General features: G+C 39.6%; 3 protein-coding genes, 1 long non-coding RNA gene and 1 pseudogene across 4 annotated transcripts; all 5 read left to right on the top strand.

Moving 5' to 3' along the window:
• The first annotated feature begins 2,245 nt into the window (after window positions 1-2,245).
• Window positions 2,246-13,037, top strand: LOC100927565. The gene is made up of 3 exons (XR_004231498.1): window positions 2,246-2,360; window positions 3,889-3,941; window positions 12,916-13,037. It is a non-coding gene; the product is annotated as an uncharacterized LOC100927565 (long non-coding RNA).
• Window positions 13,038-14,632: 1,595 nt separating this feature from the next.
• On the top strand, window positions 14,633-19,515 carry LOC116419040 (zinc finger protein 665-like). The gene is made up of 2 exons (XM_031949537.1): window positions 14,633-15,459; window positions 17,324-19,515. Exon 2 carries the CDS (start codon window positions 17,664-17,666, stop codon window positions 18,975-18,977), a length of 1,314 nt encoding a protein of 437 aa, XP_031805397.1. The 5' UTR covers window positions 14,633-15,459; window positions 17,324-17,663; the 3' UTR covers window positions 18,978-19,515.
• A 10,795-nt stretch (window positions 19,516-30,310) lies between these two features.
• LOC116419039 (zinc finger protein 260-like) lies at window positions 30,311-44,058 on the top strand. Its single transcript, XM_031949536.1, has 4 exons — window positions 30,311-30,467; window positions 36,966-37,092; window positions 38,699-38,794; window positions 41,604-44,058. Exons 2-4 carry the CDS (start codon window positions 36,969-36,971, stop codon window positions 43,364-43,366), a joined length of 1,983 nt encoding a protein of 660 aa, XP_031805396.1. The 5' UTR covers window positions 30,311-30,467; window positions 36,966-36,968; the 3' UTR covers window positions 43,367-44,058.
• A 28,582-nt stretch (window positions 44,059-72,640) lies between these two features.
• On the top strand, window positions 72,641-133,668 carry LOC111718752 (annotated as a pseudogene).
• LOC116421198 (zinc finger protein 69 homolog) lies at window positions 133,597-141,869 on the top strand. Its single transcript, XM_031949535.1, has 4 exons — window positions 133,597-134,787; window positions 137,534-137,660; window positions 138,765-138,860; window positions 141,634-141,869. The coding sequence occupies exons 1-4, from the start codon at window positions 134,755-134,757 to the stop codon at window positions 141,714-141,716; spliced, it is 339 nt and encodes a 112-aa protein (XP_031805395.1). The 5' UTR covers window positions 133,597-134,754; the 3' UTR covers window positions 141,717-141,869.
• The last annotated feature ends 2,310 nt before the right edge of the window (window positions 141,870-144,179 follow it).

Raw genomic sequence — 144,179 nt, 5'->3', positions numbered from 1 at the left:
CAGATTCAATTTTATAATTTTTAGCATCAATGGTCAATCTATCCAATAAAAATCACTTTTATATTTGAAACACACATCTAAACCCCAGTACTGTGGATACCAAGAGGTCACTCTTACTTAATCAGAATGGGACAACATTCTTTTAGCGACTTCTTCTACAAGGCTAATAAGATTTTTGTGACCTTTTCCAAAGAATATTATTTTAGAGAAACCCTTGTATATGAAATGTTGAAATGTTCAATAGCAACATTTCATATGCAAGGGTTTCCCTAAAATCCCAATCCAAGAAAAATTAGAAGATAATAAATATTACTATAGACTTACAATATGAAATAAAGAAGTGATTGACAAATGACATCAATTCAGTTGAACATATTTCCAAACTGTTACATTAAAAAAAAAAAAAAAAAAAACACTGTACACCAATCAATTGGACACCCTGGATTGATTGCATTCAGTGACATGTATAGCAGACTTTAGTTTCAATTATACTGTTTTATATCATACTTTGACATTTTTAACTGTATCATTCTCATGAAATTTTAAGTATATTTTGCATTTAGGTCTGTCCTATCTATACAAGGTCAAATTTCACAATCATCCTAATAGTTACATATTTACCTCCTCACTAATTATTCACCACTCTGAGTTGAGTCAGGGGTAGTATTCTTGTTCGGGAGGAAATGATGAGTGAGTGAATTTCAGAACAAATCCTGAAAAGACTTGATATAGTCGGGATATAGATAGATACTATATATAGTAACTAATGCTAAGTGAAGTGAGAAGAACCAGGAGAACATTGTGCACAGTAACAGCAACAATTCTCAATAATACAATTATCCAAGACAATTCCAAATGATTCAAATGGAAAGTACTATCCACATCCAGAGATAGAACCATGGAATCTGAATGCAGATCGAAGCTGACTACTCTCACTTTGTCTTGTTTTGTTTTGTTGCTTTCTCATGTTTTTTTTTGTTTGTTTTTCTTTTCTGATTTTTTCACAACATAACTAATGTGAGAAAATGTATAAGATGATTCTCCATGTATAACCTATATCAAATTACTTGTCATCTTGTTGAGGAGATGTAAGGAGAGAAGAAGGAAAAAATCTTACAAAGATGAAAGTTGAAAACTACCTTTACATGTAAATTAAAAAAAAAATACTATTAGGTTGAGGGAGAAGGAATGATAGCCCTAAAAATCATTAGAAACTGATTAGGTCAAAGAGCAAATCAGAAAAAATAATTTCATTTAAAATTTACAACAAGGCAACATACCAAAAATTTATGGGATGCAGCGTAATATAACTCTTTATTGCCTCTGGGAAAAGATATAAAGTCCTCTGGCATTTATAACCATTTAAATGAAATTAAATTAAAATAAAAAAATTTTAAGGCTACAATTGCATCATTATTCTGAAATCATTTCTTATACAATGGTTTCCCAAACATTCCACAATCAGAAAAATAGAAGAGAAATAACAACATAAACAATGTTATTGATTTAAAATATGAAAGAAAATTGTCAATTGACATCAATTCCATTTAATGCATTTCTGAAGTATCTTATATAGAATAATCAAGTCAGCATCTCTCATTTTGACTCTCTAGACTGATTGCATGCAAAGGAAGGTAGAGTAATTCTGAGCAATGTCCTTTCATTCTTACAGTTCCTCCTCATATTGCTTTAATGCTGCATTTTAAAAGTATTTTGCTTTAAAATCTGGAATGCTTGTAGAGGGTCAAAGATCACAAAGACAATGAGAGAAACAGTACAATTCAATCTGGAGTAACAGTTACAAAAGGTGTCTAGCACTCCCATTTTCCCAAGAGTCATTTGCTTCCAGTTGCTCAGAGTATAGCACCTATTGCTTTGGCTCAGTCTTCAGTTTTAGCAGGGCAGTCTTTCTGCTCAGGAGGAGATAAGTTTGGGAGGGAAAGAGCTGCTGGAGGAACTGGGAAGGAGAAGCTCTCAGAAATGACCCAAGGGGGGTTGGGGTTTAGAGCCATGGTGGAGAGTGAGCCTGGGTTTGTGTGATGGCGGGGAGGCAGGAGGTGGGGGCATAGATGGGGGGAAGGAGGGAGCGGAACCGGGGTCAAGCAGGAGAAAGAGTGAGAAATCCTTAAATCCTGCCCCTTGTGATTGAATGAAAAGAGCTCAACCATCCTGGAGGATGGGGAGGGAAGGAGGCACTCCTGGGACTAGGAAATCCCTCCCAGCCTGTGTTGACAGGAAGCAGGAAGTCCCTGAGCTGAGATCTGTCTCTCTCCCCTGTAATTCAGCTCTCTCTCCTTTTTTCCCTTGGAGCTACGATCACTTGGTCTTCTGGAAGCCAGACCTGTGCTTGCAGTTCCCAGGTAGGTCTGAGCCAACATCCCCCATACATCCAGGCTTCTGCTGATTGTTTTTGCCATTGGGTCTAGTTCTCTTCTTCTGACCTCCCAGTGAGTGTCCTCCAAGTCTACCAGGAAGATCCTTTCTACCAGCCTTCCTCTTTATGAGCTTCCCACCCCTAACCCTTTTCCAGATTCCCAACCCCTTGCACAGCTTCCTGGCTCACCCTGCCTGGATTTGTCCATAGGAGCCCGGTAGTACTGATTTCAGTCTTCTGATCAGGATCTGGGCATCCTGTCTCCCTGTCTCCGCCTCTTTCATAGAGATGCCGATGAACTCCTTCAGACCCGATCTTTTTTAAGGATCCTTGAGTCTCGTCTTCCTACCCTCGGGACCTCACCCTGGACATAGCGACCAAAGCTCTTTCCTGCTCCCCTTTAATTGAAGCCATGGTTCTTGGTTCCCTATCAGGTCCTAGGCCTGTGGCTCCCAGGCTCCACCAGAGAGTCCCAGCTGTCCTCCCTACCTCCTAGGTAAACCTTGGAACATGGTCTCTCTGCTTTCCTAGGATCAGCTGTCCCCCTGGAGCATTTTTGTCACTCCAGGATCCCTGACTTCCCTGACACGACTTATATTCATCCATCTTACCTCCTAGATACTACTCTCATTTCCCAGACCTCTTGCTTCTCTGACCCCTCTTCTTTCAGAGCCTCCAGGGGCTGAATCCCAGATTGGATTTTGTCTTCCTGTCTCAGGCTTGCTCTGGTCATTCCTTGGTGGCTCTGTTCCACAGCCCTCGCCATTTTTCCTGGCATCCTTCCCTCCTACATCAGGAGTCACTCTATTATCTAGAATTATGTGTGTGTTAGTTGGGGAGAGGGGATACAGGAACGGACAGAGAACCAATTGGAGGGAGAGCTCTGACTCAGAAGGCATTGACTAGTCTCCTTCTACCTGGGATCCCAAGCCCATGTAAGAGGACAGGGAAAGGAAGGAGAAGAAGAGGAGTGGGAGGGAGGGATGGGTTTTCCTCTTCAGACCATCTTCATTTTCAGTGCTGACCCTATCCTCCATGTTTCCTGTCTTTCCCCTGAGGTCAGGACCAGGATCACCCCCTGTAAGACTCTGTAGACGTGCTTCCTGCCTATGGAAACCCCTTTCCCCCTTCTGGGATGATTCTCCCTCTCCAGTTCAGTCTCCAGGGTACCAATGCCAAAATGTGAGAAAAATTTAAAAGGTTTATGAGGGTCCCAAATAGTGGTCACACAAGCAGCCTGGGACTAAAGTGATGGAGTGGGTAAAATGGGCTCTTCTATGTAGAGGTAAGAAAGAGGAGGGACTCTTTCAGGAGCTCTAGGACTTTCTCTTGGCTTTCAAAGAGGCTTAGAATTAAAGTCTCTCTCAGTTACCATGGTTAGTAAGAGCTTTAGCTGCTGCTTCATTTGTGGCCCTATAAAAGGTGCGGGAAGTGGTCTCTGAGGTAAAGGCCAGGGAACAGATGGAAGTACTTGACAAAATGGAGTCACTTTGGATACTTTGCTACCTCCATAGGGAGCCTGGAGCCAGAGGAGGTGTGTCCTGGAAGCCTCAGATATCTTCCTCAGGTGAGTGAAGTCCATCCATAATCTGAGCATCATCAGCAGTCACAACCATTTCCACAGACACAGAAGATGGTGTGTGAAGTTGGCAATGCTTTGTGTATGGATCCTTTCTTTACCAAAAGAGGAATTAGGTGTGATATAGATGGAATGGGGGAATGTGAAGGGAAGAGGGAGGCAGCTAGTTAGTACAGTGGACAGAACACCAGCCCTGAAGTCAGGAGGACCTAAGTTCAAATCTGGCCTCAGACATTTAATACTTGCTACCTATATCATTAACCCCAGCTGCCTCAACCAAAGGAAAAAAAAAAAGATATGTGGGGACTAAAGATTGCTTGCAGTCTTATGTCTCAACTGCTTTTTAATGTCATTCTGACAGCCTGGTGATACGGAAGTTTGGTCTTAGTCTCTTCTGGCTGACTTGTTTTCCTTTTGCCTTCCATTTGTTTTCTTCCCTTTTTTAAGTCTCCTGAATTTGCCACAGTATTTGTTCTTGCCTCATGGCTGCCCTTTGGCCCACACAAATTTGTAGAGAGTTTGTTGTGTGGACAAGGTCTTGTGAACTCCTGGATTCTTTCTTTCATTGCCTCATCACCATGTCTACTCTTGCTCTTCCTTTTCTAAGAGTCTGCTCAAATATAGCCAAACAAAGAGCTAGGACTTGGAGACAGGAGTCCCTCTTCTGCATTTCTGCCTCAGTGTCCCATGTAACAATAGTGCTTAGGAGGAGGATCTGTTTTGCTCCTTATTTTGCTCATTCTGGCACATTTCTCCAGTTCAGACTTGAACACAGAGCTGGACTCTGCAGCATTCCTGGAGAAAAGGTCTGGGCTGGTCTTGTTGCTGCTTTCTTGGAGTACTAAGTGTTGTTTTATTATAGCCTTTTCCCCATGGGCAGTTCCCTTCACTCTCTCTCATATAACTTATTCAATAATATTTACTCAGCAGAGTAGTAATGACTCAAATCCAGAACTAGATTCCTAGCCTTAAATTCATCAGTTACTATCGATTCTTCCTGATTCAGTCTTACTTTCTTCATCAAATGCCAGGGTAAAAGGAATAGCCAATTGTGTTGCTGCACAGGTACCCACTGAGATCCCAGGGAAAGCAGGCTTGAGGGTGCTGCCTCTACGTACTACCCAAGGTTTGCTTGGGATATGTTCATCCCTGAGTAATTGCCAGAGCTACCCTCAGATATATTCCTGACTTGGGTACTTGACCCTACACTTCCCAGATTTTGCAATCTTTCACCCTGCCATGAGGGCCAAGTTGATTGATCTCCAGAATTAAGGAATACCTAGCCATGGTATTTTGGTAACAGGAAGAATTTACTCTCATGTTTTTCCATACCCAAAGAGAATGGCAGTATATGGGCAAGGGGCAGCCAGCAGCACAAACATAGAAAGTGCTTTTTGTTCAGTCTGTACAGAGCATTTTACCAATTTTACCCAGGTATTGGTGTTTATTACTTTTGTTAAATCCTTAATTTGTTTCCAAATCTTCCTGTTACTGACATTTTTCAATCTGTACCTATTACCGACATTATTCAAAATTAGACAGTTCTATAAAACCTCTTTTCCTCTATTAGGACCAAATACTTATTGCCTAATATTGTCCCTCATTCTTGGGAGGTGTGCTTATACCTTCCCTGAAGATTCTATACATAGCTCATCAGGCATCATCTCTCTTAAGAGCAACTTTCAGAAAGGAGGAATCCCAACAGAATAACAGAGATTTATGCACAAAATCCTTCCTTAACAGAGCTCATTAACCTGGCAAAGCCAGGATATTGAGATCAAAGAAATTAACCCAGACATCTACATGAGTCAATCCGACTCTAACCCTAACCCTAACCCTCTCTGCCGGCAGTTTGTTTTTTTTTTTTTTCCTAGGCACGTAAAACCTGTGGTGTTCTCTTCTTTTGTATAATATGATGGTTCTCTCTGGGAGCAGGTTTCTTGGCGAGGTCTTCTGAAAGCAGCCTTAGTTTCAGTTCCAAGTAATAATCACCTGGAAATGCAGCCAGGGATTAAAGTACAGTCTTTTATTGTATTTTCCAAAATAGCCGGATTAATTTTGTTAGAGTCCTTTCTGCTTGGTTCCAAGAGCTCTTTGCAACTTCTGCCTCTAGCTCAACTCCGACCGACTCCTGACTTCTCAATCTCCCCAATGACTTATGGCTTTCAGTATCTCCAACTGCCCTCACTGAGACTGAGAACTTCTTATATATGATCTCTTAAAGGTGTGAACCCAAAGGTTGACTCCTCCTCTGAGATAGTGGGATTGTGGGAGGTGTAAACTTGGATATCTCCCAACTTGTGAACTCCAATGTGTGAGCCAATGTGTAAACTCTCTTAAATGTGTGAGCTCTAATGTGTGACCTCTAATGTGTGAATTCTCCCAAAAGTATGAACTCCAAAGATATAAACCCAAGCACATAAGCATTGTTTCTATCAATTCCATTGAGTTAACACTAGGATTCTAACAAAAACCCTTTTTGCAGGATCTGTGTAGGATGGTCTGGGATAGGCCAGTATAGATTGATCAGCAACTTTTCATATAAAAATTATTCAAAAGAAAACCTGTTTGCCACAGGACACATTATACAAGCAAATGTTATTCCTACGTTAGTAACAAACTTAAATAAAATTGACTTTCCATTGATGTAACAAAATATTCTATAATATTACCCCCCTCAAAAAAAACTTGAATACACTAAAATTCTCTTCTCTAAACCATACTAAAGAAGTTTCAGTTTTATTATTATTAATCAATAGAATAAGTTAGATCCCATAAACAGTCGAGTCAATTATTTGAAACCTTTGAGGATCTTATTTCATACAGACACATCAACCTAACAGATAGATGACTAGACCAAATATTTATTTATCTTATAATAAGATATAATGACTACATATTTTCAGATCAAAAACAAGATATTACATACTTGAATTGTGCTTATGACTTCCATTGGCCACTTACTCTGATCACAGAAATTTGCTATAACAGGAGAAACTAGGGGCCTGACTATAATAGCTAACAATCCCACCTTACAGACTGCTCAGGAACCCATTTGAGTAACTTCACGTTATTTCTCTCAGATGGCAGGTTACTAACTTCATTCGGATAATCCTTGCCAAAGTCAAAACTCAAAACAGTATCAGTAATGATCCCAAGAGATTTCATCTCGATAGCAAGTTTCACTAACCAGAGTTTTTACATCCTAAACGCTCTATCCCATGTGCCTTAACAGCACAGCCAAAATCAGATGCAGGTTTGTAGGCTGAAATCCTGCTCTAGGCACTTCTTCTTCTTTTTTTTTTTTTTTTTTTTTTTTTAATGTCTGATATGCATTATTTTTTTTTTTAATTTAATAGCCTTTTATTTACAGGATATATACATGGGTAACTTTACAGCATTAACAATTGCCAAACCTCTTGTTCCAATTTTTCACCTCTTACCCCACCCCTCCCCCAGATGGCAGGATGACCAGTAGATGTTAAATATATTAAAATATAAATTAGATACACAATAAGTATACCTGACCAAAACGTTATTTTGCTGTAGAAAAGAATCAGACTCTGAAATATTGTACAATTAGCTTGTGAAGGAAATCAAAATGCAGGTGTGCATAAATATAGGGATTGGGAATTCAATGTAATGGTTTTAGTCATCTCCCAGAGTTCTTTTTCTGGGCATAGCTGGTTCAGTTCATTACTGCTCCATTGGAAATGATTTGGTTGATCTCGTTGCTGAGGATGGCCTGGTCCATCAGAACTGGTCATCATATAGTATTGTTGTTGAAGTATATAATGATCTCCTGGTCCTGCTCATTTCACTCAGCATCAGTTCATGTAAGTCTCTCCAGGCCTTTCTGAAATTATCCTGTTGGTCATTTCTTACAGAACAGTAATATTCCATAATTTTCATATACCACAATTTATTCAACCATTCTCCAACTGATGGACATCCATTCAGTTTCCAGTTTTTAGCTACTACAAAAGGGGCATGCACAAACATTCGTGCACATACAGGTCCCTTTCCCTTCTTTTATAATCTCTTTGGGATATAATCCCAGTAGTAACATCTGCTGGATCAAAGGGTATGCACAGTTTGATAACTTTTTGAGCATAGTTCAAACTACTCTCCAAAATGGTTGGATTCGTTCACAACTCCACCAACAATGCATCAATGTCCCAGTTTTCCGCAACCCTCCAATAATCATCATTATTTTTTCCTCTCATCTTAGCCAATCTGACAGGTGTGTAGTGGTATCTTAGAGTTGTCTTAATTTGCATTTCTCTGATTAATAATGACTTGGAGCATCTTTTCATATGACTAGAAATAGTTTCAATTTCTTCATCTGAGAATTGTCTGTTCATATCCTTTGACCATTTTTCAATTGGAGAATGGCTTGATTTTTATAAATTAGAGTTAATTCTCATATATTTTGGAAATGAGGCCTTTATCAGAACCTTTGACTGTAAAAATATTTTCCCAGTTTATTGCTTCCTTCTAATCTTGTCTGCATTAGTTTTGTTTGTACAAAAACTTTTCAGTTTGGTATAATCGAAATTTTCTATTTTGTGATCAGTAATGATCTCTACTTCTGCTTTAGTCCTGCTCTAGGAACTTCAAGAAAGTTATAGATCACATTTGCTATCATACTCCTTAACAATGAGTCCCTCACTAATACATTGTTGGTGGAATTGTGAATATATCCAACCATTCTGGAGAGCAATTTGGAACTATGCTCAAAAAGTTATCAAACTGTGCATACCCTTTGATCCAGCAGTGCTACTACTGGGCTTATACCCCAAAGAGATCATAAAGAACTGTATGTGCATGAATGTTTGTGGCAGCCCTCTTTGTAGTGGCCAGAAACTGGAAACTGAGTAGATGCCCATCAATTTGGAGAATGGCTAAAAAAATTGTGGTATATGAATATTATGGAATATTATTGTTCAGTGAGAAATGACCAACAGGATGATTTCAGAAAAGCCTGGAGAGACTTACATGAACTGATGCTGAGTGAAACGAGCAGGGCCAGGAGATCATTATATACTTCAACAACAATACTATATGATGACCAATTCTGATGGACCTGGCCATCTTCAGCAATGAGATGAACCAAACCAGTTCCAATGGAGTAATAATGAATTGAACCAGCTATGCCCAGGGAAAGAACTCTGGGAGATGACTAAGAACTATTACATTGAATTCCCAATACCTATATTTTTGCCTGCTAGCATTTTGAATTTCCTTCACAGGCTAATTGTACAATATTTCAGAGTCCGATTCTTTTTGTACAGCAAAATAATGGTTTGATCATATATATTTATTGTGCATCTAATTTATACTTTAATATATTTTAACATCTACTGGTCATCCTGCTCTCTAGGGGAGGGGGTGGGGGAAAGGAGGAGAAAAATTGGAACAAAAGGTTTAGCAATTGTCAATATTGAAAAATTACCCATATATATAACTTGTAAATAAAAGGCTATTAAAAAAAAAATGAGTCCCTGAGGCACTTCATAAATACTACATAATTTCCAATTTTCAGAGAATTTGCAGTGAGCCAGAAATGTAACAAACTTCCAGGAAGTTCCTTGCATTGCTCAGCAGTAGTGTCTTTGATATAGCGTCCCAAGTGACTTTGCCTTAAAACAACTAGAGAATTGAAAAAGAACAGCAAATATTCAGTTATTAACACCATGTAACCATAAGCTATTTCTTTAAATAATAGAAGCAAGTAAAGTTAAAGAAAGTTCATTTAACCATCAAGGGAGGCAGAGAAGGTTGGGGGGTGAGCTCCAATGAGTGGATTTACCACTCTTTACTACTTTTTTCTCCCAGCAAATGTCAGGTTCCACTCAGGAACTTGTCCTTTCCATTATTAATTATTAAAACCACTTTTTATGTTCACCTCTCTGTTTGTCTGTAACCTCGTCCCTAAAGAAATCTACCTTTCACTAAAGACAATGACCACAGTGAATTCTTCACATGGCCAAAACCCAACTTTTGGTGTCTGTTATCATCTAGTGTCTACATCACCCACATCATTTGGGTCCTTGAACTTTATCATTGGGTGCCTGCTCAACATCCCACTCTGCTGTCTGTGCCCATCATAACCCATATCAATACTACTTACCAATTCTAGGTTTTAATATTACAACAATAGCCCCAAATAACTTAATTAGCAACCCCACAATTTTCCTAAGTGACAATCAGATAGAACATAGCCTATCATAAAAATGGGCAAGAAGCTCATGGGACTTACAGCTGAATTTCCGATTTTAACATGTACACCAATTGAAAAAAAAAGTTATTGTAAAAATTAATATTTTAATTTGTGAGATTCTAACTTAATGCTCCATTCAAACTAGTAATTGCTTTTATAAATCAATCCGTTCTTGTCTCTTGTTTTTAAAACCACCTTTTAAAAAAATACTTTTAAGATTCACAATACAGATAATCTCTAAATAATTTTGGACCAAATTTCATAAATCTTATACACATGCCCAGCAAAGCTGACAAAATTTTAAAGCATAGTTCATAATTTTCACAAACTACCCAATATACACTAATTAAGAGGTACAAGCATAGACTTCTTTAGGTATGTTACCAGAGAACTTAGTTTTAATAATCATGTTTTTTACCTAAAATGAAATCAAATACAGATTTAAACTTCTAGAAGCAATATTTCACTATGAATGCACAAATATTACTAAAAATCCAACTGCATCAAGTGAAAGCAATTCTATCATATACAACTTAAATTTAAATCACAGTAATTTTAGTTACATTTTTGGAAGAAAACTCTTCTTCCACACCAAAAACTCCATTCTCCCAGACTGCCCAAAATCTTTGAAATGGTAGTAAACTATTTGAGACCTCAGATGGAGACATAGACCCCTAGGAACAAAATAGCAATAGCTCCTATCAGCCCCCTAAATTGTGCACTCCTCCCTATATGAACTGCTGTATTGGGAAGGGGGAAAAATTTAAAGTGTAAAATGGATTTCCCTAGATTTCTCTAAGCCATGTGGAAATCAACTACACCCCTTTACGGAGTCCAGAGTCCCCTGAGAAGAGTTTTGGGACTCTGAAAGAATAGGGAATGTAGAGACCCATCTAGAGAGAAACAGAAGGTGACTCCTGAGTATGAGATTTGGGGGAAGACTACTGTTCTTCCATTATAGGAATATGCCTTAATATGGCTTTGACTGGCACCTTGCAAACATAAAGGAGTTTAGTAAACTAATTAGGTTTGCATCACAATGATAATAAAGTTTGTCCTTTGATTGGATATGGGTTCAAGCCTGCAAATTCTTATTAGTCCCCTCATGACACTGGTCTGTGATCCCAACTTTTTGGGGTCTCCTGAAACTGCACACCATGGCTGCTAACTTCTTTTGGGTCAGCCTTCCATGGCACTCTGCCTTGTAGTGTCTTTCCCCTTCCCCCACATCATATGGTATCTCCCCTAACTCCACTGTGCTTCTTATCCACACTTCTCCTTACAGCTAAGTAACTCTTTTAGGGTGCTAAGGCCCTTTCAGGATTTAGCTTGGCAGCGAAGAGAATGCCCCAACTTCATGGTGTTGAGGTTCAGAAGGGGATCCCAAAAGGTCAGGGGTTACAGTATCAGGTAGGTCTGAGGGCTGGTCTATTCATTATTGTCTAAGGCCCTTGGTTATTACTGACCAACAGATTATCTATATGTCAGTCAATAATGTGTATAGGACTATTCTAAGGCCAGAAGACTTTGAAATCATTGACAGATTGTCAAAACAATCACACTCTAAGGTCAGAGAGTCTCAGGATCCCTAATGTATATTTCCTAAAGTCTTAAAGAAGAAATATTATTCTACTCCTAGGTCAGAAGACCTTTTGCAATCATTGACAGACAGATTGTCAGAACAATAGCTAACTCTAAGGTCAGGGGAACCTGATTCTAAAGTCAGAAAACTTGCAAATCCTTGATGGATTGTTAGAACAGCAGCATTCGAAGGTCACGGAACCTTGAAATTATTGCTATATTTTCCTTAAGAAATTTAGGATTTAGGGATTCTCCCTTTCTGTTAGGTAATTAGGAGTTCCTCTCAAAAACTCTTTCATATGCTCTCCCATCTGTTTCATTTTGACCATTCCTGCGTCTATTGTATCCCTTCATTTTGCCTGTAACCTATTCCTCTAAATAAATCTATCTTTTGTCAAAGAGTGTGGCCAGTGTGAATTCTTCAGATGACCGAACCCCAGCTTTGGATGCCTGCCATCATTTGGTGACAAACCCCACACCATAGATCACATCAACAGAAAAGGAAAAAATGACATGGAAAACCATCAGAATCAAAGTACATTGGCCAAACACATGATAGCCATGTAGCAGGCTGGAAATATAGCCAACCCTTGCCAAGCATAAGGATACATCCTTTCCGATATTTAGTCAGTCTATGGGCTTTTTAACTCGGTTTCATGATTCTTGTTTTCCCAAGATGATAGCTTTCTAGGCATCTCTTTAAAACATTTATTTCTCATAAAGAATCTGGCAATATTGTCCACATAAATTGGTTTTTAATGAATGAAGGAAGCCTCTTTTCTAGTTACTCTTGCTTTTCCCTAATGAAATATTATAATAAAGGAATAAATGCTTTAAACAAAAGAAAGCAATTTCAAATAATTACAAATGTGAGCTGTTTTGTTCATGACAACATCATATCCAGAGTGACCTCAGACCTTCAATATGAAATATTTCTCAAGTTTTTTTCCAATTGATCCTATAAAATGCTTTTCTCAAAATTCAAGAAGACTCTTACAGACTATGGTTCCAGAAGATGACTCTGACACTCAAAAATGGTATGACCTTTAAGCAAATCCCTTCTCTATGCTTCAGTTTCCTTATGGAAATTGAAGAGGGTTGGATTCCTGAATCTGAAGGGACTAACAGCGCTACATCTCATGATTTTTATTGGTTTAGGAGATGGTGATGTTCAAGGATGTGGCTGTGGACTTTACCCAGGAGTAGTGGGGCTTCTTGGACGATCCTCAGAAGGAGTTGTACAAGGAGATCATGTTGGAGAATGCCTGGAACCTGCTCTCCCTGGGTAAGGACATTTCCCTGGGTAACTCTGAATCTGTAATCACAGGGAATATGTTTGGATCCAGGGTTTGGGAGGGTAGGGGGTATTAGAATGGGGGAAGTGCTGGTCTCCTGTGTCCAAGAGACAGGATCTTCTTGTATTGTTTTGCACTGTATAATAGGAAATTGAGGGTGTCTTTTGTTGCTCCTGAAGCTGTCTCTTAACAATTTTAGGCAGCTTCAAGTCAAAGATCAAATCAGGATAGAAGGATCTCAGACATGGAAGTAATCTCAGAGGTTATTTTGTTTCACCTCTACTTAGACACAAATTAATTTCCAACGCTTTGAAAATTGTTCAAGCAGGTTTTTGTAATGTTTTCTCTAAAATATAATGTTCTCTGTTGAGGTTTTCTTGCACTCTCTGGGAGCAGCCTTCATTTCAGTTCAGTAATCACCACAAGTACAGCCAGGTGTTAAAGTTCAAATCCTTAATTGTCTCCTTCAAAGTTTTGTCTCCTTTCCAGGGCCCAGTTAGCTTTCTTAGTGGCCTATCTCTCTCCTTGGTTCCTAGAGCTTGAGCTCCTGCACAAGTCCTTTGCCTTCTCTCCGAATCCAAAGGTTTGTGCTTCAGCCTCCAGCCACCACAAAGGTGGATGATGGAATGAATCTGTGTCAGCCTTTAAAAGCTTCTAGTGCTCCTGTTTTCTTTGGCCCTGAGAGTTTCTCCCTTATATGCTCCACACTGAGTATACACCAATCATTAGATCACTAGGAAACCATTATTTGTTGTAGGATTAAATCATTGCTAAATTAGATTTAACCACTGTATCCTCAATTCCACTTAGTACCTTGTTTCAAGTTCTGACCCATAACATCTCCTTGTAGGATCAGATCAATCATACTGGACCATGCTAAATTAGATAACTATCGTCTCTATCAATTCCACTGACTTAGTAACTTCTAAGAATTCTTTGTTTCAAGTCCAGAGTTCTGGCCCATAATAGGTTTTCCTTATAACCCATTCCTTTTTGGGATGGTTCTAACATTTGGAATATTCTTCTTTGTAATGAGCATCAATTTGTATCCCAAAATCCTAGTTGTCCCCAGTATAGGAAGTGTGTCCTTGATCTGCCTTCCCATTGTCCTCAAATTCCATCATAAATGGTGGAAAAGGAATGGAAGGGAATAAGCATTTCTTTTCAACTACTATTGCCAAGTCTTGTGCCATCAACTTTTTTTACAATCTATTCCCAACAATATCATACAAGAACAACTTCCAGCAAATGAGCTATTTTAACTATTATAAGTATCCAAATTATAGATAAAGAAGGAAATAAAGATTCTTTTTCCATCCAGTTAAAGAACTAATAGACATATATATAGCAGAATATTACACATGTATACAAATGTATATGTATATACGAATGTATATGTGTATATGTATGCATGTGTGTTTCTATGTACATATATGTGTGTATGTATGGCTATATCTATGTCTGTATATGTGTGGATATATGAATTTGTGTATATGTATATGTGTGTATAAATGTGTGTATATATGTATGCATGTAATAGTAGCCATCACTAGCATGAGAAAGACAAAGTAAAAGGAAAAAATCTACTTAATATTTGTCTGTTTGGAAGGAATAGCAAGTTGTACCTTGTAGATTTGCAGTTTCATGTTCAATCATCTTTTTCATTGTACTATGTTATAGATATGCTTGTTTATAAATTAAAGACAAAACAGAATATGTCAATTTAATGTAATATTAACCTTCCAAGTTAGGTGATACTGTTATCCCCACTTAAGAGGTGAGGAAACTAAGGCAAACAAAGTTTTAATTGAGTTACCAAAGGGTATACAGTTAGTAATTGTCCGAGGCTTAATTTAAACTCAGGTATACAATGTCTATCTGTACTGTACTATCAGCTCCCTTAAATTTTTAGATAATTTCTAGATAATGCATAATGGAAATTACAGGATTTGTCTGCTATAGAGAAGGGTGGCAAGACTAAGGTCCCTACTGATCAGGCTCAAGGCTTCTCAGGCCCAATAATTCTTTTTACCCAGCTTAAAAGTTTCTGCCAGAATGGAGCTTAAAAGGAGAGGAGGGGGAAAGAGCATTTGGCTCTTTCTAAGAACAAGTGGTACAACAGCAGAATGGGGCACATCCTATTTGGAGTTCCTTGTTTGACAAGCACTAATGGATGACTATAGACTGATATGGGTGAACCTAAAGGGATGAATCTCAAAATGGAGGCAGCTCTGGATCTTCACTCTTTCTCTCAGGAGAACTAAATGACAAAATTCTCTCCATCTTCTTCCTTAACTGATTTCCTTCTCCAGGACTTCTAGTCCCCAGAGAATATGTGATCTCTTACTTTAATCAAAGAAAATCACAATGGTTGCTGGACCAAGAAGGCCTGAGGAGCTGCTTCCAGGTGAGTGGATACCAACAGGGATATAAAAGTTCTAGTTTCTGGAGACTTCATGGAGTTACCCTTAAGTCAATGCTACGTTTTAGAGAGAAAGACAAGCCATGGAATTCTTTTTCAGATATTTTTTGGCGATGGTGTCTTTAGCTAGTCATTGGATCTTGGGTTTTGAGATGGGATTAAAGTGCAGGTCTTCCTGATTCAAGGCCCTATCCACATTATCTCCACTATGCCTCCAGCTCTATTCTGTTCTGAAACAGATAACATGAAAATGGTCACACATGTATGAGGTGAAAAAGAGAAAGACAAACATCCAGTGAGAGATGGAATTTCATTTTTTAAAAACTCTAGCCAGTCAAAATTGTTTGCAAATTACTATTAAAAAGAGTTATATTTTCATTGGCTCATGACAAGTGCTTCTTCAGATATTACTTTGTTTTTTCTATCACTGGTAAAGTGGCTACACTGTCACTGAAATCCTACTTAAGGACCAACCCATGTTGCCAACCAATTCCTTTAAGAAACTACCAGATAGAAGAAGAAGAACATAACCACAGGATAAGTTTAAATTAAAAAGCAACCTCATTATTTCAATGAATGACACTTCAAGTCTATTTTTGTAGAAAGATTGTATTTTTCCATTATGATTTCATGATGGCCTCTACTGTGTAATCCTAGTGACCATGGTTTGCAAGTAGCCTACCAGCACTGCTGCAAGAATGGAGACCCAAATAATACCTTGATCTGGTGACTACAGGTTTGATGAGATGGAATTACTAGGTAACCCAAGAAGGAAAGAATTATTCTGGTGCAATGAGACAGACACTGAGGGTCTTCTCATGCTTGTGGCCATTTGTGCAGGAATGTTCAACCTTCCTGGAATTTTGGAATTTGATGTCAAGTTGAGAAACTGAAAAAACAGTCACAGTTAAATGAAATCATGGCATAATCCCCAAAAGCAGTATATTTGTAATCATAATATTTTGAAATCACAGAGAAAGATAGTTTTTAAGGTACATATATGCACAGAGTTGTAGTCCTAGAGAGCAATTTATCATTTAAAAGCACAGACAAATTTTGGGGTCAAAACCTTTGATTTCACTGTCTCAAAGAGGTACAACAGCATGCTCTACTCTTTAATGCCACAGGATGATTAACTCAAATTTCTCCACGAGGTCATATTTTTAGACATAGATAATTTCACAATTTTTTAAAAAATTGTGTTTGTTAAGAGAATATGCATAGGGATATGATGATTTTTTTTAAAGAAATAAGTAATGGCTATCTTTAAAAAAAATGTAATGGGTCAGAACAAAATCACTTATGCATCAGATAAAATACAAAAAAAAAAAACACAAAAAATGAGTGTTAGTGTTCTAAATGTTATCTCACATAATGTAGAAAAAATAAATAAATAAAATTGAAAGTGATCACCAGAAAGTACAGACAATGAAAGGAAAGGTGAAAATTGAAAGTGGAGAAAATTTGTCAAATGCTGTATTCAGAGCTTTGCCATTCACCAAGTGTGAATTCCAGTCTCAGCTGCTGGGATTTGGTTCAACTCACTCAAATATTCTGAGCTCTTGGCCTGAGTTGTGCACATAGTGAGAATGAATGCACTTTCCCTATTGTCACAGGTTTACTGTAACGATCTAATGTATTTATGCAGGAAGCTCATTAGAAATTAAATCATAATCAGGATGTGAGCTCATATTATTTTTAAGTGACTGATTATGAACATGTAATGGCTAGCTGGGGAAATAGAAAAAAACTGAGTTTTTATTCTTCTGATAGAACAAACAGGATATAAATATATATGTGTGGCAGTGTTGTGTCTGTATTTGTTTTATTGTTGTCTTTTTTTTTTCAGAAAGAGAAAAAAGATTTGAAATGAAGGAAAGTACTCCAGAGCTAAGTCTTTCTGTAGTAGAAACTCACAAGCAAAGCATAATCAGTGATAGTCCTGGTAACTTCACTTGGAAAGATATCTGTGATATACTTGAGAAAATCCACAGTAGAGAGAAACCTTATGAGCATAATCAAAATGGAAAATTTTCACAAAAAGATGGGCTCTTAATGGACATAAGAGAATCCACATACCTCTTGAATGTAACCAATATGGAAAGACTTTCAAATATAAAAATAGTTTTCCTCTTCATCATAAAATCCACATTGGAGAGAAACATAATGAATGTAACCAATGTGGAAAGATGTTTAGTTATAAAGGAACTCTTAGTGTACATCAGAGAATCCACACAGGAGAGAAACCTTATGAATGTAACCAGTGTGGAAAGGCTTTTATAGAAAGTGGAACTCTTAATAGACATCAGAGAATCCATACAGGAGAGAAGCCTTATGAATGTAATCAATGTGGAAAGGCTTTTACAAAAAAGGAATCTCTTACTGCACATCAGAGAATCCACACTAGAGAGAAACCTTATGATTGTAACCAGTGTGGAAAAGCTTTTACAGAAAGGAAATCTCTTACTGGACATCAGAGAATCTACACTGGAGAGAAACCTTATGAATGTAGCCAGTGTGGAAAAGCTTTTACTAAAAAAGCATATCTTACTGTACATCAGAGAAACCACACTGGAGAGAAACCTTATGAATGTAAACAGTGTGGGAAGATTTTTAGTCGTAAAGGAACTCTTACTGTACATCAGAGAATCCACACAGGAGAGAAACCTTATGAATGTAACCAGTGTGGAAAGGCTTTTATAGAAAGTGGAACTCTTAATAGACATCAGAGAATCCATACAGGAGAGAAACCTTATGAATGTAATCAATGTGGAAAGGCTTTTACAAAAAAGGAATCTCTTACTGCACATCAGAGAATCCACACTAGAGAGAAACCTTATGATTGTAACCAGTGTGGAAAAGCTTTTACAGAAAGGAAATCTCTTACTGGACATCAGAGAATCCACACTGGAGAGAAACCTTACGAATGTAACCAATGTGGAAAGTCTTTCACAAAAAAGGAATCTCTTATTATACATGAGAGAAACCACACTGGAGAAAAACCTTATACATGTAATCAGTGTGGAAAGGCTTTTACAGAAAGTGGCACTCTTACTGTACACCAGAGAATCCACACTGGAGAGAAACCTTATGAGTGTAATCAATGTGGAAAAGCTTTTACAGAAAGTGGAGGTCTTAATAGACATCAGAGAATCCATACAGGAGAGAAACCTTATAAATGTAACCAATGTGGAAAGACTTTTACAAAAAGGGAAGCTCTTAGTGTACATCAGAGAATCCACACTGGAGAGAAACCTTATGAATGTAAACAGTGTGGGAAGATTTTTCATCGTAAAGGAACTCTTACTGTACATCAGAGAATCCACACAGGAGAGAAACCTTATGAATGTAACCAGTGTGGAAAGGCTTTTCGTTATAAAAGATCTCTTACTAGACATCAGAGAAACCTTAAAGGAGAAAAACCTTATAAATGTAACCAATATAGAAAGGCTTTTAATATTAAAAATAGGACTGGTTCTTGCCAGATCTATGAAGAAAGGTAAAAGCATTAAAATAAGGAGGAAAATGATTTGGGTAGAGAACAATGGGACAAGAGGTACTAGTGCTGATGCCTTCCATACTTAGCCTTTTTTAGCTAAAATGCTATATGGAGGAGGAAGGAAAAGATGACTAGGGATAACAGACAGCTTCTTAGGCATATTGGATCCTTTTCCACCTAGTCACCTCCTTCCAAGGCAGCAAGGTATAATGGAAGATCCCTACATTTGGACTCAGAAGACATGGGTTGAAATTCTAGTACTGCTGTGGTCTTGAGAAAATAATTTAACTTAACTGGGTCTTAGTGCATTTAGGTTAGATTAGGGTTTCTTCTGGTTCTAAATCCTTTGATCCTCTGGACCTGAGAAACCAAAAAGCAGTTTAAAAATGAACTCTACCATTCTGTGGAATTGTCTTGGATCATTGTGTTGATCAGAGTAGCTAACTTTTTTACATTAGTCATCCTTATAATTGCTGTTACTATGTACACTGTTCTGATTCTGTTCACTTCACTTTGTGGCAGTTCATTTGGGTTTTCCCAGGTTTTTCTGAAGCCATTCTGTTTACCATTTCTTATAGCAAAATAATATTCTTTCATGATCATATATCTAATTAAAACTTTTACAGAAAAAAAAAATGGACCCTATCCCACAATGGTATTTTTTCCTGGGTTGGCAGCTTCACATTCAGATAAATAACTCAGATGGCTTCACTAAGCCTTTAGGGTATGATCGTCAACATTTGGAGAGGCAAGAAGATATGTATATATCTATGAATTGGTCCAATTGTTCTGAAAAGTCATTAAGTATTAGGATTTACCAATTTTTCTTGTGTAGCAAGATAACTGTATAAATACATATACATATATAGTATTTAACAAATACTTTAACATATTTAACATGTATGGGACTACCTGCCATCTAGGGGAGGGGGGTGGAGGGAAGGAGGGGAAAAGTTGGAACAGAAGTTTTTGCCAGGGTCAATGTTGAAAAATTACCCATGCATATATTTTGTCAATAAAAAGCTATTAAAAAAAAAGTATTAGGATTTATTCAAAGGTGATCAAATGTCTATATTTTGTGACTGCTCTGAGTCATCAGAGATAAGATCCTACTTCCAAGTATAGTCTCTAAGGAAGTGAGGGGAAGAAATGGTTTAGCTACAATAAAATATTCATTGAAGTGGATTTTTTTTTGTTTTTTGTTTTTGTTTTTCTTGTAGCCCAAAAAATATATAATTATTGTATTATATATTACATAATAATTATATTATAGATGCATGTCTGTCCCTACATTCTGTGTGACTATGGCCAATGTCTCACCTAAGTTCACCACAGAGGATCCATCCAATATTATGGAGTCACCCCAGAGAGCAAGGGAGGGAAACAAAAATTAAGAAAGAGAGATTGAGAGAAACAGTAACAGAGTCAGAGAGTGAAAATAGTATAAGAAAGAAGTAGAGAGATAGCAGGACAGAAATAGAGAGAAATTTTCACTTTTCCATATGTGAATTAATTAATTGTAGGTTTTGGAAATTTAATTTAGCTGCACTTAGCAATTGCTATCAGTGGAGAGAGACATTAATGCATTTTTTAAAATATATTTACCACAATCCACAGTCACTTATCTTCAACCAGAAGGAAGAAATCTATGATTTTATTTTTCTTTGCTTGTTTTTTAAGATTGAGTTTTGGCATGCCAATGACAATCCAAGAAAACCATATCAAAAATTCCATACACCAATGACACCCCAAGAAAAACACATCAACCATATGACATGCCAAGAAACTCATGTCCAAAATGCAACATGCAAATGGCATGCCAAGAAAAGCAAATAAAAAATTCAACATGCCAAATGCAAGCATTCCTATAAAATCTCTACAAAACTTTCATTTGGAGGTGATCTCTTCTGCCTTTGAATTGAAAAACAACTTTTCTTATTTCTCCTTCATGATCTCTCTTGGATTCTAGTTATTTAAACCACACCTAGTAATTTGCAGGTTTCAGGAATGCTCTACCCATTTCTCGGACTTTTTTATATCCATCTTTCCATCTCTCTTCTCATTATATTACACAGTGTTCTCATAGTAGCATTTCCATGACTTTCTGTGAATCAGTTGATGAATAACCGATGATTTAGGGTTAGATTAAAGAAAGATGCATGATAAAAATAAAAAAAAAGAAAGAGCCAAAAAGACAGATTAATAGAAAAAGTGAGAGAATTCTAGAGAGAACAAGCCACAGTGAGACAGGGACAGAAACACGGAGTAGTGAGAAGCCACAGAATGAGAGAACGAGAAAGGAAAAAAAAAAAAGAACAATTCATAGAGACAGAAAAACAGACAGATAGACGTAAAGACAGAGCCAGGGAAGGCAAGCCAGAAGATCCAGAATGAGAGAAAAGGAGTTAAAATGCCAGAGAGAAAGCTAAACAGTGAGAGAAAGAGTGAAAAGGAAAAAGTAAAAGAGTCAGATATAAACCGAAAAAGAGAGGAACAGAGTAAAAGGGAAAGAGACAGGCTTAGAGAAAGAAACAAAATTTTGAAAATAAAAAAGGAGAGAGAAAAGGATACAGAGAGTGAGAAAGAGAGAAAGGAATAGAATATAAGATAGAGATGGAGGGGGAGAGGAAGAGAGAAAGTGCCAGGATAGCAACTGAGAGTCAGAGAATGAGCCAGAGCAAGCCAAAGGGATGAGACTGAATGTGCCAGAGGGAGAGAGGGAGACAGCCAAAGAGTGAGAGAGATGAGACATATCAATAGCAAGAGGGGAAGTCAGAGAAGGAAAGAGAAATAGTGCCACAGCATGTATAATGTGGTCTTTAGTATAAGTATTAAATGAGTCAATTCAACAGGTGAGTGAACTAAAATGATATCTTTAAAAAGCAAATTGTTCAGTTACTTGATAATTGGATTTGTGCCAATACTTGAAAAGAAGACTGAAACTAGAAAGAATTGGTGATAATTCAAGCTGTGAATGTTCATAAACATACATGAGAAATGAGAGCAATGGAGAGATAAAGATTGCAAGCCAGAGTGAGTCAGAGCTGGTGAGAAAGAAAGTGTCAGAGAAAGAGAGCCAGAGAATAAAAAAGAAAAAGAGACACTGAGAGAGAGAGAATGAGATAACATGTAAGGAAGATTATAAAGAGAAAACAAAAGAGAGAAAATAAGCCAGAGAGAAAAAGACAGAAAGAGAGGCAGAGAAAATGAGCTAGAGTAAACCAGAGTGAGAGGCAGAGAGAGTGAATATAACTAAGGTAGAGAGGTAGAGAGGTAGAGAGAGCCAGAGACAGAATGAGAAAAAGAAACCAAGAGAGACAGAAACAAACAGAGAGGGAAGTCATAGAGACTCAAAAAAAGATCCACTCAGAGACAAAGACAGAAACAGAGTCATGGAGAGCAAGCCAAAGCTAAAAAAAAAAAAAAAAAGAAGAAGAAGAAAAGAAAAGGAAAAAAAAGAAAGTGCCAGGTAGTAAGAAAGAGAATGAATAGGAGAAAAAGAAACAGAGGGTCAGAGAAACAGAAAGAGGAGACACTGACAGAGATGAGCAAAGGGAACAAGGTACTGAAAAAGAGTAAGATAGAAAGAAACAGAGGCAGAATGAGAACTTTTAATTTTACTTCTTCATGTGTGAATTAATTAAATGTAGAGTTTGGCAATTTAATGTAGCTCTTCTTACAGATTACTAACACTGAAGGGGGGCACTGACTTTTGGATATTTAACAGAATCCACAGACACTTATCTTAAACCCAAAGGGAGAAATCTGTGGGGTTTTTTGTTTGTTTTTTAAATTTTAGTTTTGGCATTAGAAATTATGTCAGAGACAACTTGTTGATGTAAGAGAGAGGAAGAAAGGCAAAAAGAAATGACAGAGCCAGAGAGGCAGAAGAAGAGAGAAAGAGAGGAAAGAAAGGAGTCCAAGAGAAAAAGCCAGGCAGAAACAGAAAGAGGGAAAGCCATAGAGTAAGAGAGAGAGTGAGGGAAAAAAAGAGACTGAGATAGACACAAACCAAGACAGGGATAGCGAGAGTGAGCCAGAGTGAGAGGAAGATAGAAACAAAGTACCAATGGGAGAAAGAGATCCAGAAAGTAGGAGAGAGAGAGTGAACAAGAAAAAAAGAAGCAGTGAGGATCAGAGAGAAAAAAGGAGAAAGGAATAGAGTCAGAAAGAGAGAGACTGGCAGAGATTATCAGAGAGTGAGAATGAAAAATATAGGAAGAAACAAAGAGAATCAGAGAAACAAGAAAGGAACAGAAAGGGTCTGAAAAAAAGAAAGAAAGAAGCCAGCAGACAGACAGAAAGTGTGAGAGAATACCACAGGAAACCAAATAATTGGGGGGAAGGGAGGGAAGGGTAAGAAAGAGAGAAAGAGGCAGAGGGAAATAGTGAAAGAGACAGAGATAAACAATCAAACCAACATATGAAGAAAGAGTGAGAAAGAAAAAGTAATTCCAAAGGACAGAGTGAAATAGAGATAGTTACAGATAGCAAGAGACTTAGCCAGAGAGAAAGAGTGAAGGAGAGAAAAGTGTCAGAAAGACACAGAGAGTGAGGTAGTGAAAAAGAGAGAAAGAGAAGAGAGAGGAACAGGGTGAGAGAGAAAAAGACAGAAAAAATAGAGCAAACAAAAATAGAGTGAAAGTGAGAAAAAGGCACTCAGAAAAAGAGAGAAACATAGGGAGTGAAAAACAGAGAGAGGCAGAAAGAGACAATAAGCAAAAAATAGCCTCAGAATGAATGAGAGACTGGAAAAAAAGAGAAAGAAATGGGGAAAGAGTGAGAGACAAAGAGCAAGCCAGAGAGTGAGAAAGAGAAAGAAAGAGAGTTAGCAAGACAAAGAAACAGAATAAAAAAGGAGAGAGTCAGTGAAAGAAAAAGAAGCAAAGACAGAGATTTAGAAAAAGTTAAAGAGAGAAAGTAAAACCTCAGAAAGAGACATACAGAAAGATAGAAGCTGTAAGAGAGGCCCAGGCAGGTTTTGGAAAGAAGAAGCAGAAAGGAGAGCACAGAATAGAAGAGGAGAGGAGAGAGGGGGGATTTCATTCAGCATTGCTAATCTCATTCCATTATCTTTCTCACTAAACCCAGGCCTTTCCTGAACTTTCTTATTTTTATCCCGGTAATACACACAATCATATACAGAATTAATCTGTAACAATATACACCATTATGCTTATAATCACCCATGTTTGAAACCTGAAGTGCTCATTTGGATATCTCATCTTTATATACCCCACATGTATAAGCAGTTGCTAAATCTTAGCATTTCTAATTCTATTTTATGTCTTTAAAAAAGATATATGTGTATATATATATATATATAGAGAGAGAGAGAGAGAGAGACAGAGACAGAGACAGAGACAGAGACATACACATCCACAATGTTTTCTTGCTTCTGGTCGTTTTATGAGATCCTCATTCTTTTTTTTTTTTTTTTTTTAATAACTTTTATTGACAGAAGCCAGGGTAATTTTTTACAACATTTTCCCTCGCACTCACTTCTGTTCTGATTTTTCCCCTCCCTCCCTCCCCCACCTCCCCTAGATGGCAAGCAGTCCTATATATGTTAAATATGTCGCAGTATATCCTAGATACAATATATGTGTGCAGAACCGGACAGTTCTCTTGTTGCACAGGGAGAATTGGATTCAGAAGGTAAAAATAACCCGGGAAGAAAACAAAAATGCAAACAGTTTACATTCATTTCCCAGGGTTCTTTCTTTGGGTGTAGCTGCTTCTGTCAGTCATTGATCAATTGAAGCTGAATTAGGTCTCTTTGTCAAGGAAATCCACGTCCATCAGAATACATCTTCATACAGTATCGTTGTTGAAGTATATAATGATCTCCTGGTTCTTGAGCTCCTCATTCTTGCAGCACAGTAGGATTGCTTTAGCACCGTGTATCCTAACTCGTTCAGCTAATCCCCAATGAATGGGCAGCCTTGCAGCTTTCCATTATTTTCCCACCACTACAAACACTTTAGAAGGTATCTTGCCTCGATCCTCTTCTCTCTGCTCACAAAGCTACTATCCTTGTTCAGGCCCTTACAAACACTCATTTCTTCTCTATTTTTAAGAATCATTTTTTATAGCTTTTTGTGACACTTTGTGACTTTATTTGGGGTTTTCTTGTCAAAGATACTGCAGTGCTTGGCCATTTCTTCCTCCAGCTCATTTTACAATTGATGAAGCTGAGGTAAACAGGGTTAAGTGACTTGGCCAAGGTTACACAGGTAGTAGGTGGCTGGGGCCACATTTGAGCTCAGAAATAGGAGTCTTCGTGCTCAAAGCCTCTCTACTGTGGCACCTAGCTGCCCTAGGATTCCACAAATCTTTACTGATTGAGAAACATTCAGAAACATGGCCTGATTTAGTGTTTTATTCACTGACCCATGGTTTTGGATCATTAGGTCCCCTCAACAGTTTGGGGATTTCGTTGCCCATTTAAGAAGAAGGCTTATTTCAAACAATAGAAATAGGGGCCCAAAGAACTTTGCACAAATGTCTAGATTTCTTTCTTAAAGACCAGGCTTTAAAGCAAACCCAAACTGATTCTCTTCAGCCACCCATAGGTCCTAGTCCAAGCTCCATTGGGTTATTGTGTGGGCTAGAATCAGACTAAATGTAAATGCCAGTCATTTCTGCTTTGGTCAGAAACCCTGAGGGTCCCCCCTCAGATTGATTGATTTAGATTTGGGGGGGACTAGGTGAAAGAGGAGAGTCTTGGCTCAATTGCTCCCCAGCCTTAATCACTGAATGGGTGCTGCCTCAATCAAACAGACCTGTTGAAAACCTTAGTGTAAAAAGACCAACGTTTCCATTGTTTCCAAGGCGATCTTGATCTCTCTCTGAGCCACCGGACCCAGATAACCCTCGAGGGGAAAAAGAGGCAGGTAACTTTGCCCAGCTCTCCCTCATTTCTATTCCATTCATTTGTTTGTCATGGTATCCCCTCCCTGATGTCATGGTCCTCTTGGAGAAGGAAGGACAATGAACAACTCTCCCCTCCTCCATCCCGCTTTCTCTCTCTCTCTCTTTTTCTCTCTCTCATCTGAGGAGATATTTAAGGACAGAAAATCCTGAGTTAAAAAAAAAAAAATTTACACTGGACAGTGATAATACAGCTAGCTGTTACCGTCCCAATTAGAATGGTCCTCCACCCAATCAAACCTGCCCTAGTCAATCTATAAGCACTTATTAAGTGTCTGTTTTGTTCCAGGCACTGTATTAGGCACCAGAGGGACTGCACTGGGTTTCAGGGGGAGAAACATGACCCTAGTTTCCTAATCTTCTGATTCATAAGAGTTCTAATCAATATACAAAATTAAATTCATTTTTTTCTTGTAGGTGGTATGGAACAATGTAATCAGTGCTGATCTGAAGGCAGACAACCCGAGTTTTAATCTTAGCTCTGTCACTTGGTATCTGTGGGATGTTCAGCAAGTCATCTAACCTCATTGGGTCTCAGATCTTTCATCCTTAAAATAAGTGGACAAGGTGATTTCTAAGGCGCCTGCCAGCTCTAAATCCATCATTTGATATTAAGGAAATGCAACTTCCCTGCAACTTTGTCTGATTTTCTGAGGTAAATCAAAAGTCTGTATTCTTTTTTCAGAGACATGTTTGAAAACTGACACTTTGTTTAAAATTAAATTGGCTATTTCTGAGGGAGAGGGACATACTTTGCTAAGTTTGTGGGGGACATGCAGAGTCGCCCTCCTCAAGATGAGCTGGAATAGTAGGAGCTGGAAGGTAGAAAGAAATGAGAAGCAAATTCATATGATGCAGCAGCGTGTGTGGCTGTGCCCCAATGTACCCAATGAGCATTTAGCAAAATTCAGGCTTCTGTACAGCAGAGGTCCTCAAGGACAAAGACTAAACAGGGCCCAGATGAGCCTTTCCCTGATGTTGTGGCCCTCTACAGGCACTGTGGAGAGGTTAAGAGGTAAAGGGGAAGCAGCTGGTCTTCTTATCCAGAAATTGGCTAGAGAACGCTAATGCTCCTGCCAGAAAGCCATGCTCTCCTTAGTGAGCATTGAGGAGATGACAAAAAGATGTGCGCATGTTGGCTTTCAGATGGATGCCCTTGAACCTGCTCTTTCCTAAGGAGTCATGGAGGGAATGAAGATTAGGGAAACCAAGATATGTCATCAATGTGGGAAGACTGGTAACTTCAGGGCCCAGGGCCATCAGGCAGGGAGGAGAACTGGCCCCAAAGGGACATGCCATAATTGCTATAAACCAGGACATTACGCAAAGAAATGCCACAAAAAGAATTCGGGAAATGGGGTGAGGGGCTCCTCGAGGGCCCGCAACAAGCCTATCAGGTGGAGGAAAGGCATTTTCCAGTGACTCAATCAGGACTGCAGCAGGAGCCTCTCCGGCTTCTGCCCAGTGGGTCGGGTTTCCCCTTCGCAGTGGGGGGAGTTTCCAAATTGACCCTGGACACACAACCTTTGTACTAGTAATCAGGCTAGACCCAACTCTTAAGAGCAGCGCGGAGCAGCGCTTGTGCTGGGCTTGACCTCCTATACCCGGTTATAGTGCACACCAGTGATCACAGGAGAGCAATGTCAGGCTGCAGTGACTAATCCACATGACCCTCCAGCATTTTTAGCTAAGGGTGAGCTAATAGCACAGACGCTCCCTCTCATAGACACCAGACTCTGATATTGACCTCTAATGTATGTAATTAAGTATGTAATTATCAGTAGTGAGATTCAGGTAAATTCCAGTAGGCTTGTGCTGGAGAGAGCCATCTGTGGGGACTGAAAGTGGATCATAACATAGTATTTTGCTTTCTTTGTTGTTATTTGATTGGTTTTTAATCTTATTTTGCTTGTGCAGCATGATAAATGTGGAAGCATGAATAGAAGAACTGCATATATTTAACATATATGGGATTACTTGCTCCCAGAGGAGGGAGTGAAGGAAGAAAGTAAGAAAAATTTGGAACACAAGGTTTTGCAAGGGTGATTGTTGAAAACAATCTTTGTATCTACTTTGAAAATTTTGCACATAAATAAAATTTAAAATTAAATTTTGAAAAAATAAATGAAACTATTTTGAAACATTAAAATAATTATACAGCAGAATAATGTGGCATATTCTATTAAAAAAGCTCTAACAATTGATCAAAAAAGATTAATATATGTGAAAATAATAGAGTAAATTTCAAAATGGAGTAGCTCTGGATGCTCTTTCCCTAAACCGAGCTAAGTTACACGCTTCTCTCCCTCTTCATCCCTAACTGATTTCCCAAAAAGGCTCAGACCAGAAAGACATATCTTTAACGATTGAGCAAAAAGATTAATATATTGAAAAGTCACAATCCAATAACATGCCTAGAGGAGGGAGCCTGGTAGGAGGACAGAGGAATCCAAGGACATCGCCTTCTTCTTCCCTTCTCATTCCTCATCACACCGTTTAACGCTGGATTTACAGAACTTTGCTTAAGGTCTGGTCTGCTTTGAGGGTCAAAGATCCAATTACTGAGAAAATTAAATACAAATCCAGACAATTCAGTCAATACAGTCAATGATGCTGACACTGATCTTCCCAGAGCCTTTTGCTCAGACGTTCCGGGAAGGTGGGGGTGAGGAGGTGTTCTGCAAGAAGGAGGAGGGGCCAGTGGGGAGGGAGGAAGTTACGGGCCCGGGAGGAAGGGGCTCAGAAGGAGCAGCCTGGCGGGGGCAGAGGATGGGGGATTGCGCAGGCATCTGAGCACTAGGAGGGACTTGGGAGTCGGGAGGAGTTTAGGACCGAAGATCTTTGCGTGTTGGGGGCAGGACTAAGGGAGGAGCCCTGGCTCCTAAAGTGCAGCCTCGTTGATTGGAGGAAAGGGCCAACGTCCTGGGGCAGGCAGGGCGGGCTCGTGGGACCGGAAGCCCCCTTGACCCTGACAGGAAGCAGGAAGTGTCGTGGAGACCTCTCCCTTCCCTGCAGCCGGCACTCGCCCTTTCTCACTGTTTCCCAGGACTCGGGTCTCTGCCCTTTCCCGGACCACCACTACCTCAGCAGCCAGGCCCGTGCTTCCCCCAGGTAGTCTAGCCCCCCCCTATGTCCAGCTGCCCGGCCTCTGGGTCTCCTTCCGAACTCCAGGCTGCACGACCTCCGGCCTGAGCCCTTTCTGCCTGCCTGTGGGTGAAACCCCCTGACCCTTTCCAGTCCTTCCCCGCGTGCCCAGGTTTGCCCTTGGCTCCGTTCCTCAAAGTCCAGTCCCAGTTTCAGCAGCTCTCCCAGGGTTCCAGCTCCCCACCCTCCAGCAGCCCGGACAGAGGCCTCCGGCTTTCCCAGGCTCACGGCCCGTCGGAGCCTCCTCTCCCCCAGCAGGCTGACCCCTGCCACGGAACCACACTGGCCTGTCTGGCCTCCCGGACCCTCTCTGCTCCCCAACCTCCTGCTTCCTCGCCCCCTTCCGGCCAGACCGGATTTGGTCTCCCAAGCTCTGGCTTCCCTGAGCTGGCCCTGGGGCCTCCATTCCAGGCCCTTCCTTCCACCTTTTCCCTCCCTCCTACACCAAAGCAGTCAGTCTTTGGCTGGAATGATAAGTTGGGTTAGTTCCTTGGAGGGAGGGCTGAGGAACAGGAGGGGAGCTCTGACTCAGGAGCCTTGGAGGCTTGGTCTCTCCCTCGGACTCCCTCAGGCCCCTGTAGCTCTGGGCTCTCTGGAAAGGATGGGGAGGGAGGGAGGAGAGAGGAGTAAAAGATGGAGGAGCAGCCTTCCTCTCAGACCTCATACTTCCAATCCTGAAACCCTCCTGCATTGATTTTTATCCCCCTTAGGCAATTGGGGTTAGTGACTTTCCCAGGGTCACACAGCAGGGTTAAGGTGTTAATTTGGACTGGGCCTCCTGAATTCCGGCTGGTGTCTCCCACTGCCACCCCTAGTGCCCCCTCCCACTGGTGCAGTCTCCCCTGAGGACAAGACCAGGGCCTTGTAACTCCTGGAGGACCTCCAGCTCCATGAATCCCCATAGGCTTTCTCCTGCTTAGAAGGAGGGAAAGTCCTCTCTCCTCCTCGGGATGTTTCTCCCTCTCCAGCTTCTTGTGAGCAAGGACTGGCCCAGGCAGGGATTGGGTCAAAGACAGACGCCCAAAGTGGGGTGAAATTGCACAGTTTTACTGTCAGGGCCCCAAAGCCAGTCTCCCAGGCTGTGCACCAAGGCAATCGGCCTGGGACCAGGATGAGGAAAGCTGGGATTTTCTATGCAAAGGTAAGAAAGGAGGGGGCCTCCTGGGCTCTGGCCTCTTAGGTTTTTCAGGGAGGCTTAATTAAAGCCCCCAAGGTTAGGGTGACCTCTGCTTGTGAGAGCATTGGCTTGGCACCTTCTGTGGGTCCTTCAAGGGTGGGAGCAACAGGACCCTGAGATTAAGACCAGGGACCAGAGGGAGGAACTTGGCAAAATGGAGTCTTTGATTGCTTTGCTACCTCCACAGGGAGCCAGGAGTCCAGAGGCAATGGGCCCTGGGAACCTGGACCTTCTCCTCAGGTGGCGCACCGGACCCGACCAACATCAGCAGTCACAGCCTTTTCTATAGACAGGGAGGATGGGCTGTGGGTGGCAGGGCCCGATGGATGGGTCATTTCTTTACAAAAACGGGGAAACACAGAAGTAACAATCCTGCCCTGCCCAGCTGATTCCTTGGACCCCTGGATGCCAGGGCACTGAAATACACACACACACACACACCCTTTTGGGGGGGGTCACTACATTAGAGAGGACTGAGGAGGTTCTCCACTTATTTCATCAGGAATCTCCATTCCCCAGGAATCAGATCTGCTCTCTTGGGCCTGCCCATCCCCCTCCCCAGAGTCTCTCCTCCTCCTTTGGTCTCCCTGTGACGTGCTCCCCTGAAGCTCCTGAAGCACAATTTCTCATAGTTACATCTAAATAATATGCTCCGTGTACAACATGTCCTCATGAAGCCTCAGGAACTGATTGATCAGTGTAATATTCTTCTCTAAATTAATATTCTCTATTTAACATCTACTGGTCATCCCTGCCATCTAGGGGAAATGGGAAGGAGGGAAAAATTGGAACAAAGGTTTGGTAATTGTCAATGATGTAAAATTACTCATACATATAACTTGTAAATAAATAGCTATGGAAAAAATAAAGTGAAGGAAACATTTGAGGTAGTAAAATAAAATAAAATAAAAATAAATTAATATTCTCAGGAGCAGGTTTCCGAGTGCTTCTTGAGGAAACCTTTCAGTTCAGTAATCCCCACAAGTCAGCCAGAAGTTAAAGCCCAAATCCTTTGTTGTGTCTTTGCAAGTCTTGTCTTCTTTCCTGGGGCCCGTTTAGCTTTCAGAGGCCTATCTCTCTCCTCGGTTCCGGGTTTAAGCTCCTGCGCCAGTCCTTTGTCTTCTTGCTTCTGCCAGCTTCTTGAGGTCCTCCTGAATGTGTCTTGGTTTCTGTGGGGAGGCAGGAGGACTGCCACCATAGTCTGTCTCTTCCCTAGTTTTCCCCGACTGCCTTCTCTGGCTTCTGAATCTCCTGGACTGAATCCTGGCTGAGGCTCCTACCTTATATATGCTCTTTTAAAGGTGTGAATCTTGTGAATCATAGTAAGTACTAAGGACGTGTACTGAACTAAAGAACTGTTAAGCACCATGGTAAGCAACCATTGTCTCTATCACTTCCACTGACAGCACCTTGTTTCAAATTCTGGCCCATAACAAATGTTCCTATGTGTGTATATGGACATGTACACACACATACACACACTCTCACACACACACATTAATATTAACCAGGATCCACTGTCTCACTTTTTCACCAGCTCCCCCTCTACTGAGAACTCAAAAAACCAAACCCATTCACACACGGTCCAGTCCGTCTGAACAATGAAAAGATCTACTTGCTGAAGTCCTAAAACCTATTTCTTCTTCTGCACCAGGGTCTGCCCTCTTTAAGAGGCAGAAGCAGCAATGTGATTCCTCACTGTTCTTCAGCGTCCTGGGTCTTTGAGCTAGCCGAGGTTGCTGCCATAGGGGGCCCTTCGTTTATGGCCCTTACCTCGATGCCTTCCCATCACATACATATACACATGTGACTCCCTGCAGTCACATGTCTATTTCAGGGAACTCTGATCAATGCCTCAGGTTCCTTTACCCATTCAAACAGAACAAGGCGCATTTGTGTGCATCCTTTGATTTTGTTTTGCTCAGGACTGATCCCTCCCTTCATCTCTTCTCCCCATGATTCCCTCCCTTTTCTTCTCCCCTTTTCCTGGGAGTACATTTGCACTTCTCTATTCATCCTCCCTATGTATTTATTCTTCCTTCCTTGACTAGATGGCCGGAGTTCGGTGTCCCCACTCCTTTGTTTGTGATGTCTACCTGCTGACCCTCCTTGCCAGAGTACTTTCCCAGCCCTCCTTTCTCTGCACCCACTTCCGCTCTTTCTAAGTCTCCTAAAATCATGAAGACTGACAAAGACATTTCCAGCTTTCCTCGACTTTGATTCCTTCTGGAAGCCCAAAGAGGGATCTAAGTGGACACGTGTCATCTCACTATAATTGCATATAACTCGTTTGTCCTTTTATTTTGAGTCCCTGAGGCCAGTTCATTCAGGATTATTTTTTGTTTTTCTCTTCACTTGTGTTTGAACTTCTAAAGTTTTTTTCATTTATGGTCTTCCTTAGCAGTGCTTGGAAGAATTTTCATTAAAGGTCCTTTCCCCTAAGAGCGTGTTTTTGCTTCATAATTTACTTTTGACCATAAGATCATGTCCTTTGCCTTCTGTTATATTTTATTCCAAGTTCTCTGCTCCTTAATGAGAATTGCTGCTAGCATTGGGTCTGGTGCTAATGGTGGCTCCTTGATACTTGATTGTATTGGACATTCTTTCTGGAGGCTTGCAGGATGTTTCTGGTTCACTTTGCAGCTCTGCATTTTGGTGATGATTTCCTAGGAGGAAGTTGAGGTGGTTCGAGGAAGGTGCAGAGAGAAATCTGAGAATTTTTCTCTTGGCCATCAGGAGCTCTATTCACACAAGAGCACACAGACTAGTCATGCGAGAAGCTCCCTGGGCTAAAGGAAGCTGCCCATATCAGGAAATTTTGATACTTGGCCAAGGTTCCTGGAGCTGGAATGTCTGTGATCTCTAAGATCATTGTTCTATGGATTTTATTTGGGAAAGGAATGTGCTTTTAACTGCAAGGTTATGACAAGAACAGCTGAAAGTGCATTTCTGAAAAAAATTCAGGGCCTGTCTCACCAAAGTAACCTGTGCATTTTTTCTCTCCTTAGGATATAGGTGGGGACTTTAACAATTTCTTTCAGTCTTGTGTGGGCTGTTTTTCATGGCATTCTGCTAGGACAATGACACTTAAGTTTTGCCTTGCTCCCTTTTCTCTGTGACTTGGTTACTTTGAGATGTCTTACATTTTCTTCCCTATATTAAAGTCTCTTGAATTTGGTTTAGTATTTGTCATTGTCTTGGGGCTCCTAATTGGTCTAAGTTTTTAGAGAGCTTGTTCTATGGGCAACGTTTTATGAACTTGATTATTTCACGAAACTCATTTCTTTTCCATTTAGTCTCCCCTCAAGTACTCCATTCATAAACACGTCTAACTCTAGCTCTCATTCTTCCAAGAATTCTGGCCCCATTAGGCCTGTGCTTCTGATTAAATGTCTACCACAAGAGTGTTGTACTTTGTCCAAAGCATTCTCTTTATCTATTGAATTGACTGTGTGATTTTAGATGTTTTGTTTTAGAATGTGATTATGTTCATTGCTTTCCTAATGTTGAAATATCTTTCCATCCCTGGTAGAAATCCCACTTGCTCATAATGAATGGTTTCTTGGATGATTTAACAGTGCTTGCTTTGATAGGATTTTGTTTAAAATTGGAGAAAAAAAACAATATTCATTCTTTGATTTGTAATTTCCTTTCTCTGTTTGGACTTTCCTTGGTTTCACCCTTGGTTCTGTGTTTGATTCTTGTAGGATTCTTATCGGACGCTTCCTTGTTTGGAAGATTCAGTGGTGAAGGATGGGTACTGTTTGTTACAGATTTGAGGGAATTTTCCTGTCTGCTGCTCATTGGAATATATCGGGCTATTTTGTAAGGGGCCATAAGCCCTGCTCTCTCTCTGAGATATGCCCCAGAGTCAGCTGGTAGGGCGGGCCCAGGAGGTGCAAGGGGCGGGGCCTCTGAGGCCGGAGTGAAGGAACTGCTATAGGTTCCTTGAGCTGGCCAGGGGCGTGTCCTCCTGCTGGAGCTCTGCCTGGGACCGCCCTAACTGCCGAAGCCTGGGGTCTGGGCTCCGCCTCCGCATTTCTGGGAGCCGGGCCTGGCGCTCCTGGAGGGGGCGCAGCTGGGACAGACACCCCTGAGCAGAGCTCCTCTTCTCTTGCTCCCCTCCCTGAGAGAGACTGAACAAAGCCGGAATGCTCGCACCTCCTGGGGGATCCTGGGGGATCCGAAAACTGCTAAGTTTGGCCTAGCCGGGTCCAAAGGGGGCGCTACTGGGTTAGAGCAGCACAAAGGAGATGCTACTGGGTTAGAGGAATTTGCGGGGCTGATGGGTTAGAACCGGCCAGGGGCCTTTCAGGAAGTAGCCCCAAGGCTCCAAGTGGCGCCCTACAGGCACTTCCCTTATCACACCGCCCTTCGGACTCTCTGAGTTTGTGTCCGCCATACCTGCCCTTGCCCCACATGGCGCCTTCCCATGCAGGCTTTCTGGCCCCCTCAATCCCTTCCTTGCTTCCTTCATTTCCTTTGATCATTGTGCTTAAACTCTCAGGGCCTAAAGCCTCAAAGGGGCGGGGCGCAGACGGAGCGTGGTCCTCAGGTAGTGGGAGGGGAGAAGGAGGTGCCTTCTTGCTTTCTCCTCCTTGTCTCTCTTTCTCATCTCTCCTGCCTCCTTGGACCTTCCCATCCCTTCTGCTTCTTTCTCACTACCCTTCTGGACATTTACCTATTGACATTTTCCTCTTAGCTTTTTCTTCTCATTTCTTTACCATAAAACTGTATTCTAGGTATTGATTATCCTTTATTCCTTCTGGTTTCCTTGTGATTTCACCTTTGATGTTTGCTATTTCATTGACTGGATTTTATGCTCTCTTTGATCAGAGTGGGTAAAGGTTTTCTTTTATTTGTCATTTTTTTATTTCCAGTTTATCCATTTCCCTTCTAATTATTACATCTTATTTTTTGTATTTATTTGGGATTTGTTCATTTATTTTTCTGGGTTTTTTTTAATATTGCATATTCATTTAATCTTCACTTTTTCTGTATTCTTAATGTGTGCTGGTAATTCTATGTTTCTCCTGAGGACAGTTTAAGCTGAACCTCAGAAATTTTGGAATATTGTTTAATTAATCGTTTTCATTTTCTTTTACAAAGTTATCATTCCTAAGTTCTGTTCTCTGTCTCAGACATAATGTAATCAGTCGCTGGTAAATCTCCTTTTAGGTTTGCATTTTTTGTTGGTGATCTCTGAAGCAGTTTTCATTCTTATTTCATTAGGGAATGAAAGAGTATATTGATACTTTCTACCTTTTTACATGTGTGTGCAGGATCTCTGTATCTCGATCGTTAATTTTTCTAAAAGTACTATATGTTGAAAAGAAATATGCATCTTTATGGTCCCATTCAGAAGATGTCATAAGTCTTTTACCTCAAATTTCTCTAGACATTTGTTCATCTCTTCTACTTTATTTCATTCTGCTTGTCTTCCTCTCCCTTTTCCCTTTAGTTCTCCTACAGATTCCCCTCCCTGTCTTGTTCTTCAACTAGTCCTTTTCATTGGTTTTCTAATTGCATCCATTTTCTTTCCCTTTCTGACAGAGGTCTTTCTCCCTTTCCTCTGTGTCCTACTTCCCTTCCTGTTTTGCCTAGATTCTCATTCTCTGTCACACAGCACCTCTGCTCACCTCGTCGTTCTTTTTCCCTTGACACTTCATACAATCAAAGCCTCCAAGGTCCCCATTCTGAGGCTGTGCTGTAGGAGCTTTCTACTACTTAATGTTGCCCATCTGCACAGGTGCCTCTCAGATCTGTAACAAACAGTACCCATACTTCACCACTGAATTTTCCAAACAAGAAAGTGATAAGAATCCTACAAGAATCAAACACAGACCCAATACTAAAACCAAGGAAAGTCCAAAGAGAGAACCTTGCTTCTAGCAGGAAACATCCCCTCCAGATAATTCATCCTCCCTTGCTGTCCTTTCATTTTTTCTCCACATTCTTCTACAAATGGCAACCCTGTGCCCATGCTGTCCTTCTCCAAGTGCTAGTTTCCCCCAGGAGTGACAACTCCCTCAACCCCAAGACTAGTAGATTTTTCAGGCACTTTAGGTCCCCATCTCCTATAAGAATTTTCATCAGTGGAACCCACCTCCTAAATCAGGTCTCCTGCCTTTCTCCACCTTGTCCAACTTCCCATCCCTCCATGTGGTCTCCTTGGCAATCTCAAAATCTATAAAAAAGCAATAAGTTCCTCACATGTTCAGAAGTGAAATAATAGATCAGAAGAAAAACTTTAAAATGTGGTTTACACATAGACCACGATGAGGCCAGGTTAGCAATTCCTTGTTTGAAATAAACATGTGTAAAATTCACAATGGCCGTTCCCTTTGGCAAAAGGTGGTTTATTTAGGAGAAAAGGTTATAGATAAAATGCAAACATAAAATGGGCACAAGGAGTGGGAAATGGGAAATCAGTTGGAAAAGCAAAAGGATTATCAAGGAAAAGTGTTTGGAAGAATTCATTAAAGGGATATGCCATGTGGCCCTAGGGTGTCGTTCTGTTATGTATTCTGTAATAAGTCATTACTCAGCTTTATTTCAACTGATCCCAAATTTTATCAGTCTCGTAATGACCACAGTCTCAAGAGCTGACCCTGACTCTGAAAAAGCCTATGACCTTTGGGCAAATCTGAGTTTCAGCTTTCTCCAGTAAATTGGAGGAGTTTGGACTCTATTTCTGAAGTGTCTTTCAGCTCCATATCATGACTTTTGATGGCTTAGGTGATGGTGACATTCAAGGATGTGGCTGTGGATTTCACTAAGGAGGAGTGGCGGCTCTTGGAGCCCTCTCAAAAGGAGCTGTACAAGGAGGTCATGGTGGAGAATGCCAAGAACCTGCTATCCCTGGGTAAGGGCACTTCTGCTGATAATTGCAAGTCTGCAATCAAAAGGAAAATCTCCATTCTCTAGGGTGCAAGATTTGGGGAGTGGGGAAAGAGAAGGGAAAGTGCTGGTCTTTGCCTTGTATGATAGGATGTAGGAATGTCCTTTGTTGTTCCTGACCTCTCTCTTACCCATTCCAGGTGAAAGATTAAATCAGTGGAAGCATCTCAAACATGGAACAAATCTTAGGGGTTAGCCTCTACCTGGACACAAGTTTTTGTCTGCCAAAGTTCTGAAAATTTTTCAAACAGCTTTTCCTTTCAATTCATTCCTTTTGGGGATGGGTCTAGTATTTGGAATATTCCTTTTTTTTTTATTTTTTTTGTTAACAAGCATCAATTTATAGCTGAAAGCAACTAATTGGCCCTAGAGTATAGGAAGTTTCTCTTTTAATTGTTTTTATCTGCCTTAGTATTGCCTATAAAATTCCAGCAAAAGTGGTAAGAAACAGCTAGCTTGGTGGACATTTCCAAGTGGAGGGAAAGGAATGGAAGGGAAAAAGCATTTATTTTTACAAACTATTTGCCCAGTGCTGTGCCATATGCTTTCTTTACAATATAGTCACATTCATCAAGAACCACTTCCAGCAAATAAGTTACTTTGATTTTTTCTAAGTACCTAAATTAATGATAAAGGACAAATCAAGAAAGATGCCATTTGCATGCAGAGAAAAATCTGATAAACAGAAATATGATTATCATAATTTTACATAAGTATATGTGTGTATGCATATATATTTACATGTCTATTATTTATCTATGTATATAATAAATTTCTTTGTAATGGCAGCCAGCTCTAAGTTAGGGACAGGCAAAGCGATAGGAAAAAATTTATGTGATAATTTTGTTGTCTATTTGAAAGTAATAGAAAGTTGTACATTGTGGATTTATAATTTCATGTGCAATCAAGTTTTAATCATTTTTTAATGTACTATGATATGGAAATGTTTGTTTATAAATTAAAAGTAAAACAAAATATTTTGTCACTTTATTCTCATCTTAAGTTTCCAAGTTAGGGTGATACTGTTATCTCCATTTGAGAATTGAAGAAACTGAGGAAAACAGAGTTTAATTGACTTGCCCAGAGGTGCACAGTTAGTAATTGTCCAAGGCTCACTTCAAACTCAGGTACACTTGACTCTATGTCCAGGACTCTCCACTGAACTACCGGCTCTCTTTAAGTTGTGGAAAATGAAAACTGTGGAATGAGGCTATCCTTCTGTAAAAAAGGTATACTAAGTTCAAGGTCCCTCTTAATCAGGCCTGAGGCTGCTCCCACCCAGTAACTCTTTTTCCCCAGGTTTAGGATCAGAAGTTTCTGCCATAAGGGAGCCTCACAGGACAGGTGGTGGGAGGAAGGGCCTTTGGCTCTCTCAGAGGAAGCTGTACAAATAGTGGGCATGTCCTGTCTTAGGTCACTTGCTTTACAGGTCCCAGTCGGTGAATATTGACGGATATGTCTGAACATCAGGGGCTGAATTTCAGCAGGGAACAGCTCTGGATCCTCATCTTTCCCTAAGGAGAACCAAGTGACCAACTTCTCTCCATCTTCTTTCTGATTTCCGTGCCCAGGGCTTCCAGTTCTCAGAGAAGAGGTGACCTCTTATTTTGAGCAAAGGGAAGCACTGTGGATGCTGGACCAAGAAGGACTGAAGAAATGCTCTCAAGGTGAGTTAGGTGTAAGCAGGTATATGAGAGCTGTAGTTACAAGAGGCTTCTGGGACTTACCCTGAAGTAAATGCTCAGTTTAGGGGAGAAAGGCCAGATTTGGATTTCTTTGTTGGATATTTCTTGGCAGCAGTGTCCAGGGCTCCTCAGTGAAATCTCGGTTTCCCATCTACAAAATGAGTGGGCTGCGCTCCGTGGCCCTGTAGGGCCCTTCCAGTGCTCATCTATGATACTGTAACAAGTCACTGTTAGGGATTTGGGGCAATGGAGCTCTCCTGAAATTGCCCAAAGGGATTAGATTTGGGACATGAGCCATTTCTTAGAACTTCTTCTAGTCAATAAACAATTAAGGGCCTGCTACTTGGCAGCCCTGGGATAAACACCAGTAACACAAAGAGATGTGAGGGACATCCCCTGGAGGTCACAGAGTGATAGGGCAAACAATATACCAGCGACTGTGGAGAGACCCACTGTGCACCAGATAAACTTAATAATTTAGTGCCTCAGTGCATCATTAATTGGTGAGGATCATAATGGTTTAAAAAGGAGGGCAGAACTGGGCAGGAAAGGGCCAAGGTGAAGTAAAATAGCTGGCATGTATACAGCCCTGTGTGCCATGCTCTGCATTGTCTTATTTTGTCCTCACGAGACTCCAAGGACTTAACTGTTATTATTATGCCCATTTGACAGATAAAAAAACTGAATCTAACCGAGGTCTATAACTTGACCAGCAAATTTCTGAAGTGAAATTAAAACCCTCCGTTTCCAGATTCAAGGCCCTATTCACATTCTATCCACTCTGACTGTATTATGATTTTGAAGCAGATATGATGAACATAGTCATATAGGTATGATGTAGAAAACAGGAGCATTAGACCAAAAATGGAGACATGGAATTCATTTTTAAAATCTAGGCAGTCAAAGCAATCGCTGATTACTGTTTTAAAAAAAAAAAAAAAAAAAAAAGATTTATATATTTTTATTGGCTCTTGACAAGTTTTGCACTAAATGACAAATATACTCAAGGGTCAATTTCAGATATTGCTTTATGTTGCTTTTCTATAATATTTACATGCTCACAACCTTTGAAAGGATAGTAACTGAATCCTTCTTGAATGACCAACCCATGTCACCAACCAATTCCTTTGAGAAACTGCCAGATGGAAGAAGAGTAACATAATCAGAGGAAACGTGAAAATGAGAAAATAAGTTTATACCTGTGAGTGAGGTCTGATTTTCAGGATAGGTTGTGGCCTTCCATGGTGATTTCCTGATGGCCTCTCCTGTCCCTGCCTCCTGACCATGGTTTTCAAGTAGCCTGTCAGCATTGCTTCAGAAATTCAGACTCAAGTCACAATTAGAGATGGGGTTGCTAGGTAACCCAGGAAGGAAAGAACTACACTGGCCCAGGAAGAGACAGGCCCAAGGGTCTTTGCACTCCTGTGGCCATTTGTATATGAATGTTCAGCCTTCCTGAAATGCTGGGAACACTGTAATGTCATTTTGAGAAACCAAAAGTCTGTATTGCACTTAAAAGCAGCCAGAGTTTGATGGGATCACTGCACAGTTCTCCACAGCAGCGTATTGGTGATAATGATACAGTGAAATCACTGCAGAAAGACTTGTAAATGTGGAACTATGCACATCTGTGTTGTCCCAGAGGACAGCTGCCTATATAACCGAATCAGACATTTATTTACCACTGAAGGTGCCACTAACACATTTTTGGGTCAGACGCCTTGGATCATTATCTCAATCCTTCAGTGAATTTGTGAGGTTCTAAAAGGGAAAGAATTGCCATAGTGTAAGTCCCATATCACAAGATGAAGAATTCAATTTTCTATATGAAACACATTTTCAGATGTGGATATTTTCATACATTTTTAAAAATTGTGCTTGTTAAGCTATGCAGGGGACACATAATGATATTTTCCCCCCTCAGGCAATGGGTGTTAAGAGACTTGCCCAGGATCGCACAGGCAGGAAGTGTTAAGTATCTGTGACCACATTTGAACTCAGGTCCTCCTAACTTCAGGACTGGTGCTCTATCCACTGTGCCACCTAGCTACCCCATGATAATTGTTTAAAAAAGAAATAACTATTAGCTGTCTCAAAAAAAGTAATGTGTCAGTACAAAATCACTCTTGACATATGTTATACTCAGGTATAAGTTACAAATTCTTTGCTACATATAACAAGTGGGTTAGCCTTCTGAATATGACCTCAGGTAATGTAATAGAAAAATAAAACTGAAAGTGATCATCATGGAAATTTGTTATGGTTACAAGTAGGATGGATCATAAAATTACTTGAATCTTTACTATATATGCACCACATGACATATCTATGGAAAAAGCATTGAAAGTGCAAATAATTAAAGGGAAAGGCAAAAATTGAGAATGGAGATCATTTGTCACATACTGTCGGCAGAGCATGCCCAGTCACAGAATGTTTATCCTAGTCTATGCTGCTGGTCAAGTCCCTCAGCCATTCTGACCCAAGTTGTGCACCCAATCAGAATTAAGGCATTCTCCGTGTTGTCACAGGTTTATTGTGAGGTTCCACTGTAAGTGTGCAGGAAGCTCCTTAAAAAATAAATTATGTTTGGCATGTAAACTAATGAGATTTAAAGTGATTGCTTCTGACCATTTAGAATTTTTCTCTTTGCCTAGAAAAAGAGAAAAAACTGAGTTTCTCTTCTGCTCATGGAGGGAAGGGGATAGAAATAAACAAACATATATATATGCCTACATCATGTTTATATTTCTTTAATTGTTTGTTGTTTTCTTTCTTTCTTTTTTGGAAGCAGAGATTAGACTTGGAATGAAGGAAACTCCTGCAGAGCAAAATCATTCTGTGTTGGAAACTCACAAGCAAAGACTGATGGGTGATGGTCGCTGTGACTTAACTTGGAGAGAAATTTGTGCATCACATGAGAGAATCCAGATTAGAGAGAGAGATTGTGAAGGAAACCAATGTGGAAAAGGTTTTATAAAAAAGGAAACTCTCATTGTACATCAGAAAATCCGCACTGGAAGGAAGCCTTATGAATGTAACCAATGTGGGAAAGCTTTTATAAAAAGAGGAATTCTTACTACACACCAGAGAATCCACACAGGAGAAAAACCTTATGAATGTAATCAATGTGGGAAGGCCTTTAGACATAAGAACAGTCTTACTGACCATCAGAGAATCCACACTGGAGAGAAACCTTATGAATGTAACCAATGTGGAAAGGCTTTTACAAATAGAGGATTTCTTAGTTTACATCAGATAACCCACACTGCAGAGAAACCTTATGAATGTAACCAATGTGGAAAGGCTTTTAGACAGAATGGAGCTCTTATTAGACATCAACTAGTCCACACTGGAGAGAAACCTTATGAATGTAACCAGTGTGGGAAGGCTTTTAGACAAAAGGCATCTCTTACTGGACATCAAAGAACCCACACTGGAGAGAAGCCTTATGAATGTAATCAATGTGGGAAGAGCTTTAGAGACAAGGGAGCTCTTACTGATCATCAGAGAACCCACACTGGAGAGACTCCTTATGAATGTAACCAATGTGGAAAGGCTTTTAGACAAAAGGGAGCTCTTACTGTACATCAGAGAACCCACACTGGAGAGAAACCTTATGAATGTAACCATTGTGGAAAGGCTTTTAGAAAAAGGGGAGTTCTTACTGTACATAAGAGAACCCACACTGGAGAGAAACCTTATGAATGTAATCAATGTGGAAAGGCTTTTACAAATAGAGGATTTCTTACTTTACATCAGAGAACCCACACTGGAGAGAAACCTTATGAATGTAACCAGTGTGGAAAGGCTTTTATATATAAGCAACGTCTTATTGATCATCAGAGAATCCACACTGGAGAGAAACCTTATGAATGTAATCAATGTGGAAAGGCTTTTAGACATAAGGGAACTCTTATTGGACATCAGAGAATCCACACTGGAGAGAAACCTTATGAATGTAACCAATGTGGAAAGGCTTTTAGAGAAAAAGGAACTCTTATTGGACATCAGAGAATCCACACTGGAGAGAAACCTTATGAATGTAACCAATGTGGGAAGGCTTTTAGAAAAAAGGGAGCTCTTACTGGACATCAAAGAATCCACACTGGAGAGAAACCTTATGAGTGTGAACAGTGTGGAAAGACTTTTAGAAAAAAGGGAGCTCTTACTGGACATCAGAGAATCCACACTGGAGAGAAACCTTATGAATGTAACCAGTGTGGAAAGACTTTTAGAGAAAATGGAACTCTTATTGGACATCAGAGGACCCACACTGGAGAGAAACCTTATGAATGTAAGCAGTGTGGAAAAACTTTTAGAAAAAATGGAGCTCTTGTTGGACATCAGAAAATCCACACTGGAGAGAAACCTTATGAATGTAACCAGTGTGGAAAGCCTTTTAGACATAAGCAAAGTCTTACTAATCATCAGAAAACCCACACCGAAGAGAAACCTAACGAATGTAACCAATGTGGAAAGGCTTTTAGCAAAAAGGGTGCTCTTACCAGACATCAGAGATTCCACACTGGAGTGACACCTTATGAAGTTAAATAATGTGGAAAAGCTTTTAAAAATAGATGAACTCTTAGTACACATCAGGGAGTCCACACTGTAGAGAAATGTTAGGAATGTTATCAGTGTAAAAAGGCATTTAGAAGTGAGCTCTTACTGGACATCAGACAATCCATCCTGGAGAGAAACCTTATGAATGTAAGTAATAGTGGAAGTGTTTTGTTTTTGTTTTTTTTTGGAAGGGAAATTTTTGAGTGAATTCCCAACAGTTAGAGAATGTCTGAATAAGTTATGGTAGATGAACATTATGGGATATTATTTTTCTTTAAGAAATAATCAACTTGACAATTTCAGAGAGGCCAAGAGAGACTTACATGAAACTCATTGGATTATTTGCCATGGATCATATTGCTAGGGGATGGGATGGGGGTAAGGTAGGAAAAAAATTTGACATTGTTTTGCAAGGGTCAATGTTGAAAATTATGCATGCCTATGTTTTGAAAATAAAACACTTTAAAAAAGAAAAAAAAATTATAAATGAATTTTTTATTCTGCATCGGAAAATCCACACTGAAGGGAAATCTTATGAATGTAATCATTGTGGAAAGACTTTTAGAGAAAGGAGAGTCCTCACTGGACATTAGAGAATGCAAACTGAGGAGAGGGTTTATGAATGTAACTAGTGTTGTTAAAAAATTTTTAAACATAAGAGAGTTCTTGCCAAGGCAAACTATATGAACACAACTGCAAAAGTTTCCACACAAATAAAATCAGATCTAATCAATTGAAAATATATCAAGTGCTCATGGGTAGGCCAAGTGAATGTAATAAAAAATCTACCTAAATCTACTTTAGTACCATACCATTCAAACTCCCTAGAAATTATTTTAGAGATCTAGAAAAAAGTAACAAGGTTCATCTGGAATTCCAAAAGGTAAAGAATTTCAAGGTAATTAATGAAAAAATTCAAATGAAGGTGGCTTGGTCCGACCTAAAACTATATTATAAAGCAGTGGTCATCAAAACAATTTGATGCTGGCTAAGAAATAGAGTAATTGATCAGTGGAATAGGGTAGGTTCACAGGACAAAATAGTCAAATGACTATAGTAATGTAGGATTTGACAAACCCAAAGACCCCAGCTTTTGGGATAAGTATACTCTATTTGACAATAACTGCTTGGAAAATGTGAAACTAGGTACTGATCCACATCTAATACCGTATACCAAGATAAGGTCAAAATGAGTTCAAGATGTAGACATAAAAAGTAATATTACAAGCAAATCAGAAGAACAGAGGATCATTTATCTCAGATTTGTGGAGGAGGAATTTGTGACCAAAGAAGAATTAAAGATATTTAGAAGGGAAGCAATAAACTAGGAAAACTTTTTTACATTCAAAAGCTCTGATAAAGGCCTCATTTCTAAAATATATAGAGAATTGACTCAAATTTATAAAAATTCAAGCCTTGCTCCAATTGATAAATGGTGAAAGGATATGAATAGAAGTGGAAACCATTTCTAGTCATGAAAAGGTGCTCTAAATCACTACTGATGAGAGAAATGCAAGCTAAGATAAGTCTGCATTACCACTACACACTTCTCATATTGGCTAAAATGACAGAAAAAGTTAAGGACATGTTATAGGGTATGTGGGAAACTATTGTTGGAGTTGTGAACTGATCCATCCATTCTGAAGAACAATTTGGAACTTTGCCCAAAGGGTTATCAAACTGTTCTTAACCTCTAATTCAGCAGTGTTTCTATTGGGCCCATATCCCAGAGAGACCTTAAAGGAGGGAAAAGGATCCAGAAGTACATAAATATTTATGGCAGCCCTTTTGGTAAGGGCAAAAAACTGGAAACTGAGTGGATGCCCATCAGCTGGAGAATGGCTGAATAAGTTATGGTGTATGAAACTTATGGAACATTATTGTTCTGTAAGAACAATCATCGTGGAAAGACTTATAGGAACTGATGCTGAGTGAAATGAGCAGAACTAGGAGATCATTTTACACAACAATGTGTACAACAGCAAGAGTATATGATGATCAAATCTAATGGACATGACTCTTCTCAACAGTAAGATGATTCAGGCCAGTCCCGATGGTCTTTAGAGCTATTTACATCCAGAGAGGTCTGTGGCATTTTTTTCTGTTGTTTGTTTTCATTTTATTTTCTTTCTCATTTATTTTCCTTTTTGGTCTGATTTTTCTTGTGCAGCAAGATAATTGTATATATATGGATCCCTATAATGGATTTACATATATTTTTTACCATGTATTGGATTACTTGCTATGTACGGGAGGCATTGGAGGAAGGTAGGGAAATTGGAACACAAGGTTTTGCAAGGGTCATGAAGAAAAATTATTCTTGCATATGTTTTGAAAATAAAAAGCTTCAATTAAAAAAATAGAAAATAAAAAGCTTTAATCAAAAAGAAAAAACTAAAAAAAAATTCTACTAAAAGGGAAACCAAAATGGCAGAATAAAGGCAGTGTTCATCTTAGATCTTCCAAATTTTCCACCAAAAAACTTAAAAAACACACCTCAGAAAATTTCTGGAATAGTAGAACTGACACAGAGGATGAAATAAAACCATTTTCCAGGCTAAGACAACTTGATGTACTAGGAAAATCTATTTCACTGGTATGATAATTTAGTGCAGTCCAACATAGGCCCTTCCAGGCAAACCAACATAGGCTTGGGGGGAAACTTAATCTGCAGAAGTGATTTCTGGAGCTCTCAGTCCTCAGTAAGGAGATCAGATCAGGAGATTATGGGAAAAAAACTTACTGGCATTGGGGTCCAAACACTGTTTTAGTAATTCATTCCCTATGAGGGGATCTGTGTTTCAAGTTCTAGTCACAATCCCAGGATGAGCAATAGCACACTGGAGCTCACAGCTGCAAGTGAGCAGGGATGCCAGTCACAATTCAGGGGAAGAAAATAGTACTTGTTCTTGTGGTTGTTCACAGACGAGAGCAAAGGTTAGAAGGATAGTTCACACCTCTCTTGGATGATGTCGTCTCAAAGAGTTGAAAAATCACAGTTCCCCAGAATGAGTTCTGAAAACAGCAGCACTAAAATTCGGAATCTTGGGACAGGAACAAAATCTAACTTTCACATAAAAGTTAAAGTCAAGAAATAGTTTAGAGAAATGAGCAAACAAAATTCTAATGGAAGGAGAGACAAAATACCCCATTATATGACAGACTCCCTAAGAATGAAGTAGAAAGAAAGTGAGGTTGATAGCTTGTGTGCTTAGGGTTTCACAAAATTTGACAAACGTATTTAAAAGACTAAAGTTAATGTAACATGAGATAAAGAAGCCTATCACCCATTTGCTAAAATAATTGAGATAGAAGGTTAGAGTGGACATCATTAGACATGAAACAAAAATGAGGAGCAAGGGAGGAAGGTATAATCAAACTTTTGCAGGGAAAACATTTCCTGACCTATTTCTTTATTAGTTACACAGAAAAAGACTGAAACCACTGCATTTTTTCTAGGATCTGTTTACAGTGTAATTATTAACAACACATATGGAAATGTATTTTTATTCACTTATCAAGATATCACTAATACAATAATATCTAAAATTAAAATTAATCTTTTCCTCTAAAATTAATAAATCATAAAAAAAGTAATTTAAATTAAATGGGCTTCAGTGCATTTAGGTTAGGCTTAGGGTCTCTTCTAATTCTAAATCCTTTAAAGATCCTGTGGATCTAAGAGACTAAAGAGGGTCTTGAAGATGAACCCCACTCCTCAATGCCACTTCTTACTGGGTCCTCAGTTTCAGATTTGGCCTAATAATTGAGATAACTTCACTAAGCCTTCTGGGTGTGATTGAGTGTGGGGAGGAGGCAGCAAGATATGGAAAATTCTAAAACTAGATCTTTGTTGAGTTAGGTAACTTGCACATCATTCCTAAATGAAAAGCTCTTTCTGTGCAACTAATGAAATGGATTTCTTGTCATATTTATTCAGGCAGAAAATGTTTTAAGAATGAAAGATTTTTAAGAATGAAAGATTTCAACTCAGAATTTACAGTTTACATCCATTAAAATGGCAGTGATAAACCCAAAAGTTGGAAATAGGGGCTGTAGAATTGGAGGCATAGTAACACAATATATATAGGTATGAATTGGTCCAACTGTTTTGAAAAGTTATTTGGTATTCTGATTTATTAAAAGATGATCAAATACCTATACTTTGTGATACAGAAACCCCACTAAAAGGCATAAATTGTAAGAAACTGAGGGAAAGATCAGTAGGTACAAAAGAAAAAGATGTTCTTCAGTTGGACAATGTTTAAACAAATGGTGTTACATGAACATATTGGAATATTTTTGCATCATAAGAGATAGATATAAAGATTTTAGATATAAAGAATTCAAAGAAGCTTGAGGATATGTAAATAGAGTGGAATGAAGTAAGGAAAACCAAGAAAAACCATATACACTGTGACTCCCTTATCAATGATCTCTTCAATTTGAAGTTCCTACAATATGGATGTCAGTCTGTCTATGCACCCTATGGGACTCTTGCCTAGGTTTCACATATGTTTACCACAGAGGATCCATCCAATATGATGGAGTTCTTCCTTATTTTCTCACAGCTGAAGGGTATTTGCATAGTGTTCTGGCAGTCCACCCATCAGTGCTCTTCCTTACTTTGAGGTCACCTCATTTTTTTCCTATAATTCTTTAAGAAGTATGAGCAATGTAAATTATCCCAACAGAGGACACCAAGGAAGTTCAGGAAATGCACTGATCAGCAAACATCTGACTCCCTTGACAAATGGTGAGTGAGAGGTGGCTGCCAAAGGTGACATCAACCTTGACTATAAATTAGCATATAAAATCTTTTAACTTTGTAATCTGTTTGGTCTAATGGTAGAAAACCTCCAAGATCACCATCTTCAAGCATATGAAATCCTCTCAAGTCTTAGTTGTTGATGGGTTTATACATTAGGCAGAAATAGGGGCCAATACCAGCTCCAATGTCTTGCCCACTGGACTCATGACTGAAGTTCAGAGAGGCTGATGGCTGCATAGTTCTGCCTCTTAAATCTAACCTACTTGAAAGTCATCCATTACCCTCCTCCTCCCGCCAATGGCATCAGTCTCTTCAAGAAGGTGAAGAAGGTCATAAATTAAAAAGTTCAGTGTTCCTCAGTTAAATACAAAAGTCCAGTTTTCTCATCAGTCATATTTAATTAAAAATTGAACTAAGTTAAAAGTGCAGTGCTTTCACTTAAATGCAAAAAAGGAATTGTTCTTTCACCATGACCTGTAAATCATTTCAAGACAAAGAAATGAATTATCTTCTTTATGTTTAACTATTCTGATCCAATTCTAGAATATCTGTTTCTATACCAACCAAAATGATGTCATTCCTGGAAATATAATTTCTAGTTATTTTCATATAATTAGAGGAAATTTGCTATCACTTATTTCTGCAAGATCCGGGTGGAAAATATCAATACTTTTAAGATACAAAGAGGGGCTATTATCAAATCGTATTTCAGACTTTAAATCAATCATGTTGTCCCTGTCCCCATAATGTTTTTCATCCTCTAATTTTCCACATAACAACTTCTATTTATTGTTTTATCCTGAAAATGGGGAGGGATCTTCCAGGTCCTTAGCTTCACAGGGAAGCCATTGGTTCCCTTTTATTATTAAATTCATTCTTCCCTGATAAAATACTGATGCTCAGAGTTTTGAATCCTCAGTTGAGGTTTTTTACTCATAACAATTAGGCCTAGTGGTCTCCTGAAGGAAGGCTTAATGTTACCAAGTCTATGCATGGAAGCTGTTGCCATCCAATTACAATTGATGGTCTTCAGGTCATCATGATGGTTTTGCCTGATGTGTTATTTCTGTGGTGACAAAGATGCTAGAGTAGTTTCCAACTTCATTCTCCAGCTCATTTTATACATGGGGAAAGTGAGGCAGCAGGTTGGAGTAACATGCACAGGCTAATACACCTATAAGTATCTGAGGCAGGATTGAAACACGTGAATTGCTGATTTCTAATCCAGGGCTCTGGGCAATATGGTGCCCCAGTGATCCTTGGTCTTACCTTAAAGGAGACTATAAGCTTGGAGAATATTTGTTGTTGAGTAATTCAGTCTTGTCCAACTCTTTTAATAGTTATATCATCCTGCCAATTTCCAGGTGATTCTATCAAGGAGCCCCTTTTTGAATCAAGGTCAGGGCCTGCTGAGACTAAAGGTGGTTGAAAGGTATAACTTCCATACAAACTACTCCAGACTCATTTTTAATAATTATTAGCATCAGTGATCACAGCAGATCAGCAACTGAGACCTTCAAGTTCTGGCTCAGTAGAGAAGCAGATCAGTAGGGCAACCTCCAGTCTCAGCTCAGAAGTCAAAGTCTGGGAAACCAGGCTGTTTCCTGAAAAAAGCAGACAGAGCTATTTCCTACAAGCATAAGGGGCTTGGGGAAGCTTGGCACAGTGTCCCCTTTTTCCCTCAATCATAAAAGGAAAGAAAATGAACAAGAAACAGAAAAGACATGGCAATGACATACCTAGAAAACCACACCAAAAATTCAACAACCAATGACATGCCAGGAAAACTCCATCAAATATTCAACACAACAATGATACAAAAAAAAAAAAGAAAAGTCAAAATTCAACCCAAAACTCCACTTTCCCCTATGAAGTAGAATTATAAAAGAAAAAGTCCAAAGACAATATGCATGAGTTTCATACCTCTTGTTTTGTTTCTCCCCCCAAAAAAAATGATTAACAAAAGCTACTAACTAAAAGTTTGCTTTCATTTGTTTACTTTTAACTAAGGACTTCTGAAAACAACTCCAAAGATTTTCTGTTTTGGGAGGCTAGGTATCTACATTTAGATAAGAAAGACTGCAAATGATTTAAACTTTGCTTTGATCAAATAGGTGGCAAAACTGGCCACTGGCCATTATCTTTCCCAAATTTAAATAGGAATTTTGTTTCTGCATGTAATACCTCAAGGCACAAAAAACAGTCTTCATTTTCAGTCTTGGTTCAAGAGCCAGAAACCCTGGGACACTGGAGGAAAATCAGCTGCTTAGAACTGGGAAGAAAAGGGCAAGTTAAAGGAGGAGCTTGCCCATACCATCTGGTACCTATCAGTTTTAACTATTCTTACTAACTAGGCATTAAATTGTTGTTTCTAGTTTACTGAAAGAAAGCAAAAGCTGTCAGCACCATCTAAATGTAGGTATTCTTTTTTTCAATCATTTCAATCATGTTCAATTTCTTTCTCCAGCTCATTTTACAGATGAGGAAACTGAGGCAAACAGGACTGGGTGTCTTGCCCAGGGTCACACAGGAAAATGTCTCTCTAACCCTCTGCCCAGCACTCTACCCACTGTATCTACTGTCACCTACATTTAATACTCTTGAGCAAAGCCCCAGCACCATGAGTTCTGACTACTCACGTTTATCCTTCCTATTTAGAGATAATGTCACTGGGAACGTCCTTGTCTATAAATGTAAAAGGAATTTTGCTTTGTACGTCATGTGCATTCAAAAAAGGAAACATTTCTTGTGAAGCAAAGGGAATCTCAGGTTTAGGATAATGATTCCTAGCCTATGATCAAATAGCAGCCCCTTGCTATGAAGAGGAGGAACTCTTGGCTATTGTGACTCTTGTTACACTAAACCAAGATGTGCCTAATGATGGGTTTAAAAATCATCTTTATATTATTTATCAAGTTCTGGCATATTTTCTTTGAGGACTATTTGGCATTTGCATAGTGTTTCTTACTGAAATTAGTTTTAGTCATTCCCTTTCAGTTTACCAAAGTGTGGATCCCTGGGTGTTTCTGAGTCACCTTTTATGCTACAGTGGTCTCCAAAGTGAGTGCTATCAAATGACTTCACCCAGTGTGAGTCATCAACTGAGGGAGTAGATTATGCTATGCAATCTGATCCCTTTTATACTGGGTACTAGCCCCTCCCAAAGTTATGTTATTATAAGTTTTATTTATATGTTTTCACTTTGTATTTACAGATTACTCCTATTTAATGAGTGAAATACTTAAGGAAAAGTGGCAACTCAGTGATCTTGCCTGAAAGAACAAGTGATGTAGCACATCTGGAGCACATCACCACCTTTTTATCATAAACAAAAATGAACAGAAACCTATTTTATTTGCCTTCCTCTTCCATCACACTGAAGGGGAAAAAGACAAATTTGTCATAATAAATATACCTAGTTGAAGAAGATAAATCCCTCAATGGTTATATTCTATGTACATACCTACATATAAGCAAACAAAGCTCATTCATATTCTCTCTCTCTCTCTCTCTCTCTCTCTCTCTCTCTCTCTCTCTCTCTCTCTCTTCTGCATCTGGCACTTCCTTTCTCTCATTTCTCTTTCTTGTTCACTCTACCTTGCTCTCTATGACTCTGATTCTGTCTCTCTCGGTCTCTTTCTTTCTCTGTCTTTCTCTCCCCCTTGTTGCACTTCTCCCCCTCTCTCTTTCTCCATCTGACACTTCCTTTCTCTTTCTTGTTCACTCTGTCTTGCTCTCTCTAGCTCTGATTCTGTCTCTTTCTCTCTCTCAATGTCTCTTTCTTTGTCTCTGTCACTCTCTCTCTCTCTCCTTCTCCAACTGGCACTTCCTTTCTCTCCTTTCTCTTTCTTGTTCACTCTGTCTTGTTCTCTCTGGCTCTGGTTCTCTCTCTCTTTTTCACTTTATTTCTTTTAATCATTTCTTTTCTTTCTTTCTCTCTCTCACTGTTGCTGTCTGTTTCTGTTTTTGTCCTTTTTCTCACTCTCTTTTTCATATATTTCAAAATATATTCAAAGTGCCTTTTCATCATTCACCCTTGCAAAACCTTCTGTTCCAAATTTTTCTCTCTCCCCCTTCTCCTGCTCCCCCAGACACCAAGTAATCCAATACAGGTTCAATTCTTATAAATATCTTTCCACATATATGATTCTGCACAAGAGAAATCAGATCAAAAAAGGGAAAAATACAAGAGAAAAAAAAAAAGAAAGAAAGAAAATACCACTGAAGAAAGTGTATATGTGACTGTTGTTTACATACTCTCCTTCTGGAAATCTCTTATAACACCATATTGATTTATATTGTTTGTTATATCACTACTTGCATATACAATTCATGTTTGTTGCACCACATTGAGCCTATACTGACTGTGAGGAGAGTCATCACTAATAGCCTGTGCGTTATTGCTATGTGCTCATGTAATACCTCCAATGCTGATGGGTTTGTGCATACCTGTTTCTAATAAGAGCCTTCAGCCCAGAAACCCACTAGCAATCCCCACTTCCCTTTGTTGCTTTTCATCTCCCTTCCTGAGATGTCAGGGAGGGCGTGATCATCTCCTTTTTAAGTGCTTTCACCTCCCTTCCTGAGAAGTGGGGGGGGGGGGAGGCGGGATCACCTCCTTTGGCCTCTCACCATCCCGAGAAGTCAGGGATGGCGTGACCACCTATGTTTTAAAACAAAAGAAAGCAGGAGATGTAGAGGGCTGGAACTATGCACTGAGGTCAGGACTGCCAAACGCTTGAGGCTCTATGTGCATTTGCTTAGAAAATGGTCCTTTCCACTATCCGTACTGGCTCAATGATTGACTGTAGGAGGGACTAGGGGATAGAGTAAAACTAACCAGGAACACACTCTCAGCATAGTCGAGAGGGAAGGCAGTTGCAGAGATTCTGCTTCCGTCCTGTTCAATCCTGAATCTAAGACCAAGAATAAAGGAGGACTTTTGCTTATCCTGACTCCAGCTGATTCTGGGGTGTCCTGGGTGTGAGCATGGTCGTTACACACCACGAAAAAAGGTAAAATGCTATGTTGTGATCCACATTCAGTCTCCATCATGCTCTCTCTGGCTGCCAAAACTCAAATTTAAAAAAACAAAAAAAAAAGCCATTGGATTCTCCCAGCAGTCAAGACTCCCTCAGCTGACTCCTACTGTGAACCGAGGACTTCTAATTGCTAGAATCTGAGCAGCCTTGAAGCCCTTTAGAGCTGTGCCTTCAATTCTCCTCAAGCTCAGCCATCAGCTTTTTTAATCTATCATTTCTTTTTCCTAATTCTCATAAATTATAGGAGAGCCCCCGATTATTAATGGAATCATGAAAGATTCCATTCCATTTCAAAAGTACTTCCCCAACTTTTTCTGTTCAATCAGTAGTTCTTTAAAAAAAAAAAAAAAAACCATACCTCAGTCCTCAAATATTTATATGATTTCCTTTCTTTTGAAGTTTTACCTGAAGTTAAAGAGTTACTTACAATTGAACTGAAATATGGATCAAGCTCAGAAGCTTCACCATGACCATCCTTAGTTTAGTACCTTGATACTGTATCCCTATACATTAATTTATCTAGTTTTTAATAAATGAAAGATCTTTCCCTGCCTACTCAAAATAAGAAACAAATAAGTGAGGTATCGTCTTATGTCATTCAAAAAGAGAATTGAATCTTTTTAAATCATATACCACAAGGTTTTTTTTAATCCAAATCTTATTTATTTGAAATCCGTTTATATACATACATCCATATCTATATCCATATATGTAGGCATATTAGTGGTATCTTTTAAAGTCCTTTTGTTCCTCTTTAACTTAGTCATCACTTTTAACAGTCACAACATCTTACACCAGTTAATAATTGACTTTAGTCTTTTTTTTACACAGAAATGATTTCTTCCCTTTTCATCCCCAGATTGTAATGTGTCTTCCACTCTGAATGAGTTTCTAAATATCACATGAAAGCACCTGAGTCTAGTCCTCTGGTCTGTATCCACAGAAGAAGAACCTGGATGATGGAATAACTAAGCATCATCCCCCACCCTGTGCCCACCCAAGACTCCCTTATTGTTCATGCTTTAGGACAAAGAAGCTTTAGTTTCAAGAACTCATTTTTTTTAGGTATATTTATATATGCATATGTAGATATATACATACATACACCTACTTGCACATACACATACTCCAGATACACTTATGTCTTTCCTATCCCTGCTGCCTCTTTCATTAAATTCTGCTCCATAACTTGGTTTACTATTACTTAATCACTCCCCACCCAGGGATCTGTCCCTTGTCTTCTTCCCTCACCCTTTACTTCCTCATCCATCCATCCCTCCTCCCTTACTTCTTTTATTTTTATTTTTATTATAACTTTTTTTATTGACAGAACATATGCATGGGTAATTTTTTTATAACATATCCCTTGCACTCACTTCTGTTCCAACTTTTCCCTTCCCTCCTTCTACCCTTTCCCCTAGTTGGCAGACAGCAAGAACTCATTTTTAATGAATTTTTCATGGAAACCACTAAGCTCCTGGAAGCGTCAGCTCAAGAACCACCTGTATCAAGACCTCTCTGGATTTTCCCTGGGTGTTGGTGGCCCTCTCTCCCTGTCACCACAGACTCCAGAGAGTTTCCAGACATCAGTAGCCCAGGACAAGAAAACATGGGAGCCACAACCAGAAAATAAAGTAAGCCAGCTTTACAGTCTTCCTCTGGCTTTCTAGAAAGTCAACAAGACAATTGTATTCCTTACACAGTACAAATAACCCTGACTGATTCTTCCCCGGCTCTGTGTGCGCTGGCCTGGGGAGGTGTTGAAGCCCCCAAGGAGGCTGTGAGCTCTCCGTCCCTCTCAGCCCTTCAGTTCCTAAACTGCAGGGACAGTGCTCATAAGCAGGGAAGACTTGGGCAGCGAGGTCCAGGAAGGTTAGACTGGCCCATGTTCAGTGAGTGACTCCTCTGAGCTGCAACACCTGGGGCTTCCTGCAAGATACCTAACCCTGCACTGGCCCCAGCCCTGCCCACACAGAACCAGATTCGAGACTAAAAATGTTGCCCTTATCTCTTTCTCTTTAAATTTTTTATTTTAAAACCTTTCTCTGGGTGCAATTATACTCATGCTGCCCACTCCCGCCACCTGTACTGAGGCTGCAAGAAATGGAAAAGATGCTCACTGTACCTAAGATGACCTGTTAGAAATACTCCCATGAGTTCATATCTTAAAGGAGCAGGGCAGGACAATGGTCAGGGAACAAGGGATCTACCCACTGGTTTGGGCCTGGTTTCTCTGAGAAGAAGCAAGATAAAAGAGGCCCAAGCCATGCTGCTGTCAACCACCCAAAGAGCTTGGGAAACCCTCCTCATTTTCCCCACTGCCCACATTTGATGTGGAGAAGAAAAACTTTTTCTTTTTAATTTTTCTTTTACCCATTTCTCTTTTTAATTTAAAAAATCTTCTCTCTACATCAGTTGCTTCCAGACATCTCCCCCCATCCCTACCCCAATACCACTGAGAGGGCCAGAAAGAAATAAAATGCATTTGACATAGATAGCAGAGTAAAACAAAACAAAACAAAACAAAAAATCTCACATCATCCATGGCCTCAGGGAAGGGAAGTAAAGAGGGGAGAGGGAGGGTCAGAAAACAAGTTGTTTTTTTCTTCCAGATATGGAACCATGCCACAAGAAACCTTGCAATGAGAAACAATAAAGAATTATAGAATGATTAATATGGAATCCAGCTCTAACATTTCCCTAATGGCACCATCAGATGATGAGCTAATGTTTTAACCTCTCTGGGCTATTTACAACATGAATTAGTTTACATTTCATTTCTAATGGGCACAATGATCTTTACCAAGTGACTTCTGTCCTTATGCTACTCTTTCTACTTATTGACTGACTGAAGGAAGGTACAAACAGGAGGTGACCCTAAATTGTACACAGGCTTATGTAGAAATCCGTTGGTTCATAGCTTGCAAAGCACTCTGGGGGAAGGAAATATATGCCCCAACCCCATTCCATCCCACCTTCACCCAACCCTCCAGTACAACTTAGGCATTCTTGCATTTGAAAGTTAGAGAGAGGACTGAGAATATTTCTTGATAAATGTGATTTTTATTTAATTATAACTTTGAACTAAGGCAGGGGGAGAAAAATAAAAAAATAAAAATAAAAGTTGAAAATCTCTGGTACCTTAGAACCTGTTTTTAACTTGATATGTATAATAATGAACCTCATTTTCTGGTCTACTTTCCTTTAAAAATAAGAATTATAGAGTTCTTTTAGTTATAAAGTAACTACTCCAGGAAAACCAAGGATAGCTAGCAGTAATGGAGCATTGGAAGGTTTGCAAAATTTTACATGTTATTTCATTTGATCTCCACAACCACCCTATGTGGTAGTTAATACCCATTTTACAGATGAGAAAGCCAAATTAGTTAAGGAATTGAGTACTTTCAGCAAATAAATTCTGAGGTGGGATTAGGACATAGGTCTTCCCGGATGCAAAGTTAAAGATATTTTCTGTCCCACTGCTTCCTGGAGGTTATGAATTGGTAAAGAAATAAACTGAAGTCCTCCCCTTCAAGACTTCTCTTTGAGAATTACAGGGTGGTGCAATGGGAAAGCATGTAGATGAGGAATTGGAATTTCAAATCCCGGAGCTACTACCTGTTACATGTGACTTTGGACAAGTCACTTCTCTCTACAGGACTCAGTTTCCTCATCTTTAAAATGAGGGGCTAAAGCAGATCACATCCACAATCCTTTTCAATTCCATGATCCCATGATGATATAACTGGATTCTGAAATGTTTTAATTCAGCAGCTTCTAGAAAGTTAACTCCTTCCATTAATCAATGAGGGAACTATGCCCTTTAAGGGGACATGGCTTTGGGAATGTCTCACTACTATCTAACAGTTGAGGTTGGGCCAAAACTCAGGATTCTTGACTCCAATAGTCAATGTCAATGAATAGATTCCCATTTGGGGGCCAGTTTTTTAGGGCAGTGACTACTCTGGGCCCTCTGAACCCATCTCACCTGACCTTGATTCCTCTTGAATTGGACATTTCCAGGCTTGAAGGCTATAGTTCTCTTTACCTCCTCTAATTTTGTATGTGAAGCTGATTCTTTGGACAGGACTGTTTGTAGTATTCTATCGGATCCCTTCTGAATTATCAGAACTATGCAACAAGGTCTCATCTCAATTCTTTGAACCTTGACATGGCATTGAATTATGCATTCTTCTTATATTATCTGCAATGCTTTTGCAGCAGGAATCATGATCTTGATGGATTCACATGCTTACTGAGTGCCACTTCCACCCAGGGCTCTACTTTTCTAGGATTTCTTCTGTAAAGATTATCTTCTGAAGGCAGTGTGGTAAGAAATAAACCTTTGGACTCACAGAGGGATGAAGTTAAAGCTGTTTTATTCTACACCTGCAAAAGCCTGTGTGTCCTTTATAGAACAGGTGTACAGGAGGATCAAGGAGAGAGGAGGATCAAGCACTCTATCCTTCTTGCTGGCCACAAGGTCCCTCCCATTCATCCCTTTGCTTATTGTTCCAGGACATACAATTTCCTGCTTCATCTCACACAACTTACCCCTACGTATGTTCCCCCTCCCACCACACCTATCACATGATCATTAAGATGAGCCTAAGCTCCCCTTGGGGAGGAAAAGTTAATATTCATAAAGAAATTAAGCATATGACCTACAGCTAAGCTACAAACTTTACTCTACTTTTCTGTCTCCACAACCCCCAGTCACTTTAGTCAGGTTTTAATTCTAAATTCAAGTTATAAGATCTACAAAAGAATGCTATCCTCACAGGATATTTATTTTATTTGCATATTTCTGTGGAAACACCAGGTCTAACCCTCAGGCTGTGCAGAGACAACCAGAAGCAACTAGGGTAGGAAAGGGATGGCAATGAGAGTTCAAACACAGCCCTGGACCTATCAGGGTGACCCTGGGTAAGTCAGTTAATCTATTTGCCTCAGTTTCCTCAGTGGTGAGATGGGGGTAACAATAGCATCTATCACCCAGGATAGTTGTGAGGATCAAATGAGATAATTGTAAAGTGCTTAGCATACATTAATCACTATTTGATGTTAGCTATTATTGTTATTGGACAGTAGGTGGAACAGCAAATAGAGTAATCTGGATATAGGGAAAACAGTACTGAGCATTAGATTTGGAACAAGGAAGACTCATGTTCATTGGTCCAAATCTGATCTCATACACTCAGTAGCTGTGTTACTTTGGGTAAGCCACTTAACTCTGCTTCCTCCTCTGTGAAATGAGCCAGAGAAGGAAATGGCCAACTGCTACAGTATCTTTGCCAAGAAAACCCCAACCGGGTCACAATGTCACTAAAACATTTGAACAATTTTCTGATTCTTAGAGTGGAACAAATACTGGCTTTGGGACCAGAGGACGTGAATCTGGATCCTAACTCAGCTGCCTATTACCTGAGTGATCTTGAGTAAATTAAGTTAACCTTCTTGGGTCTATGTTTTCTCATCTGGAAAGTGAGAAGGAGGATAGAATAGATGATCTCAAAGGAAGTAGTCTCCTAACTTGTTTTGATCACATTCAACTCTATCAGTAAAACATTTTTGAACCTCTAATGTGTGTGCTTATTTATAAATTTTATATATATGTGTGTGTATGTGTGTGTGTGTATGTGTGTGTGTGTGTGTGTGTGTGTATGCATGTGTGTATCCCTGTTAAGAATGGAACCTATTATGAAGCTTACTCCAAATTTGAAATCCTGAAGGGAGGAGATCAACATGGAAATTCTAATATTTGATGTTGGTCAGGGAGGAACCACGGGGATTTCCTGAAGTAGACATTGCCATGGGCACCTTGGCACTTGGGGATCTCATTGCAGCTTCAGGGCACAGAGAATGGAATGGAGGGGAGAGCCTGGTGGCAGGAAGACCAAGCAGCCCACTCCTGCAATGGTCCAGAATGAGGGCTGGGGGCAGGAAAGCAGCTACCTGAGCATCAAGGTGACAGACAAGAGAGATGTGGAGAAGAAGAACAAAGAATTGGCAACTGATTAGAAAGGTCAGCTGGGAGAGGATGAGGAGTGGACTATGTTGGGCTGAAATTGACAGCATGAGAGGCTGGAAGAACGGCCCGGCCATAAACCATAAAGGAGAAGTGAAAAGAATAGGTTGGAGGAGACACAATGTGATCTCCTGACAAAGATACATGTGGCAAAGAACAAAAACATGTGGCAATGCAACCACCCTGCTTACTCTGGGTATGATACTTTGTAGCACTCAAGATAAAATGGGAGGGTGGAGGAGGAGGAGAGGGACTTCCACAGGCTGGTTATTTCCCACGAGTCAGTCTGCCTCCCTTGTGGGGGGGGGAAGATGGTACCTGTAGAAGCCATGAGGATCTGAAGGGTGGGGAAGGACCTGATAGGGAGGGAGGGCCATTTTCTCAGGAGCATCAGGGGAGGTGCTATTATAAGTATCTGAATATAATCATCATCATCATAAGTTAACAATTGTATAACCCCTACCTACTAGAGTGACAGTGAGAAGGAGGGATAGAGCGAGAAAGTGCCAACATAGCAACTGAGATACAGAGAATGAGCCAGAGCAAGCTAGAGAGAGAAGGAGAGACTGAATGGGCCACAAAGAGAGACAGTCAAAGAGACTGAGACAGAGACAGATAAAAACAGCAAGAGGGGAAGCCAGAGAAAGAAGAGAAATAATGTCACAGCATTTGTAATGTGCTCTCTAGTATAAGTATTGAAGGAGTTAACTCAGAAGTGAGCAAAGTAAAAGGAAATCTTTAAAAGATGAATTGTTAAGTTATTTGGTAAATGGACTTGTACTAAGACTTGAAAAAAGACTTTGAAAATAGAAAAAAAAATGGTGATTGTTCAAGCTGCTAATGTTCATAAACATACATGGGAAATGAGAGCAACAGATAGAGTCAAAGATAGCGAGACAGAAGGAGAGAAAGTGTCAGAGGAAGAGAGAGAGCCAGAGAGTGAAAGAGCAAGCAAGTAAGAAATAAAAAGAGAACTTCAGAGAGAGAGGAAGGTAGGGAGAGAATGAGATAACATATAAGAAAGATAAAGAGAAAACAAAAGACAGAACATAAGCAAGAGAGTCAGAGAGTAGAGGAGAGAAAGAGAATGAAACAGAGAGAGGGAGAGAAAAAAAGCTAGAGTAAATCAGAGTGAGAGGAAGAGAGTGAATATGACTGTGGGAGAGATGAAGAGAGAGTGCCAGAGAGTGAGAAATAGAAAAAGAGACAGAGAAAGACAAAGAAATAGAGAGGGGAGCCAGAGTGAGAGAGATTTAGAAAAAGAGCCACTGGGAGACAAAAAGAGAAAAAAAGACCAGACAAAGAGTCAGAGAGAGCAAATCAGAGATAGAAAAAAGGAGAGAAAAAAGTGCCAGAGGGAGAAAGAGATCCAGAAAGAAGGAGAGAAAGAGTGAATAAGAGAAAAAGGAACAGGGTTAGAAAAAGGGAGAGATAGACAGGCATAGTAGTCAGAGAGTAAGAGTGAAAAAGATAGGAAGAAAGAGAGAAACAGATTGAGAGAGAGGAATAAAAAGGGTTTGAGAAAAAGACTGAGAGACAAAAAGTGAGAGAGAATACCATAGGGAGCCAGATAGTTAAAAATAAAAAAGTGAGAGAGAAAAATAGAGAGGCGGCAAGAAATAGACAGAAAGCAAAAGAGAGAAACAGAGACAGACAATCAAACCAACAGATAACAAAAATCAGAGTGACAAAGAGAAAGAACAGGGATTCCAAGGGACATCGATGTTAGAATCCTAGTGATAACTCACTGGAACTGGTAGAAACAATGCTTGAGTTTATACCTTTGAGAATTCACGCATTGGCTCACACATTGGAGTTCAAAAGTTCTGGAGATACACAGTTAACTTTGTTACTTTGTGAATTCACACCTCCCATAATCCCACTCTCAGAGGAGGAGTCAACCTTTGAGTTCACACCTCTAAAAGAGCATAAAAAGGAGCTGAGTTAGTGAAGTCAGTCAGTTCAGAAGATTGACAGAGTGAGAAGAGAGAGTTGAAAAGATTGAGAGGGGAGAGTCAATTGGAGAAGAGGAGAGAGGCCTCTAAGAAAGCTACCTGGGCCCAAGGAAAGAAACAAGACTTGGAAGGAGAAAATAGATGTTTGGATTTTATCAGCTGGCTGCATTTGAAGTGATTATTACTTTGAACTGAAACTAAGGCTGCCTCCAGAAAACCTCCCCAAGAAACCTGCTCCCAGAGAACCATTATATTATAGAAAAGAAGAACACCACACATAGCAAAAAAAGACAGTCACAGATATCAAAAGAGACTTAGCCAGAGGGAGTGTCAGAAACACATAGAGACTGAGAAAATGAAAAAGAGAGAAACTGTAAGAGTAAGAGAAAGGCAAGAGAGGAACAGAGAAAGAGTGAAAGAGACAGGCACAAAAAGAGAGAGCAAGCAAAAAACAGTGAGAAAAAGAGAGAAACAGAGAGAGGAGTGAAAGAGACACAAAGAGACAGTAAGTAAAAAGTAGCCTAAGAATGAATGAGAGACTGAAAAAAAGAAATGGAGAGAGAGGAAAGCATGAGAAACAGAACAAGCTAGAGAATGAAAAATAGAGTGAGAAAAAGAAAGAAATAGTTAGCAAGACAGAAAGAAACAGAGTAAAAAAGGAGAGTCAGTTAAAAAAAAAAAAAAAGAGATCGACCAGCAGTGTTTCTACCGGGCTTATACTCCAAAGAGATACTAAAGAAGGGAAAGGGACCTGAATGTGCCAAAATGTTTGTGGCAACCTTGTTTGTAGTGCCTAGAAGCTGGAAAATGAATGGATGCCCATCAATTGGAGAATGGTTGAGTAAATTGTGGTTATATGAATGTTATGGAATATTATTGTTCTATAAGAAATGACCAGCAGGATGAGTATAGAGAGGATTGGTGAGACTTACATGAGCTGATTCTAAGTGAAATGAGCAGAACCAGGAGATCATTATATATCTCAAAAATGATACTGTATGAGGATGTATTCTGATGGAAGTGTATTTCTTCGACAAAGAGACCTAATTCAGTTTCAGTTGATCAAGGATGGACAAAAGCAGTTACACCCAAAGAAAGAACACTGGGAAATGAATTTACATTCTGCTTGCATTTTTATCTTTCTTGCCAGGTTAATTTTACCTTCTGAATCTAATTCTTCCTGTGCAACAAGAGAACTGTTTGGTTCTGCACACATATATTGTATCTAGGATACACTGTGACATATTTAACTTGTATAGGACTGCTTGCCATCTGGGGGAGGGGGTGAAGAGAGAGGGGAGAAGTCAGAACAGAAGTGAGCACAAGGGATAATGTTGTAAAAAAAATTACCTACAATAAAAAGTTATAATAAAATTAAAAATTAAAAAGAGAGACAGAGATTGAGAAAGAAAAAGAAGCAGAAAGAGACAGATTTAGAAAATTTTAATGTTATGGGCCAGAACTCTGAATCTGAAACAAGGATGCTTACAAGGTACTAAGTAGAATTGAGGAGACAATGGTTATCTAGTTTAGCATGGTGATTAATAATATTCTAAGTTCAGTATGACTGATTTAATCTTACAACAAATAATGGTTTCCTAGAGATATAATTATTAGTTTATACTCAGCATAGAGCATATAAGCTGGGACTCAGAAAGCCCTCAGATTCAGAGGCAAGACAGGGTAAGAGAAGACCCAAAACCCCATGTTCAAAATACTACAACAGCTTCCATTAGGCCTCAGACTGTAGATTGACCTAGGGAAATGAGAGGTGGAGCCAGAGTCTCAAACAAAAAACAGGTGGAGTATGATTAGAATCTCTAGAAAGTAAGGGATTACATGACAATCAGCCAAAAAACAATCAGATAGCTGAAAGGGATTACAATTGGGGAGAATACAGGCTTTTTAACCTGATAGAAGGGCAGTATCCAGTGGGAGCAGCTCCAATGTAATTGCCAGGTGATGAGGAAAAATTTAGAAAGTGGTAAATAGAAGGGACTAGATAGGTTAACTGCTTGGGAAAACAGGTTTGCTTGTATTTCTACAGAAAGAGAAGGAGTCTCATGGATGCCAACAAACTGTGTTCACCTTGTCCATGGGAGAGAGACAGAAAAGAGAAAAACCTCAAAACAAAGGAGAAGACCTAAGAAACATCTAACACTGAAAGAGCATGGCTGATGATGAGACTGCTGCAGGACTTCCAAACTTGCAGGAGTCATTGGATTCCCTACACATGTGAAGTAATGGATAATAGATTGATTTTGGACTATTTCTAGGACTTACGGACATGTATAATGCCTCATGTTGATTCATGTTGTTTGTTAAATCACTATTTTAAATCACTATGCTGTGTTGCTATGTGCTTATGTAATAGCTCCCATGTTGATAGATGTATGTATCCCTGTTTCAAGTGAGCCTCTTCAGGAACACGCTTATCTGGTTTGATTTCCCATTTCTTTTGGTGTTTTCATCTCCCTTCCTGAGATATCAGGGAAGGCGTGATCACCGCCTTTTATGGTGTTTTCACCCTTCTTTTGAGGAGTCAGGGAAGGTGTGATCACCTCCTTTTTGGGGATTCTCACCTCCTTAAGAAGTCAGGGAGAGCACCACCCCCTATGTTCTAAAACAAAAGAAAGCAGGAGATGCTATGGGCCAGAACTCTGAGCTTGAAACAAGGATGCTTACAAGGTACTAACTAAATGGAATTGATGAGATAATGGTTATCTAGTTTAGCATGGTGCTTAATAGTTCTCTAAGTTGAGTATGATTGATTTAAGCCTACAACAAATAATGGTTTCCTAGTGATATAATGATTGGTTTATACTCAGTGTAGAGCATATAAGCTGGGAGCCTCAACTAGATTCATTCAGAGGCAGAGAAGATAAAGGACTGGGGGCGGGAGCTCAAGCTCTCAGAATCAAGGAGAGAAGAGCGGTTCATTCAATCTCAGTCAGGCTCTTGGTAGCTGGCCTGGCCTCCTGCTTCCCCCCATTAAGACCAAGGCCAGATTGAAAGCTACCCAGCACCAGGAAGGAAATAATAAAGAATCTGGACTTTAACACCTGGCTGTACTTGTGGTGATTACTGAACTGAAATGAAGGCTGCTCCCAGAGACCCCTGGAAAACCAAACAAGAATCTGGCCCATAACAAGTTAAAGCAAGGGATTAAAAAACTCAGACAGAAATTGTAAGGGAGACACAAAGGTTTTAGAAAGAGGAAGTAGAGAGGAGAGCAGAGCAGACAATAGAAAAGGAGAGGAAAGGAGAGGAGAGGAGAGAGAGAGAATTCATTCAGCATTGCAAATCTCATTCCATCATCTTTCTCTCTAAACCCATGCCTTTTCTGAACTTTCTTATTTTTGTCTCAGTAATACACACAATCATATACAGGATGAATCTCTAACAATATATACCATTATACTTCTAATCACCCATGTTTGTTACCTGAAGTGTTAATTTTGATATCTCACCTTTACATACCCACATACATAAGCAGTTGCTAAATCTTAGCATTTCTAACTCTACTATATGTCTTTTTAAAAGATACTACATTTTTAATTTATAGAATAAAACAAGGATTTCTACATAACACTACAACAAAGATGACGGTATGTGGAACTATAAATCTGTTATATACAACTTCCTATTTTAAATATATCATAAAATTCTAAGGGAAATTTCATTTTTCCCCCTTACCCACCCTAGATATGCCTACCATTAAAACCAATACTTGTGTGTGTGTATGAACATATATATATATATATATATATATATATACATATATATATACACATATATGTATATCTGTATGTGTGTAAAATTATTCTGTACTTATTTTTATTTATCAGTTCTTTCTCTGGATATGGATAATCATTTATAGTTAATTTGAGTATTGATAATAGACAAAATAACATATACTCAGGTACTCATAAAACAATATTACTGTTACTGTTTACAATATTTTCTTGCTTCTGCTCATTTTGCTCTATTATTTCACACAACTATTTCCATGGTTGTTGTTGTTGTTTTTTTCTGAGATCCTGAGCTCATCATTTCTTACAGCACAGTAGTATTCCTTCAGCACCATGTATCATAACTTATTCAGCCAGTCCCCAATGAATGGGCAGCCCTGCAGCTTTACAGTACTTTGCCACCACTACAAACACTTTAGAAGATATCTTGCTTCATTCCTCTTCTCTCTGCTCACAGAGCTACTACCTTGTTCAGGCCCCTTAAAATCTCCAATTTCTTCTATAGTTTTAAGAGAGACATTTTTTTTGTAGCTTTCTGTGACACTTTGTGATCTTATTCGAGGTTTTCTTGCCGAAGATACTGGAGTGGTTAGCCATTTCTACCTCCAGCTCATTTTACAATTCACAAAGCTGAGGAAAACAGGATTAAGTGACTTGGCCAGGGTCACACAGCTAATAAATGGCCAGATTTGAGCTCACAAATAGGAGTGTTCCTGTTTAAGGCCTCTCTACTGTGCTATCCAGCTACCCTAGGATTCCACAAATCTTTACTGGTTGAGAAACATTCAGAAACATGGTCTGATATCGATGTTTTATTCACTGACACATCATTTAAGATCATTAGGTGACCCTTAACATCCTCAACAATATGGAGATTGTATTGCTCATTTAAGAAGGCGGCTTATTTCAAACACTAGAAATAGGGGCACAAAATACTTTGCAATCTAACTGTCACAACTCTTCCCAGTAAAACTCCCCATATTGCCTCATACACTGGGAAAGCCAGCATTGTTGAGATAATTAGCTCTTCTGCTTTGAAAAACTTACCCTTAAAAATTTAGATCAGGACAAGTTATGGCCCAGAGAGAGATCAAGATCGCCTCGGAAACAATGGGAAACTTTGGCTTTTTTAACGCTAAAATCTTCAACAGGCCTTGATTGAGGCAGCACCCATTCAGTAACACGACTACTCCTGGGAGTCAAAGAGATACAACTAGGTGCTCTTGAAGGCAGACTCTCCCCTCTCCAAGCTTGCCAAATGATAATCTAAACGCACAGATTTGACTATATTTTGCTTTTTGAAGTCAGGAAATGTGCTTTGTAATTGCTCCAAAGCAATGGAATCTGCTTTCCTCTTTCTTTCTTTTGATGTCTGAAAAATTCTCTGGGATCAAAAACTTCCAGTTGTCTCTGTGTGTTTCTGTCTCTCCAACTCTTTGTGTGTTTTTATCTCCATCTGTCTCCCTCCTTTCTTCCCTCCCTCCCTGGCTCCTTCCACATCCTTATTAAAAGCATTTTTTTTTTCATTTTTCACACCTCTGAATCCTCCCAGGATATCTTGATGTTTACTGGCTAGATTTCTTTCTTAAAGAACAGGCCTTAAAGCAAACCCAAAATAATTCTCAATGGCCATCCATAGGTCCTAGTCCAAGCCCCATTGGGTTATTGTGTAGGTTAGCATCAGACTAAATGTAAATGCCAGACATTTCTGCTTTGGTCAGAAAGGCTGAGGGTCCCCCCCCCAGACTGATTGATTTAGATTTGGGGGGGACTTGGTGAAAGAAGAGATTCTTGGCTCAATTGCTCCCCAGCCTTAATCACTGAATGGGTGCTGCCTCAATCAAGGCCTGTTGAAGACTTTAGCGTTAAAAAAGCCAAAGTTTCCCATTGTTTCCGAGGCGATCTTGATCTCTCTCTGGGCCACTGGACCCATATAGCTCTGGAGGGGAAAAGGAGGCAGGTGACCTTGCTCAGCCCTTCCTCACTTCTATTCCATTCACTTGTTTGTCATGGCATCCCCTCCCTGACTTAATGGTCCTCTTGGAGAAGGAAGGACAGGGAACAACCCTCTCTCCTCCTCCTCCATCCTTCCCCCTCCCCTCCCTGTCCCTCTCCCCTCTGTCTCTGTCTCTGTCATCTGAGAAGATATTTAGGGACAGAAAATCCTAAGTTTAAAAAAAAAAATTTACACTGCACAGTGATAATATTGCTAGCTTTTATTGCCCCAATTAGAATGGTCCTCCACTGCCCTAGTCAATCTATAAACACTTATTAAGTGCTTGTTTTATTCCAGGCACTGTATTAGGCACCAGAGGGGCTGCACTGGGTTCCAGTGGGAGAAACACGACCCTAGTTTCCCATCTCTTGATTCATTAGAGTTCTAATCAATATACAAAACTGAACTCATTTTTTACTTGTAGGTGGTATGGAACAGTGCTTATCTGAAGACAGAGAACCCGAGTTTTAATCTTAGCTTTGTCACCTGGTATCTATGGGATGTTCAGCAAGTCATTTAACCTCATTGGGTCTTAGATCTTTCATCTTTAAAATGAGTGGAGTGGACAAGATGATTTCTAAGGCCCCTGGAAGCTCTAAATCCATGATTTGATATTAAGGAAATGCAACTTCCCTGCAACTTTGATTGTCTGATTTTTTGAGGTAAATCAAAAGTCTGTGTTCTTTTTTTCAGAGACATATTTTAAAACTGAAACTTTTTTTTTAATTAAATTGGCTATTTCTGAGGGAGAGGACCTACCTTTATACATTTTACCCTTTAAAAATATTCTAGTTGGGTTGCTCACTGAACACTAACTCATAGAGAAACAGAAAAAAAAAAAAAGTTTCTGTGATACTCGATTTCTTTTTCTAAAATCAAAGATTTTACCCAAGAGGCCAAAAACAGAAATTAAGATCCCACGAGGAGCCAGATACTGATTGCATTACTCTCTGGAAGCAAAGAACCAGGAGGAGAATGTTTGAAAAAATTATGACATATGATATAAATGTTAACCCAAGGCATTCATGACATTTTCGAACACCCTTTTACCACTCTGCATTCACTATTGCGTCTCTCCTAATTCCTAGGACCTCAGAGAAATCTCCAGTCATGAAATGTGGATTACACAAATACCACAAATAAAGATGTGGTAAAGAAGAAATCAAAATGAATTAAAAAAAAAATGGAACAGCAATTTTTTATACAAGGTGGAGAATTGTTCCCAAATATCAGAATCTCTGATGAAGTGAATCCTATGCTTATAGTGGAAATGGAAGAAAATCACACAGAGAGTCATTAAAATCCAAATGCATTGGTCAAACTGATGTTGTACATATACAGATGGTTGGAAATATAGATGATCTCTCCCAAGTATCAGATATTCTCAGATCTAGCCAGCCCCTCCATATATGGTCTATCCATATATAATTAGCATTTCAATTGATTTTCATGACTCTTGTCCTCCCAAGATTCTATAGTTTATAGGGGCCTCTTTAGGGTGTTTTTTAAATAAAGAAATTGGAAAGTATTTTGCTCCTGAATTGTTTTTTAATTGATGAAAAAAAAAAGTCTTCATTTTAAATGTTCTTTTTCTGTAATGAAATAAAATAATGGAATAACCAAATGAAAGCCATTATAAGTAAAGGCATGTTTTGCCCATGACAGCATCATGCCCAGAGTGATTTCAGGTGCTTAGTAGAACAGATAATAATAGTACTTCACTTGGATGGAAACTGTCTCCTATCCCTCAGTGCAGTCTAGATTATGATGAACATCTCTTTAGAATCCTTTTCATATTTTCATAAGATAAAACTTTATTCCAGATTCCCAGAAAACAAAATATATCCTTTTTTTTAAAGTGATGACATATAACTTTTTCTTCCAAAGAATTTAGGGTGAGGGTTAGGGTTAGAGTTATCTCCTCGTGCACTCTTTGAAGCATTATCTTCACAACATATCATTTATATCAGTTCTGCTGAGGAAGAAATTTTTTATCACCCTCTTGCTTTCTTCCACAGATCCATCTATTTCATAGATAAAACATAAACTTACTTCCTAATTCCACAAGGATATTCATTTCATGATAAGACAATTCTTAGCATTATTCCAACTTCTCCTAAAAATGCTTTTTCTCAAAATTCAATCAGGCTCTTAATGACAACAAGAGTTGCCTCTGACACACATAAATGCAATGACAGTTGAGCAAATCACTTCTCTGAGCTTCAGTATCTTCCTGTATATTGAAGAAGGTTGGAGTCTGAAACATCTTTCAGCTCTACATCTCATGTCTTTTGGTGGTTTAGGAATTGATGACATTCAAGGACTTGGCTATGGACTTCATCGTGGAAGGGTGGGGCCTCTTGGACCAGCCTCAAGAAGAGATGTACAAGATCATTTTGGAGAATACCTGAAACCTGTGCTCCCTAGCTAAGGACATTTCCCCTGGTAAATCTGAATCTGGAGCCAAAGGAATATCTTTATTCCCTAGTGTGCTGCTAAGAGGGTTTATCAGAGACCAGAAAGGGAAAAGTGCTGATATTCTGTGTCCAAGAAACATCATCCTTCAACAGGCTGGTTTACCTGTAAAATGTCTTTGCATTGTGTAATAGGAACCTGAGCTCTTCCTCTGTTGTTCCTGCAGCTGCCTCTTACTAATTGTAGGTAATTCTTACTATTTTTAAATTAAGGTCCAAGGTCAAACCAGTATAGAAGTATCTCAAACACAGAACTAATCTCAGAGGTTATTTCACTACATCTCTAACTAGACATTAATTTTATCTTCCAATGCCCTGAAATTTGCTCAAGCAGTTTTGACTTATAGCATATTCCTCTGTGGGATGGGTCTACTATTTGGGATATTATTCTTTCTAAAAAGCATCAATTTGAACCGAAAGTACCTGGTTGACCCTAATATAGGAAGCTGGTCCACAATCTTCCTTCCCTATTGCCCTCAAATATCAACAGAGGCAATAGGAAAGGAATGGAAGGGAATAAGCATTTATTTTCACCTATTATGTGTCAGATATGGTATGCTTTTTTTTTTTTTTTTTACAATACAGTAATAAAAATATTGTTTAAGAACAACATTCAGCAAATAAATCATTTTGACTTCAATTATCCAAATTAATGATAAAGGATAAAGGAAAAAAGATGCTATTTGCATCTATGAATGGTAGCCATCTCTAGAGTATATGAAGGCAGAGAAAAGGGAAAAAAAAAACTATTTGATAAATTTATTGTCTAATTGAAAAAAATACCAAATTATGCATTATAGATTTACATTTTCATGTGCAATCATCTTTTTTAATTGTACTATATTATAGAAATACTTTCGTTCCATAATTTTAAAAGAAAACTAAATATTATGTCACCTTATCTTCAAAACAACCTTCTTTCTCCCCACTTAAGAATTAAGGAAACTGAGGCAAACAGAGTTTAAGAACTTGGCAAGGGGAACAGAGCTAGGAACTTCCTGAAGCTTGGTTTAAGCTCAGGAACTTCTGACTCTATGCCCAGGTCTCTTTATTGTACCACCAGCTCCCCTTAACTTCTAGATAATGGAAACCTTGGAATGAATAATCTTCTATGAAGAAGATGCCTCAAAACCAAGGTCCCCTGTGGTCAAGCTTGAGGCTGCTCTGGCCCAATATTACTCGTTTGTCCAGGTGTTGGATTAGGACTCTCTTCCAGAATGAAGCCTGACAGCATAAAAGGCAGGATATGGAGAAAGGGATTTGGCTTTGTCTCACATGGCAACAAAAAGATTGTGTGATGATCAATTCTAATGGCTCTTATCAGTAATGAGATTCAGGCAAATTCCAGTAGGCTTGTGCTGGAGAGAGCCATCTGTGGGGACTGAAACTGGATCATAATATAGTATTTTACCTTCTTTGTTGTTATTTGATTGCTTTTTTTTTTCCTTTTTGATCTTATTTTTCTTGTACAGCATAATAAATGTAGAAATATGCATAGAAGAATTGCATACGTTCAACATATATTGAATTACTTTCTCCCAGAGGAGGAAGTGGAGGAAGAAAGGAAGAAAAATTTGAAACACAAGGTTTTGCTAGGGGTAAATGTTGAAAACAATTTTTGTATCTATTTTGAAATTTTTGAAAATAAATAAAATTTGAAAATAAGTTTCAAAAAAATAAATGAAAATATTTTGAAATATATTTTAAAAAATAATTATACACCAGAATAATATGGCATATTTTATTTTGGGTTAAATAAGCACTAATGATTGAGCAAAAAAGTTTAATATGTGTGAACATAATAGAGTAAATATCAAAATGGTGTAGCTCTGGATCCTCTCATCTTTCCCTAAAGAGAACTAAATTACAAGCTTCTCTCCCTCTTCATCCCTAACTGATTACCCTGACAAGGGGTTCCAGGTCCAAGAGAAGATATGATCTCTTATTTTGGGACTACCATGGATGCTGGACCAAGAAGGCCTGAGGAGCTGCCCTCCAGGTGAGGGAGGGGAAAGCAGGTGTAAGAGAGTTGTGGTTACAAGAGGCTTCTCGGAGTTACCAAGAAGTAAGTGCTAGACTTGGGGAAGAACTACTTGAAAATTCTTTTTTAAAATATTTCTTAGCAGGGGTGTCCTGGGCTGGTCAATGAATCTGTTTCCCTGTCTGTAAAATAAAGAGGCTGCACTTTATGGCCTGGTAAGTCCCTTCCAGTGATCATGTAGGATCCTATAAGAAGTCACAGTTTGGGATTTGGGGGCATGAAATTCTCCTGAAAGGATCTAAAGGGATAAGGTGATCCAAGATGAGCTTATTTCTTCAAGTCGGCAAACACTGAAGGGCCTGCTACATGTCAGACTCTGGGCTAAGCACCAGGAGCAAAAGGAGGTTTGAGGGACTTCCCCTGGTGTCACTGAGGTCACAGACTGGTGGGGCGGACAACACATCAACAATGAGATAGAAACCCACTGTGCACTGGATAAACTGGAACTAAATGGAGTGATTTACTAACTCACTAGTTAGGGAGGATGATAAGGGTTTAAGGAGAGTAGAATTTTGGGAGAGAATAGTCAAAATCCAATAAAATTATGGCTAGAGGAGGGAATACTACTTATAGAGGGGGACAGAGGAATTCTGATCCAACGACATTTAATTCTTCTTCCTTGTTCTTATTCCTCATCATACCCTTTAATGCTGAATTTAAGGATAGTTTGCCTTAAGATCTAGTCTGCTTGTAGAGGGTCAAAGATCACAATTACTGAGGAAAAATTAAATACAATGCAGTCTTGATTTATGGTTACAAATGCTGTATAGCCCCAGATTTTCCCAAGAGCCTTTTGCTTCCAAAGGTTCAGAGCGGGTTTCCTTACTTTGCCTTAGTCTGCTGAGGCAATTGGGGGGGGGGGGGGGGGGGGGGGGAAAGATGTCTTTCTGCTAAGAAGGAGGAGGGAATGAGTATAGGAAGGGAAGAAGTGACGGAGGCCGCGGGGAGGAGGAACTCTCAGAGATGAGCAGCCTTGGGGGGGAGGGGGTTGCCCAGGTGCGATTTGAGCACTGAGGAGGACTTGGGAGTCTGGCAGGAGTTTAGGGCTGAAGATCTTTGCGTGTTGGGGGCAGAACTAAGGTAGGAGAAGCCCTGGGAGTCCTAAAGTCCAGACTCTCCGTGTGATTGGGCTCAATCTTCCTGGGGGAGGGACGGAGCGGGGTTCTTGGGACCAGGAAGACCCTCCCAGACTGGGCTGACCAGAAGCAGGAAGTGTGCATTTAGATCCCTTTCCATTCCCTGCGACAAAAACTGCTCTACCTTCCTTGGGAGTTCCGGTGTCTCCACGCTTTCCCCGGGAGCTCAGATCTCTCCCCTTTTTCCCCGGAAGTCAGATCTCTCCCCATTTTCCTCGGGACCTCCGATCTCTCCCCTTTTTCCCCGAGAGTCAGATCTCTCCCCGTTTTCCTCGGGAGCTCCGATCTCTCCCCGTTTTCCTCGGGAGCTCCGATCTCTCCCCGTTTCCCCGGGAACTCAGATCTCTCCCCTTTTTTTTCGGAAGCTCAGATCTCTCCCCCTTTTTCCCTGGGATCACGCGACACTCAGGCAGCCAGGCCTGTGCTTGCAGCCCCCAGGTAGGTCTGAGCCTTCGTCCCCCATATTTCCTGGCTTCCTTGGCTGCCCTTCCCTTTGGGTCTCCTCTTCTGAACTCGTGGTACATGACCTGCAGCTCTACCAGGAGCACACCTTTCTACCAGGGCTGTCTGTTGCATGAGCTCCCCCACCCCTAAACCTTTTCCAGGCTCCCAATCACTTCCCACACTTGGCCATATTTCCCATTGGCTCACACTTTCCCACTTTCCCAGACTTCAGACTTTGTCCTCAGAAATCCAGGAGTCCCAATTTCAGCCTAAGCACTCCCCAAAGTTCCCAGCAGTCCTCCCCAGCTCCCAGGTAGACCTCCGGACAGAGTCTTTGTGCTTTCCCAGGCTCAGCAGTCCATCAGGAGCACTCCTCTCGTTCCAGTGGCGCTGACCTCCCTGCCATGGACTATACTGGCCTATCTTGCCTTCCAGACCCTGCCCCCCAAACCTCCTGCTTCCTTGGCTCCTTTTCTCTTAGAGCCCTCAGAGTTGAATCCCATTCTGGATTTAGTCTCCCAGGCTCTGGCTTCCCTTGATCATTCCCTAAGGGCTCCTATTCCAGAACCCTTCTTATCTCCACCTTCCCACTTTCCCTCCCTCCTACACTGTCAGCTGTCAGAATATTGGCTAGAATGATAATGTGTGTGTTAGTTCTGTTGAAGGGAGGCAGAGGACCAGGTGGCAAGGAGAGATCTGACTCAGGAGCCATGGATGCTGACTGATCTCCTCCCATCTGGACTCCCAAAGGCCCTTGTACCTCTGGGCTCTCTATAGGAGGATGGGGAGAGGAGGAAGGAAAAGAGAAGTAAAAGATGGAGGGGAGCAGCCTTCCTCTTCAGAATACCTTCCTTTCCAATCCTGACCCTCCTGCATTTTTTTTTATTCCCTTCCCCTTAGGCAATTGGGGTTAAGTGACTTGCCCAGGGTCACACAGCCAGAGTTAAGGTGTTAGGTGTCTGATTTGAATTCTGGTCCTCCTAAATTCAGGGCTGGTGCTCTATCCACTGCAACACCAGCTGCCCCCTCCTGCACTATTGTGTAGGGTGCAGTCTCTCCCCTGAGGACAAGACCAGGGCCTTTCTAACTCCACCTCACACTCCATGAATCCCTTTAGGCTTTTCTCCTACTTAGAGAAGAGGGGAAAGTCTTCTCCCTCTCCAGCTTCTTATGACCAAGAACTGGCCCAAGCAGGGATTGGGTTAAGGACAGACACCAAAAGTGGGGTGAAATTAGAACAGTTTTACTGTCAGAGCCCCAAAGACCAGTCTCCCAGGCTATGAACACGAAGGCAATCAGCCTGAGACCAGGATAAGGGAAAGCTGGACTTTTCTATGCAGAGGTAAAGAAGGGAAGGACTCTCCTGGAGCTCCTGGCCTTTCTCTTGGTTTTCAGGGAGCCTTATAATTAAAGCCCCCAAGGTTAGATGAGCTTTGGCTGCTGTCACTTCTGTGGGTCCTTCAAGGGTGGGAGCAATAGGACCCTGAGATAAAGACTAGGGGCCAGAGAGAGGAACTTAACAAAATGGAATCACTTTGGATGCTTCACTACCTCCACAGGGAGCCAGGAGCCAGAGGGAATGAGCCCTGAGAGACTCGGACCGCCTCCTCAGGTGAGTCCATCCACAGACCTGACCAACATTAGCAGTCACAACCCTTTTTATAGACAGGGAGGATGGGTTATGGAGCTGGCAGGGCCTGATGAATGGGTCATTTCCTTACAAAAATAGGGGGAAACACAGTAGTAACAATCCTGTCCTGTCCAACTGATTCCTTGGGCCCCTGGCATCTTGGGGCACCGAGACACACACACACACACACACACACACCCTGTTGGGGGGGTTATTACATTACAAAGGACTGAGGAGGTTCTCCACTTACTTCATCAGGAATCTCCATTCCCCAGGGATCAGATCTGCTCTCTTTGGGCCTGCCTAGCCCCCCTCCCCACCTCCCCACCCAAAGACTTCTTCCTCCAAAGACTTGGTCTCCTGTGACTATGCTTCCCTGAAGCACAATTTCCCATGGTTACATCTAAATAATACATCTCCAGGGGTCAGCAACACGTCCTCAAGATGCTTTAGGAACTGATTGATTAGTGTTCCTATGTATGTATATGTATATGTATATGTTTATGTATAATGTATATGTATATTCACTCACATTCACAAACACTCACACATTGACACATACACAAACACACTTGCACCCACCCAATTTCCACTCTCTCAATTTTTCACCAGCTCCCCCTCCACCGAGAACACAAATAAAACCAAACCCATTCACACAAGGTACAGTCCGTCTGAACAATAAAAAAATCCACTTGCTGACATCCTAAAACCTATTTCTCCCTTTGGCCTAGGGTCTGCCCTCTTTAAGAGGCAGAAGCAGGATCATGATTTCTCATTGTTCCTCAGCAACCTGATTGGTCTTTGTGCTAAACCAAGGCTGCTGCCGCGCCCTTACATTTATGGCCCTTACTTATCCATGCCTTCCCCATCCATCACACACATATACACATGTGACACCCCTGCAGACACATGTCTATGTACACAGGAACTCTGATCAGTGCCTCAGGTTCCTTTACCCCTTCAAACAGAACAAGACACATTCAGATACATTCTTTGACTTTGTTTTGCTCAAGATTGGTCCCTCCCTTCATCTCTCCTCCCCATAACTCCCTCCCCCTTTTTCTTCTCCCCCCAGTGAAAACTGGGACTACATTGCACTTCTCCATTCATCTCCTTATGTCATTTATTCTTCCTTCCTTTGACTAGATGACAGAGGTTCAGATGTTCCCACTCCTTTGTTTGTGGAGATGTCTACCTGCAGTTAGAGCACCCCCAAGCCTGCTAAGTTACAGAGGTCCAAAGGGGACTCCACTGGGTTAGAGCAGCCCCAAGGGGGTGATATAAGTGGCCCCCCAACAGGGACTTCCTCTTTATCACTACCTGCTTCACTTCCTGACTCCTCCTGAGTTTGTATCAGCCATATTGGCACTTGCCACCACATTAGCATTTCCTCTTTCCACTGCAGAGCTTTTTGGCATGGGAGCCTATTCAGTTCTCTTTGCTTCCTTCACTGCTTTCTGAATCATTTGTGCTAAACTTGTCTGGGAATCTCCAAAGCCTCCATAAGGAGGCACAGAGGTGGCAGACAGGCGACATATTGCCTCAGGGTGGGTGAGGGATGAGGGAGAAGGCCTTGCCTTGGAGAAGGAGGTGACCTTCCCCTGTTCACTTTCTCCTCTCTTGTCTCTGTTTATTTCTCTTTACTCAACTTATCCCTGCCTCCTCCTGTACCTTCATATCCACTTCCTGCTTCTTTCTCACTACCTCTTCCCCTGACATCACATCCAGCTATTGACAGTATTCCTCTTAGCTTTTTCTTCTCAGTTTCTTTACCATAAAACTATTCTATGTACTGATTATCCTTTTATTACTTCTGCTTTTCTTGCGATCTCACTTTTGCTATTTGCTATTTCATTGACTGGATTTTATGTCTCTTTCATCAGATTGGATAAGGTTTTTCTTTTTATTTGTCATTTTTTTAATTTCCAATTTTTCCATTTCCCTTCTAATTAGTACATCTTGTCCGTGGTGTTCTCTTCTTTATAATATAATGGTTCTCTCTGGGAGCAGGTTTCTTGGGGAGGTTTTCTGGAGGCAGCCTTAGTTTCAGTTAAAAGCAATAATCACCTCAAATGCAGCCAGGGATTAAAGTACAGTCTTTGATTGTCTCTTCCAAAATCTTATCTCTATCACTTGAGGCTCAGCTAGTTTTCTGGAGGCCTTCTCTCTCCTTGGTTCCAAGGGCTCTTGCGCTCGCTAGTCCTTTGCCTCTGCTCCCTTCAGCCTGCAGCCAGTACAAAGGTGGAAGATGGAATGAATCTGTCTTGCCTTGGAGAGAGGGCTTCTGCTGAACTGACCCCAACTGGCTCACTGAAGCTCTATTTATGCTGGGTGTAAAAGGTTGACTCCTCCTCCAAGAGAGCGATTAAGGGAGGTGTGAATTCACAAAGTTACAAAGTTAACTTAGTGAATCTCCCATACTTGTGAACTCTAATGAGTACTTAAATACTTCTTGCTCAAATGAGCTCTCTAAAGATGTAAACACAAGCATTGTATCAATTCCATTGAGTTAACACTAGGATTATAACATTGTCTTTTGTGTTTATTTTGGATTTGTTCATTTATTTTACTACATTGATTTTTTAAATAATGCATATTCAATTAATCTTCACTTTTTCTATATTCTTAATGTGTGCTGATAAGTCTATGTTTCCCCTGAGGAAAGCTTAAGCTGAACCCCAGAAATTTTGGAATATTGTTTAACTAATCATTTTCATTTTCTTTTACAAAGTTATCATTCCTAAGTTCTGTTCTCTGTCTCAGCCATAATGTAATCTGTCACAGATAAATCTCCTTTTAGGTTTGTATTTTTTGTTGATGATCTCTGAACCAATTTTCATTTTTATTTCATTAGGGAATGAAAGAGTATATTGATCATTTCTACCTTTTTACATGTGTGTGCAGGATCTCTATCTCAATGGTTAATTTTTCTAAAAGTACCATGTGTTGAAAAGAAATATGCATCTTCCTGTGTTGTCCCATTCAGAAGATGTCATAAGTCTTTTACCTCAAACTTCTCTAGGTATTTGTTCATCTCTTCTACTTTATTTCATTCTGCTTGTCTTCATCTCCCTTTTCCCTTTAGTTCTCTTACAGATTCCCCTCCCTCTCTTGCTCTTCAACTAGTCCTGTTCATTGGTTTTCTAATTGCATCCATTTTTGTTCCCCTTTCTAACAGGGATATCTCTCCCTCTCCTTGCTGTCTATCTTCCCTTCCTGTTTTGCCTAGATTCTCATTCTCTGTCACATAGCTCTCTGCTCACCTTGTCGTTCTTTTTTCCTTGACACTTCATATAATCAAAGCCTCCAAGATCCTCATTCTGAGGCTGTGCTATAAGAGCTTACTGCCACTGGATGTTGGCCAACTGCACAGATGCCTTCCTTTCATAACACTGTATCAGGGCAGTGTTGGAGAGAATCCTGCTTCTAGCAGGGAACATTCCCTCCAGATAATTCATCCTGCCTTGCTGTCCTTTAATATTTTCTCCACAATCTCCTACAAATGCCATCCCTATGTCCATGCTATCCTTCTCCTCCAAGTGCTAGTTTCCCCCAGGAGTGACAACTCCCACAACGTAAGACTAGTAGATTTTTTGGACACTTTAGGTCCCCTATCTACTATAAGAATTTTCATCTGTGGAACCCACCTCCTAAATCAGGCCTCCTGCCTTTCTCCACCTTGTCCAACTTCCCACCCTCCTCCCCAACTCCCCATGTGGTCTTCTTGGCAATCTCAAAAACTATAAAAAAAAGCAATAAATTCCTCAGATATACAGAAGTGAAGTAATAGATTAAAAGAAATAAATTATAAAATGTGGCTTATACATAGTCCATGATGAAGTCAGGGTAGCAATTCCTTGTTTGAAATAAACATGTGTAAAATTCACAATGGCCATTCTCTTTGACAAAAGCTGGTTTATTTAGGAGAAAAGATTATAGATAAAAATGAATGTGTAAAATAGGTACAAGGAGTGGGAAATATGAAATGCAAGTGGAAAAGCAAAAGATTACCAAGGAAAAGACTTTGGAGAAATTCATTAAAGGGATATGCCACATGGCCCTAGGATGCCATTCCATTATGTGCTCCATAATAAGTCATTTCTCAACTTTATTTCAACTGATCCCAAATTCTATCAGTCTCTTAATGACCACAGTCTCAAGAGCTGACCCTGTCTCTGAGAAAGCTTATTACCTTTGCACAAATCCCTGCTCTGAGTTTCAGTTTCCTCCTATAAATTGAAGGGGGTTGGATTCTACTTCTGACGGTCTTTCAGCTCCACATCTTATGACTTTTGATGGTTTAGGAGATGGTGACGTTCAAGGATGTGGCTGTAGACTTCACTAAGGAGGAGTGGGGTCTCTTGGATCCCTCTCAGAAGGAGTTGTACAAGGAGGTCATGGTGGAGAATGTCAGGAACCTGCTCTCCCTGGGTAAGGGCACTTCCCCTGAAAATTGCAAGTCTGCAATCAAAGGGAAAATCTCCATTTTCCAGGGTGTAAGATTTGGGGATAGGGGAAAGAGAAGGGAAAATGCTGGTCTTTGCCTTGCATGATAGGACCTGGGGATATCCTTTGTTGTTCCTGAAGCTCTCTCTCACCCATTCTCAGTTCAAAGATTAAATCAGTGGAAGCATTTCAACTATGGAACTAATCTTAGGGGTTAGCCTCTACCTCGACACCAATTTTGTCTGCCAAAATTCTGAAAATATCTCATGCAGTTTTTCCTTTCAACTCATTCCTTTTGGGGATGAATCTAGTATTTGGAATATTCTTTTTTATAAGCATCAATTTGTAACTCAAAGCAGCTAGTTGGCCCCAGAGTATAGCAAGTTTCTCTTTAATTTGCCTTAGTATTGCTTTCAAATTCCAGCAAAAATGATGAGAAACAGTCAGCTAGATGGACATTTCCAAGTGATGGGAAAGGAATGAAAGGGGAAAAGCATTTATGTTTACCAACTATTTGCCCAGTGCTGTGCCATATGCTTTCGTTACAATACAGTAACATTCATCAAGAACAACTTCCAGCAAATAAGTTATTTTTCTTTTTCTAAGTACCTAAATTAATGATAAAGGACAAATCAAGAAACATGCCATTTTCATCTAGAGAAAAAAACTAATAAATAGAAATAAGGTTTTAGTGTTCTGGTTGGTTTTCAAGTCTTGGAGCAGCCTTCGTTTCAGTGGAGTAATCACCACAAGAATAGGCAGGTGTTAAAGTCCAAAATCCAAATTCTTTATTGTCTCTTTGTCTGGGACCTGGGCTAGCTTGGTCTCAATGCAGGAAATGCAGGAGAACAGGCCAGGCAACACGGTAGTGTGAGATGGAGTGAATTTCTCTGAGTCTGAGGACTTGTGCTCCAACCTCCAGCCACCACAAAGGTGGACAATGGAATGAATCTGTCTCTGAATCCCCATTGGTTTCTTATATGCTCTATTATAATTATATCATCGTAGGTGTGAATCTTGTAGAACTATATTAAGTATTAAGTACATGTACTGAATTAGAGAACTGTTAAGCACCATGCTTAACAATCATTGTCTTATTGATTCCACTGAGTTAACACTTTGTAAGACTGCTTGTTTCAAGTACATAGTTCTATCCCATAACATATGATTATCATAATTTTACATAAGTATATGTGTATATATATGCATATATACATATTTACATGTCTGTGTATTATTTAAGTATGTATAAAAGTGTCTATGTAATGGTAGCCCATCTCTAGGTTGGGACAAGCAAAGTGAAGGGAAAAAATTTGTGGGATAATTTTCTTGTCTATTTGAAAGTAATACAAAGTTGTACATTGTGGATTTACAGTTTTATGTGCACTCATCTTTTTTTTAATGTACTCTAATATGGAAATGTTTGTAAATTAAAAGTAAAACAAAATATTGTGTCACTTTATCCTCATCTTAACCTGCCAAGTTACGGTGATATTTGTCCCCATTTAAGAGTTGAGGAAACTGAGGAAAACAGAGTTTAATTGACTTGCCCAGAGATGCATAGTTAGTAATTGTCCAAAGCTCACTTCAAACTCAGGTATACTTGACTCTATGTCCAGGACTCTCCACTGAACTACCGGCTCTCTTTAAGTTATGGAAAATGAAAACTATGGAATGAGTCTATCCTTCTGTAAAAAAGGCATACTAAGTTCAAGGTCACTCTTGATCAGGCCTGAGATTGCTCCCACCTACTAACTCTTTTTACTCAGGTTTAGGATCAGAAGTTTCTACCAGAAGGGAGCCTTACAGGACAGGAGGTGGGAGGAAAGACCTTTGGCTCTCTATCAGAGGAAGCTGTAGAAATAGTGGGCACATCCTGTTTTAGGTGACTTGCTTTACAAACCCCAGCGGGTAAGTATTGACAGATATGTATAAACATCAGGGGCTGAATTTCAGCATGGAGCAACTCTGGATTCTCTTCATTTCCCTACAAAGAACTAAGTGACCAACATCTCTCCATCTTCTTTCTAACTGATTTCCATGCCCAGGGTTTCCAGTTCTCAGAGAAGAGGTGACCTCTTATTTTGAGCAAAGGGAAGCACAGTGGATGCTGGATCAAGAAGGCCTGAGGAAACGGTCTCCAGGTGAGGTGAAAGCAGATGTATGAGAGCTGTGGTTACAAAACACTTCTGGGAGTTATACTAAAGTGAATGCTCAGTTTGGGGGAGAAAGACCAGACTTGGAATTTTGTAAAGGATGTTTCTTGGCAGCAATTGCCAGGGCTCCTCAGTGAACCTTGATTTCCATCTAGTCAGTAAACAATTAAGGACCTATTACATGGCAGCCTTGGGCTAAACACCAGGAACACAAAGAGATGTGAGGAACATCGCCTGCTCTCCTGAGGTCAATGAAAGTATGGTGGGGCAACACATATCAACGACTGTGAGTGAGGACCCACTGTGCACCAGACAACCTGACCACCCTAGTGCCTCAGTACATCATTAATTGGTGAGGATCATAATGGTTTAAGAAAGAGGGCAGAACTGGGGAGGAAAGGGCCAAGGTGAAGTAAAATAGCTAGCATTTATACAGCACTATGTGTCATTCTGCATTATCTTATTTTATCCTAATGAGAATCCAAGAACTTAGCTTAGGCCCATTTGACAGATTAAAAAAAAAAAAACTGAATCTAACAGAGGTCCTATAACTTTACTAGCAAATTTCTGAGGTGGGATTAAAACCCTGGGTTTCATGAATCAAGGCTCTATTCATTTTCTATCCACTGTAACTGTATTCTGATTTTGAAACAGATAGGATGAACATGGTCATGAGGTATAAAATAGAAGAAGAATTGCATAAGCTTCTGTTGAGACATGGAAATTTATTTTTTAATCTCTAGCCAATCAAAATCAATTGCTAATTATTGTTTAAAATATTCACATTTTTATTGACTCTTGACAAATATTGCACTAAATGACAAATGTACTCAAGGGTCAATTTCAAATATTGCTTTATGTTGCTTTTCTATAATATTTACATACTCACAACCTCTGAAAGGATAGTAACTGAATCCCTACTAAATGACCAGAAACTGCCAGATAGAAGAAGAGGAACATAATCAGAGGAAACGTTCAAATTAGAAAATAAGCTTACACATGTCAATGAGTGGCATGTTAAGGTCTGATTTTCTGCAAAGGTTGTGGCCTTCCATGGTGATTTCATGACAGCCTCTCCTGTCCCTGCCTCCTACCATGGTTTTCAAGTAGCCTGTCAGCACTGCTGCAGGAATGCAGACCCAAGTCACATCTTGCTCAGGCAGTTAGAGATGGGGTTGCTAGGTAACCCAAGAAGGAGAGAACTACACTGGTCCGGGGAGAAACAGGCCCAAGGGTCTTTGCACTCCTGTGGCCATTTGTATATGAATGTTCAACCTTCCTGAATGGTGGGAACATTATCATGTCAATTTGAGAAACCAAAAGTCTATATTGCGCATAGAAGCAGCCACAGTTTGATAGGCTCACTGCACAATCCTCACAGCAGTGTGTGGGTGATTATGAGAGCTTGAAATCACTGAAAGACAACTGATAAGGTAGAAATATGCACACCTGCATTGTCCCGGAGGACAGCTACCTGTATAACCAAATCAGACACTTATTTACCACTGAAGGTGCCGATAAGCTATTTTTGGGTCAGATCCCTTGAATCATTATCTCAATCCTCCAAGGGGTTTGTGAGCTTTTAAAAGGGAAAGCATTGCCATAGGTGAACTCCCTTCCATATCATAGGATGAGGAACTGAATTTTCTATATGAAACACATTTTCAGATGTGGATATTTTCATAAATTTTTTTAAAATTGTGTTATGCTATGAAGGGGACACATAATGATAAAGTTTTTTTTTTTCTCCTGAGGCAATTGGGGTTAAGTGACTTGCCCAGAATCACACAACCAGGAAGTGTTAAGTGTCTGATACCATATTTGAACTTGGGTCCTCCTGACTTCAGTACTCTATCCACTGCACCACCTAGCTACCCCATGATAATTGTTTAAAAAAGAAATAACTATTAGATACCTCAAAAAAAGTAATGTGTCAGTACAAAATCACTTTTGATATGTTATAATCAGGTGTAAGTTACAAATTGTTTTGTTACAAATAACAAGTGGGTTAGCCTTCTGAATATGACCTCACATAATGTAATAGAAAAAAATAAAATTGAAAGTGGTCATCATGGAAATTCGTTAAGGTTACAAGTAGGATGGATCATAAAATAACTTGAGTATTTAGTATATATGCACCACATGACATATTTATGGAAAAAGCATTGAACGTACAAATAATGAAAGGGAAAGGGAAAAATTGAGAGTAGAGATCATTTGTCACATACTGTACCCAGAGCACACCCATTCACAGGATGCTGCTGGGATTTAGGTCAAGTCACTCAGCCATTGTGACCTGAGTTGTGTACCTAATCAGAATGAAGGTACTTTCAGTGTTGTCATAGGTTTATTCTGGGGTTCCACTGTAAGTGTGCATGAAGCTCCTTCAAAAATAAATTATGTTTGGAATATAAAATAAGGAGATTTAAATTTATTGCTTCTGCTCATTTCGAATTTTTCTCTTTGCGTAGAAAAAAAGAAAATAATTGAGTTTCTCTTCTGTTTATGGAGGGAAGGGGATATAAATCAATAAACAAACATATATATATATATATATATATATATATATATATATATATACCCTATCTCATGTTTATATTTCTTTGTTTGTTATTTAATTTCTTTCTTTTTTGGAAGCAGAGATCAGAATTGGAATGAAGGAAACTCCTGCAGAGCTAAGCCATTCTGTGTTCGAAACTCACAAGCAAAGACTTATGGGTGATGGTCCCTGTGACTTGATTTGGAGAGAAATCTGCGCATCACAGGAGAGAATCCAAATTAGAGAGAGACACTATGAAGGTAACCAATGTGGAAAAGGTTTCATAAAAAAGGAAACTCTCATTGTACATCAGAGAATCCACACTGGAGGGAAGCCTTATGAATGTAGCCAATGTGGAAAGACTTTGGCAAGCAAGGAGAGTTTTATTACACATCATAAAATCCACACTGGAGAGAAACCTTATGAATGTAATCAATGTGGAAAGACTTTTACATGGAAGAATAGTTTTATTAAACATCAGAGAATCCACACTGGAGAGACACCTTATGCATGTAACCAGTGTGGAAAAACTTTTACACAAAAGGGAGCTCTTACAGTACATCAGAGAATCCACACTGGAGAGAAACCTTATGAATGTAACCAATGTGGAAAGACTTTTACATGGAAGAAGACTTTTACTACACATCTTAGAATCCACACTGGAGAGAAACCTTATGAATGTAACCAATGTGGAAAGACTTTTACATGGAAGGATAATTTAATTAAACATCATAGAATCCACACTGGAGAGAAACTTTATGAATGTAAACAATGTGGAAAGGCTTTTACCAAAAGGGAAACTCTTAATGTACATCAGAGAATCCACACTGGAGAGAAACCTTATGAATGTAACCAATGTGGAAAGACTTTTGCATGGAAGAAGACTTTTATTACACATCATAGAATCCACACTGGAGAGAAACCTTATGAATGTAACCAATGTGGAAAGACTTTTGCATGGAAGGATAATTTTATTAAACATCATAGGATTCACACTGGAGAGAAACTTTATGAATGTAAACAATGTGGAAAGGCTTTTACCAAAAGGGAAACTCTTATTGTACATCAGAGAATCCACACTGGAGAGAAACCTTATGAATGTAACCAGTGTGGGAAGACGTTTGCAAGCAAGGAGAGTTTTATTACACATCATAAAATCCACACTGGAGAGAAACCTTATGAATGTAACCAATGTGGAAAGACTTTTACACAAAAGGGAGCTCTTACTGTACATCAGAGAATCCACACTGGAGAGACACCTTATGAATGTAACCAGTGTGGAAAGACTTTTACACAAAGGGAGCTCTTACTGTACATCAGAGAGTCCACACTGGAGAGAAACCTTATGAATGTAACCAATGTGGAAAGACTTTTGCATGGAAAAATAGTTTTATTAAACATCAGAGAATCCACACTGGAGAGAAAGCTTACGAATGTAATCAATGTGGAAAGACTTTTACACAAAAGGGAGCTCTTACTGTACATCAGAGAATTCATACTGGAGAGAAACCTTATGAATGTAACCAATGTGGAAAGACTTTTGCATGGAAGAATAGTTTTATTCAACATCAGAAAATCCACACTGGAGAGAAGGCTTATGAATGTAACCAGTGTGGAAAGACTTTTACACAAAAGGGAGCTCTTACTGTACATCAGAGAATCCATACTGGAGAGAAACCTTATGAATGTAACCAATGTGGAAAGACTTTTACATGGAAGAATAGTTTTATTAAACATGAGAGAATCCACACTGGAGAGAAACTTTATTAATGTAAATAATGTGGAAAGGCTTTTAACAAAAGGGAAACTCTTACTGGACATCAGAGAATCCACACTGGAGAGAAACCTTAGGAGTGTAACCAGTGTGGGAAGACTTTCAAATATAAGACTAATCTTCTTCTACATGAGAGAATCCACATTGGAGAGAAACCATATGAATGTAACCAGTGTGAAAAGACTTTTACAAAAAGGATATCTCTCATCATACATCAGAAAATCCACACTGGAGAGAAACTGTATGAATGTAACTATGTAAAGGCTTTTACAAAAAGGAAAGTTCTTACTGAACGTCTGAGAATCCACACTGGAGAGAAGTCTCATGAGTGTAACCAGTGTGGAAAAGCTATTAGACAAAAGGGAACTCTTACTAAACAGCAAAGAATCCATACTGGAGAGAAACCTTATGAATACAACCAATATGGAAAGGGTTTTATATAAAAATCTGATTGTCAATTGCCAGATCTGTGAAGAAATGTAAAGGCATTAAAATAAGGAGGAAAATGAATTAGGGACAGAATCCTGGGAGAAAATGTGGTAGTGCTGATGCCTTTCATACTTGGTCAGCTCTAACTATAACACTATGGGGAGAGTCAGGAATGGAAAATAAAAGAGGATTAAATGGGGCTGATAACTTCTTAGGCATATTGGATTCTTCTTTGCCACCTGGTCACCTGCTTGAAAGACAGTGTGGCAAAATGGAAAGATCACTATATTTGGAGTTAGGCCATGGGTTGAAATTCTGGTTCTGCAACTCTGGGCTTGGGAAAGTAATTTAATTTGACTGGAATTCAGTGCATGTAGACTAGGGTTAGGCTCTGTCCCTACCCTAAATCCTTTAAGAAGCCAAAGAAGAGTTTTTAAAATTAACCCTATGCCTCAATGCCAATCATTCTCCTGGTTCTCAGCTTCAGATTAGGCGTAATGACTTCATTAAGCCTTCTGTGTATGATTTGCCAGTTTGAAAGAGGCAAGAAGATATCAGCAATTCTAAATCTAGATCTCTGTTGATTTAGGAAACTTGCACGTCCTTCCTAAATAAACAATACTGTGCAACTAATGAAATAGATTTTTTGCTATATTTGTTCAGGCAGAAGATATTTTATTAAGATGCTTTTAAGAATGAAAGATTTCAACTCTAAGGTTTCATTATAAATCCATCAAATTGACACTGATAATTCCAAAAGCTGGAAATATGGTGGAGGGGAGGGGTATCAAATTGGAGACATAACTGTGAATTGATGATCCAACTATTCTGAAAATTATTTTGTATCAGGATTTATTAAAAGGTGACCAAATGTTCATACTTTGTAATAAAAAGACCTTATAGAAAGGCATGAATTCTAAGGAAGTGAGGGAAAAAGGGATTCCATCTGCACTAAAATATTCATTGCAGTGGATTTTTTTTTGTTTAATTTGGTTTTTTCATTGTAAATAAAAAATTGATGATTTTTAGTTGGAGAATGTCTAAACAAATTATGATAATGAACATATTGACATATTGTGCCACGAGAAAAACTGGATAGGAAGAATTCAAAGAACTATGGGGATTTGTAAATGAATGGAGATACATTGAATTGAGAAAAAGCAAGAAAAACTAGTATATCATATACTCAGATATCCTGATCAGTAATTTCTTCAATTTGAAATTCTTCTAACAATGTATATCCATGAATGTCTGTCTGTCCATTCTGTGTGACGCTTGCCTATGTTTCACATGAGTTCATCACAGAGCATCTATCCTATATGATGGAGTCCTTCCTTCCTTTCTCCTACCATCTCAAGGGCACTTGTGGAGTGTTATGGCTATCCACTCATCAGCCCTCTTCCTTACCATGTGACCACCTCCTCTTCTCTTCTTGGGCCATAATTCTTTAATGTGAAGAATGAGCAATGCCAATTATCCCAACAGAGGACACCAAGAAAGTTCACAAAGTACATTGGTCAGCAAACATCTGACTCCCTTAACAAATGGAGAGACGCAGCGGCCAGAGATGCTACCAACTGGATTATAAATGAACTTGTGAAATCTTTTAACTTTGTAATCTATCCGTGCTAACAGTGGAAAAACACAACTTTGGGACCCTACAATCTATCAGATGTTGATAGGTTGATACATTAGGCAGAAATACGGAACCATCAAGACAAGTTGTATTGACCTATATCTTGCCACTGGGCTCAGATGGTCCTGAAGATGGAGTAAAGCTGATGACTTTGCCCAGTTTTATCTCACTTACATCCAAGTCACTTGCCAGTCAAGACATCACTTGCTGATGGCATCAATCCTCTTTGAGAACAAAAGAACAAAAAGAATCTTCCGGTGAAAAAGCTCATTAGTTCAAAAGTTCAGCATTCCTCTCAGGTAAAAGCAAAAGTTCAGCTTTTTCCATCAGTCACTTTTAACTACACCAAAACTCTGGCTTAACTTGAAAAGTGCATTATTTTTTTACAAAACACTCAAATTCCAAAGAAATTGTTCTCTCAGTACCATTTGTAAATCATTTCATGTCCAGGAAATTTATTATTTTTTATATGTTTCACTATTGTGATTTGTTGTTATCTGTACTAGCCAAAATGGTGCCATTCTTGTACAATTGGAGGAAATTTGCTATCAGTTATTTCTGCAAGATACAGGTGGAAAGTACCAATGTTTTTGAGATTAAAAAAAAGGTTATTACCAATACACATTACAGACTTTCAACCAATCAAATTGTCCTTGCCCCCATGATGCTGTTAATCCTTTATTTAGATTATTTTCCCCACCTACCAACTCCTGTTTTTTGTTCTATCTTTAAAATGGGGAACAGGGGAACCTTTCATCCTTCAGGTCTTTAGCCACATTAAGAATCCATTAGTCCTCTTTACTATTAAAGTTGTGCTTACTTCATAAACTCCTAATGCTCAGAGCTTTGTCCCCCAGTTGACTTGACTTGACATGTGACAGTTAGGACTGGTAGTCTTTAGACCACTCATACAATCTCTCCTGAAGGAAGGTTTTATATGCTTGGAAGCCCTTGCCATCAAATTAAACCCCATTGTCTTTTGCCTGATTTGTTGTTCAGTCACTTCAGTGGAAGCAAAGATACTAGAGTGTCTTGAAATTTTCTTTTACAACTCATTTTATAGAGGAAGAAACTCAGGCAAACAGGGTTTCAGTGAGGTTACTGGGATGACACACCTAATCTGAGACAGGATTTAAATACAGGGAGTTGAGTTTTCCTGATTTAGGGTAAGGGTTGGGCCTCTGAACACTATGGGCTCCTAGCAGCCCTTGGTCTCACCTTAAAGGAGGCTGTAAGCTTAGAGAGCATTTGTTTTTAAGTTATTCAGACTTGTCCCATTCTTGAGGGTCAGGAAAGTTATGTCATTCTGTCAACTTCAGGTGATCAACTTGAATCAAGTTGCTGAGACTAAAGGTGGCTCAAAGGTATAACTTACACACAAATTCTTCCAGACTCAGTTTTATAATTTTTGCCATCAATGGTCAATCTTATCAGATAACTATCATTCCTATATTAGGAATGAATTTTTAAACACCACCACCATCTTGGATACCGAGAGATATTTCTTAATCAGAATTGAATAATTTTCCTTTAGCAACATCTTCCCCAAGGCTAATAAGATTCTCTGACCTTTTCCAAAGAAAACAAACCTGTTAAATCCCAGGTCTTTCCACATAGGGAGAATTTTCAAGGCCTCCCCCCTCCACAAATCTTAAAGTATCATTTTAAAACAAAAAATGTTCAAGTACACACTTGAGTTGCTAAGTAGTGTAACCCTACTCTTGAGCAGCTGAATTCATCATTTGGCATGTAGATCCAAAGGGAGTTAATTTAGTAAAGGTATGATTGCATCACCCTCTAGAAGTTATTTTTTCATTAGCAACTTTTCCTACACAAGGGTTTCCCCCAAAATCCCAATACAAGCAAAATTAGAAAATAATAAATGATATAGATTTAACATCTCAAATGGTTATTGATAAATAACATCAATTCAGTCAAATGTATTTCCCAATTGTATTATATAGAAAATCACTTAATGCATCTATCAATTTGACACCCTGGACTAGCAGACTTTAGATCCAATTACACTGTTTTATTTCTTATTCTGACATTTCTGAATAGATCATTCTCATGAAATTTTAATCATATTTTGCATTTGAATCTGTCTTACTTACCTAAGGTCAAATTTCACAATTATCCTAATAGTTATATATGCATTTTTTATTAATAATTTTTTAAGATTTTTATTTAAAACATGCATGAGTAATTTTTCAACAATGACACCTGCAAAACTTTCTCTTCCAAATTTTTCCCTTCTTTCCCTCCATCCCCTCCCGTAGACATCAGATAGTCCATTACATGTTAAATATGTTTAAATAGATATTAAATCCAAGATATATATACATATTTATACAGTTATCTTGCTACACAAGAAAAATCAGATCTGGAAAGAAAAAAAAAAAAACCCTGAAAAGGAAAACAAAAAGTGTGAAAATTCTGTGTTGTGGTCCACACTATGTTCCCATGGTCTTCTGGGTAAATATGGCTCTCTTTGTCACTAACAACTGGAATTGGTTTGGATCATTTCATTGTTGAAGAGAGCCCTGTCTATCAAAATTGATCATCTCCATACCTTTGATCTTACTCCCTCATGCCTGGAATCTTCTCATCCCTTTTCTCTGCTTCTTCAAATCTCTTCTTCCTTCAAGGCTCAGCTGAAGTAACTTCTTTCATCAGAAGTCCTTCCTTATCTTTCCACATGCTGAAGGTCTCCCTTTCCCCATACTATTTATGTGTCTTACTTGGACATAACTGTTTGCATGTTGCCTCTCCCATTGCAAATTGAGCTTCTTGTATGTAGGGACTGATTTGGCCTCTGTACAACTGGCAATTAGTAGGCACATAATAAATGTTCACTGATTATTTGTTGACTTGCTCTGAATGCATTTTATGTACAATCATATAGGTATTTTGTTTCCCCTTTAGGATGTAAGCCCCTTGAGGGAAAGTACTTATTCTACATTTGCTGACTGCTTGTATCAGATCTGGATGTGAAATGTTTTGAAAAACACCAGAAAAGGGGCAGTGCATAGAGTACTAACCCTGGAATCAGGGGAACCTGAGGTCAAATCTGGCCTCACATACTTGACATTTAGTGCCTATGAGTCTCTAAGCAAGCCACTTAACCCCAACAGCCAAAGGAAAGAAGGAAAAAGCAAAAGGCCAGAGGAGCTTGGGTGCATCTAGAGAAGTTCAGCCAGGAGGGGAAGAGGAGTGAGAATGATGGCTTAGGAGGAATGCCTGCATTCATTGGGAAAGTTTAGCAGAGAAAGAAAAGATGACACTTGATAGGAGAGATAATAGCTGTCTCTGAGGATATGAAGGACTCCATTCACATAAAGAAAGATTCAGGAGTGTGTTTCTGTGTTTCACTGGGCAGAAGCAAGAGCAGCTGGTGGGTGTTTGGAGAGACAGGTTTCCAATAAGAGAAAGCTTCTCAGCACTTAGAGTTGATGCAAAATGGAATCAGCTCCACCCAGAGAGAACCTTAACACTAACTGCAGCATAGCATTTCCTCTCTTTCTATTATTGTTTACTTGCATTTTTGTTTTCCTTCTCATATTTTTTCTTTCTTTCTAGATCAGATGTTTTCTGTGCAGCAAGATAATTATAAATATGTATACATATACTGGATTTAACATATACTTTAACATATTTAACATATTGAACTACCTGCCTTCCAGGGGAGGGGGTGGGGAGAAGGAGGGAAAAATCTGAAACACAAGGCTATGCAAGGGTCAATGTTGTCAAATTACCCGTGCATGTGTTTTGTAAATAAATAAATAAAATGGGGGTCAAAGTTGAAAACTATGCATATATTTTTAAAATAAGCTTTAAAAATCAAGAACTCCATCTGTCAATTTGATACTCTGGACTGATTGCATACAGAATAAAATAGAGTAATTTTGATCTATTACCTTTCAATCTTACTGTTCCTCACCCTATAGCATTAATGTGTAATATTCTGTGTTAGTTTTCTTGGGGTCTCTGGGAGCAGCCTTTGTTTCAGTTCAGTAATCACCACATGAGTACAGCCAGGTGTTAAAGTCCAAATCCTTTATTGTCTCTTTCAATGTCTTATCTCCTTTCCTGGAGCCTGGCTAGCTTTCTTATAGTTCAGATCCTTTATTATCTCCTTTCTGGGGCTGGGCAGCTTTCTGGAGAGCCTTTCAGTCTGGCCTTGGTCTTAGTGGGAGAAGTGCAGGAGTCCAGGCCAGCCACCAGGAAGTTCAAAGGTAGAATTGAATTTCTTTACTTGGTTCTGAGAGCTTAAGCTCCTTCAGACAGTCCTTTGCCTTCTCTCTGAATCAATCCTGGCTAAAACTCCTAGCTTATATGCTCTACATTGAGTATAAACCAATCATTATATCACTAGGAAGCCATTATTTGTTGTAAAATTAAATCAATGCTAAACTAGATTTAACCATTGTCTCTTCAATTCCACTTAGTACCTTGTTTCAAGTTCTGGCCCATAACATTAATTCTAAATTTAAAGGGTATTTAAAACCCCTTAAGGGTTTTCCCTTAAGGTCTGGTCAATGGGAGAACTCAGTACAATGCAATCTGGATTTACAATGAAAAATGTTGTATAGATCCCATTTTTCCCCAAAACCATTTGCTTAAAGTTCCTCAGAGTATAGGATATTATTTTGGGTTAATCTGGTGTTGCAATTTTAGCAGAGCAGTCTTTCTGCTTTAAAAAAAAAAAAAAAAAAGGAGAGGATGAGTCTGGGAGGGAAGGAGCTGGTAGAGGCACTGGGGAGGAGGAACTATCAGAGATGACCAGCCTGGTGGGTGGTGACCCAGGTGGAATTTGAGCACTGTGGTGGAATTTGAAAGCGTGGAAGAGGAGTTTGGAAGAGGGGACCTTTGTATGTTTGAGAGGTTGGAGGTAGGAAGGATTTAGAAGGGAGAGGCAGTGAGATTCCTTAAGTCTTGGCACTGGTTGTGAATGGAGCAAAGAGCTGAAGCATCCAGAGTATACTTAGGGTAGAACTCTTGGGACTAGGAAAATTCTCCCAGACTGGGTTGGTGGGAAGCAGGAAATCTTTGAGTTGAGCTCCATCTGCATTAGCTATAGCTACAATCTCTCTCCTTTTTCTCCCCTTGGAACTGCAATCGCTTTGTCTTCTGGAAGCCAAAACTCTGCTTGTAGCTCCCAAGTAGGTCTGAGCAAAAATCCTCCATATTTCCTGGCCTCTGATGGCTGCCATGGCCATTGGATCTCATTCTCCTTTTCTCACCTCCTGATGAGTGTGCTCTGGATCTACCAGGAGCATTCCTTTCTATCAGGCCTTCCTGTTGGATGAGCTCCTCATCCCTAAACCTTTTCCAGAATTCCAATCATTTTCAAACTTCCCCAGATTTACCATTGCCTCACACTTTCCTAGAATCCAGACTTTGCCCAGAGAAATCCAGGAGTCCTGATTAGGGCCCAGATGCCTTAAGTCCCCATGCCCATCTGTTGGTTAGAGATTCTAGTGTCCTGCCTTCAAACTCAGTCCTCTTTAATGACCCAAGAGTTCCTGCCTTCCAACCCCTAGGACTCCACCTTGAACATCCTACTCTCCTTTATTTGAACCTATTGGGCTCTTGCCTCATCCAGTCCCAGGCATATGTGGCTCCCTATCTCCACTTTCCCTTTAAGGATCCTGATCCGTCTGGTTAGACTTCAAGACACAGTCTTCCTGCTTTCCCAAACTCAGCTCTCTATAACACTTCTGTCCCTTTCTTAGTCCTGACCTCTCTTCTATGACCTGTCTTACCTCCCAGACTCTAATCCTGCTCTCCAGGTCTTTTGCTTCCTTGCCACCTCTTCTTTCAGAGTCCTCAGGGTTGAATCCCAGACTGGATTTTAGGTCCCCTGGTTATTCTCAACTGGCTCCATTCAAGAACCCTTCCCATCCCTCACCTTCCCTGTTTTCCTTCTCCACTACATCAAGAAGTCAGTCTATTGCCTAGATTTATGTGTGTGTTAGTTGGGGAGAAGGGATACAGAGAGGGCAGAGGACCAAGTGGAGGGAAAGCTATGACTCAAGAACCACTGAGATACTGACTGGTCTCCTCCTACCTGGGATCCCAAACCCTTTGTATCTCTGAAATCTCCACGGGAAGATGTACTGGGCTGAAGCTTGAGTTGATGCACTGAGGTCCCAAGCACATGAGGCTAAATAGTAATTGGACCATACTATATTAATATATATGCTTGGAGAAAGAATGGCCCCTGCCCACTCTTTGTGCAAGTCCTGATGTGTTGTATAGGAAATGACAATTTTGGTGGGTGGAGGCAGAGGGGAGGAAGAGAGGCAGGGAGAGACTGCTGGCTGGCTTCCTGTTGCAGCTGCATACATTTCGTGATCCCCCCTTCACCTCCGATCCCCCTTCACCTCCGATCTCTCTTCACCTCCGATCCTTCTTCACCTCTACTGAGAAAAAAGATTGAAGATTTTCCCTTAACCTGAATTCCTGACTCTGGCTAATTTTAAAATACGCAGTCATCACAGGAAGATGGAGAGAGGGGAGTAGTTTTCCTGTTCAGACCATCCTCTTTTCCAATTCTGACCCTCCCTGCTGCCTGCTTCCCTCAGTAGGTCAGAGTCTTTCCCCTGAGATCAGGGCCTTTGAAACTCCCCATTGGGTTCCTCACCCCCTGTACATCTTTGTAGGCTTGCCTCCTACCTTTGGAAACTCCTCTCCCCTTTGTGGGATGGTTCTCCCTCTCCAGCTCAATTTTCAACGGACAAAGGCCTGGTCCAAGCAAGTACTGGGTCAAATGTAGACTCCAAACTTGGAGAGAGATTTGAATGGCTTTATTATGAGGATCCCAAATAGCAATCACCCAGAGGATGAAGGACACAAAGTCAGTCAGCCTGGGAAGGAGATTGTGGAGAGAAGATGGGCTTTTCTATGCAGAGGTAAAGAAGGGAGGGACTCTAGGATGCTCCAGGCCTTTCTCTTGGTTATTAGAAAAACATGGAATTAAAACCTTTGGTTAGGTGTGATATGGCTGTTGCTTCAATTGTGCTGTAAAGGGTGAAGGAAGCAGAATCCACAGATAGACCAGGTGAGGAGGGGACCCCTGAAACTCTAAAGCTCCATGAATGGAGAGATTCTCCTTGAACTCTGCTCTGTGAGACCCACCCCAGGGAACCAAGATGAAGTGGTTTATCCAGGTAGAGCTAGTTGAGTTCAGAGCTGGAGAATTCCAACCCTATTGAATTAAAGAAAGACTCATTCAATTCTATTCAATTCCAGCTTAAGCTGCAAAGCTGACCAGCCCCATCAAGAGCAACCCCAGCTTGTAGCCAAGGTTTATAAAATGAGCCAACTTGGGACTCAATCCTTGCAAAAGACTTAACATGCCATGCTATTCTATGCCAAGGAACCCTCTGCCCACTGAAATGATATTCTCTTTCAGCGTTACCCTCTCTTTATCCTCACCTATTTCTCTAATGAAACTTTATACCTTTCTGTATCATTGGCAAGGAGCCAGTTTTGACACTAGCACATAATTGGAAGATGATGGGCAAGCTGAATTTGAAGCCAGAGGGTCAACATGTTGGCATGTAGTTGGTGTGTTGTATGGTCTATGGTTCCATGTTAATATGTAGTTGTGTGATATTTGCATGTAGTAGGCTTTGACATTAAAGTGTTAGTGTGTCCTTGGTGTGTAGTTGACTATGATGTTAAAGGGTTAGCATGTTGTAAATTGTAATTGTAAAGGGCTTAGCCCACATTAATCACTATTAGATGTTAGCTATTATTGTTATTGGACAGTTAGGTAGAGCTGCGAATAGAGTACTCTGGATAGAGGGAAAACAGTACCAAGCATTAGGTTTGGAACAGGGAAGACTAATGTTCATTAGTCCAAATCTGATCTCAGACACTCAGTAGCTGTGTTACTTTGGGTAAATCAACTAACCCTATTTCCTCCTGTGTGAAATGAGCCAGAGAAGGAAGTAGCCACTACGCCAGTATCTTTGGGAAGAAAACCCCAACTGGGTCCCAATGTCACTAAAACACTTGAACAACATTCTGATTATTAGAGTGAAAAAAATACTAGCTTTGGGACCAGAGGACCCAATGCAGTCTAGATCCTAATTCTGCAGCCTGAGTGATCTTTGGTAAATTAAGTTAACCTTCTTGGTTCTGTGTTTTCTCATCTGGAAAGTGTGGAGGAGGGTAGAATAGATGATCCGGAAGGAAGTACTCTCCTAACTTGTTTTGGTCAAATTCACCTCTAAAGTAAAACCTTTTTTATACATGCACCTTTAATGTGTGTGCTTATTTATAAATTATATGTGTATGTGTGTGTGCAGGGATGTTTCCCTGTATAATTTCTACAATAACTTTTAACTCTAAGTATCATTTTATCTATTTTATCTCAAAATACAAAGCATTCTTTAAAGTATTCTTCCCACTTGATGTTACCAGATATAGGAATGAAATTTTTAAAAGCATTGAGTAAACATTTATTTGGTGACAAGCACTGGGAAAGTCATAGAAGAGCAGAGGGTGGAACAATTTGTGGGGTAAAAGTTATTCATCGCCATCATACCCATCTTTTCTTGCCCTCCTCCAATCACCCTGAGATTTGCTTTCTTTTCCTGACATATTTCACTTTGGGGATCTCATTGCAGCTTCAAAACACAAAGAATGGAATGGAGAAGAGAGCCTGGTGGCAGGAAGACCAAGCAGCCCACTACTGCAATGGTCCAGAATGAGGGATAGGGGCAGGAGAGTGGCTACATGAGCATCAAGGTGACAGACCAGAGAGATGTGGGGGAGAAGAACAAAGAATTGGCAACTGATTGGAAATGTCAGCTGGGGGAGGATGAGAAGTGGACTATGTTGGGCTGAAATTGACAGCATGAGAGGCTGGAAGGATGGCTGGGCCCTAAACCACAAAGGAGAAGTGAAAAGAAGGGGTTGGAGGAGACACAATGTGATCTCCTGACAAAGATACATGTTGCAAAGAACAAAGACACATGCAGCAATGTAGCCATCCGGGCTTACTCTGGGTATGATACTTTGTAGCACTCAAGATAAAATGGGAGGGTGGAGGAGGAAGAGAGAAACTCCCACAGGCTAGTTATTTCCCAGGAGCCAGTCTCCCTCCCTTTAGGGGAGGGAGAATGGTGCCTGCAGCAGTCATGGGGATCTGAAGGGTGGGGAAAGACCTGATGGGGAAGGAGGGCCATTTTCTCAGGGGCATCAGGGGAGCTGCTATTGGGAGCGCCTGAATATAATCATCATCATAATAAGTTAACAATTGTATAACGCTTACCTACTAGAGTGACAGTGAGAAGGAGGGAGGGAGCCAGAAAGGGCCAAGATAGCAACTGAGAGTCAGAGAATGAGCCAGAGCAAGCTAGAGAGAGAAGGAGAGACTGAATGGGCCAGAAAGAGAGAGGGAGACAGCCAAAGAGGCAGAGACAGATATAAACAGCAAGAGGGGAAGCCAGAGAAAGAAGAGCAAAATAGTGTCACAGCATCTGTAAATATAGTGTTGTATAAGTACTGAAGGAGTCAACTCAACAGGTGAGTGAAATAAAATGAAATTTTTAAAGGGAAATTGTTCAGTCATTTGGTCAATGGACCTGTACAGGTTTTAGAAGGAGGGAGGAGAGAAGAGAGAATTTCATTTAGCATTGCTAATCGCGTTACATTATCTTTCTCTAAACCCAGGCCTTTCCTGAACTTTTTTATTTTGTTTCCAGTAATACACACAATCATATACAGGATTAATCTGTAAAAATATGTACCATTTTATTTCTAATCACCCATGTTTGAAACCTGAAGTGTTAATTTGGATATCTCACCTTTACATATGCCACATGTATAAACAGTTGTTAAATCTTATCCTTTCTAATTCTATTATATGTCTTTTAAAAAATATTGCATTTTTAATTTATGGAATAAAACAAGGATTTTTTTTATATCACTATAGTAACAAAGATGACTATATGTAAAACTATAAATCCGTTATATATAACTTCCTATTTTAAATATATCACAAAATTCTGAGGGAAATTTCATTTCCCCCCCTCCTCACCAACCCTAGAGATGCCTACCATTAAGTACCAATACTTGTGTGTGTGTGTGTGTGTGTGTGTGTTTGTATGTGTAACATTATTCTATACATACTTTTATTTATCAGTTCTTTCTCTGGATATGGATAATCATTTATAGTAAATTTGAGCATTTATAATAGACAAAATAACTTATTCACTCAAAGTTATTCTTTTTTTTTCTCTTTCTTTTTTTTTTTCTGAGATCCTGAGCTCATCATTTCTTACAGCACAGTAGTATTCCTTTAGCACCATATATAACAACTTGTTCAGCCAATCCCCAATGAATGGGCAGCCCTGCAGCTTTCCAGTACTTTGCCATCACTACAAGCATTTTAGAAGGTATCTTGACTCAATCCTCTTTTCTCTGCTCACAGAGTACTACTTTGTTCAGGCCCTTAAAATCTCTAATTTCTTCTATAGTTTTAAGGGAGTCATTTTTTGTAGCTTTCTGGGACACTTTGTAACCTTATTTGAGGTTTTCTTGCCAAAGGTACTGCAGTGGTTGGCCATTTTCCCCTCCAACTCATTTTATAATTGACAAAACTGAGGAAAACAGGGTTAAGTGACTTGGCTAGGGTTACACAGGTAGTTAAGTGGCTGGGGCCAGATCTGAACTCACAGATAGAAGTCTTCCTGCTCAAGGCCTCTCCTATTGTGGCACATAGCTGCTGTAGGATTCCACAGATCTTTACTGATTGAGAAACATGGTCTGATAATAGTGTTTTATTCACTGACCCATCATTTAGAATCATTAGGTGACCCTCGACACCCTCAACAATTTGGAGATTGTATTGCCTTCATTGAAGAAGAAGGCTTATTTCAAACACTAGAAATAGGGGCACAAAATACATTGCACAAATATCTTTGCAATCTGTCACAACTCTTCTCCACAAAACTCCCCATATTGCAGCATACAATGAGAAAGCCAGTGCTGCTGAGATAATCAGCTCTTCTGGTTTGAAAAACTCCCTTAAAATCTTAGGATAAGTCAGAGCAAGTTATGGTTCAGAGAATGTCCAGGAATAAGGCTACCCCTGAAAGTCACAGAACCAAGACTGGGTCCTTTTGAAGGCAGACTCTCCCCTCTCCAGGCTTGCAAAATTATATTTTGAATGCAGACTTGACCATATTTTGCTCTTTGAGGTCAGGAAATAATCTTTGTTATTGCTCCAAAGCAATTGATACTGCTTTCATCTTTCTTCCTTTTTCAACTCTAAAAAAATTGTCTGGGATCAAAACATTCCAGAGAATGACAGAAAGATAGAGAAAGAGTGCAGAAGGAGGGGGAGGGAGGGAGGGAGGGAGAGAGAGAGAGAGAGAGAGAGAGAGAGAGAGAGAGAGAGAGAGAGAGAGAGAGAGAGAGAAATACTGAATCAGAGAAACAAAGAAACAGAAATAGAAGAGACAGAAACAGAGAGATCAAGCCACACAAACTGAAGCAAGAGAGAAGGAGAGAAAGAAAGTGTAGGAGCAAGAAAGTGAGAGCCAGAAAGTTATAAAAAGAAAGAGAGGAGCAAAGGAAATCTGATAAAAAAAAAACACCATGAGACAAATAGAGAAAATGAGAGAAGGCCAAAGCAAGCCAGAGCAAAATAAAGAGAGAGAGAGACAGAGAAAGAGAAAGTCAGAGAAACAGAGAAAGAGAGAGAGAGAAAGGAACAGAGTCAGATAGAAAGAGAAAGAAAGACAGGCAGAGACAGTAAAACAGAGAGCCAGAGAGTGAGAAAGTGAGGAAGAAAAAGAAAATTAAATAAACACAGAATGAGAGAGAAAGATACAGAGAAAGAGATCCAGAAGACATTGAAAGACAGATAGAAAGTGAGCAAGAGAATCACAAGACAGAGTGACATAGAAAGAGAATGAAAAAGAAAAAGAAAAAAGAGAATAAGATATAGAAACAGAGAAAGAGTCAGAGGCAAAAAGACAAAGAGACAGACAGAGATTGTACCAGACAGAGCAATCCAGATATTGAAAAAAAAAAAAAAAAAAGATTGAGAAAGAAGAAAGAAACAGAGAGAGGCTAAGACAGAGAGGGGAGGGGAAGAACAGAAAGAATGAACAAAAGAAAGAGAGAAAAAGAGAAAATGAGAGAGAGAATGCTAGAAGAAGCCAGATAGTGAAAAAGGGAATGAGAAAGAAACAGAGGCAGAGAGAAATACAGAGAGAAGAAGAAAGAGAGAGAGAAATAGCACTAGAGTATGAAAGCAAAAGTGAGAAAGAGAATGAGAAACAGAAAGAGCCATAAAGATACAAAGACACAGATGGACTGAAAGACGAAGAGTAAGAGAAACAAAGAGAGCCAGCCAGACAAACAGAAAGACATATAGTGAGTGAGAGAGAGAAACGGAGAAAAATTGTAAGACACTGAGAGGGAGAGGGAGAGAGTAAACAAAGCAGTGAGAGAGAGAGAGAAAGGGAGAAAGAGAATGAGAAAGAGAGAGAGCCAGAGAGATACAGACAGAAATAGCCAGAAGCGGAGAGAAGGGGGAAAGTGGGTGAGAGAGTGAGAAATGCAGAGACAAATAGAATGATTAAAAGAGATAGAAAAAAATATAAAAGGGGACAGAGGCAGGGCAAGAGGGAGCAAACCAGAGTGAACCAGCATGAGAAAGGAGACAAAAGAACTCCCAGGCAGAGAGAGAGCCAGAGAAGAGAGAGAGAGAGAGAGAGAGAGAGAGAGAGAGAGAGAGAGAGAGAGAGAGAGGGAGGGAGGGAGAGGAGGGGGGGGAGGGGAAGGAAGTATCAAAGGTATATATGGAGAGAAGCAAAGATAATGGGTCAGCATAAGCCAGAGAAAGAAGGAGAATGTGAATGTGTCAGGAGGAGACATGGTGAAAGAGAGGGAGAGAAGGAAGGAAAGGAAGAAGAGAGGGAGGGTGGGGGGAGAGACACAGAGAGAAAGAAATTGTAAGAGACAGAGAAATGATGAGGGGGAAGAAAAACAGACAGACAGAAACACAGGGAGAGGAGATCCCAGAGAGTGAGAGTGAGAAAGAGACAAAGAAACAAAAAAAAAAGGGGAGGAAAGAGAAACGGAGACAGACAGAGAAAGAGGGGTAGAATGAATAAGTCAGATATTGAGAGTGAGAAAGAAAAAGAATGATTAAAAGAGATCCAGTGAAAAAAGAGACAGAGCCAGAGAAAGTAAGACAGAGTGAACCAGAGAGAGAAAATAGATAAAGGAAGTGCCAGATGAAATAATCTGAGCCAGAGAGTGAGAGAACATTAAAAAAAAAAAAAAAAAAAAAAGAAGAATGAAACAGACAGAGAAACAGAAATAGAGTCAGAGAGTGAGAGAGAATGAAAAAAAGAAGCACAGAGAAAAGAGAGAAACAGAGAAAAGAGAGAACAGACACACAAGAGAAAAGAGAGAGCCAGAGAGCAAGATATAAAGAGCCACAAAGTGACAGAGAGAGAGAGAGAGACTAACCTCTAATGGTAGAGCTAAGATGGTAAAGTCAGGAACCTACTTGAATTCTCTCAGTTTCCTTGGAAAACCACATAAAACCAAGTCTCTGAACAAAGTCTAATAGAATGAAACCACTTTTCAGTTGAAGACAAATTGGAAAAACTGCAAGAAAGGTCAGTGTCACTAGGGTGAAAAGGGTGTTCAGCCCAACTTATCCAGACTCTGAGAAAGCTGGCAAGAGGGTCTCAATCACAGCAGATCAGCAACTGAGACCTTCAAGTTCTGGCTCAGTAGAGTTGCAAATCAGTGGGACAGCCTCCAGTCTCAGCTCAGAAGGCAAAGTCTGGGAAATCAGGCTGTTCTCTAAAAAAAAAAAAAGCAGACAAAGCTACCTCCTATAAGCATAAGGGGTTTGAAGAAGGCTTGCACAGCGTCCTCGTTATCTCAGGAGCAGAGCTTTATCATAAAAGCAAAAAAAGAAAAGAAAGAAAGAATTACCTCCCCCCCCCAAAAAAAAAGAAAAGAAAGAAAAAAGAAAATGAGCAAGAAACAGAAAAGATATGGCAATGATACACCCACAGAAAAATTCAACATACCAATAACATACCAAGAAAACCCATCAAAATTCCACATGCTAAGAAAACCACATTAAAATTCAACATGCCAACTGTCAGTCCTCCGATAAAATCTTCTATAAACTTTCATTTGGCATAATCTCTTCTGCCATCGAATTGAAAACTGAAAAATTTCTCTTTCATGATCTATCTTGGGTTCTAGTTATTTAAGCGTATGGCATCACATCTACTAATTTACAATTTCCAGGAATGCAACTCAGTATACAACACAGTGTCCCCATGGTAGGATATCAGTGAATTTTGGGGAAGGAATTGATGATTAGATTCAAGAGAGATAAGTGCTAAAAATAAAAAAATGAGAGAGAAAGAGAAAGAATGCCAGAGAAAACAAACCACAGTAGCCAGAACTAGCCCTAACAATAATTCTTCTTTTTTTTAATTAATGCTTTTTATTTACAAAGCATATGCATTGGTAATTTTTCCAACATTGACCCTTGCATAACTTTTTGTTGCAAATTTTCTCCTTTCCCCCACCTCCTCTACTAGCTGGCAGATAGTCCAATACATGTTAAATAGGTTGAAATACATTTTAGATCCAATATATGTATACATATTTATACAGTTATCTTGTTGAACAAGAAAAATCAGATCAAGAAGGAAGAAAAAGAAAAACTGAGAAAGAAAACACAATGCAAGCAAATAAAAACAGAGAGACTAAGAATGCTATGTTGTGTTCCACACTTTGTTCCCACAGTTCTCTCTCCGGGTGTAGATGGTTCTCTTCATCACTTCACAAATGGAATTGGTTCCTAACACTAATCCTAACCCTAAATAATTCGAGTCCAAGAAGGAAGAAGGTATTTTACTCAGAGTACAAAGCAATAATTAGTACAAAAAAATTACTCTTTTTCTCAGGAAGCAGATGCCAATCCCAATTCCTCCTGATAGCAAGCAGAGGGTCTGTCCCTTAACTTTTAATCTTGAGTGTGTTGTCCCTTTGAAGCAGTGAAACCATTCTTTGTCATTGCACCTGGGATCTCACTTTGGTGCCCCCCTTTTGAGGGCCTGCCTTTCATAGAACCTACAGGTGTAGAGTGAAAAGGCACCTTAGAGGTCACTCAATCTGGGTCCCTCATTCTAGAGATGATGAGGGAAGTGAGGCCTATAAGAATTAAATGACTTCTTCAGTATCACAAAAATAGGAAATGTCTAAGGAACAACTTAAAGACAGGTTTTCCTAATTTCAAATGCAGTAATCTGAGGTCCTGACTCATGAGTGAACTGGACTTAAATGAGGCAGAACTGTGCAAAATCATCAATATTTCCTCCAGAGCCACAAAAGTCCAGTGGCAAAAAATTAGGCAAGACAACTGGGATCAGCCCAGGATTCACTACATAAATATTCATAGGGGCAAGGACCAGACTGTTCTTTCTCCAATCACAAGTGCATAGAAGATCAAATTGTCCAAAGTTATATCCCCCCAATGGTGTGCTGGAATGAGCACTTATTAAATTTTCAGTACAGCCATCTACACCTCTGAAAGAGACAAATGCTACATCAACAGGACTTGATCCACTGTTTTGATGATTGTCTAGACTGAAGAAAGTGATGAAGAAAATAACATTGTAAATTAAAATTTTAAAGCCTGTTGTGATGATTATAGACAGCTAATTATAGAACACAGAATCAGGAAAAACTGGATTCCAACTGCCTCAAATATTGACTAGCTTTGTGATCCTGGACAACTCACTTCTGTATATATGTATATATACACATATACATATATTTATATGGATATATACACAAATCTATCAATCTATGAATTTACTATTTCTGTCTTTGTGCTTTTGATTTTGAGGTTCTTATGTCCTAATATATGGTCAATTTTTGTAATAGTTCTATGTACTGCTGAGAAAAACATAGTGCTTTCTGTCTCCATTCATTTTTCTCCAAAGATCTATCAGAGCTAACTTTTCTAGAATTCTATTTACCTCCTTAACTTCTTTCTAATTTATTTTGTGGTTCAATTTATTTAGTTCTGAGATCAAGGTTAAGATCCCCGACTAGTACAGTTCTGCTGTCTAATTCTTCTTGCAGCTCTCTCAACGTCTCCTCTAGGAATTTGGATGCTATGCCACTTGGTACATATGTATTTGGTATTGACATTACTTTATTCTCTATGGTACTTTTTAGTAGGATGTACTTTTCTTCCTTGTCACTTTTAATTAGATCTATTTTTGCTTTTGCTTGATCTGAGATCAGGATGGCTACTCCTGCTTTTCTTAATTCACTTGAAGCATAATAGTTTGTACTCTAGCCCTGTACCTTTACTCTGTATGTGTCGTTCTGCTTTAAATGAATTTCTTGTAAACAACAAATTGTAGGATTCCGGCTTTTAACCCAAAGTCTTCTACCCATTTCTGTTTTATGGGGGAGTTCATCCTATTCACATTCATAGTTTAAATTACTAAATCTAGGTGGGGCAGAGCCAAGATGTTGGAGTGATGTTATCTAACCTTCTCTCAAATCAACATCAGGTTAGGCCTCTGAACTCTGTTTTTGGAGTAACAGAATCCACAAATATTTAGAGTACAACACATTTCCAGAAGAAGACACTTTGGAAGAACTTCAGAACAGTTCTGTTCCAATCAAGGAAGAGGACAGTCTGCTAAGCTCATACCATAGGGTAGGGAGCCCAGGGCAAAGAGCTGGGATAGGGCACCAAGTTCCTGTAGTGGGGAATCAACTGTGAGGCTCTTAGGCTACTCTGTCTTGGTTACAAGCCAGTGGTTCAGCAGATTTGCTGTGAGATGCACAAAAGCAAATACAAAAGGCAAATTGTAAGCCACAAAGTCCTAGGCTCAGGACCTGGACACAAATACTCAGTACTGGAAGTTGGTCAAAAACATTGGCCCCAAGGAAAACTAAAGGGGCTGTCACCTTTGACTTAAAAATATCTATCAACCCACACTTAACACCATATACCAAGATAAGATCAAAATGGGTCCATGATTTTGGCATAAAGAACCAGATTATAAATAAATTAGAGGAACATAGGATAGTTTATTTCTCAGACTTGTGGAGGAGGAAGAAATTTGTGATCAAAAATGAACTAGAGACCATTACTGAGCACAAAATAGAAAATTTTGATTATATCAAATTAAAAAGCCTTTGTACAAATAAAACTAATGCAAACAAGATTAGAAGGGAAGCAACAAACTGGGAAAACATCTTCACAGTCAAAGGTTGTGATAAAGGCCTCATTTCCAAAATATATAGAGAATTGACTCTAATTTATAAGAAATCAAGACATTCTCCAATTGATAAATGGTTAAAGGATATGAACAGACAATTTTCAGATGATGAAATTGAAACTATTACCACTCATATTAAAGAGTGTTCCAAATCACTATTGTTCAGAGAAATGCAAATTAAGACAATTCTGAGATACCACTACACACCTGTCAGATTGACTAAGATGACAGGAAAAAATAATGACGAATGTTGGAGGGGATGAGGGAAAATTGGGACACTGATGCACTGTTGGTGGAGTTGTGAATGAATCCAACCATTCTGGAGAGCAATCTGGAATTATGCCCCAAAAGTTATCAAACTGTGCATAGCCTTTGATCTAGCAGTGCTACTACTGGGCTTATACCTCAAAGAGATACTAAAGAAGGGAAAGGGCTCTGTATGTGCCAAAATGTTTGTGGCAGTCCTGTTTGTAGTGGCTAGAAACTGGAAAATGAATGGATAACCATCAATTGGAGAATGGTTGGGTAAATTGTGGTATATGAATGTTATGCAATATTATTGTTCTGTAAGAAATGAACAGCAGGATGAATACAGAGAGGCTTGGAGAGAACTTACATGAACTGATGCTAAGTGAAATGAGCAGAAGCAGGAGATCATTATATACTTCAACAACGATACTGTATGAGGATGTATTTTTTTTCGAGGATATATTCTGATAGAAGTGGATTTCTTTGACAAAGAGACCTAACTCAGTTTCAATTGATCAATGATGGACAGAAGCAGCTACACCCAAAGAAAGAACACTGGGAAATGAATGTAAACGGTTTGCATTTTTGTTTTTCTTCCTGGGTTATTACTACCTTCTGAATCCAATTCTCCCGGTACAACAAGAGAACTGTTCAGTTCTGCACACATATATTGTATCTAGGATATACTGTGACATATTTAACATATGTAGGACTGCTTGCCATCTAGGGGATGGAGTGGAGGGAGAGAGGGGAAAAACAGGAACAGAAGTGCGTGCAAGGGATAATGTTGTAAAAAATTACCTGGCATGGGTTCTGCCAATAAAAAGTTATTATAATTAAATATATATATATCAACTTTTAAAAGAAATGAGCAAAAAAGCCAAAAGAACTCTGACTAAACTGGGAAAACAATTTGTATTCAAAGGTTTTGATAAAGGCTTCATTTATCAAATATATAGAAAATTGATTCAGATTTATAAGAATTGAAGCCACTCTCCAATTGATAAATGGTCAAAGGATATGAAAAGGCAATTTTCAAATAGAGAAATTAAAACCACAAAACTAATGTAGGCAAGATTAGAAAGGAAGCAATAAACTGGGAAAACACTTTTATATCTAAAGGATCTGATAAAGGCTTCATTTTTAAAATATATAGAGAATTCATTCTCTAAGTATTGTTTCTATCAGTTCCAATACTTTGTTTCAAGTTCTGGCTCATAACATCTCCTGCTTTCTTTTGCTTTAGAACATAAGGTGGTCATGACCTCTCTGCCTTCTCAAAGAAGTGAGAACCCCAAAAAAAGGTGATCGTGCCTTCCCTGACTGCTCAAAAAAGAAGTGAAAAAGAAGGTGGTCACACCCTCCCTGACATCTAGGGAAGGGAGATGAAAACCCCAAAGGAAATGGGAAATCAAATCAGATTAGCGGGTTTCTAAAGGGGCTCACTTGAAACAGGTATACATAAATCCATCAATATGGGAGGTATTACACATAGTTACATAAATTACATAAGCACAAAGGAATATAAGAGTCAGACAGGCTAGTAGTGATGAAACAAATAACATGAATCAACATGAAGAATTTATACATGTCCATAAGTCCTAGACATAGTCCAAAAGGACTCCATTGTTCATCAGTTCATGTGCCAGGAATCCAACAATTCCTGTAAGCTTTGAAGTACTGCAATAGTCTCATCAACAAGTTTTCATCTCAAGGAATCCAATGATTCCTGCAGATTTTAAAGTTCTTTTATATTCTCATTGTCAGCCATTCTCTTTCAATGTCAGATGTTTCTTAAATCTTCTCTTTTCTTTTGAGGTTTTTCTCTCTTTCTGTCTCTCTCCAGGTGCTCATTGCCACCCATCTGTTTCCTTCTCCATCTGTAGGAATACAAGCAAACCCTCTCTCCCAGGCAGTTAACCTATCTAATTCCCTTCTATTTACCACTTTGGGGATTTCTCATCATCATCTGGCAATTACATTGGAGTTATTTGCACTGGACACTGCCCTGTTGGTTTAAAAGGCCTGTATTCTCCCCAACTGTAATTTCTTTCTGCCATGTGATTACTTTTAGGCTGATTGATTACATAAGAGTCCTAGCCTTCTAAAGACTCTGTGGGGTAACCTCAGCAACCATCATGCCCCAATCTGTCTTTTGTATGATATCTTGGAGCTGCCTCTCATTTTCCTGGGTCAATCTACATGATGAGACCCAGTGGAGACCCTTGTGGCATTATGGACATGGAGTTTTGGGTTTTCTCTCACCCTGTCCTCTCACTCTATCTCTGTACCTACACTGAGCTCTAAGATGTCCTATTTTTCCACACTGAAAACATCAATGACTTTTCTAGAAGTCCTTGCCAAGAGGGACCCTGTCTTCCCATGTTCATCATTAGCTGGGAATAATAAATATTTGTGCCCACAGTGGCACAGCGTCTTATCATCTCCTCTAAAGGAGCATCTTTGTCTAGTCCCCATATAATTCTTTTGCAAACCTCATTGGCATTTTCCTTAGCCAGATGTCTGGTCATTATTTCTGTAGCTGCATTATCTCCAATGGTTCTAGTTACAGCTGTTTGTAAATGTCCCACAAAAATCTGCAAAAGGTTCATTGGCACCTTGTCTATTTTTTTGAAGGCTTTACCTTCATCTTTCTGTCTGGGAGAGAACCCCAAGCTTTTATTGCAGCCTTAGAAATTTGCTCATACATTGGATAGTATAATAATAATCTGTTCTGAATTCTCTCCATACTAACCTTCACCAGCTAGTTGGTCAAAAGTGATTTGCATGTTAATTCCAGTTTGCCTATTACATTGGGCTTGAATCCTACATAATTCATGATATTTCAAAAGCCACAAGTTTTGTCCAGATTCTAATCATGTCCTACCTATGGATTTCCAATCACTCAGGTTTAAGATTTCATAATACAAACTATCTAGTAACATTTTAACATAAGAGGATGTAGTCCCATAAAGAGTGCAACCCTTTTTCAAATCCTTAATTTTTTCCAAATTAAAAGAGTATCTTCTCCTTTTTGACCTGAAGAGTCAAGCTCTTCAATCACAGGATATGCATTTATAAAATCAGATACATCTTGTTCTTCATTTTTTTTTTGCCTTAATTAATGCCTTTTCTAATCTTGTCACAGGCTCCTTAATAGGTGGTTCTGATTGCCTTACTGCCTCTTCCCCTGCTCCTTCTTCCTCTACCCATGAAGGGTTAATTGAGGAGGGAGGGTCATAAGATGTGGAATGATCTAATTTCTCCTGCTTATCTGATTCTTTGTCCTTTTCACCTAGTTTAGTTGGCACCTTCCCTTCCTGCTCTTTCTTCTTTTTCCTTATTCTAACACTTATATAATTTCTTAAAGCCAGTTGTATTAAATTATATATATATATATTAAGTCTGTGTTTGGAAATTGAGTCAGGTCCATTTTTATTGTAGAATTGACAAAGTTCCTCTCCTACTAATTTCCACTCCTCTAGACTCAATTCTTATTCCATAGAGAAAAAAGGACATATGTACTTTACAGTTTCTAAAAGTTCAGTGATCTGCTCCAAAATTATAATCAAAGCTTGGCTTTCCATGATCTTGACAATGCTCTCTAAACATTTTCCTTGAACTGGAAAAGCAGGCTGTTTTCTAAACATCTGTCCCATTTTAACTGAAATACTATTTTAGTTCTGTAACAAAATTTCTTTATTGTACTCACCCTAATTTCTGGATCAAGAAGACTTTTTCACTGGATCAGGATCAGAGGCTTTTCCACTGAGATCAGGGTCCTGTCAGTCCATATTCAGGAGCCAAAATGTAGTGTTCTCTTCTTTTTCTAAAATATGATCATTCTCTGGGTGCAGGTTTCTTGGGGAGGTTTCAGTTCAGATCAATAATCACCTCAAACACAGCCAGGAGTTAAAATCCAGTCTTTTATTGTCTCTTCCAAAATAGCCCAGTTAGCTTTCTTTGATTCCGAGAGCTCTTGTTGCTAGTTCTTTGCCTCAGCTAGCTTCAGCCTCCAGCTCCTTCTGAATCTTGGTTCTACTCTTCCAAATCCTTCATTCTGCCCAACTGCAGGCTCTGGCTTTTCAATCTCCTCTGCTCCAACTGACTCCTTCACTTGTGCATCTCCCAAAGTCTTCTCACTGATGTTCCAAGAACTTCTTATATATGATCTCTTAAAGGTGTGAACCCAGAGGTTGACTCCTCCTCTGAGAGAGTGGGATTGTGGGAGGTGTAAACTTTGTGAATCTCATACTGAATACTGACTTGCGAATCTCTCGGATTTGTGAACTCTAATGTGTGAGCTCTAATGTGTAAATTCTCTTAAAGATGCGAGCTCTAATGTGTGAACCAATTACCTAAGCATTGTTTCTATCAACTCCATTGAGTCAACACCTTGTTTCAAGTTCTGGCCCATAACAATCTAGAACCCAAAAGTGTCATTGTTTGAGATTGGGGCTGAGGGAATTCTCCTGAAAGTGCACAAAGGGGATTAGGTGATCCCAGATGAGCTAGAACCAAGTCAGCAAACACTTCAGTGCCTGTTATATGCCACACCATGGGCTAAGCACGGGAACTAAAGAGAGCAAAAACATCCTGGCTTTCATGGAGGTCACAGACCGTAAGCTCACACAATACACAAGCAACTAGGTAGAAATCCACTATGGACCAGATAAACTGGATAAATTTAGTTCCTCACCAGATCATTAATATGTGAGGATAATAATGCTCTAAGAATGAAAGCACACATATGAAAAGATGCTCCAAGTAATTATTAATCAGAGAAATGCACATTAAGACAACTTTGAGATACCACTACACACCTGTCAGTCAGACTAGCTAGAATGATAGGGAAAGATAATGCAGAATGTTGGAGGGGATGTGAGAAAACTGGGAAACTGATACATTGTTGGTAGAATTGTGAATACATCCAGCCATTCTGGAGAGCGATTTGGAACTATGCTCAAAAAGTTATCAAACTGTGCATACCTTTGATCCAGCAGTGTTACTACTGGGCTTATCTCCCAAAGAGATTTTAAAGAAGGGAAAGGGACCTGTATGTGCAAGAATGTTTGTGGCAGCCTTTTTTGTAATGGCCAGAAACTGGAAACTGAGTGTATGCCCATTAATTGGAGAATGGCTGAATAAATTGTGGTATATGAATGTTATGGAATATTATTGTTCTATAAGAAATGACCAGCAGAAGGATTTCAGAAAGGCCTGGAGAGACTTACATGAACAGATACTGAGTGAAATGAGCAGGACCAAGAGATCATTATATACTTCAACAACAATACCATATGATGATCAATTCTGTTGGACGTGATCCTCTTCAACAATGAGATGAACCAAATCAGTTCCAATGGAGCAGTAATGAACTGAACCAGCTACACCCAATGAAAGAACTCTGGGAGATGACTATGAACCACTACATGGAATTCCCAATCCCTCTATTTTTGTCCACCTGCATTTTTAATTTCCTTCACAGGTTAATTGTACACTATTTCAAAGTCTGATTCTTCTTGTACAGCAAAATAACTGTATGGACATGTATACATACATTGTATTTGAAAAGTAGCATCTTCCCTTGGAGCAGAACATTTGTATCCTTACTTTTGGAGAGGTGAGAAGAAAAACTTGATACAGGATCAACCACCTGGCAAAGAAATAGGGAAAAGTTCCATTCTAATAGAAGATGCTACTTTTCATCAAATTCAAAAGATACAGACCAACTACACGAATACACACGAACTCTCTGCCATTAAAGCAAACCACTCAACCAAAACATGCCAATTACACAATAATGTTTCCATCAGTGGTAACAATATGTCAATGATGTGTTAGCAACATGCCCATTATATGACAATTACTCACAAACACACTGCCATCAAATCCAAGGAATCAGAACTTGCCCTCAAGCAGCTTCCCCACTACTGAGCGCAACTATCATTGCTGCAGCAATGCATGTAATCTGTATGTAATTATGTTTTGCATGACTGCAAATGTATAATCTATACCAAATTGCTTGCCTTTTCAAATTGTGGAAAGGACAGGGAGGGAAGGAAATAGAGAATTTGTACTTCAAAATTTTTAAAAGGTGAATGTCAAAAATTGTTTTTACATGTGACGGGGGAAATAAAACATTTAGCAATAATACCTACTTTCTAGATTTGTTTGTGAGGATCAAATGAATTAACATCTGTAAAGTACTTTTGCAAAACTTAAATAGCTTAGACATACTAGCTATTAGTATAGAATCAGAATAGGGAGTCACCATCAAGCTAATAAAAGGTAATGGGTTATGGGCATTAGAAGAAGAAAGAGGTAGCAAAATAGTACAAAAGAAGGAACCATAAGGTGGTAGAAAGCAATAAACAAATTCCATAATTACAGTACTCTGCTATGCAACAAACTACTGAAATTGTTCTCATTTCAATGAATCATCTATGACAATGGTTGAAAACTGGATGCTATAATCTTACAGTTTTGAATTGAAGCACGCATAAGATATGTCAGGTACTTGCCATTCTTTACAAGTTACCATTGAATTACTAGCAGGGAAGGCCTTTTGTAAATGGTAAAGAAACAGAGTTTGCCTTTGGAGGTGGGGAGCACTCCTTCCTCTTCTTTCAGAGCCCTTATTTTGTGTTCCTTCTTAGCAGACTATTGCTCTCAGATAGTTGTTATAGTAGGTAGGGAATTTAGAACTCATAAATACATCTCTAGGGAAATGTTAGTTTAAAGGCTCCTGACATTTTCATTTTCTAGGAATCTGCATTATTTTAATAAAAGACTTGATGGCTGAAGGGGCTTAAAGGCTAGAATCCATTGTTAATAAGGGAAATTCAGGCATTTGCGAAGACTCATCAAGATGGTACAACAGAAATAGTTTTCCACTTTGAAGAATAATCTTATTGAAACTGACTTTTAAAAAGCCTTTTATCTAGGAAAAAATGGATCCCAGGCAATACAAAGGGCTATAGGGTAAGGTTCTAGGTTTGCAAGTTTGCTTCTACATCTGAGATATTTAGAGAAAGAGCAAAAATTCAAAAGTCATTTTAAGACTATAGATATTCAGCTACAAAAATACATGAAATCATTATGAATTCAACTTCCAACACATGTTGTTTATCCTTTTGAGCATATCTGTGTCTGTAAACACCCATCCTTGTTTATAGTGTTTGTTCTCCCATGTGGTCCTAAGCACTGGTGCCAGGCGCGCTGCTAGAGACTAGGGATAAAAAGACCAAAACCAAACAATCCCTCCTTCAGGGAATTTCTATTCCTGTATAATGGGTATCATAATGCTTGTTTTCTCAATGGGTGGGAGAGGAGAAGAGATGAGGAAGAGAATTTGGCACCCAAATATAAAAAAAAAAAGCTTAAAAATAAATGACTGAATGGATGAACAACTATTTTTAAAAAGAACTTATGTTCCTTCCCCTGAGAAGGCTAGTCTATGGAAGATTTTCACAGTTGCCAGAGGCCATTTAAATCAATTAAGGTATGGTTATCAGTGGTATGGGGGTAAATGTTTAATTGGCTCTCCAAATTTAAGGGAAAAAAATGTATGGTTTGCCAATATCCAAGATGCAGAACTAGTAACACACAGGTGTATTCCATTACACCTGGAAATGTGTTGACCAACTCTACTGAATCATAAATTTAAAACATGGAGAATAGCACCAAAAATATTTCCTCCAAAATCTCAAAAGCACCCTTATAATCCTGAGGGCATCTTGTAGTAGGAACCAGGTTTATCATAGGAATTAAGTATTAAGATACTAGCTTCAGAGCATCGGTTCAGTTCCAAGATTAGGCCCTTTGCCTCTAGTCACAAAAGTGGAAATCTCAGGGAGGAGCTGGGAATCAAGTCAAGTTCCTTGGATTCTGAATGCAAAGCTCTTTTCATTGAATCTTACTGCCTCTAATACTGTGCAGAGGCAGAGAAGAGTAGTGGATAGCCTAGAAGTCCTAGAGTCAGTGAAGCCTGGATTCAAATCCTGTTCCTGATATTTCTTCAGTGAGTAATGTTTAATTCTTCAATGAGATAGTTGATGGCTCTCATTCTCAGTTTCCTAACTATAACCTGGGAATAAGAACAACTGTTACAACCACCTTCCAGGGAATGAGATAACATCTATTTCTACTTAAATCACATGGAATAATTCTCTGCTATAAGAAATGATAAGGTGGATGGCTTCAAAAATATGTGGGGAGACTTATATGATCTGAGATAAAGTCCAGTGGGCAGAACCAGGACATGGTACACCAAAAAAATTATCCTGTAACACAATCAATTGGGAGAGAGAAAGACTTAGCTATTTTTATCAATACAAAGATCCAAGTCAGTTAATGTCCATCTTCTGCAAGAAATCTGATCACAAAATCTCAGAATCAGAGATTAGATGACCTCAACTATCTAATCCAGAATATTAGAATAATAATGACATAGACATTATATACTTGACAAATTGTCATCTCTACTCTGATGCTACTACTTTTAGGCAGTGGCATGCTACTACTTCTCCAAGTTCCACCTAAGCATATCTCTAATTGTTACAAAGATTTTCCTAGACCGGCCTTTAAGTTTCTATGTGGTGATGCATGAATCACCTGACTTTTATGGACATAGTTTCTTCATTATTAGAGTGAGAAGAGAGGAAGTGACATGGAAGGGTAAGAGTTGTCACTGAACCTCTTGCCCAAAGCAATCAGTTCTCTCTCCCAGCAGAGAAGACTCCCTCAGATGACCCCTACTGTGAACTGAGAACTTCTAATTGCTAGAACTTGAGCAACCTTGAAACCCTCCAAAGCTGCCTTCAATTCTCCTCAAGCTCAGCCATCAAATTTTTTAATCTATCATTTCTTTTTCCTAATTCTCATAAATTACAGAAGAACCCCTGAATATCAATGGAATCATGAAAGATTCCATTCCATTCTCAACTTTTCCTGTTCAATCAGGAACAGGAATTGAATCCTGTTCAATCAATAGTTCTTTAAAAGCATATCTCAGTGATGAAATGTTTAGGTGATTTCCTTTCTTTTGAGGTTTCATCCAAAGTTAAAGAGTTATTTACAATTGAACTAAAATATGGATCATGCTGGTCTCTTGGAAGCTTCACCATGAGCATCCTTCAGTTTAGTACCTTGAAACTGTTTTCCTATACATTCATTTATCTAGTTTTTAATAAATGAAAGCTCTTTCCCTGCCTACTCAAAATATGAAACTATTCCCAAACAAGTGTGGTATCATCTTATATCACTCACTAAGAAATTTGAATATTTTTTAGTCATATACCTCAAGGTTTTTTTTTTTAATCCAAATCTTATTCATTTGAAAGCTCTTTACATATTTATATGTATATTAATGGTATATTTTAAAATAAGGTCCTTTTGTTCCTCTTTAGCTATCAATCATCATTTTGAACAGTTGCAACATCTTACAGCATTTAATAATCGACTTTAGTCTTTTTTTTTACACAGAAATGTTCTCTGCCCTTTTCATCCCCAGATTGAAGTGTATCTTCCACTCTGAATGAGTTTCTAAATATCACAGGAAAGCACCTGAGTCAGACCTTGTATCCACAGAAGGAGAACCTGGACTATGGAATAACTAAGCATCATCCCCCACCCTGCGCCCACCCAAGACTCCCTATTGCTCATGCTTTAGGACAAAGAAGTTACAGCTTCAAGGACTCACTTTTTAATGAATTCCTCATGGAAACCACTAAGCTCCTGGAAGGATCAGCTCAAGAACCATCTGTATCAAGACCTCTAGATTTTCCCTGGGTGTCGGTGGCCCTCTCTCCCTGTCACCACAGACTCCAGAGAGTTTCCAGACATCAGTAGCCCAGTAGAAGAAAACATGGGAGCCACAACCAGAAAATAAAGTAAGCCAGCTTTCCTGAGTCTTCCTCTGGCCTTCTAGAAAATCAACAAGAAGACTGTATTCCTTACACAGCAAAAATAACCCTGAGTGATTCTTCCAGCGCTCCCTATATGCTCACCTGGGGAGGATTTGAAGCCCCCAGAAGGCTGTAAGCTTGCCGTCCCTCTCAGCCCTTCAGTTCCTAAGCTGCAATGACAGCGCCCACAAGCAGGGAAGACTTGGGCAGCGAGGTTAGGGAGCTTTGGATCAGCTCATGTTCAGTGAGTGATTCCTCCCCTCTCAAAAGTCTCTTAGTGGCAACACCTGGGGTTTCTCTGCAAGATACAGAATCACCGCCCTTCCCTGCATTCAGGGTTTGAGTCTGGAGACATTTAGGATTAGGGTTCCCCCCTCTCCTGTTAGTGTTTTTTTTTTTTCCCAAAAACACAGCCAGGTGATAAACGTTTAGATCTTTTATTGCGTCCTTCAATATAGCTCGGTTAGCTCAGAGCCTATCTCTCTCTTGGTTCCAAATCTTGCAGCTTTGTCCTTTATCGCCTCCAGCTCAACTCCCACTTGTGGCTTCTCAATCTCCAACTGAGGCGAGTAGGCTTCTGTATCTCCCAGAGTGCTCTGTCTCTGACCCCAGTCAATGTTCCCCAGAAAACTCTTCCAAGAAACTCTCTCAAGAAACTCTCCTAAGAAAACTCAAGAAAAACTCCCACCAGCTCTAAGAGCTTCCTCTATATATATGATCTCCCAAAGGTTAACTCCACCTTCTGGAGAGAGAGGGATTCTGGGTTACCTCCCAGAGTGCTCTCTGGCCCTAAGGAAGGTGTGAATTCGGATATCTCTTTCTAAACCCTGAATTCTCCCTGAAGTCTCCCAAACGTGTGAACTCCATTGAGTACTTAGATACTTATGAGCTCTCTAAAGGTATGAATACAAGCATTGTTTCCATCAGTTGTACTTAGTACCTTGTTTCAAGTTTTGGCCCAAAATATCTCTTTCTAAGATCAAATCAATCATATTGAACCATGCCAAATTAGATAATTATTGTCTCTATCAACTCCAATGTCTTAACACTTTGTAAAGATTCCAGCATCTCCCCTTTTCTTTTGATTTAGATCCTAGTGTCAACTAGAGATCTTGCAGCTTTGTCCTTGGCTTCTGCCTCTGCTTTCTTCAGCCTCCAGCCAGCACCAAGGTAGAAGATACGATGATTCTCTCTTGCCTCTAAGATAGGGTTTGTAGGCTTTCTTGCAGAGTACTCTTCTCTGACCCCAGTCCACATTCACAAGAAAACTCTCTCAAGAAACTCCCTCAAGTAACTCCTCCAAGCTCCAAGAGCTCCCTCTATATGTGATCTCCCAAAGGTTAACTCCGCTTTCTGGAGGGAGAAGGATTCTGGGTTATCTCCCAGAGTGCTCTCTGGCCCTAAGGGAGGTGTGAATTCGGTGTTTCTTTCTAAACCCTGAACTCTCCCAAATGTGTGAACTCTATTGAGTACTTAGATACTTAGGAGCTCTCTAAAGGTATGAACACAAGCATTGTTTTCATCAGTATTAGCAACTTATCACCTTGTAAGGATTCGCTCTAAGGTGTGAACCAATAAGCACTGTATCAATTCTATTGAGTTAACACCAGGATTCTGACATCACCCTTGAGTTTTTACCTTGTTTCAAGTTGAGTTGACACTAGGATTCCAACACTCTCCCACAAGCCACTGTATCAGCTACATAGGGAACTTGGGGAGCCTGGCCTCCACTCCCCCACCTCTTCCACTGCAGCAGCTGCACACTCACCCCAGCCCTGCCCACACAGAGCCAGATTCAAGACTAAAAATGATGCCCTTATCTCTTTCTCTTTAAATTTTTTATTTTAAAACCTTTCTCTGGATGCAATTATACTCATGCTGCCGACCCCCGCCACCTGTACTGAGGCTCCAAGAAATGGAGAAGATGCTTATTGTACTTAAGATGACCTGTTAGAAATAATCCCATGAGTTCATATCTTAAAGGAGCAGGGCAGGACAATGGTCAGGGAACAAGGGATCTACCCACTGGTTTGGGCCTGGTTTCTCTGAGAAGAAGCAAGAGAAAAGAGGCCCAAGCCATGCTGCTGTCAACCACCCAAAGAGCTTGGGAAACCCCCCTCATTTTCCCCATTGCCCACATCTGATGTGGAGAAGAAAAACTTTTTCTTTTTAATTTCTCCTTTACCCATTTTTCTTTTTAGTTTAATAAATCTTCTCTTTACATGAGTCGCTTCCAGACATCTCCCCCCATCCCTACCCCTATATCACTGAGAGGACCAGAAATAAATAAAATGGATTTGACACAGGTAGCAGAGTTAAAAAAAAAAAAAAAATCTCACATCATCCATGGCCTCAGGGAAGGGACGTAAGGAGGGGAGAGGGAGAGTCAGAAAACAAGTTGTTTTTCTTCCAGGTATGGAACCATGCCACAAGAAACCTTGCAATGTGGAAACAATAAAGAATTATAGAATGATTAATATGGAATCCAGCTCTGATATTTCCCTAATGGCACCATCAGATGATGGGCTAATGTTTTAACCTCGCTGGGCTATTTACAACATGAATTAGTTTACATTTCACTTCTATCGAGCACAATGATCTATACCAAGTGACTTCTATCCTTCTGCTACTCTTTCTACTTATTGACTGATTGAAGGACAGGAGGTCGCCCTAAACTGTACATAGACTTAGGCTTATGTAGGAATCTGTGAGTTCATAGCTTGCAAAGCACTCTGGGGGAAGGAAATATATGCCCCAACCCCACTCCATCCCATCTTCACCCAACCCTCCAGTACAACTTCTTGCATTCTTGCATTTGAAAGTTAGAAGGAGGACTCAGAGTATTTCTTGATAAATGTAATTTTTATTTAATTGTAACTTTGAACTAAAGCAGGAGGAGAAAAATAAGTTTAAAATCTCTGGTACCTTAAAACCTGTTTTTAACTTGATATGTATAGCAATGAACCTCATTTTCTGGTCTACTTTCCTTTAAAAATAAGATTTATAGAGTTCTTTTAGGTATAAAGTAACTGATCCAGGAAAACCAAGGAGAGCTAGCACTGATGGAGCATTGGAAGGTTTGAAAGTTTTGCATATGTTATTTCATCTGATCTCTACAACCACCTTATGAGGTAGTTAGTTGATACCCATTTTACATATGAGGAAGCCAAATTAGTTGAGGAATTGAGTACATTGCAAAAATAAGTTCCTGAGGTGGGATTAGGACATAGGTCTTCCTGGATGAAAAGTTAAAGATATTTTCTGTCCCACTGCTTCCTGGAAATTATGAATTGGTAAAGAAATAAACTTCTCTTTGAGAATTAGAGGGTGGTACAATGGGAAAGCATGTAGATGAGGAATTGGAATTTCAAATCCCGGGGCTACTACCTGTTACATGTGACCTTGGACAAGTCACTTCTCTCTACAGGACTCAGTTTCCTCATGTTTAAAATGAGGGGTTAAAGCAGATTACCTCTACAATCCTCTTCAATTCCATGATCCTCTGATGATATAACTGGAACCTGAAATGGTCTAATTCAGCAACTTCTAGAAAGTTAACTCCTTCCATTAATCAATGAGGGAACTATGCCTTTTAAGGGGACATGACTTGGTGAATGTCTATCTAACAGCTGAGCTTGGACCAGAACTCAGGATTCTTGACTCCAATAGTCAATGTCAATAAATAGATTCTCAATGGGGGCCAAATTTTTACCCTCTGAACCCATCTCACCTGACCTCGATTCCTCTTGAATTAGCCATTTCCAGGCTCAAAGACTACAGTTCTCTTTACCTCCTCTAATTTTGTATGTGAAGCTGATTCTTTGGACAGGAATATTTGTAGTATTCTGCCCGATCCCTTCTGTATTAGCAGAGCTATGCAACAAGGTCTAATCTCAACTCTTTGAACCTTGAGATGGAATTGAATTATGCATTCTTCTTTTATTTTCTGCAATGGGAAAACAATTTGCATTGAAGGGTTCTGATAAAGGCTTCATTTCTCAAATATATAAAAAATCGACTCAGATTAATAAGAACTGAAGCCATTCTCCAACTGATAAATGACCAAAGATATGAACAAGCAATTTGCAAATAAAGAAATTAAAACCATTTCTAGTCAAATGAAAAGAAGCTCTAAATCACTATTGATCAGAGAAATACCAATTAAGACAACTCTTAGCTATCACTACACACCTCTCAGTTTGACTGAGATGACAGGAAAAGATAATGACAAATGTTGGAGGGGATATGGGAAAATTGGGACACTAATACATTGTTGGTGGAGTTGAAAACTGATCCAAAGAATCTGGAGAGAAATGTAGAACTATACCCAAAGCATTATCAAGCCATGCACACCCTTTGATCCAGCAGTGTTTCTACCCCAAAGAGATGTAAAAGAGGAAAAGTGATCCACATGTGCAAAATGTTTGTGGCAGCCCTCTTTGTAGTGTCAAGAAACCGAAACTGAGTGGATGCCCATCAACTGGAGAACGGCTGAATAAACTATGGTATATGGATGTTATGGAATATTATTATTCTGTAAAAACGAACCAGCAGGATGATTTCAGAGAGGCCTGGCAAGACTTACATGACCTTATGCTGAGTGAAGTGAGCAGAACAAATCATTGTACATGGCAACAACAAGATTATACGGGATTCAATTCAGATTCAAATTCTCTTTCCAACAAGATGACTGAGGCCAGGTCCAGTGATCTTGTGATGAAGAAAGCTGTTTACACTCAGAGAGAGGACTGTGGGAACTGGGTGTGGATCACATCACAACATTTTTATTCTTTTTTATTGTTGTTTGCTTCATTTTGTTTTCTTTCTCATACTTATCTTCCTTTTTAGAGAGAGAGAGAGAGAGAGAGAGAGAGATAGAGAGAGAGAGAGATTGATTTTGATTTACTTCCATGTGTGAATTAGTTAAATATGTGGTTTGGCAATTTAATTAAGCTCTTGCAAATTACTAGCAGTGAAGGGAGAAGGTGACTCTTTTGGATATTTAGCAGAATCCACAGACAGCTATCTTAAACCAGAAGGGAGAAACCTGTGGGGGTTTTGTTTTTTATATTTGAGTTTTGCCATCAAAAATTATGTCAGAGACACCTTATTATTGATGTGAGGGACTCTCTGAGAGAGAGGAAGAAAGACAAAAAAAAAAAAAAAAAAAGAAACAACTGATCCAGAGAGAAAGAAAAAGAGAAAGAGAGAGTAAAAGAAGAGTCAGAGGAAAAAGACAGACAGGAACAGAAACAGGGGAAGCCAGAGAATAAGAGAAATAAAGAAACAGTGAGAGTGAAAGGAAAAAGAGAGACTGAGACACACGCAAACCAAGGTAGAGATAGAGAGAGTGAAGCAAGAGAGAAGGATAGAAACAAAGTACCAGAGAGAGAAAAAGAGATCCAGAAAGTAGGGATGGGGGGGGGAGAGAGAGGGAAGGAGAAAGGGAAGAAGAGAGGGAGGGAAAGAGACAGAGAGACAGAGAGACAAAGAGACAGACAGAGAGAGACAGAGAGAGAGAGAGAATAAAAGGAAATAGAGAAGGTGAGAGAGAAAAAGAAAAGGAGAGAAAGGAACAGAATCAGAAAGAGATAGGCAAAGATTGTCAGAGAGTAAGAGTGAAAAAGATAGGAAGAGAGAGTTAGAGAAACAGAAAATGAGGGAAAGAGTAATAGAAAGGGTCTGAGACAAAAAGAGAAAGAGACCAATAGACAGACAGAAAGTGAGAAAGAATCTGAAATCTGGGTCCACCCAGATAGTGAGAAAAAAAGGGTGAGAAAGAGAGAAAGAAACAGAGAGAGGTAGAAAGAAATAGAGAACAAAAGAGAGAAACAAAAAGAGGGATAGAGAAAGAAAACACCAACAGATGAGGAAATTGAGAGTGAGAAAGAAAAAAAAAAGTGATTCCAAGGGACAGCAAAGAGGGACAGTCACAGATATCAAAAAAGACAGAGCCAGATACAATGTCAGAAAGATAGAGAGAGAGACGGAGTGAGAGAGGAAAAGAGAGAAAGAAACAGTGAGAGCGAAATGAAAGAGAAGAGAGAGGAACAGTCAGAAAGAAAAAGAGAGAGCAAGCAAAAAACAGTGAGTGAAAAAAGACAGTCAGAAAAAGAGAAAAACAGAGAGGAGTAGAGAAGAGTGAGAGAGAGACACAAAATACAGCCGAGCCCCCATTGCCCTTTCCTGAGTCAATCTACATTCTAGAAGCCTCTGTTGCATTTTCTGACATGGGGTTCTGGGTCTTGTTCTCTCATCCTGTCTTCTCACTCTGTCTCTGGAACATTGAGCTTTCAGGTGCCCAACTTTACCACTCCTGAAAGCATTGGAAGTCTCCTGGAAGCCCTTTCCATGAGGGACTCCAGCCTTCCCATGTTCTGCATCATAGCCTGGGTGTAAAGGGCATTTGTGCCACTGTGGCGCAGCTCTTATGGTCTCCTCTAAAGGAGCATCTTTGTGTAGTCCCAGTATGATTCTTCTACAAACCTCATTAGCATTTTCTCTAGCAAGTTGTCGTATCATGATTCCTGTTGCTGCATTTTCACCAATAGTTCATATAACAGCTGTCTACAGACAGTTGGTAAACTAGCATAAACTTTTTTTACAGGAAAATTTTGAACCTCAGAGAGTATTCTTATAGCTTTATAGTTGAAGTGAAGGCTTCTGTGTTTGTGTTTGTTAGTTTATTTCTCTGAAACACCTAAGTTAAAATCCTTGATTCTTTGACCCATAAAAGCAAGGGAATAATAAATTGTACTGTAGTGAATGACTGCAGCTAAAACTAATGGCTACTTCATATCTACATGTGGACAATTCCCAAGACCAGGTAGTGAAAAATGTGCAACTAGTGGACATCAGTCAAATAAAATCTGGCTACAAACCATGTGTCTAGGGAGCAGCTGAAAGAAATTGTCTAATGGAGATCAGCTGAGAGCAAGCTTGGTAGGAGCAATATAATTGTTCAACCACAAACAATCACATGATTTCCATTTGTGCTTTGACAATACTTTTTCTTTGTTTGTTTCTCAAGTATGCTTTTTCTTCTTTTCTTTTTTATTATTATAGCTTTTTATTTACAAGATATATGTATGGGTAAATTTTCAGCATCTACCCATGCAAAACCTTCTGTTCCAACTTTTCCCCTCCAGTGTCTTTAATGCAACTTTTATATGACATTCTGAAAGGAGAGTCTGATTTAAACTAGCCTTATCAATGGACCACCACCCATAAAGGAGGCGATTTATAAGATCATTGTTCTTGTCTCTAAATCTAAAACAGCAAGGTAGGACTCCATGTGTCCCATAGAGGTCTCTTTAATAGACACAAAAAGTCCTTTTGTGATATTACATCAAAGTAGTAAAATTTTGGAATATGTATACAGGAAAAGGCCACAGAAAGTATTACCTAACTGTATTGAGATGCTGGGAGAACTTACTCTTGAGGCAGTGAAAAGAGCTTCTCATCCAACAGGGAAAAGACCCTTACTGTATTTGTTTATTTATTTATTATAGCCTTATTTACAGATATATGAATGGGTAATTTTTCAGCATTGACAATTACAAAACCTTCTGATCCAACTTTTTCCCTCCTTTTCCCTACCCTCTCCCCCAGATGGCAAGTAGACCAATACATGTTAAATATGGTAAAGTATATATTAAATATAATATATGGATATATAACCATACAGTTATTTTGCTGCACAAAAAGAATCAGACTTTGAAATAAAGTAAAATTAACCTAAGAAGGAAATAAAAAATGCAAGCAGACAAAAATGGAGGGATTGGAAATGCTAGGTAGTGGTTCACACTCATCTCCCAGAGTTCTTTTGCTGAAATATGTTCATCATAATTGATCATCATGTAGTATTGTTGTTAAAGTATATAGTTGAAGAATATAATGATCTCCTAGTCCTACTCATTTCACTCAGCATCAGTTCACGTAAGTCTTTCCAAGCCTTTCTGAAATCTTCCGGCTGGTCATTTTTTACAGAACAATAATATTCCATAAACATTCATATACCACAATTTATTCAGCATTCTCCAATTGATGGGCATCCACTAATTTCCAGTTTCTAGCCACTACAACGAGGGCTGCCACAAACATTTTACACATATGGGTCCCTATCACTTCCAGGAGCTAGAGAAGTGATGATGCAGACTTACTGGCTGTTAGAATTCTTACTGGAATTGATAGAAACAATGCTTATGTAATTGGTTCCACATAACGCTCACACCTTTAAGAGAGTTTACACATTAGAGGTCACACTTTAGAGTTCACACCTTTAGAGAGCTTTATATAAGCTAGAAGCCTCCAGGAAGAAGAGTCAAGAGTCACAAGAAGTGACAAGTCAAGAGTAAGTTGAGGAGATTGAGAGCCAGGATTCTGAGAGAGCTGGAGGTAAGCTTGCAGAGGCAAAGGACTATCAACAAGAGCTCTTGGAACCAAGGAAAGCTAACTGGGCTATTTTGGAAGAGATAATAAAGGACTAGATTTTAACTCCTGGATGCATTAGAGGTTATTGATCAGAACTGAAACTAAGGCTGCCTCCAGAAGCTGCTCCAAGAAATCTGCTTTCCAGAGAACGATCATATTTTAGAGAAGAAGAGAACACTACAATTGGCCACAGGCGTGTTGTGCTCAATGGGCTACACTGAGCCCCCATTCTACAGGCTTGCTCCTTCCCTGGCTGTCCCATGTTATGGTATAGCCCCTTGCTAAGACAATTGTTGGGGAGCCTGTGCAAGGCACAAATGTCTTTACTGACACCACTAAGAACCACAAGGCCTCAACTTATCATGAGAGCTCAAGAAAGATTCCGGTGCTGGGGACTCCGAATGACTCCACCCAGGAAAATGGGCTTTTCTCTATTCTCCAGGCCTGTAGGAGTTACCCTGAGCCCATTCACCCTGTATCAGACAGCTCACATGCTGTCCAGGTACTCAGAGACGGTGAGGATACTGTCCTACAACCTCAAAACTCTCCAATTGCCAGCCTTCTGACTGAGTTGCAGCTGATTTGGGCTTATTGGATCAAACATGTTTCCTTTCCCATCCTCTCTCTTGTAACTTTGTATTGTTACTTCTACTCTTACATGTTTTATACGTATACGTATTTTTGAAAAATCTCTACAGGTGCTTAAGGCATAAACATAAGACCACTCAGCCTTATTAATAAGAAGGGGGATAGGTTAGGGACATTTCTGTCCCTGAGAATTGCCATGTACCCCATGACAGCGGGTAGGAAGGTAAAAAGGGGCTAGGCCTCTGAGGCAGGAGGTTGTCTGGCAAGAGTTACAGAAACTACTAATAGGTTCCTTTAGATGGGGGGAGGGGTGCCCTCTTGGTAGATCTCTATCTAGGACCCAGCACTAACTCCAGGTGTCTCCCTTCTGTGGATCCACCTGTGCAGCGCTGAGTGGGCTGGGCACAGGGTAATCCCAGAGGAGTGTGAATATAAAGCTTTGAGTCTATGAGAGAGAGACAGACAGACAGACAGACAGACACAGGCACATACACACACACATGCTCTTGGACTCTCTTGCTCTTGTTTTCTGCTAACCCCTCCTGAAATTACCAATAAAAAAAAGTCTGTTTTCCACCTCAAGATCAGCTCATCTCCCTGTGTATCCGAGAGTATCACAAAGAGTGGTATGTATGGCCCTGGCAGTCTAGCATAGTGTGCACAGACAGTCCAGCACACAAGAGAAAAGGAAAGATTTAGAAATCCTTTGGAATTTCAAACAGTCTAAAAGAGCAATGAATTTCTCAATTGTTCAGATGTGAAATAACTGAATGAAGTAAATAAAACATGAAATATGGATTACCCATATACCACAAATAAAGATGTGGTAAAGAAGAAATCAAAATGAATTTTTTAAAAAATGGAACAGCAATTTTTATACAAGTTGTTCCCAAATATCAGAATCTCTGATGAAGTGAATCTTATGTTTGTAGTGGAAATGGAAGAAAATGACAAGGAAAACCATCAAAATCCAAGTGCATTGGCCAGACTGCTGTTGTATATATATAGATAGCTGGAAATATGGATGACCTCTCCCAAGTATCAGAGTATTCTCAGATCTGACCTGCCTCTCTATATATGGTCCATCCATATATGGTTGGCCTCTCAATTGATTTTCATGATTCTTGTCCTCCCAAGATTCTACAGTTTGTAGGGGTCTCTTTAGAGTATTTTTTTTAATAAAGAGATGGGAAAGTAGTTTCCTCCTGAATTGTTGTTTAATTGATGAAAAAAGTCTCCATTCTAAATGTTCTTTTCTGTAATGAAATAATATAATTGAATAAAGAAATGAAAGCCATTATAAATAAAGGCATGTTTTGTCCATGACAACATCATGTCCAGAGTGACCTCAGGGGTTTAGTAGAACAACAGATAATAGTACTTCATTTGGATAGAAACTGTCTCCTATCACTCAGTGCAGTCTAGATTCTGATGAATATCTCTTTAGAATCCTTTTCATGTTTTCATAAGATAAAACTTTATTCCAGATTCCCAGAAAACAAAATATATCTCTTTTCTTTAACTTTGTTCTCTTTTAAGTGATGACATATAACTTAATGTTCTCCCAGAGAATTTAGGGTTACAGTTAGGGTTAGAGTTAGCTCTTCATGAACTCTTTGAAGCATTGTGTTCAGAACTTATCATTTATATCAGTTCTGCTGAGGAAAAAATTTTTCACCACCCTCTTGCTCTCTTCCACAGATCCATCTATTTCATAGATAAAACACAAAATTTCTTCCCAATTCCACAAGGAGATTCATTTCATGATAAGACAATTCTTAGCTTTATTGCAATTCCTCCTAAAAATGCTTTTTCTCAAAATTCAATCAGTGTCTTAATGACAACAAGAGTTGCCTCTGGCAGATAGCAGACTGGATTAAAAGTCAGAATCCTATAATATGTTGTTTATAAGAAACACACTTGAAGCAGCATAATACCTACAGAGTAAAGGTAAAAGGCTGGAGCAGAATCTACTATGTTTCAAGTGAAGTTAAAAAAGCAGGGGGAGCCTTAGATCAAGCAAAAGCAAAATTGATTAAATTAAAAGAGATAAGGAAGGGCACTATATCTTGCTAAAAGTAGCATAGACAATGAAGCAATATCAATACTAAACATATATGTACCAAGTGGTATAGCATCTAAATTCCGAAAGAAGTCAAGAGAGCTGCAAGAAGAAACAGACAGCAAAATTGTAATAGTGGGAGATCTCAACCTTGTACTCTCAGAACTAGATAAATAAAACCACAAAACAAATAAGAAAGAAGTTGAAGAGGTAAATAGAACACTAGAAAAGTTAGGTATGATAGAGCTTAGGAGAAAACTAAATGGAGACAGAAAGAAGTACACTCTCTTCTTGGTAGTTCATGGAACTTATACAAAAACTGACCATATAATAGCACATAAAGACCTTAAATTCAAATGCAGAAAGGCAGAAATAGTAAATGCATCCTTTTCAGATCACAATGCAATAAAAATTACATTCAATACAAAGCCAGGGGAAAATGGACCAAAAGAAATTGGAAACTAAATAATCTCATCCTAAAGAATAAAGGGTGAAACACCAAATCATAGACACAATTAATAATTTCATTCAAGAGAATGACAATAATGAGAAAACAAACAAAAATTTGAGGAATGCAGCCAAAGCAGTAATAAGGGGAAATTTTATATCACTAAATACTTACTTGCATAAAATAGAGAAAGAAAAGATCAATCAGTTGGACTTGCAAATAAAAAAGTTAGAAAAAGAGCAAATTTAAAACCCCAGTCAATTACCAAACTTGAAATTCTAAAAATAAAAGGTTTAATAAATTGGAAAGTAAAAAAAAAAAATTGAATTAATAAATAAAACTAAGAGTTGGTTTTATAAAACAACAACAACAACAACAACAACAAAATAGCTAAGCCTTTTGTTAATTTGATTAGGAAAATCAAATTGTTAGTCTCAAAAATGAAAAGGGAGAACTTTCCATCAATGAAGAGCAAATCAGAGCAATAATTCAGAGTTACTTTGGCTAACTTTATGCCAATAAATTTGATAACCTAAATGAAATGGATGAATACCTTCAAAAATATACATTAGCCAGATTAACAGAGGAAGAAGTAAATTGGTTAAATAGTACCATTTTAAAAAAAAGAAATAGAACAAGCTATTAGTCAACTCCCTCAGAAAAAAATCCCAGGACCAGATGGGTTTATTTAATGTGAATTCTACCAAAAATTCAAAGAACAATTAACTCCAATCCTATATAAACTATTTGGAAAAATAGGGATTGAAGAAGTTTTACCAAATTCCTTTTAGGTATCATGATACTGATACCTAAACCAGGTAGAATGAAAACAGAAAGAAAATTATAGCCCAATCTCCTTAATTAATAGTGATGCAAAAATCTTAGATAAACATTGGCAAAATGTTTAAAGAAAATCATCCCCAGGATAATACACCATGACCAAGTAGGATTTATACCAGGAATGCAGGGGTGGTTCAATATTGGGGAAACTATTAACATAATTGACTATAACAATAACCAAATTAACAAAAGTCATATGACCACCTCAATATATACAGAAAAAGCATTTGATAAACTCCAACAACCATTCCTATTAAAAACACTAGAGATTATAGAAATAAATGGACTTTTCCTTAAAATAGTCAGTAGCATCTATTTAAAACCATCAGTAAGCATCATGTGTAATGGTGATAAACTGGAATTATTCCCAATAAAATCAGGAGTGAAACAAGGTGGCCCACTATCACCATTACTATTCAGTATTGTATTAGAAATGTTAGCTTCTGCAATAAGAGATGAAAAAGAAATTAAAGGAATTAGAGTAGGTAATGAGGAACCAAATTATAGCTTTTCACAGATGTTATGATGGTATACTTAAAGAACCTCAGAGATTCTACTAAAAAGCTATTAGAAATAATCCATAACTTTAGCAAAGTTGCAGGATACAAAATAAATCCACATAAATCCTCAGGATTTTTATACATCACTACAAAATACAACAGCAACACATACAAAGAGAAATTCCATTTAAAATAACTGTTGATAATATAAAATATTTGGGAATCTATATCTACCAAGGGAAAGTCAGGAACTATATGAGCAAAACTTCAAAACACTTTCCACACAAATAAAGTCAGATCTAAACAATTGGAAAAATATTAAGTGGATCCACAAATATATGGATAGTTTTAGCAAATATATTAAAGATGGAATACTACCTAAACTAATCTATTTATTTAGTCCTATACTAATCAGACTCCCAAGAACTAATGATCTAGAAAAAATAACAACAAAATTCATTTGCAAGAACAAAAGGTCAAGAATTTCAAGGGAACTAATGAAATTTTTAAAAATCAAATAAGCATGGCCTAGCTGTATCTGATCTAAAACTATATTATAAAGCAACAGTCATCAAAACCATGTGGTATTAGCTAAGAAATGGACTAATTGATCAGTGGAATAGGTCAGGTTCACAGAACAAAATAGTCAATAACTATAGCAATCTAGTGTTTGACAAACCCAAAGAGCCCAACTTTGGGGATAAGAATTCACTATTTGACAAAACCGGCTGGGAAAATTGGAAATTAGTATGGCAGAAACTAGGCATGGAGCCGCGCTTAACACTGTACACTAAGATAAGATCAAAATGGATTCATGATCTAGGCATAAAAAATGAGATTATAAATAAATTAAAAGAATATAGGATATTTTCCTCTCAGATCTGTGGAGTAGGAAGGAATTTGTGACCAAAGAAGAACTAGAGCACATCATTGATCACAAAATAGAAAATTTGATTATATCAAATGGAAAAGTTTTTGTACAAAAAAACTAATGCAGACAAGATTAGAAGGGAAGCAATAAACTGGGGAGTTTGCAGTCAAAGGTTCTGATAAAGGCCTCATTTCCAAAATATATAGAGAATTAGAGAATTGACTCTAATTTATAAGAAATCAAGCTATTCTCCAATTGATAAATGCTCAAAGGACATGAACAATTTTTAGATAATGAAATTGAAACTATTTTCACCCACATGAAAAGGTGTTCCAAATTATTATAGATCAGAGAAATGCAAATTAAGACAACTTTGAGATAAGACTACACACATGTCAGATTGACTAAGATGACAGGAAAAGATAATGACAAATGTTGGAAGAGATGTGGGAAAACTGGGACACTGATACATTGGTGGTGGAGTTGTGAACAGATCCAACCATTCTAGAAAGCAGTTTGGAACTATACTCAAAAAGTTATCAAACTGTGTACACCCTTTGATCCAGCAGTGTTACTACTGGGCTTATATCCCAAATAGATATCAAAGAAGGGAAAGGGACCTGTAGGTGATAAAATGTTTGTGGCAGCCCTTTTCATAGTGGCAAGAAATTGGAAATTGAATAGATGCCCATCAATTGGAGAATGGCTAAATAAATTGTGGTACATGAATATTATGGAATATTATTGTTTTGTAAGAAATGACCAGCAGGATGAAAACAGAGAGGCCTGGAGAGACTTACATGAACTGATGCTAAATGAAATGAGCAGAAGCAGTAGATCATTATATACTTTAACAACAATACCATATGAGTATCAATTCTGATGGCTTAGCTCTCTTCAACAATCAGAGGATCCAAACCAGTTCCAATCGATCAGTAATGAGCAGAACCAGCTACACCCAATAAAAGAACACTGGGAAATGAGTGTGCAACACAACATAGCATTTGCACTCTTTCTGTTATTGGTTGCTTCCATTTCTGTTTTTCTTTCCAAGTTATTTTTACCTTGTTTCTAAATCTGATTTTTCTTGTGCAACAAGAGAACTGTATAAATATATATACATATATTGCATTTAACATATACTTTAACATATTTAACATGTAGGGAACTACTTGCCACCTACGGGAGGGGAAAAGTTGGAACAGAAGTTTTTGCAAAGTTCAAGGCTGAAAAATTACCCATGCATATGTTTTGTAATAAGAAGCTATAATAATAATAAAAAAAAATTAGTTGCCTCTGACATCCATAAATGTGATGACCCTTGAGCAAATCATTTCTCTGAGCTTCAGTATCTTCCTGTAAATTGGAGAAGGTTGGACTCTGAAGTGCCTTTCACTTCTATATCTCATGACTTTTGGTGGTTTAAGAATTGATGACATTCAAAGACCTGGCTATGGACTGCATTCAGGAGGGGTGGGGCCTAAACAACCTTTGTATCTATTTTGAAAAAAACAAATAAATAACATTTAAAAATAAATTTGGAAAAAATAAATGAAAATATTTTGAAACATATTAAAAATAATTATACAGCAGAATAATGTGGCATATTCTATTTTGGGTTTAATAAGCACTAATTGTTATGGGCCAGAACTATACACTTGAAACAAGGATTCTTACAAGATGCTAAGTCAGTGGAATTGATAAGACAATGGTTATCTACTTTAGCATGGTGATTAATAGTTCTCTAATTCAGTACCTGTAGTATTTAATATAGTTCTACAAGATTGATACCTAGTCTACAAGATACACACCTATGATAATGTAATTATAATAGCGTATATAAGCTGGGACAAACTCAGCCAGATTATAAAATATTTCTCAGCAGGGGTGTCCTGGGCTGATCAATGAATCTGTTTCCCCATCTGTAACATGAGAAGGTGCACTCGATGGCCTGGTAGGTCCCTTCCAGTGATCCTCTAGGATCCTATAAGAAGTCACTGTTTGGGATTTGGGGGCTTGAAATTCTCCTGAAAGAGTCCAAAGGGATGAGGTGATCCAAGATGAGCTTATTTCTTCAAGTCGGCAAACACTGAAGGGCCTGCAAATGCCAGGCTCTGGGCTAAGCACCAGGAGCATAAGGAGGTTTGAGGAACCTCCCCTGGTGTCACGGAGGTCACAGACTGGTGGGGCAGACAACACATCAACAATGAGATAGAAACGCGCTGTGCACAGGATAAACTGGAACTAAATGGAGTGACTTACTAACCACGAGTTAGGGATGATGATTATGGTTTAAGGAGAGTAGAATTTTGGGAGGGAATAGTCACAATCCAATAAAATAATGGCTAGAGAAGGGAGTAGTATGTATAGAGGGGGACAGAGGAATTCTGATCCAAGGACATTTAATTCTTCTTCCTTGTTCTTATTCCTCATCATATCTAATGCTTGTGTGGGAAAAGGTGAAGAACTTACAGATTCTAAAGTAGATCCAGCCTTATAGGCCTCAGTTTCAGCTTCTCCGGAGTCATGTGATTTTAGATAAGGCCTGGACTACATTCCATTGTCCCACCAAGGGAGTGGCGGAAGAAGCTGTATATCACCTTGTCTACTACATTCCATTGACCAACTAGGGGGACACTTGACTTATGTGACCACTCACAACATACAGAGGGTGGGATTTTGCAGGTTCTTTGTCTGAAACATATAAAAGCTGTAAGCATTTTAAAGGCTCTGGCCCTATCCTGCTGCAGAATTTTGCTGGCAGACCAGGGTGGGGTCCACATCTCCAGATTCTAATAAATAATTCTGCTTTCTATGAGAGATCTCTGAGTAGTCAATTTGGATAGGTCTTTTTGTCTCAAACATGCTGAATTTTAAGAATAGTTTGCCTTAAGGTCTGGTCTGCTTGTAGAGGGTCAAAGGTCATAATTACTTAGGAAAAATTAAATACAATGCAGTCATGATTGGAGATGAGGTGAGATCTTTCAAGACAGTGTGAAAATCAAGTAAGGCTTCATGTACTTCAGAGTTTGAGTAGGCCCGAAGGACTTTGAGCATTGATCTAACCGCATACCTAAATCCCCTTCCTGCTATCCTCCCATGACATCATTTTCTCCCTATTTCAGTCAAATATGGGCAGCTATGTACTTATTGGTCAAGTTCAAGCTCTTGGATAGTTCCCTGTTTAGAATGTGAGACCCTCAGCCAATAAGGATGAGGGTCAGTGGTGGGAGGGGGTATTTGCCTTAGGGATTTGTTATGCCACAGTTCCCTTTTAATGTCATGACCCAGTTTCCCTAATTGTCCTATTTAGTTACTTTGCCTCAAGTTATAACCCTTCCCTCTTAATGTTTGATGACATAAAGGTTTTATATCTTTAGGCTATAATCATTCCTTCTTAATGTTTGACCAGGTAAAGGGTTAGGGTTATCAGTAACTTCTCCAGTACCTCCCTCCACTGTGTCATCCTAGGGGCCTCCCCCATCAGGCTATCCCCATTCGGGTTCCTCCCCCATTACGTCATTGTTCTGGTTACCCTGTAAAAATCTTGCTGTCCTGATACTCGGGGCTGGATTCTTTGAGACCACAGTCTCCTTCAGCCCTGGGACCAATCATGGAACCACGTGTTCCCAGTAAATCTCTCCATTTAATAAATTATTAAATTGTTCTCTAATCTCTGTCTTGCTCAGTTTCTCCGGCATAACCCTAAATGCCCAGCAGGAGGCGCTTCCTCCATCATCTGTCCCAGAACGCACAACACTTTGCTTTACTTCTGGAGATCTCTCCAGCTTTTTTGCTAAATGGGGACCCTCCCCATTTCTGAGCCTTACACGGCTACCAGTGGTGTATAACCGCCCCGCCCACCCCCATTTTCCCCAGAGCCTTTTGCTTCCAGACGTTCCGGGGAGGGGAGGGTGTTTCTCCAAGAGGAGGAGGGGCGAGTGGGGAGGGAGGAAGTGACGGGGCCGCAGGGGAGGAGGAGCTCTCAGAGAGGAGCAGCCTGGCGGGGAAGGGGGAGGGGGAAGGGGGTGTTGCGCAGGCGCGATCTGAGCACTGAGGAGGACTTGGGAGTCGGGGAGGAGTTTAGGACCGAAGATCTTTGCGTGTTGGGGGCAGGACTAAGGGAGGAGCAGGCCCTGAAGCGTCCTAAAGTGCAGCCTACTGTGTGATTGGAGGAAAGGGCGCAAGCGTCCTAGGGGCAGGGGCAGGGCAGGGCTCGTGGGACCAGGAAGCCCCGCCCAGACCGACTGACAGGAAGCAGGAAGTGTGCGTGAGACCGCTCTCCCTTCCCTGCAGCCACAGCGGCTCTGCCCTTTCTCACTGTTTCCGGGAGCTCGGTCTCTGCCCTTTCCCGGGACCACGCGACACTCAGGGCAGCCAAGGCCCGTGCTTGCCCCCCAGGTAGGTCTGAGCCCCGCCCCCTATGTCCGGGCTGCCCGGGCCTCTGGGTCTCCCCTTCCGAACTCGGGCTGCGCGACCTCCGGCCCCGCGGGGAGCGCCCCTTTCTGCCGCGGCTGCCTGTGGGTGAGCCCCCCACCCCTGACCTTTCCCAGTCGCTTCCCGCGCGTGCCCAGGTTTGCCCTTGGCTCCGTGTCCTCAGAAGTCCGGGAGTCCCAGTTTCAGCCCAAGCTCTCCCAGGAGTTCCCAGCTCCCCCGCAGCTCCCAGGCAGCCCCGGGACAGAGGCCTCGCGCTTTCCCAGGCTCACGGCCCGTCGGGAGCGCTCCTCTCCCTCCAGCGGCGCTGACCCCCCTGCCACGGACCACACTGGCCTGTCTGGCCTCCCGGACCCTGCTCCCCAAACCTCCTGCTTCCTCGGCCCCTCCTCTCTTTGAGCCCAGACCGGATTTGGTCTCCCAGGCTCTGGCTTCCCCTGAGCTGGCCCTGGGGGCTCCATTCCAGAGCCCTTCCCTTCTCCACCTTTTCCCTCCCTCCTACACAAAGCAGTCAGTCTATTGGCTGGAATGATAATGTGTGGGTTAGTTCTGTGGGAGGGAGGCTGAGGACCAGGAGGGGAGCTCTGACTCAGGAGCCTTGGAGGCTACTGGTCTCCTCCCCTCCGGACTCCCTCAGGCCCCTGTAGCTCTGGGCTCTCTGGAGAAGGATGGGGAGAGGAGGGAGGAGAAGAGGAGTAAAAGATGGAGGGGAGCAGCCTTCCTCTGCAGACCTCATACTTTCCAATCCTGACCCTCCTGCATTGATTTTTTATCCCCCCCCCTTAGGCAATTGGGGTTAAGTGACTTTCCCAGGGTCACACAGCCAGGGTTAAGGTGTTAATTTGGACTCGGGGCCTCCTGAATTCCGGCTGGTGTCTACCCACTGCCACCCCTAGTGCCCCCTCCTGCACTGGTGCAGTCTCTCCCCTGAGGACAAGACCAGGGCCTTGTAACTCCTGGAGGACCTCAGCTCCATGAATCCCCATAGGCTTTTCTCCTGCTTAGAAAGGAGGGGAAAGTCCTCTCCTCCTCTGGGATGTTTCTCCCTCTCCAGCTTCTTGTGAGCAAGGACTGGCCCAGGCAGGGATTGGGTCAAAGACAGACGCCCAAAGTGGGGTGAAATTAACACAGTTTTACTGTCAGGGCCCCAAAGACCAGTCTCCCAGGCTGTGCACACCACGGCAATCGGCCTGGGACCAGGATGAGGGAAAGCTGGGCTTTTCTATGCAAAGGTAAAGAAGGGAGGGGCTCTCCTGGAGCTCCTGGCCTTCTCTTGGTTTTCAGTGAGGCTTAGAATTAAATCCCCCAAGGTTAGGTGTGACCTCTGCTTGTGAGAGCATTGGCTATTGTCACTTCTGTGGGTCCTTCAAGGGTGGGAGCAACAGGACCCTGAGATTAAGACCAGGGACCAGAGGGAGGAACTTGGCAAAATGGAGTCACTTTGGTTGCTTTGCTACCTCCACAGGGAGCCAGGAGTCAGAGGCAATGGGCCCTGGGAGCCTGGGACCTCATCCTCAGGTGAGTGCACCCCGGACCTGACCATCAGCAGTCACAGCCTTTTCTATAGACAGGGAGGATGGGCTGTGGAGCTGGCAGGGCCCGATGGATGGGTCATTTCTTTACAAAAACGGGGAAACACAGTAGTAACAAGCGTGCCCTGCCCAGCTGATTCCTTGGACCCCTGGCTTCTAGGGCACTGAAATACACACACACACACACACCCTTTTGGGGGGGGTCATTACATTACAGAGGACTGAGGAGGTTCTCCACTTATTTCATCAGGAATCTCCATTCCCCAGGAATCAGATCTGCTCTCTTTGGGCCTGCCCATCCCCCCTCCCCACACAAGTCTCTCCTCCTCCTCTTGGTCTCCTGTGACCGTGCTCCCCTGAAGTTCCTGAAGCACAATTTCTCATGGTTACATCTAAATAATATGTCTCCCGTGTCAGCAACATGTCCTCCATGAAGCCTCAGGAACTGATTGATCAGTGTAATATTCTTCTCTAAAATGTAATATTCTCTATTTAACATCTACTGGTCATCCTGCCATCTAGGGGAGAGAATGGGAGGAAGGAGGGGAAAAATTGGAACAAAAGGTTTGGTAATTGTCAATGATGCAAAATTACTCATACATATAACTTGTAAATAAATAGCTATGGAAAAAAAATAAAGGGCGAAGGAAACATTTGAGGTAGTAAAATAAAATAAAATGTAATATTCTCAGGGAGCAGGTTTCCTGAGTGCTTCTTGGGGGAAACCTTCGTTTCAGTTCAGTAATCCCCAGAAGTGCAGCCAGAAGTTAAAAGTCCAAATCCTTTGTTGTGTCTTTGCAAGTCTTGTCTTCTTTCCTGGGGCCCGTTTAGCTTTCTTAGAGGCCTATCTCTCTCCTCGGTTCCGAGAGTTTAAGCTCCTGCCACCAGTCCTTTGTCTTCTCTGCTTCTGCCAGCTTCTTGAGGTCCTCCTGAATGTGTCTTGGTTTCTGTGGGGGAGGCAGGAGGACTGCCACCATAGTCTGTCTCTTCCCTAGTTTTCCCCGACTGCCTTCTCTGGCTTCTGAATCTCCTGGACTGAATCCTGGCTGAGGCTCCTACCTTATATATGCTCTTTTAAAGGTGTGAATCTTGTAGAATCATAGTAAGTACTAAGGACATGTACTGAACTAGAGAACTGTTAAGCACCATGGTAAGCAACCATTGTCTCTATCACTTTCACTGACAGCACCTTGCTTCAAGTTCTGGCCCATAACAAATGTTCCTATGTGTGTATATGGACATGTACACACACATACACACTCTTACACACATTAATACTAACCGAGATCCACCGTCTTACTTTTTCACCCTCTACTGAGAGTGAAATTCAAACCTCAGTAGAGGTTTTTGCTTCACAATTTACTTTTGACCATAAGATCATGTCCTTTGCCTTCTGTTATATTTTATTCCAAGTTTTCTGCTCCTTAATGAGAGTTGCTTCTAACATTGGGTCTGGTGCTAATGGTGGCTCCTTGGTACTTGATTGTATTGGACATTCTTTATGAAAGCTTTCAGAATGTTTCTGGTTCACTTTGCAGCTCTGCATTTTGGTGATGATTTCCTAGGAGGAAGTTGAGGTGGTTCGAGGAAGGTGCAGAGAGAAATCTGAGAATTTTTCTCTTGGCCATCAGGAGCTCTATTCACACAAGAGCACACAGACTAGTCATGCAAGAGGCTCCCAGGGCTACCAAAGGAAGCTGCCCATATCAGGAAATTTTGGTACTTGGCCAAGGCTCCTGGAGCTGGAATGGGATCAAGGATGTGGTCTTCTGTGACCTCTAAGATCATTGCTCTGTGGACTTTATCTGGGAAAGGAATGTGCTTTTAACTGCAAGGTTATGACAAGAATAGCTGAAAGCGCATTTCTGAAAAAAATTCAGGGCCTGTCTCACCAAAGTAACCTGTGCATTTTTTCTCTCCTTAGGATATAGGTGGGGACTTTAACAATTTCTTGCAGTCTTGTGTGTGGGCTGTTTTTTTCAGGGCATTCTGCTAGGACAATGACACTTAAGTTTTGCCTTGCTCCCTTTTCTCTGTGACTTGGTTACTTTGAGATGTCTTACATTTTCTTCCCTATATTAAAGTCTCTTGAATTTGGTTTAGTATTTGTTATTGTCTTAGGGCTCCCAATTGGTCTCTAAGTTTTTAGAGAGTTTTTTAGGCAATCTCAAAAACTATAAAAAAGCAATAAATTCCTCAAATATACAGAAGTGAAATAATAGATTAAAAGAAATAAATTATAAAATGTGGCTTATACATAGTCCATGATGAAGTCAGGGTAGCAATTCCTTGTTTGAAATAAACATGTGTAAAATTCACAATGGCTGTTCTCTTTGGCAAAAGCTGGTTTATTTAGGAGAAAAGGTTATAGATAAAAATGAATACGTAAAATAGGCACAAGGAGTGGGACATAGGAAATGCAGTTGGAAAAGCAGACAGGTTACCAAGGAAAAGACTGGAGGAATTCATTAAAGGGATATGCCACGTGGCCCTAGGATGCCATTCCATTATGTGTTCCATAAGTCATTTCTCAGCTTTATTTCAACTGATCCCAAATTCTATCAGTCTCTTAATGGCCACAGTTTAAGAGCTGACCCTGATTCTTAGAAAGCCTATGACCTTTGAGCAAATCCCTGCTCTGAGTTTCAGTCTCCTCCTATGAATTGAAGGGAGTTGGATTCTACTTCTGATGAGTCTTTCAGTTCCACATCTTATGACTTTTGATGGTTTAGGAGATGGTGACGTTCAAGGATGTGGCTGTGGATTTCAGTAAGGAGGAGTGGGGACTCTTGGAACCCTCCCAGAAGGAGCTGTACAAGGAGGTCATGGTGGAGAATGCCAGGAACCTGCTATCCCTGGGTAAGGGCACTTCCCTGATAATTTCAAGCCTGCAATGAATAGGAATATCTCTATTCCCGGCGGTGCAAGATTTGGGGATGGAGGAAAGAGAAGGGAATGTGCTGGTCTTTGCCTTGTATGATAGGACCTGAGTTTGCCCTTTGTTGTTCCTGAAGCTCTCTCTTACCCATTCCGGTGAAAGATTAAATCAGTGGAAGCATCTCAAACATGGAACTAATCTTAGGGTTACCTCTACGTGGACACAAATTTTGTCTGCCAAAATATATGTGTGTGTCTGTGTGTATATATATATATATATATATATATATATATATATATATATGTGTGTGTGTGTGTGTGTGTGTGTGTGTGTGTGTGTATATTTACATGTCTGTATTATTTATGTATGTATAAAAATTTTCTATGTAATGGCAGCCATCTCTAGGTTGAGGACAGGCAAAGTAAAGGGGAAAAAATTACTTAATAATTTTCTTGTCTATTTGAAATTAATAGAAAGTTGTACATTGTGGATTTACAGTTTCATGTGCATTCATCTTTTTTAATGTACTATGATATGGAAATGTTTGTTTATAAATTAAAAGTAAAACAAAATATTGTATCATTTTATCCTCATCTTAACTTTCCAAGTTAGAGTGATATTGTTATCCTCATTTGAGAGTTGAGGAAACTAAGGAAACAGAGTTTAATTGACTTGCCCAGAGGTACACAGTTAGTAATTGTCCAAGGCTCACTTCAAACTCAAGTACACTTGACTCTATGTCCAGGACTCTCCACTGAATAACCGGCTCTCTTTAAGTCATGGAAAATGGAAACTATGGAATGAGTCTATCCTTCTTTAAATAAGGTGTACTAAATTCAAGGTCCCTCTTGATTAGGCCTGAGGGTGTTCCCACCCAACAACTCTTTTTTACCCAGGTTTGGGATCAGAAGTTTCTACCAGAAGGGAGTCTCACAAGACAGGAGGTGGGAGGAAGGGCCTTTGGCTCTCTATCAGAGGCAGCTGTACAAATAGTGGGTATTTCCTGTCTTAGGTGACTTGCTGTACAAGCCCCAGTGGGTGAGTACTTCTCTCCATCTTCTTCTCTAACTGATTTCTGTGCCCAGGGCTTCCAGTTCTCAGAGAAGAGGTGACCTCTTATTTTGAGCAAAGGGAAGCACTGTGGATGCTGGACCAAGAAGGCTTGAGGAAATGCTCTCCAGGTGAGTGAGGTGAAAGCAGGGATATGAGAGCTGTGGAGAGGCTTCTGGGCTTCTAAACTGAGCATTTACGTCAGGATAAGTCCCAGAAGCCTTTCTGGGAGAAAGGCCAGATTTGGATTTCTTTGTTGGATATTTCTTGGCAGCAGTGTCCAGGGCTCCTCGGTGAACCTCGATTTCCCATCTACAAAATGAGTGGGTCACACGCCATGGCCCTGTAGGGCCCTTCCAGCGTGCATTTAGGGTTAGCGCTCATCTATGATCCTGTAAGAAGTCACTGTTAGGGATTTGAGGCAATGGAGCTCTCCTGAAATTGCCCCAAGGGATTAGGTTTGGGACATGAGCCATTTATTAGAACTTCTTCTAGTCAGTAAACAATTAAGGTCCTGCTACATGGCAGCCCTGGGCTAAACACCAGGAACACAAAGAGATATGAGGGGCAGACAATATACCAGCGACTGTGGAGAGACCCACTGTGCATCAGATAAACTGAATAATTTAGTGCCTCAGTACATCATTATTTGGTGAGGATCATAATGGTTTAAGAAGGAGAGCAGAACTGGGGAGGAAAGAGCCAAAGTGAAATAAAATAGCATTTATACAGCCCTGTGTGCCATTCTCTGTGTTGTCTTATTTTATCATCATGAGAATCTGAACTTAACTGCTATTATTATACCCATTTGACAGATAAAAAAACTGAATCTCACAGAGGTACCATAACTTGACCAGAAAATTAATGAAGTGGAAGTAAAACCCTGGGATTCCTGATTCAAGGCCCTATCCACATTTTGAAGCAGATATGATGAACATAGTCATATATGTATGGTATAGAAAACATGAGAATTGGACAAAAAATGGAGACATAGAAATTCATTTTTTAAACTCTAGGCAGTCAATGCAGTTGCTAATTACTATTAAAAAAGATTTATATTTTTATTGGCTCTTGACAAGTTTTGCACTAAATGACAAATGTACTCAAGGGTCAAATATTGCTTTATGTTGCTTTTCTATAATATATACATACTCACAGCCTTTGAAAGAATAGTAACTGAATCCCTACTAAATGACCAGAAACTGCCAGATAGAAGAAGAGTAACATAATCAGAGGAAACGTTCAAATTAGAAAATAAGCTGACACATGTCAATGAGCAGAATTTTAAGGTCTGATTTTCTGGAAAGGTTGTTGCCTTCCATGGTGATTTCATAGTGGCCTCTCCTGTCCCTGCCTCCTACCATGGTTTTCAAGTAGCCTGTCAGCACTGCTGCAGGAATGCAGACCCAGGTCACATCTTACTCAGGCAGTTAGAGATGGGGTTGCTAGGTAACCCAGGAATGAGAGAACTACACTGGTCCAGGGAGAGACAGGCCCAAAGGTCTTTGCACTCCTGTGGCCATTTGTATATGAATGTTCAACCTTCCTGTAATGCTGGGAATACTCTGATGTCAATTTGAGAGACCAAAAGTCTGTACTGCACTTAGAAGGAGCCAGAGTTTGATGGGATCACTGCACAGTCTTCCACAGCAGTGTGTGGGTGATTATGAGAGCTTGAAATCATTGAAAGATGAAAAATATGGTGAAAATATGCACATCTGTGGCGTCCCAGAGAACAGCTACCTGTATAACCAAATCAGAATTTATTTACCATTGAAGGTGGTAAGTGCTAAGACATTTGTGGGTCAGATCCCTTCAATCATTATCTCAATCCTTCAAGGGGTTTGTGAGCTTCTAAAAGGGAAAGGATTGCCATAGCGGAAGTCCCCTATCACAAGATGAGGAACTCAATTTTCTATATGAAACACATTTTCAGATGTGGATATTTTCATGCATTTTTTAAAAATTGTGTTAAGCTATGTAGGGGCACATAATCATCATTTTTGTTTTTATTTTTTTTCTGAGGCATTTGGGGTTAAGTGACTTGCCCAGGATCACACAGCCAGGAAGTGTTAAATGTCTGAGACCAGATTTGAACTCATTTCCTCCTGACTTCAGGACTGGTGCTCTATCCATTGGACCACCTAGCTTCCCCATGACAATTGTTTAAAAAAGAAATAACTCTTAGCTGTCTCAAAAAAAGTAATGTGTCAAAACAAAATCACTCTTGATATAAGTTATACTCAGGTATAAGTTAGAAATTGTATTGTTACAAATAACAAATAGTTTAGCCTTCTGAATATGACCTCAGATAATGTAATAGAAAAGAATAAAATTGAAAGTGATTATCATGGAAATTTGTTATAAGTTACAGGTAGGATTGATCATAAAATAATTTAGTATTTAGTATATATGCACCACATGACATATCTATGGAAAAAGCATTGAAAGTACAAATAATGAAAAGGAAAGGGAAAATTGAGGGTGCAAATCATTTGTCACGTACATGCAGAGCATGCCCATTCACAAGATATAAATCCTAGTCTATGCTGCTGGATTGAGGTCAAGTCCCTCAGCCATTCTGACCTGAATTATGCACCTCATCAGAATGAAGATATGTTCAGTGTTGTCACAGGTTATTGTGAGGTTCCACTGTAAGTGCATGAAGCTCCTTAAAAATAAATTATGTTTGGAATGTAAACTAATGAGATTTAAAGTGATTGCTTCTACCCATTTAGAATTTTCTCTTTGCCTAGGAAAAGAGAAAATAACTCATTTCTCTTGTGCTCACAGAGAAAAGGGATATATATATATATATATATATATATATATATGTCTGCATCTATGTTTACATTTATTTAATTACTGTTATCTATCTTTTCTTTTTCTTTTTTTGGAAAGCAGAGATCAGACTCAGACTGAAGAAAATTCCTGCAGAGCTAAGCTCATTCTATGTTCGAAACTCACAAGCAAAGACTCATGTATGATGGTCCCTCTAACTTTACTTGAGAGAAATCTGTGCATCACATGAGAGAATCCAGATTAAAGAGAGAGATTGTGGAGGAAACCAATGTGGAAAACGTTTTGTAAAAAGGAAACTCTCATTGTACATCAGAGAATCCACACTGGAAGGAAGTCTTATGTATGTAACCAATGTGGAAAGCTTTTATAAAAGAGGAAGACTTACTACACACCAGAGAATCCACACAGGAGAAAAACCTTATGAATGTAAACACTGTGGGAAGGCTTTTTCAAGAAAAGGAACTCTTACTGTACATCAGAGAACCCACACTGGAGAAAACCTTATGAATGTAACCAATGTGGAAAAGCTTTTACAAAAAGGACGGTCTTACTACACATCAGAGAATCCATACAGGGGAGAAACCTTACGTATGTAACCAGTGTGGAAAGACTTTTGCACAAAAGGTAGTTCTTACTGTACATCAGAGAACCCACACTGGAGAGAAACCTTATGAATGTAACCAGTGTGGAAAGGCTTTTGGACGGAAAGGAACTCTTACTACTCATCAGAGAATCCACACTGGAGTGAAACCTTATGAATGTAACCAGTGTGGAAAGGCTTTTACAGAAAGGAATGCTCTGGTTATACATCAGAGAATCCACACTGGAGAGAAACCTTATGAATGTAATCTCTGTGGAAAGGCTTTTACAGAAAGTGGAACTCTTACTCTACACCAGAGAATTCACAGTGGAGAGAAACCTTATGAATGTAACCAATGTGGAAAGGCTTTCACTAGAAAGGAATCTCTTATTATACATGAGAGAAACCACACTGGAGAAAAACCTTATAAGTGTAACCAATGTGGAAAGGCTTTTACAGAAAATGGAACTCTTACTGTACATCAGAGAATCCACACTGGAGAGAAACCTTATGAATGTAACCACTGTGGAAAGGCATTTAGTTATAAAGGAGATCTTAGTATACATCAAAGAAACCACACTGGAGAGAAACCTTATGAATGTAACCAGTGTGAAAAGGCTTTTAGACAAAAAAGTGCTCTTACTGATCATCAGAGAATCCACACTGGAGAGAAACCTTATGAATGTAACCACTGTGGAAAGGCCTTTAGAAGGAAGGGAGTTCTTACTGTACATCAGAGAACCCACACTGGAGAAAAACCTTATGAATGTAAACAATGTGGAAAGGCTTTTACAAAAAGATATCTCTTACTGTACACAGAGAAGCCACACTGAGAGAAACCTTTAAATGTAACCAGTGTGGAAGGGTTTTACAAAAAGGATATACCTTACTAAACATCAAGGAATCCATAGTGGAGAGAAACTTTATGAATACAACCAATATGGAAAAGGTTTTATATAAAAATCTGATTGTTAATTGCCAGATCTGTGAAGAAATGTAAAGGCATTAAAATAAGGAGGAAAATTAATTAGGGAGAGAACCCTGGGAGAAGATGTGGTAGTGCTGATGCCTTTCGTACTTGGCCAGCTCTAACTATAACCCTATGGGGAGAGTGAGGAAGGGAAAATAAAAGAAGACTAGAGGTGGCCGATAACTTCTTAGGCATTTGAAAGGCAGCATGGCAGAATGGAAAGATCACTATATTTGAGTCGGGACATGGGTTGAAATTCTGGTTCTGCAACTCTGGGCTTGGGAAAGTAATTTAATTTGATGGGCTCAGTGCATTTAGACTAGGGTTAGGATCTGTCCCCACCCTAAATCCTTTTAAGAAGCCACACAAGAGTTTTAAATGAACCCTCTGCTTCAATGCCAATTATTACTGGTTCTCAGCTTCAGATTAGGGGTAATGACTCATGACTTCATTAAGCCTTCTTGGTATGATTGGCAGTTTGGAAGAGGCAATAAGATATAAGCAATTCTAAACCTAGGTCTTTGTTGGTTCAGAAACTTGCACATCCTTTTCTAAAATGAACAACTCTGGGCAATTAATGAAATAGATTTCTTGCTATATTTGTTCAGGCAGAAGATGTTTATTTAAGATGCTTTTAAGAATGAAAGAAACTCTGAGACTTCATCTTAAATTAAAATTTAAAATTCAAATTGACAGTGATAATTCCAAAAGCTACAAATAGCATTGGGGGAGGGGAGAGGGGAACCAATTAGAGACACAGTAATACATTGTGTGTAGCTATGAATTGATGGTCCAACTGTTCTGAAAGTCATTTAGTATCAGGATTTATTAAAAGTGACCAAATGTTTATACTTTCAATAAAAAGACCTTATAGAAAGGCATGAATTTAAGGAAGTGAAGGAAAGATTCCATCTGCACTAAAATATTCATTGAGTGGATTTTTTTTTTTTGTTTGTTTGTTTTAGTTTGTTTTTGGTAGCAAAATTGATGATTTTTGCTTGAGAATGTCTAAACAAATTATGATAATGAACATATTGGCATATTTTGCCATGAGAAAATTTGGATAGGAAGAATTCACGAAGTATGGGATATGTAAAT

Source organism: Sarcophilus harrisii, chromosome 2 (genome assembly GCF_902635505.1).
Source record: "Sarcophilus harrisii chromosome 2, mSarHar1.11, whole genome shotgun sequence".
In the NCBI taxonomy this organism is placed as follows: domain Eukaryota; kingdom Metazoa; phylum Chordata; class Mammalia; order Dasyuromorphia; family Dasyuridae; genus Sarcophilus; species Sarcophilus harrisii.
This window is presented reverse-complemented; position numbering and strand designations above follow the sequence as displayed.

What these genes read in the sequence shown, in the direction of transcription:
- LOC116419040 (XM_031949537.1), top strand. Translation starts at nt 17,664, where the DNA reads ATGTTTAGTTATAAAGGAACTCTTAGTGTACATCAGAGAATCCACACA.
- LOC116421198 (XM_031949535.1), top strand. Translation starts at nt 134,755, where the DNA reads ATGGGCCCTGGGAGCCTGGGACCTCATCCTCAG. An exon ending in GCCTGGGACCTCATCCTCAG is followed by an intron (nt 134,788 to 137,533) that starts GTGAGTGCACCC and finishes TTGATGGTTTAG; the next exon opens with GAGATGGTGACGTTCAAGGA. An exon ending in CTTGAGGAAATGCTCTCCAG is followed by an intron (nt 138,861 to 141,633) that starts GTGAGTGAGGTG and finishes TTTGGAAAGCAG; the next exon opens with AGATCAGACTCAGACTGAAG.
- LOC116419039 (XM_031949536.1), top strand. Translation starts at nt 36,969, where the DNA reads ATGGTGACATTCAAGGATGTGGCTGTGGATTTCACTAAGGAGGAGTGG. An exon ending in CAAGAACCTGCTATCCCTGG is followed by an intron (nt 37,093 to 38,698) that starts GTAAGGGCACTT and finishes TTCCGTGCCCAG; the next exon opens with GGCTTCCAGTTCTCAGAGAA. An exon ending in ACTGAAGAAATGCTCTCAAG is followed by an intron (nt 38,795 to 41,603) that starts GTGAGTTAGGTG and finishes TTTTGGAAGCAG; the next exon opens with AGATTAGACTTGGAATGAAG.